This window comes from Gavia stellata, chromosome 6 (genome assembly GCF_030936135.1).
Source record: "Gavia stellata isolate bGavSte3 chromosome 6, bGavSte3.hap2, whole genome shotgun sequence".
In the NCBI taxonomy this organism is placed as follows: domain Eukaryota; kingdom Metazoa; phylum Chordata; class Aves; order Gaviiformes; family Gaviidae; genus Gavia; species Gavia stellata.
The window spans coordinates 5716032-5837927 of record NC_082599.1 but is presented as its reverse complement, the minus strand read 5'-3'; the positions used below and the strand labels follow the sequence as shown (position 1 = coordinate 5837927).

Below are 121896 nucleotides of genomic sequence, written 5' to 3'. Positions count from 1 at the left end.
AAACGTTTTGACCAAATTGATGGGTAGGTAGAGGAGGAAGACTCAGTTACTGCTTTGAAGGCAGTGCAATATAAACCCAACCTTTCCTGGATGTTGGAAGCCCCTTGGTGTTTAAAGAGAAGACAGAAGTCCATGAAAAATTGGCCTTCCTTGCTTTGTCAATCAGTAAACAACTTGTCACAAGTTAGTTTGAATACCTTGACTTGGCAGCCAGCATAAGCCCCATGTAATGGGATAAGCAGGGAAGACATCCAGTTTTTCTGTCCACCTTGCAGAGGTGATTTTCAGTCGCAGTCTCTCTGCATTTTGCAGGGGTGTTCCTTCTGGTGAAATTACGTTGCAAACCCTTGTGACTGTGTCTGAATGAGGGACAAAGTAACGTATGCTGTAGGAATAACACTGAAGCAGTGACCCTGAATACTCGTCTCTAGGGGTAATGATGATAGGACCCACTTCAGCTCAAAGATCTCTCTCTTTTGATGTCTTCAGTGATGCCATGTGCTCGTCAGACATCCTAGCAAAAGCGTGGTTCATGCTATTGCTCTTGGCTGCATGGTTAATCCTCACAGGTACCCACGGGATGTGGTGGGAGCTCTCTGGGATGTGGTCCTTCGGGGGCTTGGGCCAGCTCTTGGGAGCTGCCAGGTCTTTCTCTTGGCAGGAATAGTGGGAGCAGCTGACAGTCACTCCAGAAAACTTTGAAGTTACTCTGTCCCTGTTTGTTGGTTTATTTTTTTTTTTATCATTATTACTATTGACCTCCAGCAAACTCTGCTGTCTGTCCCTCCTTGGGACAGGCAGTGCTGACTGTTAATAAGTCCTGGAACACCCTTGCAGGGCACCGGTGGGTTAACCAGAGATGCATCTCCTGGCAGATGCTGCCAGGCATGTCCAGGGGGGTTTGGAGGTGGGAGAGCAGTGGTGAATCGGGTGGTTTTGCTAGCGAAAGCCTGGCTCTGCCAGTGCCTGTTGAAGCCCTGTTTCCCTGTGACATTACAGACTGCGTTTTGTGTCAGCGAGTTCAGGAAACTTTTGTTGTCACTCAGCTTGGAAAAAAGAAAGGGGTGAGGGGCATTTCAGAGATTATAGCTTTGGTGGAAAATTCCTGGAGGGTGGTGTGCGGGGGTTTTTGGTTTTGTGTTTGGTTTGTTGTTTTTTTTTTTAAATTTGTCCCTGCCCCCTTTCCTTCCCCCTTCCCAAAATAAGGGTTTTTTTCTTCTTTTGTGTTGTTTTTTTCCTGCTACAAAATCTGTCTGGAAAACTATGTTTGTCCCCAGAAGTCCCTTTTAACAAAAAAAAAAAAAAAAAAAAAAAAACAAAACCCAAGCAAAAAAACCCCCAAACTGTGGAAATACTCTTGGTTTTTTGTTTGTTTGTTTTTTTTTTCCTGAAGGAGAACTGAAAGCTATCTTTTTCTTGAGTGTTTTCTTGTAGCATTTCAGGTTACACTCCCTGCCACCCCTCCAGAAAAACATACCTGTGTTTGTAGTGGGTAGGGAAACATGGAAGGGAAGAGGAATTATACTTTGATATGAATTTTATTATTAATTATATATTTAATATTGATATACACATATCTATTTATATTATATTTTAAATAAACACACACACACATTGCTTACAGAAAAATGTAGGCATTTTCCTAATGCCTGATGTAGGCATTAGAGCTTATTTCTGAGCTCTAAATAAAAATGACACTGGATTTTAAAAATTTTCCCCCATTTTTCCATTTATTTCTTTAATGAGATGGCTCTGGGTGCACAGCATGTATGACAAGTCTTTTTCTCACATCTTTTTTGTGTCACAGCTTCAGTCCTGATACAACCCAGCAGGAGGAGCGGGGAAAAGAGGAGATGATGTTGTATCTGAGCATGAGGATCCAGGACATATACCTCCCTGGGGAAAGAACCTCAGTATTTGGGTCCAGTCCTGTCTGATTTCATATAGTTTTTGTCATCTTTCACATCTTTGTGGACTTTGAGTTAGAACTGCAGGCTGGCTCGGCGTAGGGGTGGCTCTATCCCCGGAGACACTCGGTTTTATACATAATGCGGTAGCTGTATTTGTATTTTTACAGTAATAGCTGCATGTGCCTGATACCTGCCTGTCTTGACTGTATCATGAACATGTGGAGCATGCAATGGGTTCTCATATCCTCCTAACAAGTATGCTGTGCCCTACGTCTTGATAGAGTTTTAAGTGCTCGTGGTTGGTATTTTGCAATGTAATAGTTTATAGCTGCTTTAAGAGACCACAACCATAGATGTAAAAGTGTTGAAAAGGAGGAGATTGGTTTCAGATTGAACGGGTCCTTCAATGTTCTCTAGTTAGTGCAAAAATCAGAAATACCATACGGGCTCTCAGTGTGTGTCTCTTCTTTCCAGAATAGTCAAGTTTGTTACCTCTTCTAATGAGTTTCTCGCCCTCTCCCATGGTTTCTCACTGGCTCTAGTTTTGAAAATCAGTTGTGGCTCTTGAGCATCTTCCATGAAGAGGGAGGAAAGGAAGAGATGAAGAACTGTGGTGTACTCTATCACCTGCTGCGTGAGCTTTCTGGGTCCTGAAAGGTTTCTCTCCTGTAGAGCACCACCTTATACCTCACAAACTAGATCCAAGCCCCCTGGACAGTGCATCTGGCCTATGGGTCCCTCTCCAAAGGGCCCCACGGGCAGCAGACATGGGCTACAAGCTGGAGGAGCAGTGGTCACCCACACTCAGCCACTGGCTTTTCTGAGGATTTGTCTTGCCTGTGATGAAGAGACCTGTATTTCCAAGACATGATAGGCTGGGAGGGACTGTGGTGTAGTCTTTGAATGCTTCTCTTGATAGGAAGCCTAGACATTGTGTCTTTTGACCCATTTGGGTTGAAAGATTGTATTTGCAATGCTGTATTTTTACTCTGCACTTCCAGGGGCGAGGTTGCCTTCCATGCTTCAGTTGACTCTTCTTCTTTTGCAGATGAAGAAGAAGCTCTGAACTCTATTATGAAGGATTTGGCAGCGTTGGGCAAATGTGGGGGGCTGCTGGACAACAACAGGAACAAAAACAGTGTCCACTCCAACAAACAGGTAAGGCATTGCTTGAGTTCACCCCAAAATCCAGTAGACCAAAGAGGTGGGCATGGTGCTTACCATGCTGGGAGAACAGAGTTTAAACATTAGAACTGAAGTTAAGAAGTGCTGCAGGAGCTCAGCACATCAGAAATAACATAATTTTACCAAGGCATAAGCTTTAGGACCTCTTTTTGAAGAGCTGAAAAGAAGCTACGGGCACCCCTGTAGCACAGAGGAGCAACGGAGGAGCAGGGGAGGAGTGATAACCCAAATCATTAACAAATATAGTGATAGAGCCTGAAACTGGTTTTAGATCTCAAATCCCACCCCAAGGCACTTCTTTCTCTTGCTCAGCACTGAAAGTAGTAGAACTTCTTACAGGCCATGCAGCTTTAAGATTTGGATATTAAAAAACAAATGTTTTCTATTGACAGCATTGATGAAATACAATATTTACCATGTGCACATTTTACTTCAGATATTTGAAAGACAGACTGCCAACTTTGAGCTGTAGACACCCAGGCTCTTTTGGGAGGAATAATGTCATTCTTATATAAAGTGTTTAAATATTAATTACTGGTGTTTATCTTTATGCTTATAAAACCAAACATTTTGGCCCTGTTGCGGATTCAGAGTTGATTTGATGAGCAAAAACGTTGTCCCTTGAGCAATGTCAGAAATTATTTGCTGACATTGATATAACAGCTAAAGTGTATTTAATAGCCTGTTTGTGTATGGAACACAAACGAAAGTTGTGAAGAAAAAATTCAGTTGTCAAAATAGCAAGAAAAAAAGAAGGGGAAAAATAATTAAGAGGACTGGGAAGCTGCTGGAGAACCATGCGAGCAAATCCACTTGGAATTCCACTTCTAGTGCTATGGCTTAGAATAAGCTTGCAATTAACTTTGCAATTGCTGAATGCCTAGCGAGGAAGAAAACAAATTGTCATTTACTGTTGTCATGCATATTTTAATGGCACTTGTGCTACTAACAAAGATCTCTGGATGCAGAGGGGAAAAATCCTTTCCCGAATCCCTCTAGACTTCCTAGACACATGCAGACGAAAACACGTGCGCACGTAGCCTGTCTCTGTTTTAAAGTGTGTCCTGGCGGTAGCAGCTGTCCAAGTTGAATCACTGGATTTGTGTTCAGCTCATGCTGAAATAAGTCCAAGATGTTTGCAAAACTGACTGGAGAAATTCAGAGCTGGCTCTCTGCAGCTGCAGGCAAAGCAGACAATCCAGCGCAGCTTTGGGTGGCTCTGAGGGTAGCGTTTTCTGCAAGTTGATGGGTGGGGACCATACCAAGCTATCTCAGGTTGCTTTCAGGATAGCAAAGCTTTTTAGACTTCTCTTAAATAACACATTTGTTTTCTCACAATGGGGGAAAATACCCCATTTTTGAAAGGTGCAGATACACAGTTAACCAGATAATTAGTTGAAAATAAAGAAGATAGTAGTTTTCATTGGCTGAATTCTTACCTACAAAAGTTTCATAAAGTTGATGTCTTGCAATCAAATTTGTGTCCGCAGCCCATCCACTCTGTATCTGCATTTATGAATCGCCAATAGAGTTATGTTGTGCTCTGATATCAGCTTTAGAATTGTTGGCTGCCACTTGTGTTTAATTTTATTGTATTAGGAATCAAACTTTCCTTCCCAATTACAACACTGATGCTTGGAAAAACATTGCCTCCTTTACAATTTTTCTTTATATCCGTAAGTGGACCAGCCATAGCTGCGTGCTCAGACTTACTCAGAGCTCTCTGATGGAGGAGGTGCAAATAGTCAGCATCCTGCTCTCCTCACGCATCCGGGGTTGAGGATTCAGACCAACAGGCCCCACGAGATGAAGGGCGTTGGAGTATGTTGAATTGTTGCTTCACTGAATTGGACTAGCTGAAACAAGTCTGGCTCGCGGGACGACGGGAGTCTAGTCTGCGAGGTGGGGAGTGGCCAAAGTAGGTGGAATTAGTGGGGACTTGGTTCATGTTTGCAGCTCAGAAATTTTTAATTGACTTGTTTGGGTCACTTTTAGGTTTTTTTCCTTGTTTTTTAGCACAGAAATTGAGGGGGGGAAGATTGCTTTGGAAATGCTGTTGTCATGCCTGTGATGATTTTTTTTTTTTTTGTTCCTTGGGTACTTGGTGTTCCCTCCTTTTTTTTCTTTCTTTTTTATTTTTTTCTGTGATCAGGTTGGCTGGTTAGGCTGAAGGATGCAATGCACAGTCTCCCTTCTTGGAGAGGGAGGGTGAGGTGTGGGGATTTAGATGCTCAATTTTCCTCTTGGGTATCACATTGTAGGTGTCTCTTATGAGGCCCTGCAGCAACATGCTCACACTGAAATACTTGGGTCTGGATGTTCAGTTGCTAGATTGAAAAAACAAATCTTTTTTTTCCCCTGTAGAAAAATGTTTTCTGAGGCTTGGGAATCCTTTAGTCAATGTTCCAAATTTCCCCTGAAAAACATTTTAAACAAGAATGTGTTGACTAACTAGCCTGTCCCTTTGTGGCTTGCAGCAGTTTTTTGGTCCACAGAGAAACACAACCCAAGTGCTATCTCATCCCTGTCTCCTGGAGGAGTTCCTTAGTGCTCTCTTGACAGAAGTTGAAATTTGGAGCCTGCCAGATAGTATTCCCAGTAGGCCTGGGCCACACAAGAAAGTAGTCTGAGGTGGTGTGTGCTACGCAATATTTCTTCCCAAAAATATCGATGGTTTTGCTTCAGATCATCTTATGAAATGAACATCCTTTGGCAAATTGCGTAAAAAATCTTTCTTTTTTTAGTTTGCTTTCCTTACAAATGAGTTTAGGACTAAGGCTGAGTTTCTGAATGTCTGGTGCCTCATGGTAGAAAAAGCTGGAAATGAGAACAGCAATACTTGATGCGCGATATGGGATGAGTTTCCTCCCTTAGATTGCCCAGGCAGCTGGCAGCAGATGTGATGGCTGAGCTTGAACCTCCCAAGGCCTGGTCAGGTGCGTCCGTCACTACGTTACGCTCTCTTTCTGCCTTGTGAGAGAACAGGGTAGAGGTGGACACCCTTTTCCTTCTGCATGTAAGTTACAATCTTTAAAACAGAGCCATTCTTTGGGAACAGAGGGATCATCCTGACATTATTCCTAGCGCGTCCTCTGCACTATTATTCCTCTGTTATTTTATCACTCCATTATTCCTTGTGCATCCTCTGGGATAGCTGGAAGGAGTCCTTTCAGGCAGTCTCCTGGACTGAACAGACAAAGGAGTTTGTTTATAGCAGTGGCTCTGAAGAGGGGAAGAAGGAAACAGCAGAATAAAGATCTGCATTGTGATCGCTAAGGAAAAAGATGAGAGGGACAAGAAGGGAAACCACAAAGAATTAAAATCCCAAACAAAAGCATGGAGGAGAAAGGAGCAATTATATTAACATTTATTTTGCATCTGTCTATTTATGTGCACATCCATTTATTTATATAAATAGCGCTTGGCAACTCATAGCATGAAGTTGGTTGTCAGTGCTGCGCTTCGGTCTAATGACAAGGCATTGGTGTGGGCCTCTATCACAGCTGATGACAGCTAGCAACTCCTCTGTCACGTTAATTTTGATTGCAAGTTCTCCCACGGCAATGAAGTCCAATACTTGCAAGGAACGTTTTCCCATGCAGAACAAATGTCAGACTGACCTAAAAGTTGTTCTTTTAGTAAATTACCTCCAGACTCTCTTTCCTTTGGCAAGTTGGATGCAGGACAAGGCTCGCTCATAACTAGAATAAAATACAGCTCATGTTCTAGGGCTCTCTGTACATCTTCAAGCAGCCTAAAAGGAGTTTGGCTTTATCACCTCTCTTTTATCATTGGGGAGTATGATGAGGGTCTGTAAATATCGCATTGAAGATGGGAGTCTTTATGAGGAGATCTACAGGGATTGCCCCACCTGGGGGGCAGAAGCAAGGGGACCAAGAGGACGGCAGCACCGACTGGGAAAGGCTTGGCTGGAGATGGCAAAGGCAGTGGAGGCCCAAGGATTTGAGAAAGAGGCTTTCCCTTGTCTGGGTGGGGAGCTGATTTGGGTGTTAAGAGAAGGTATTACCAAGGAGAAATTCAGCTGGAAAAAAAGCTATTCCCTGCCAGGTAGGTGGTTTTGGATAAACATTTTGAAGCCTGTGATTTCTGCTGCTGTATAAACCAAAAGTATCTGTAACAGGGAGCAGTGAACCCTCTAGACATCATCTTTCCACTGGCCTCTGAGCTGCTCACCTGCTGGGCTTAATTTTGGGGAGGAAAAGAGCTGTAGGGATCCAGGGGGACCAGAATGTCTCGTAGCTTCCACCCCCCGAGAGGAGAAGGGGGCAATCCCAGACAAACCCCTTTCTGTCTGATTGCTGAATAACCCGAAGCGCGTGGGGGTTCTGTGCAGATAATTCCTAATGACGTGGATTAGTCATCTCCTATTGCGGTTTAGGGATGCGATCCAGCTGTCTGGCTTGTAACGAACATCCCGTTGCTAAAAGCAGGGGCGAGCACAGGACTAATGCAAACAACGTGCACGTCGGGGAGGTGCAGAAGTCCCGTCGGCCTGGCCCTGCGGTGCCGATTTCTCTTGGCCGAAGCCAGAAGTTGAGGAGAAATCCCACCGCTTTGTGGCTTTGTACAAAGGAGTGACTAGAGCACTAATGCTTGAACACCGCACCGCTCAGCGGGGTTTTCTCATTGTTTCCTAAGCCAACAAGCAGAAAATGAGAAGTGAAAATAACCCCTTTGCTTACCCTCCAGCATGCAGAAGTGAGTCTCCTTCATTGCCCCTGTTTTACCCAGGGGGAAACTGAGGCCCGACGTCTCGTGGGTGGGTAAGAGCAAAGCTGGAATGAGCCCCTCTTGATGCAGCGCTGAGGGGAAGAGGAGGCCTCTTGTGATGATTTTTACTGCCTTTCTTGACGTCAGAAGGGTTAATGCTGGAGTCGGAAGCTTTGTCCCAGGTGGTTTGTGAGGCAACCATGGATTTGGGTGGAAAAAGTGATCCAAAGGCCCTGTCCCTGTGGTGTCTCAGCATGGGCGAAGCTGTCCTCTGGTTAGGTTTGACAAGAGCAAGCCACAGAGGTGGAGTCCGACCAGAACGCTGTTTCTGATGGCGGCTGAGTTTGGGAGGAGGAGAGGACATGATGGAGGGCGTCTTTGAATTTGATGCTTACCTGGGATTTTACAGCGTGGCAGTGTTAGGTGCTTCAGCTCTCGGTGCCATGCTACCGCACGGGCAGACGTGGAGGTGCGGAGCTGTCTCCTCCGCCGGGTCCCTGCCTGCAGTCGGTGGCATCGAGGCGATGCATCAAGGGTGTCCCTGCGCCATCGGTCACCCTTCTCCACAGGCATGGTATTGCTCAGCTTGGACTCATGCCTCCGGATCTGATCGACCCTCTGAGTGTTTGGCAGCTGAGGGTGCTCAGCACCTACTCTTCCTCTGAAGCCACTTCCATTTTAGGCCTAACAGCATGTTTTCCTGCTCTCCGTGAGCGCTTTTATTACAAACAGCAGTCAGCTCTTCAGGGATCTCTGTATAAGATCATGATTCACCTCATTTGGAAACACTTTTTCCACTTTTTTCCAACGTTTTCCTTAATCTAAACCAGCGCGCAGGGCTGCTTGCTCCAGCTCTGGGGGCCGAGCTTGGCCGAGCCCGCCGGGGTGCGTGGTCCCCAGCCGAGGGGGCAGGAGCGGTTGCCCCCTTTCCCCTCCCCGATTCCCGTCAGCGCTTCCTCTGAAGCTTGGCAGTTGTGGTCTTTTTGTGAAATTAGAAGTTTTGAGGAAGGAGCTAAAAATACCTCAAGGAAAGCCTGGAAAGATGGTGATGGGTTTGTGGCTTTTGCCTTTCTGAGGCAGATGGCAAAAAAGAGTAAAATCCAGTTTGTTAGCAGGGCTGGAGGAAATGCCGGTACAAGTATCTCAGAGAAGAAATTATTCCAGAAACGAAGGGAATTACTGTGGTATTTCCTGTCAGGGTTGTCGCTTATTTTGTTTGTGTCGCAGCAGGGCCTTCAGGCGCCAGCCGAGACGCGGGCTCCTCCGTTGCCCCATCTCGTACGGAAATGCATGTGGAGAGGGGAAAGTTGCTCAGTACATACAACCTAGGAGATCAAACATCTGAATTTTGTGCCTGGCTTTGCCACTCTTCTGCTTCGTCGAATCAATCATAAAATCACAGAATGGCTGGGGTTGGAAGGGACCTCTAAAGATCATTTAGTCCAACCTCCCTGCTCGGGGCCAGGGATGTCTTTCGCTAGATCAGGTTGCTCAGAGCCTCCTCCAGCCTGACCTTGAACACTTCCAATGATGGAGCATCCACAACTTCTCTGGGCAACCTGTTCCACTGTCTCACCACTCTCATAATAAAAAAATTCTTCTTTATCGCCAATCTAAACCCACCCTTTTTCAGTTTAAAACTGTTGCCCCTCATCCTGTCACTACAGGACCTGGTAAAAAGTCTCTCTCCATCTTATAAAGCCCCTTCTATATATTGAAAGGCTGCTGGAAGGTCCTTCCTGGAGACTTCTCTTCCCCAGGCTGGGCTTTTTCTTCACACCCTTAAGAAAAGCACCTCGTGCCTCAGTTTCCCCTGCTTGCTCCGTTATCTGCCTCAGCTTTCCCAGCGCTCCATGAAACCGTCAATGAAATCCTCTGCCAGAGCTCAGTGTTGAAGGCTGGTGCCTTGCAGCATGGCCTCACCCCTCTCCACCGTATTTAACATGTGCCATTCTTGATGTTTCAGCTTGTTCTCCTACAGCAACTAATGACCTCCTGATTGTGGAGAGAACAAAGCTGCCATTAACCTCATTTGACATCTGATGGCAGGGAGGGTGAATAGCACGACTTGGATTGTGCAAGGAGGAGTCGCTGTTGTCTTCATTCCTTGCAAAATTGCAAAAGTGAGTAGGACCCGACAGCCTCCACCATCTGCACCTCTTCCACGACCTGCCCTCAAGCATCTGCATGTTGTGTTGGGATCCTCATGGAGAAGATGCTGGTCCTGCCTTCCCCTCAATCGTGCGTTTGAGACGCTGGGTGCAGACTCGCATGAGATTTTGCTCCAGCACTTGGCGGTGCCCCAGACTCCCTGTGTAATCTCAAACCAGTTGCTCCAAACCAGATTTCCATGGGTGTAAAAAATCACAGCCTGCTCCAGCATTTAGGAAGTGTTTTGTATTCCCCTGGGACTTCCTAGTGCTTTGGGCACTGCCCACTTCTTTTTTTTTTAAAAGGAAAAAAGTATTTGTTGCTGATAGCAGTGATGAATTCAGCTTTAGCTGTGGGTCAAAAACATGAGCAAGCCAGGGGAAGACTGCAAAATAAAACCATAACCAGCTTCTCAGACTATAGGTAAGTATATATTTATCCCTCCTCCAAATGCTTGTGAGCTTAATGTCTTGGTTTCTTTGAGGGAGGCGAGAGGTTAGTGTGTTTTATATCAGAAAAAAAATAATAATCTAATTATCAAATGAAGTGGGTTTTCATTCCCCTATTGCAGCTGGTGTGTTTGTTGCTCCGCTCAGAAGCAGAGCGGAGCAGTGTGGGGCAGCTGGCTTACTGCTGTTGGCTTCGGGCCACAGCACATCAGCCCTGTTGTTGATGTAGAAGAAAAGGATGCAGCAGGGTCGTGGCTCTTTTTTTTTTCTTTTCTTCTGTCTCTGGAGCTTTATACGAGTGTTTTGACATTTTCCAGCCACCAGCTGTTTTTCAAAACTTATTTGTCTGTGAAATTTGTGTTGCTCAGCATAAACAGGCAGCGCGTTGTACGTCGGTGCGGCGTTTGGGTCTGCGCTGAAAGTGAAACCTGTGTTTTGAAAGGTTTCCTGCAGCAGGGCCGGAGCTGCATGAGCTTTTCCCCTTACACGTCCTGCGCCTTTGTAAGGAGAAACCTCGAAAGTTCCTTGCCCTGATTTTTTTTTTCTCTTACTTTAGAGAAGAGCTTTGCGGAGCTACATGCAGTGAACCCACACTGGCTGATTTACTGCCAGCATCCAAGAGGGATGAAACAGCCAGGCCCTGTTCAGAGAGGCAGACGTAAATGAAAATTGGCATAAAAGAGCCCATATCTTTTTTCTTTTCCAGCAGAGATAATCCAAGGTGGCAATCCCACCCCTATTTGCCTGTCTCTCTAGAATGATTTGGACCTTCAACATTAGGTTAGTTATGGTCATCTCTTCTCCTTTTGAATCATGGCCTGTTTTAGAGTTAGTTTGGTATTTTTAGGGGTTGGGCCTGGTTCTAGAAGCGAACTTGGAGTTTGTCCAAATGTTGTGGGTCTGGAGAACTGGCTGCAGACACTGAGGTGATGTAAGTGCCTGTTTAGCACACGCCTGTAACACTGCTGGAGTGCCCCATTTGGTGACTGTCCCGGCACTGGTTCTTCCCAGCCTTTCTGGAAACACAGAAAATGCCACGAGCAGAGATAAAACGGATGCATTTCTGATGACCCAACATCTTTACCCTGAATCTGCTGGGTTTTTTTAAGCTTTTCAACCGAATCGCCTCCAGCCTCGACTTCCTGAACTTCGATGGGTGTTTGCAGAATGCGAGGAGCTGTCAGTTTAAAAATAAACCTAAGGACGCCCATCCAGCTCATTTTCCTCATTAGCGACAAAGTTATTTCACTGTGGCTCTGCTTTCCCTCCGAGAGGATGGAAAGTGTGCCTTCATGCGCTGGCAATCCAGGGCTAGAGATAAGGCTCTTGCTCAGGAAGGGCTGTCGCCCACCCATTCGGGGATTATCCCTGTGAGATGCAGGCGGCGTGGGACTGAGCACTCCCTGGTGTTACACCTCGGAGGGAAGGGGCAAGCACTTTTTTTTTTCCATGGGAAGAAACCCACTATTTGAAGAGGCTTGTGTGCTCTAGCAGGGTCAGAGTCCTGGTTAACTGGGGTGACTAAACCTGGTCTTGGAAGTAAAGAGCGTTTTGATCTGCCTTGGAGACCATCGGAAAGTCCTGGCATGAGCCAAGGGATGCTAGAGGGATGCTTGGCTCAGGCTCGGTCTGAGAAGCTGAATGAATGAAAAAGCTCCTTGTGGTCTCGATCCCTGCTAAATATGCACAAATAGAGGATGGGAGAAATGGCTTTTACTAGTCCCTGCACAGTTGTGTGCCCAGCCTGCCCGTGACTCCACTGGCTCTTCTTTGTGCAAATTTAATGATTTGAGGTGAGCAGAAGGTCAGTTCAGGGGGGGTATTTACTGTGCGTAGTGTAGTGATGTCTGATACACTTCACATTTTGTAGGTCCTAACAAAATAACAGCCACCACCCCAGCACTGTTGGCTTTTAAAATCCAAGGCTGTCTCTCTGCTTCCATTATAGGATGCTTGCTTTTACTTGTCATTTCTTTGTCCCAAATATTCCTGTGTTCTATTAAACAACCTCTGAGCTTTGCTTTTTGGGTTTCCAACAGAAAAGTGCTGGGGTAAAACCGTGGGAAGCGCTGAAGATGGACAGATATCAGACAGTTAACATGTTTGCCTCTTTGATAATAGTGCCTTGTTCCCAACTGAGTTCAGAGCATTCAGAATTTTCCACTTTTATTAATGCATCTTGTTAAAACTAACAGTTACACAGATGAGTGAGTGTCCTCTTGTTTATGGAAGACCTTATTTTTTGACAAGCACATTTATCAGCAATGTGGAGTTTCCCCAAAGTCTGCGAGTCCAGCAGGCAGCCCTACATAGACCAGACGTCCACTGGAGTTAGGGGAGTCTCCCTGAGAGCTGCGGTCAGCTTTGGATCTGCGTGCCGATCTGGTATGCAGTTTGGGTCCTAACCATTTTCTGCTTTTTCTTTCAGCAGCGAAATGTCAGGATCAAGTTTGAATATGAAGGAGAGAAAAGGTATGTACCCAACCCAGTCCCCCACATGTACAGGGTGGAATTACCCTTTTTACCCAATGTCTTCCTACTGACTTCAGCGAGCTGCAGATGAGCTTACAGCAGGATTTGTTCCGCTAAAATCAGCTACAATTTTATATGCAAAAGCCTTGCCTCGTCATCCTCTTTGCCACAAGTACCTCCTGGGATTTGCACACAGGCGAAGTGGTTCCAAGCTGGAAGTCATTAAATGCCTCTTACCAGGGACATAGGGTGCACGCTTAGATCCTTTTCTCTTTTTAATTCTTGAGCCCTGCTGAACCACAGCTGAGCTGCAACTCTACAGAAATGTGTCCTTTGGTTAGCAGCCTATGACACTTACTTAAGATAACCAGATTTTGGGCATGGGTCCCATAAAAATAGAGCTGGGAGTTAAAGCTTGCCCGCCCTTCCCTGCTTGACATTTTCGTGGAATCACCTCTGCTTGGTGCTCGGTGAGTGTGGCAGGGCAGGACATAGGGCTGGAAACTCGCAGGCTGATGGTCTAAGTTGCATCTTAAAGCCAAAGAAAATGTAAGTAATGTCACCATAGGGCTAGACTGTACCTGCTGATATGTACCCATAGAGCTGCTGCATGTGATGGTACAGGAGAGTCACGGGATGGCAAACTGCGTTATTCTCTGTTGCATCCCTCCTCCCTATTCAGAGCCGCTTGCTGAAAATGGAGTTGCTGAATCACTGACCAGTGCCTGATCCTGGCTCTTCTCCAGTGAAGGGCTACTGGGCTTTCTTCTTTTCCACCTGTACCTCACCGTAGGGGAAGGAGCAGAGGAGCTGCACTAGGATTTTTGGTAGATATCCTTGCCCCTCTTGGGCATAGCAGATGAGCAGTATTGTCATGAGTGTAAAAGCAAGGAGCAAGCTTTATGCTTCATCGCTCCTTGCTTCTGAATTGTCAGTCCAGTCCCAAATTCCAGTATGCTTCTCCTGAATTGAGACTGTTGTTGTATTTGTTTGTGTATACAGGATTATCCAGTTTCCAAGACCAGTCAAATTCAAAGAAGTGGTGCAGAAGGTCACGGATGCATTTGGACAGACGATGGACTTAGTCTGTGTGAACAATGAGGTATTCTTCTCCTTATTGCTAAGGGAGAGTTTTAGGGTGCCTGTTGCCCACTTCAGAATTGAGCAGTGGTTTGTCCTTAAGGCCCTAATTTAGTGTTGTACATGGATGTGAAGAAAAATAATCTTATTTTGTGGTTCCCAGCTAGCGAGCGTACAGGAGCTGTTGTCTGGACACGGTTCAGTTGAATCCTCAGACTCCCAAGCCAGGCTTTCCCCTTCTCAAAATTATTTCAATTAAGGCCTATTAAATGGTGACACAGGAACATTGTCTTCCCCCAGAACAAAAAATCCCCGTGACTCAAACAGGGGAAGGAATTAAGTAACTGAGATGATGGAGACATTGTCGGTTCAGCTACACAGTCAGCAGCAGTAGATGTTTTCCCATTAACATCCTTGGGGCAATAGGTACGCTTTCAGAGTGTATCTGGCTGGTGAGAGCGCACAGAGGGCAGAGAGGAGAACAGCTGAGACCAGATGGCTTTCCTGAGAGCCACATGAAGTGACTGTAGGCTACTGCGTGTTTGATTTGGATGTGAAGCCCTTCTGTCTTGGGGGCAGTTGCAGGAGCACGGTGAAGTCCAGAACATGAGGGACAGTGCTGATAACGCAGTGTACTTTTGTCCATCACTGACTTTGTTTCACCCCAAAACCCCAGAACCATCTTGTGGTTACGTCTGTAGTGAAATGTGCATCACTGTAGGTTCCTCTTGCAGGTCCTGTGGCCGCGTACAGGCAGCCAAGAAACCCTCCCTCTGTGATCCTTGCATTTTAAGGCTTGAAGACCTTTCTACTCAACCTCTTCATAATACAGGCCACCGTGGTTTTCCAGCTTTTTCTTTGAGACCATCACTGTGTCTGAAAGGAGGGTACTGATGAGGGCCTTTACCTAGAAGGGGACAATCCTTGGCATCTCTTTTGGTGTGCTTAGTGTTTTCTTGTGAGGCATCTTGCCGTGAACTGGGCAGGCAGCTGGAGCCGCTGGACTCTTAAGGTGGGTTTGGCTTTGGGAAGGAGGAGAGGGCCGGGTGACAAATAGGTAGGCTTTTAAACACCAATTCTTTTGGATCTGTCCTGACAGCTTGCTTGTTCAAGTATTAATTGCAAATGACTAACAGCCTTTCATTAAAGTATGAATGCAGAGGGAGGTCATGGAGAGAGCTTTCTCTCTTTTTTTTTTCTTTTTTTTCTTTTCTTTTTTTTTTTCTTCCTTCTGTTTCAATGGAGATTTGATCCACAAAAAGGTTGCTATTCTTTTATAATAGGTACCTCATGATACCAAAGTGTCTGCTGGGTTTTGGCTTTGAATGCGGTCAGGTTTCTAATCTTGGGCATTCTCTGACAGCCCTCCCGGGAAAAGCCTGCCATTGAATTCTCCAGGAATGACTCATTTCATTCCAGGTTTCTTTCCACTGGAAGAAGAATTTTTTCCAGCAACAGCAAACAGAAGCTTAAATAATGCATTTTATCGCATGTTAGAGACTGTCGTCCTAGGCATGTGCACAGCACACAGCAGGACCGTGAGCAGGCCTTTGGGTACTCCGAACTTCTTAGGGTTGAGAAGGACCTTCAGTGTATTGTTTTTTTATACATAAGAATTCTTCCTTGTGAGAACCTACATCTTTGGAAAGAGGTCTGAGCAATAGTAATTCAGGATTATTGTTGTGGAAACACTATAAACAGACAAAAGTTACCTTTGGGGAGACAGCCTACATGTCCACATGGTGACACCCTGGCATCTGGCTCCTAGCATGTTCTGGGTCAGGTTTTGTAGTCTCGTGACTGCAAGTCTCAAAGTAGCCTGACCACAGACTCATTACAATTTAATGTTTCACCCTTTCTTCATGCTGAAAGGGAACTGTGCAGTAATTCTTTGTTGCCATCAGATGTTTCTCTTGCAGTAGCACCTTGTAGACCAAAATGACACTGAGGTCAACAGGCCCCTACAAAAGCTCACTAAATGGCAGTCCCTGTCCCGGTGAAGCAGGAGTCCTGAAGCCAAGATCAGCGAGATGAGCATGCCAGTTGGGTGGAGCAGGGGCACGCATGAATCACATCCTGGTGGGACCATGGAATCAGTGGGCTTGGGCTGGTATAGATAAGAGCAGGGCCTGGCCATGGATGTACTGCATGGGGCATGTCTGCACGTTAGTACTAGGCTGAACTCATCTTCCTGATGAGCGGGACAGCGCAATCTGGCCTGGCCGTGGACAGCACGGCGTGGTGTTTGTTAGGCAGTTGGCTGTGTTATGGACTGAAAGACTGGCTTCTACAGGAAATGCTCTGTCTGAATTTGATCTGTATGCACTGCTCAACAGTTGCTCCCGGTGTGACTAAGTGTTACCTTGTCGTTTGTCCCATCACCAACTTGTGACCTTGGGCAGAACACTGAACCTTGGTGTGCCACCAGTTCCCTTCTGACCTCCCCTTGCTTGTCTCCTCTGAGGCTGTCCCTCAGCATCATTTTGGAAGGTTAGGGAGAGTTAAAGCCTAGGGAAGTGGTAAAGCTCCGTTACAGGGGGGAGGAGGGGTGTTTAAAAGCATATTTAACAAACATTTGTTGAGAATTGTTGATGCCAGTTGGTCCCGCATTGGGCAGGAAGATGAACTAATTGACCTCTCGGATTTTTCCCCAACCCTGTTTCCTACTATTCTTCGGCTTTTTACAGTGTCTTACAGAGTGAGGTCTAGCAATACTGTTGGAGTCGGTGAAAACTCACCCTTTGCACTCACTTTCTTAGACTGTAGTGGATTGACTACCAAGTCCCATACTAAAACATTAGGCTCCAGGGGAGTATACTACTTAAAAACAAGTTTAGTGAAACTTCTGCGTGGGTAAACTTTGCTGTTCATCGTGGCTGCTCACTCTGTAGGCAGAATAAACCCAGTTACTGGAAATGCACCCTGGCAATTACTTCCGTGGTTCTGCATAAGTCTATATTTAGTTTCGTGCCTAGTAGATATCTGTTCCTGATATCCGTATGTGCCACAGTCTGGAAGCCAAATGGAGCAAAATTTACTTGCCAGATGTGGGTAATAGGTAAAGCCAAGCTAAATACTGGCTCTAGTCCTTTTTACAGGAGGGCAATTTCTGCCTGATGTTTTTGGCTCCTCTGAAGCAGGCATGCAAACGTGTTAATGTTGTGATATTGGAGTGAGATGGAGTGACCTGCAGAACATTCTGTTCAAAGCAGCAGCTGAGGGTTCGCAGCTCCCAACACTTGTGAGGAGCTCAGTAAAAGGATGGGTGAGCAGTGGGACTATACTTACGGTTCGGAGTCAAATTCTGTTTGGGGGTGAAACAAGGGGGAGCAGTTCTCCACCATTCTCATTTCTGTTTGGGTGAGTATAGGAGAGAAGGCTTTTCTGCTTGATGCACCTGTGGAGCCCTTGTGAACTTCAAGAGGATTAAGCAGTGCACCAAGAGAATATCCCTTAAGCTCTGCTGCTTAAGGAAGCAGACTGTGAGGACAGCTGCACAGAGACTTATTCAATACCATCTTTGTCTGGTATCTGCTGTGACCGCAGGTGATTCATGCAGATCCCAGAGTTTAACCATGTATCATGGTCTAACCGTTTACTCCATGGACCTACTGAAAGCCTTGAATAGTTGATATCTACCTGGTGAGTACTTTCCTTTCATTCGTGTCCAAGCCCTGTCCCAGACTGGGAATCTATTTGCAACCTTGCTTGTGAGGCCCAGCCCAGACAAGACTGGTGTTAGTGTTCTCTGTAAAAACCCCAGCTGGTTAGGTCCCTTGCTTGCGAGTTAAGGGACATCTTCCTGAACTCTTCCTCATCTGGTTTGGTTGAGAACTGAAGCCCCTACAGCTTGTAGACATCTTGGGGCAGGGCTTTCTCAAGAGTTCCTCTTGGAATCTTTTTCCTACATACAAATAACTAAACGGTTTTCAGGCTCTGCACCCTTTGTCTGATTATCCCTCTTCCTGGGTGAACGTGCTAAATGCTGTGCTCTAGAGTTTCTCTTTCTGTCTTTTTGTAGAAATTTCTCAACCACGTTTGTATACCTTACACCAGAAGAGCACTCCTAGCTCAACCTGGAGTTCATTGCTTAAATATCTTTCGAGAGCTGGCCTTGTCTTTCCTAAGCAGTTACCACTGGTTCCAGTAATTACACCTGGCAGCTTCCTTTTTTTCACCTGTTAATCCCATTTCTGGATATCTAACTCTCCCATGCAAGCTATAGGGGTCCTGGGAATGTAATCTGGGACTGTAAACTCTACAGAATAGCAGGTTGCATTAAACTTAGCAATTACAGAATAACAGAATCAGTAAGGTTGGAAAAGACCTGTAAGATCATCAAGTCCAACCATTAACCCAAGACCACCATGCCCACTAAACTATGTCGCGCAGTGCCACGTCTACATGTGTTTTGAACACCTCCAGTGATGGTGACTCCACCCCCTCCCTGGGCAGCCTGTTCCAGTGCTTCATCACTGTCTCAGTAGAGAAATTTTTCCTAATATCCAGCCTAAACCTCCCCTGACGCAACTTGAGGCCGTTTCCTCTGGTTCTATTGCTAGTTACATGGGAGAACAGACCAACACCCACCTCACCACAACCCAATGTCGTTAAGCCTGATTTTTATCATATGAAGTAGGTGGCCTGCATATGGCTTGGTTCCCTGTCTGCAAAATGGGGACAAAAGATGACCTTCCTATCACACAGGAGAGGAGAAACTCAATCCAAACCTTGAGTTGCTCACACTGCAGATGCAGCCACCACACAGACACCTAAGATAGAGCTTGGCGGGCTCAGGCTGTGATCCTTGGGTGGAGGAGGTGACTGTAGCAGTTTCCCAAGGTGAAACCTCATCTCTGTTGGCCAGGGCCCACCGCCTTCCCTTGACCTGGTCATCCCCGGAGTCCTAGCCTCAATGCACACAGCCTGAGGTATGTTTGCCTACGGGCCAACAGCCAAACCCTTGGCAACACCCTGGGATCAAAAAGGTAGACACAGGTGGCTTTTGAGCGTCGTCTTCTGGAGCAGTTGATCTGAGGTGCGTTTGCTGTGGCTGGTGGCATGAACCTTGATCACCCAGAGGGCTGAGCTGCCTTTCAGGAGTGCTGGGCAGCTGTGGCTCCCAGTAAGACCAGTGAGAGCCTACTGGGAGCTGCGGCTACTCGGTCCCTTTGGTAGGTGGAACTGCTGTGTACTTTGGCACAGGCATGAGTATAACATGTGCTGTGTTGGCTGGATTCAGTGCCAATGCCTGAAGCAACCTACAGAGGCTGAGGACTGTTTTTTATGAGATTAGGCAAAATGCCCCTGAGGGGCAAGAAGTTGTGGTTTTAATCTTAGCCCAGGACACCAGAAGGCTGCAGAGCCCCTCTGAAGTGCAGCTGTGTTGGGCATTGGAAGCTTTGCAGGCTGTCGGCAGGACATGGTACACCACACAGCTATGTCAGGAGGCTCAACTTCCCTCTGGAGATATGAGGGCAATAGTCTGCCACTTACCAGGAAAACATCAGGACCTTCAGCTGCCTGATAGACACGACACTGTGTAGCCTTCTGTTTTATTTACCTTATAAAGAGCAGAAGCTGAATTTGCCCTGCTGGGAGTCAAAGAAGTGGTTCTTGGAGGAAGAGCAATGCACACCTTTCACATCAAAAGGGAAGAGACTCTGTATTTGTGAGATGTTCCCTGATTTCACCTGATGCCCAAACGCTAGGGAGACTGTGTCAGTGCACGGGAACACAGGTTGCAGCAGGAGGGAAGGTCACTGAGGATCTGCCAGAGTAAATCCTTGGATGCAGCTCACTGCTCTCTTGGAGCACCGTTGCATGATCGTCTTCCCCGGGGGGAAACCCAGGAAGAACGTGTGGGGCTGTTTTGGGGCTGGGTAGCAGCAAGTCTTGCCTACAAACTCCAAGATCAGAGCAGCCCCAGAATAGCAAACAGCAAGCCTAACGTTTCGTTTCAGCCCTCTCCTCTTCCCGCAAGCTGAATTGGTGATGTGACCTTTAAGCTCTCTCCTTGCAGATGTTTTTTGTTGTGATTTTTTGCGTCTGTTCCTTGGTAGATGAGAACTTGGAAGAAAACATTAGAGCTCAGCAAGCTGGAGGGCATGGGGGCTCTGTTTTCCATCCGCTTTCTCGGGTTCCTCCCTTGTCCCCCGATTCCCAAGCTGCTCACTGCAAGGATCTGGCTTCCTCTGTTTACCCAAAAGTGTGACACTGCCATGCTCCGGTGTTTGTTCAATCCCTTCTAGCTCCTGATCCCGCTGAAATCCCAGGAAGATTTGGACAAAGCGATGGAACAGTTGGAGCTGAGCCCTTCCCTGAAGAGCCTGCGGATCCTCGTGAGTGCTCCAAAGAAAGCGAATGTGAGCCCTTCACCTTCTCTGCTCTTTTGTGTCCAGAGCGAGATGCCTTGTTATTGTGTTGGGGAGTGGAAATGAGTCTCCTGATGGTGCAGAGCAGAGGGCAAGCTGGTCGTGAGGGGGGTCAGCCCTGCTCTGGCTCAGCTGCTCGGAAATCCTCCTGTGGTGGCAGCCCGGAGACTGAGCTCAGCTCCTTCTAGCTCCTTCTGCAACCTGCGAAGGGTTAAATACTATACTGATATTCAAACAAGGTTAAACCCCAAGAGAACCCCTCGTGCTTTCTGCCTAGGGGTGCTGTCTCCATTCCTCTGTACCTCTCCTCCATACACAGGGTGATGCCCTGGCCCTTGCCATGCTGGGTAGCAGTATGGGGACCATTCCCTCCATGTGGTGCTGCAGCACTAAAGGCCAGGGAGAGCAAACTGGGGAATCCTTCAGTCTCGTGCAGGACTGTCTTTTTTCCCATTATTTATTTATTAGTTTTTCCCGAGCTCAGTGGTTTTGCAGTTAAGCCTGTTAGCTTGATCCCGCCTGCACAGAGTGTCTTGCCAAAGCACACATCGTGCTGCCCCAAGCACAGGCTGTAAAGCAAGGGATTTACAGATGTTGCAACTCCGTTTCTTCCTTGTATTTCCTAGAAGTACCCGGGAGACTGGGAGTCTTGAAACTCATAGTGCTTGTCCTCATGCTACCGCTGGTACTCACAGCTCCTGGAACTTCTCCGCTCCTTTTGAGAGGCTCTGAAAAGGTGCAGGGACCAGAGTCCCAGGGGAAAACCAAGACATCAGTCAGAGTTTCCTAAATCCTGGGCAGAAATGGGGTGATCTGCCCTAGCAACTGCAGGAACATTGCTATATTGCAAGTCAGCTACTAAGAGCAGGGCAGCCAGGCAGATTCATGCATACATTTGAGAGTAGGTCCAAGTCTTCCTGAAGCATGCAACCATGCAAGAACATACAGTTCCAAGGTCATACATAGAATTATCACAAAATCACAGTGCTTTGCAGTGTGTTAACTTAGTAAGACTTGGCTGCTACCATTTAAGTTACAAGCTGGATTGTAATTTCCTTGCTTTCCCCCTTATCTGTCTTCCCTAGCAGAGCCTGATCCTCCACTCTGTTCTTCTGCTCGGTTACAGAGGATCCTCTGCAGTGCCTAGCCTGCCACTGAAGCCTAGGGAGCATGGAGGAGAAGCTCTGACTTTGGGATGGCAAACTTGGGTTCAGGGCAGGGATCAGTCTCTCTATCTGGAAATAATACAGTGTGGGAACAGTGTTTTATGTCAAATATCTGTATTTGTCATTATCAACTGGAGCTCAAACTTACCTTATTAGAGTATTTTAATAACAGATGTGGATTGTTTGTGAATGATTTTGGAATCACCCTAGATTACATACATGTCTCTTTCTTTTTTGTTTTGGTTTGGTTTTCTGTGGTTTGTGGGTAATATGGTCATGGGGAGCCAAATACAGGGTTTCACATGGTGCATCTGCAGGGGCTCTGACAGAGTCTGACTATTCCCTTTGTCTCATTACCAGTTCCTCCAGCCAAACAACAGTAAACAGCACGAAATGAGGATCTCCAGATCCATGGGTGATATCATGGGATCCCTATACAAGGACTCTGAGAGGACGCGGAAGTATTCAACAGGTCAGTGAAATGCAACACGCTGCAGGGTGGTTTTTGCTATTACAAGCTGGCCTCCATCCTCTTTATCTTTCCTGTCACAACCCTGTAGCTGCTGCCATCTGGACAGCCACCCTCATGTCTCCCACCAGTAGCTCACTGCAGTTGCTGCTTATCCTCAGCCTGAGGAAAAGACTCTGCAGACTTCACAGGTCAGACAAGGTTGTGCTGAGCAGACAGTCATTTTGGGCATGAAAGCGAAGAAGAGTGGGGATATGAGGTGTAATTTGAGGGAGAAAATGCAGTGATAAAAACCTCCAGTGAATTCGATTCTACTGAGCTTCCTCAAAGTGAAGAATGAGGATTTATAGAAAGCCGAAGCTTTTTCAGACCTCGACATCCTTTTTTCCTTTAACCATCTGCTGTTGTTGTCTTGGCATTTCTCCCCCTTTCCCCGATAGCAGAATAATGCAGATGACTGGGCTTGGGTTCCTCAGCTCCTGAGCTGAGACCAGCTTCACTACATGAGGACCAAATATGTGTCTCTGTGCCACCAGGCTGTTCTTGGGTGAAATGAAGTCTGTGGTAGTTGCTTTTGTGGTTTTTCAGGAGAATGGATGTGCGTAGTGTTTTGCAGTGGTCGCATTTCAGATGAAGGGGAGCATCCCTTTCCTTCAGAGGTGCTGAGAGTAGCTACCTGCAGCCTCTGAAGCCAGGCTGGCAAATGCCTAGTTTCTTCTTGCAGCCCTGCAGGGACCGGAGTTTGTTCATAGCCTTGTGTGGTCTTTTCTTTGGTTTTCTGTGCTTGATTTTATGCTTTTCTTGCTTTCTAAAATACTCTGAGCTTTTTGAAATGATAAGCTGTCTGTAGCACCTTTTGTGTGAAGAACCTTGTAGGATTTTGCAGACAGCAGGGTACTTTGTGCAGCCCATAGGGCTGTATAGCAGGGATATAATTATTCATATTGTAACCTATAGGCAGGATCAATGATCTTGAAATGCAGTGAATGTTCTCTGCTGCATCTGTGGGTGCTGGTTACAGAGCAATTTCTACAGATCCCTATTGTTTTCATACCATTATTCAAGAACTGTAGAAAAAACAGAATCAGAGGCTTTGGATAAAGTGGGGTCCCTCTGTACAAATATACATGAAGGTATGCTTCAATCTCCAAAGATCCTCTGTACTTATAGGGCAGTAAACACTCCAAAACTCTTTGTGCAACAAAGAGTATTTTTCTCAAAGGATTTGTCCTTCCTCTGTCTCATAGCCTGTGCTGCCTTGATAACATATACCTTGTGGTTTGCTGCATCTCAGGCAATGATATGTAGGGAATGTTCTTCTAGGGTAGGTCCAATATAGCACCTAGTGCGGCTGTGCCCAGCTCTTACTGAAGCCAGGGGTGGGTGGTACATGTACAAGAGCTCTGTTTGGGCCTGTTGTTTGGATGTGCCGGGGGATGTCTTTTTCTATTGTGTTTTTTTTTTTTTCCTAGCTCACACTGCTCTTGAGAGTTTGCCCAGAGTCTGGCAGAGTCACTAGATGATTCTGAATGAAATGCACATACAAATACATGGTAAGGCACAGAGCCTCAGCAGAAACTGCTGCTTGAGCAAAACATCTCTGCTGCTCTTTTTTGGCACTGGTTAAGCTGTTAATGTAAGCCAGTGAAGAACTGTGGCACCGGGAGCTGTCACTGATGTGTGAACCAAACGTGATGGGCAGAATTGATCCCATGTGCAGCGAGAAGATTAGTTCTTGCAAAGTTAGACTTTACTACTAGGTTTCATGCCATGCTTTTGCCTTTCCTTACTGTTTTGGAGCTGGTGTAATACCAAGAGAGTCTCTGATCAGGTCCCTGCGGACTGTGAGGTGTCCCTGCCTTGAGCATCCTGTAGATAATACAAGGCAGACAAAGGAAGAGATGTCAGCTCTGCAAGGGTGCAAACCTGAGGTACAGATGGGTTTTGAGGGAATGCCTGAATAGCAGAGTGGAGGAATAGGTATAACATGCTGGTTTAATCTAGATAATGGAGGAGGAGGAGGACTGGACAGCACCAGATGTAGGATGCAGAGTGTGCTAACTTTGGGATCTTCAGGAGGGTCTGCATGCTGATTGCTAATGCACCAAAACCAGTGTCCTCGGTGCTGTTATATCGTTAGATAGCAAAGGTAACCAGCCTATGCTACAGTCATCCCTCTCTTTTTTTTCCATGCGGACTGTCAGCCTTGCTCTTAGTTTGAAACGAGGTTGTAGCAAACCCTCTGCATGGTAACAGCACACCAGACCTCTCTTTGGAGTTATCTGGGGTCTGTATGAAGCTACTACAGCCCTGCTTAGGACGCGTTGGCAACCCAGCAGATTGAGTTTTTTGACCTCCTGAGTCAGAACTGGGTGATCTAGCAGCTGGGCTGAAACTCCAGTGAGCTGAAAGGGAGAGCAGCATTTCAAATGAAGCATAAAACTGAATGGCAGGCAATAAACAGAGATGATCCTGTGTTGTGGTTCCCTGAACCGGGGATTTCACTGAACCTGGTGGACAGTCAAAAGGCAGCCTAAGAGGCTGGGATTTCTGTAGGAGAAACTATTCTTCATTTGCAGTTGCAAGGTAAATACCTTGCAGTGTTTGCTTCTGCTGTCATCAAAGTGGTTGCTATCAAGAGAGGCTCTTAACTCAATCAGCTTTTCTATTGAAACCACATTTAAAAGGAGATTTAAAGTGACTTTATAAAAAAAGGTGGTTCAGGGTCATGTTCTCAGTGTTTCTGAGATGTCTCATGTTTTTCTGCTGACTCTGCCATGTTAGCAGCAGTGAAAAATAATAAAACTGCATGTTGTTGGCACAAGCACACTGGAAGAGGGATAGATGTTCTGGGGAAGGTTTGGCTATTTTTGCTTCTGCTGGACAGAAAATGTCTTCGCTCCATGTCCCTGAAAAACCTTATGCAAAGTCAATATTTTCTTTTTTTTTTCCCCATAAACTTTTTCAGTGGAAATCCTGCCCCTCGCCCCGCCCCCCCCTTTTTTTTTGTTGGGGGGGGGTGGGGGTGGGGAGTGGAAAATGTTCCAGTCTCTTGGTGACCAGCATCTGCAAATGTTCAGCTGAATGCCAGGAAATTTTGGCTAAAATCTATTTGGATTCTGGATTTTCAGATAACTGAGTGTTGTTTTTATTTACTTTGAGGGAATACATGTTTCAGAACATTATCTGCAAATTATTCAAGAGCCCCATTCCAGAATTATAATTTTAGTGGAAACCTTTGGCAAAAGCTTTTTTTTTGTTTCTTTTTTTTTTCCTCCACGGTGGCAAACCAGGCTGCTGAGCTGTGGCATCATGTGCCTGCCAGCCCTCTCCAGACCAGGAGCGAATGCTGGCTGGGTCCGTGCTGTTGAACATGGACCAGCCATGGGAACAGCAAGACTTTCGCCTCGGAGAATTGCCACCGCAGTGATGGTACCTAAGTTTTCATGGGTGCCTGGACATGTGTGCAGCAGCACCTAACCCCTTCTAGCACGCTGGGAGGATTTGAACACAGATCTCCGGAGAGAGACGGTGAAAGGTTTTGCTGGTGCACAGGCTGGCCGGATGACTCTGAGAAATAAAGGCCTGGAGGTGATATCTGTGCCATTAAATTCACAGGGCCAGGACACAAGCACTGGCTGGCCGTTGATGAGGTTGCTTAATCATAAGCACATTCCGTGGCCCACCCTGTACCAATGAGTGCCATCCCAGCAGTGCCTGGGAACAAATTGGGGTAGCATGGGCTAGGGACCTTTTGGAGGAGTTGGGATGGATGGGACCCCCTCTATTTTGAGAAGAGGGGGAGAATTTGGCTGTGTGCATCATGACAGCTGCTTTAGGGCTAGAAAATGGGCTCTATCCTGCTTATTAGTATAGAAGTACCCTGAAGTTTGCCTTAAATCAAGTTGTAGGAACCCATCCTCAGAGGATCAGCATGGAGAGGGGGGAGACTTGTAGGGGTCCCACTGAAAAAGAAGAAATCGAGGAAGATTTGGTCCATCTGCTGACACCTCCCCTCAACAGTCACAGAGTGAGAAATTTCCTGCAGGTTCCTCTCTTCTTGTGCTGCTGCATCCTGAGCCCTGTGTTTCTGCCAGGCTCAGAGGAACAGCACATCTTGATGTCATGTCCCTTGTTCGGCTCTGCGACGTCATCCCAGGGCTGGGCTCTCCGTGGCTGCAGCTGTGAGCATAGGCGGCTGCCAAAAAGCCCTCCCCAGCTCTGACTTTTAAGGGGCTTCTGTTCTCCATCAGGACCCCTGCTTGATGCTGATCGGTGATGGATGAAGTTTTGGGAAGGACCTGCCGGAGCAGAGAAAGGGTGAAGACAGGGAACGCGGAGGCGGAGGAAGCTAAGCCTGGCACGGGGGAGCTGGCTGTACGTGCAGCACCACAAACTCTGCACATACTGCATGAAAGACACTTCTTAAATAAAAATAACAGACGGGAACATGAAAGACCCCAGTAGATGCCAGCAGTGACTGTAAGTCTCCGTGCTGGCCTGGTTCACCCTGCTCAGGACATGCTGTGCTCTAGTCTCAAATATATGGCTTTACATTAGTGCGTGTAACATGGAGCAGGAATCCCTTCCCAAAGCACCTTGCTCCAAAGGGTAGCTGAGGTCAGATGCTCAACTGGTGCCAATCTGCAGAGTTTCTCTGAGTTCAGGAATCCTTAATAGAGCTGCTGAGATCTGGCCAGCATTCGGCTCATAACAAAGTGCCTCACAGCCTGCCCTATCCCCAGTGGGTCTGAGGACTGGAGCTGACATGTAATCCTGTAGACCCCAGGAGGACAGTCCCGTGGGGGTCTCTTCTCTCTGCTTGGTGCTGCTGCTGTTTCTTGAGTATTAGGTCAAGTGTGAAGAGCATTTGTGATGTGTCAAACAGGCATATCTGGGCTTGTCTGTCCAATAAACTGAAGTTATGCTCTTAGCTGCACTCAGCGTGAACGATGTTAACAGAAGTAAAACGAAAGGATGTGGTTTTGTTACTAAATTGAACACCCACACCTCTGCATTCATACTGACTGCAAATCTATTGAATAGAAGATTTCTTTTTTTAATGGAATTTCGGAGTGCAAGCAAATCTTATTAAGCTTTTCCCCGTGGACATGTTTTCAGCAACAGTATCAAGAACAGTTGTAATTAAAGTTTTACTATTAAAAAAAAGCAAAACAAAAAAAAACCACAGCAGGACTAGGGAGGGGATCATGCCCCTGTACTCGGCTCTGGTGAGGCCGCACCTCGAATGCTGTGTTCAGTTTTCGGCCCCTCACTACAAGAAGGACATTGAGGTGCTGGAGTGTGTCCAGAGAAGGGCGACGAAGCTGGTGAGGGGTCTGGAGCACAAGTCTGATGAGGAGCGGCCGAGGGAGCTGGGGTTGTTCAGTCTGGAGAAGAGGAGGCTGAGGGGAGACCTCATCGCTCTCTACAATTGCCTGAAAGGGGGTTGTGGTGAGGTGGGTGTTGGTCTCTTGGAGAAGAGGAAATGGCCTCAAGTTGCTCCAGGGGAGGTTCAGGCTGGATATTAGGAAAAATTTCTTTACTGAGAGAGTGGTGAGACACTGGAATAAGCTGCCCAGGGAGGTGGTGGAGTCACCATCCCTGGAGGTGTTCAAGGAACGTGTGGACGAGGCATTGTGGGGCATGGTTTAGTGGGCATGGTGGTGTTAGTTGATGGTTGGGCTTGATGATCTTACAGGTCTTTTCCGATCTTAATGATTCTGTAATTTCTTCCTCTGCCTCTGGGTGGGTAAAGCAGCACTATCTAATATATCCAATATGCCTTGTGTTGCCCCCACTATAAATTAAGTCTGCCATTGAGTACCACATTTGCTCTCTCTCCCGGACCCCTATTTTCCATTCCCCGCCCCACCAGGAGCACCGAGATTAGCTGAGGTTTTGTTAACGGGGCCGGATAGGGCTGGGGGGGGGATCAACCTTGGGTTCTAGGGCTCTGCTCCCACCACCTCCCCATGTTCCTCCCGGGCAGATGGGCATGCATGGATGTGAAGCAGCAGCAACAAGTGCTTCTAGAGGTGTGAAGCTGCATAAATTACTTAGAGCAGCTCTTCTACTTTAACAGTCTGGCTGAACAAGATCTGGTTCAATCCAGCAGTTTCCAGGCATGCAAAAGCGTGAGCATTTTGTTTAACTTCCTTGCCTGCTGGGAAATGGCTAGTGTCTTACCCCTTTTACAGTTTTTGGCAGGAAATGTGACTCTGGAAGGTCAAACACAACTGACCTGATGACTGGGAATAGTTGTTACAGGCAAAGGCTTAATATGAGATCATGCAAAGTCTTTACACTTGTGATAAATCTCATTTAACTGCCTGGGTTCAAAATCAAATGGGGCATGTACAGCTCTTTGTAAAATCCGAGTTGAAGACCTCCTGGGCAGTGGGTGGATTGTTGCAGTGAGAGATCCCAGCACTGCACGAGTGGACCCACACCTCTTCGAGGCAGTAACAAAAATGCTCAACAGAGCAATACAGTGGTTACACCACGCCAAATCCTCTAGCAGCTTTTTGGAGCAAGAGCCACCCTAATGTCTTTATACAACGTTCTGGATTGACATCTGCTAAGCAAACGAGGGGATAATAATGCAGTGATTTACCCAGTGCCCGAACTGTTAAATGGTTAAACATTTGTTTATTTATCTTCAAAGAGAGGATGCCGTACTTCCCAACTGGTTTTGTTTTTAGGGCTGGTAGAAAGCCAGTTCATTATGAGCGCCGCAGCACTCGAGAGATTCTCTCCCCTTGATCTTGGCGTTACTTCAGTTGGGCTTTTTTCACTGTGTTCTTATCCTGCAGGAAATCTGTGAAGGAGAAAATAGGAAGAAGAAAAAAAAGTAACTCAAAGCCATATGACTTTTATTTTTACAATTCGAGCAAGGAGTCTGGAGGGAGATGTGCTGTGGGACAGAGATATCTATGTATTTGGTATAAATCCAGCAAGCCTGATTTAGTGATCTTTAATGCTAGTGTGACACTGTTAACGTTAGCAGCTCCTGATGCGTATCAGTTTAAGCCAAAGGTGGGGATGGGACTTGAAGTGTTGATCACGCTGATGGATTTATGCCAGCGATCAACCTGGGACAGGAACTGTGATGCAAAATAGCAGCAGAAGAGGCAAAAGTGTTGTGTTGATTGATCAGTGTTGACTTTTCACGATGGGATAGGACCCTTTCTGGTACCTTTCTCTTGCAATACTGCGCGAAGCCTGGGCATGTTGCTACCAAATGGTAGTGACGAAGCAAAGAGTTGGCAAGAGTGCCGCAAAAGTGGGTAAGAAGTGTAAGGAAGCGCATCTCCATGTGCTTTCTAACTCTTCAAGCATGTGTGCTTTTTAGAAGTCTGCTTAAAAACAAGTTGTTGTGTTGGTGTGAAGGCTCACGTTGCGCAATACCAACTGGTTAAAGCTCCAGCACGGAGCAGCACGGACCTCCGTCAGCAATTCCTTGCCCTGAAGTGATGACAGCCCAGGGATGGAGGGGAGGGACTGCAGAAAGACAAGCGGAGCCAAGCCTGTGCATCTGGGCCAAGTGAGGGCAATGCTCCCTAAATCCTGAAAAGGCACAAGGAATTGGTTAGGGTGGATTTGGGGGAATAACGGGGAGGAATGGGCTGTCGACATAAGGAAACTGTGGAGTTCTCTCCCAGGTGCAACACAGAAACCGCCTTTGCTAAACAGGCCTGGTGGGGTGCCTGCCAAAGCCTTGCTCCCTGTGCCAAGGTGTGCATGGTGCACTGCAAAGCCCCAGGGGTGCAGGTGGCCCTGCCTGCTGCGGAGGCTCTGCCAGCTGCAGGCGTGGAGCCTCCGGGGCCACAGACAGGGGAGACAACCCTCCCTTGGCAGGAGGTGGGACGAGCTGATCCCATAGGTCTTTCCCCTCCCTGTGGGTTTTGGATTTGAGAGCTGGTTTTCCTTCCTCTTTACTTTCGTATAGGGAAGGGAGAGAGAAGAGGGGTATTTGAGTGCAAATAGTTTGCCATATAAGAAGTGATTAAGTGATGTTGCACTGAGTTCACCCAGGCTGTTTCCCAGATTGCTGAATGAGGCAGTGATGTGATCCAGGGAGGAAATGCCCAGAGGTCAAAGAGGAGAGATCGGTTTGGATTTGCATTTTGCTTTGAGGTTGCCTGACTGTATCACAAGAAAACTCTGGAGCCCTTTTCTTTTTGGTGTCGACAGAGCACCTGGATACAGTGCACAGCTCTTAAGATCCAGGGTAGGTTGAAGGCCAAGTCTGCTAGGTGTTGTGTGGCCCCACAGTAACAAAATGCCCCTGTTGCAAAAGCTTGGTAGGATGCCCGTAAACAGTATCGCATCTGTAGCTCCTCCATTCTCTTCCACACAAGTTCAAACCCAGCAGCGTCTCTAGGAGGTCTGTGATTACTGGAACAGCGTCTCTGGAAGGACTTGGATGTGGCAAATCCTCTCCTTGACCTGTGCCTTTCCCGTGTCCTAGGCTCTTTGCACACTGGCCGGAGCTCTCCACCCCCGGGGAGTGTTCCCGAAGAGCAGCAGCAGATTGCTCGCCAGGGATCCTATACCAGCATCAACAGCGAGGGCGAATTCATCCCTGAGACCATGGATCAGAACGTAAGTGGGGTCAGGGCACGGGGGTTAAACCAGAGTAACATCAGGCATGGGGGAGGCTGTGCTGTCAGTGCCATTCCCACCATTAAATCCCCAGTGGGCCCTGTGCATAGGGGTCAGGCCAGCTTTTTCCAGGAATGGGTGCCCCTGGGCTTGACATACTCAAGAAACATCATGCCCGATTTCCAGGAACCCTAAAAGCCAGCTGCAGTGGTGATGGCAATGCGCTCAGGCACGTCAGGTAGCTCTGGAGGAGTGTAGATTTGGCACACACGTGCACGCCAGCTGCCAGGCTCTCGTGGCCGCAGCCTTCCCGGATCCTGGGGACCACGAGGGAGCGTGCCAAGCAACCGATTGCCTGCGATTGCAACAGCCTGGGGATGTCAGCAGCTCTCTCTGCTTCCCATGTGCTGTTTCTGCCTGAGCTCCGGTTACAGGTCTTGGCTCTGCCTGCAGCCTCTCTCTGTGGTTTTGTTTCTCTGTCCCTCCCCCATATATTTTTTTTTCCTCTCTTAATAAGGAATTTGTATATTCCAGTCCCTCAGTAATAAAAGAGCAGCTAGTTCTTCAGCACAGTGATGAGCAGTACCTCTTCCTCCAGACAATTTGGTACCCACAATGGGGGAAACTCTGGAGTGTCAGGGGACCAGAGGAGGAGCAGTTTACACCTCCCTCTCCATTTGCATCTCTGCTCAAGCTATAGCTCTGAAGAGCTTAGTATAGGTCCTGTGAAGTCAGCTGGGCTGTCTGGGCACACAATTCATTCTCGCAAAGCTCTTGGAAGGGCAGGACCAGGATCCACAATGTGCAGGAGGGACATGGAGGGACATCTGGAAGGGACTAAATTCACTCCAGCAGGCTGCTGTGACAGCCCTCAAGGATCTTGCTTGGGGAGACATGCGTTTCCTACACTCAAACAGTACCCGCTAGCTCCACTCTTGTGTGCCAGCGTTTCCATGGCAAAGTTGTGTTTTCAACGGTTTATTATACAGCCATTAATAAAATAAGAAGTCACTCCGGGTGAGTCTTGGCAGCATCAGAGTGCAGATGTATCTTGTGCTCCTTGCAGCCAGAAGTTGGCTTTCTATTGTTTTCACATGCCTTCCAAACACGTTTGGTAGGATTAAGACAAATTGTGTGTGCGTGCGGGGGAGGGTCCACATGAACCCCCCCTTGGGTGTAAATCAGTGCAGCTCTGTTAGCGCTAGCTGAGCTCTGAGCCTGCTCCTGATGAAGGTTCCCAGATGCTCTCCTCGCTTTTCCCCAGCATCACGCTGTGGGTGGCCTGCTGCCCTTCTCTGTCGAGTTAAATGCAGGAAAAAGGGGATTTGGGGATGTTTTGTTTTGTTGGGGGTTTTTTCCCCTCTTTTCATTGAGCAGCCATGCTTTTCCCCATATGGGCTTTGCTCTCAGAATGTCCTCGTGCTGCAGCTTCCATATGTGCCATGTGGAAAACCACTTACAAGCTAGTGCTTGCTGTCTTTTGGGGGATGCCCCTGTGCAAGCCTGTGATGTAACTGCGGTCTTTGCCTTGAGACCAGCTTGGCAGATGGACAGAGGCTGAGTATGGAGCCTGCTTGGATTCCCAATTCTATGCTTTCGAGAAATGAGTCCGTTTCAGCATTATTTTAACTGCCGGGAGAGACCTGGCATGGCTGGCAGAGGTGGAGAGTGGGGTCTAGCAGGGGTCTTGCTCTTAGGCTGATGTACTTTGAAGGATGAAGCTTTGGGGTAAAAACTGGGAAGCAGAGAAAAATCTCACTTTCCAATTGGGACTGGCTTGCCAAAACAATGCAAGCTGTTATGACAACCGGTTGAGGAGGTCTAACGCAGGAACAGCACATGGAAAGGGAGTCTGTTCCCATACACAGGGAAGGAGGAGTGACATGGGTCTGGGAGCCAGTGAAGGGTGACTCCATGTGGTGTTTAACCCTCGTTGCTCAGCTTTCCCGGGAACGAGCTGGGCTTGGAGCTGGCTGCGGAGTAGGGGTTAGCAAGTGTCCACAGTGGGTCTGCAGCCAGGAGGAAGCATTGTACTGACCACAGCACAGCATGGCCCTGAGCAAGCTCTGCTCCACGTGGAAGTGCACATAGCCTCTAGGTTTGCCACTCAATACAAAACCTCTATTGTTACTAACCAGCTATAAATAACCCCGTCCAGTACAATGTCTCATCCAGGAAGCAACACAAATGCAGCTTTTGACTCACTGCACTAGTAGGAGCCAAGACAGTTCCTCCAGCCAAAAGCTCTGATGATGCTTCGCTTATCACCGGAGAGGAAGGCTGGTCTTGTGTGCCAGAGCAGCTTGGGGAAATCAGGAGGCCAAGGCTGCGATCCTGGCTGTGGCGCACAACATCTACTCGACCTTGGGCACATCATTTGTGTCCTGATTTTTTTTTTTTTTTTTGTGTTATTAATTTTTTCACAAATACTTTGAGAACTTTGAATCTCATTGACTTCTCAGCAAGGTTTGAACATCAGGGTGCTAATTATCTTTGCCTTGGTTTCCCGACTAGCAAATAGCAGTTGGAAAGAACGATAATCCAGAGAGGGCATCATAAATGGATTTCCACTGGGAAGAAAACTTTTATTAGATTGGATCTCATCTCTACTGGGGCTGGCATTAGCTGCTGTAAATCAGCCGGCTTCAGTGGAGCCTTGTTGACCCTGCAAAGATCTGCTAGTACTGGAGCTTGAAGAGCTACAGTGTGTGGTTTTATTGTTTCCCCTTTTCTTTCACTGTCAGATGCTTGAAGCTTTCATCAGCCCCGATGAGTCCCTGTCTGGGAGCTGTCAGTCGCTGGACAGATCTGTGGACAGGTGAGTTGTGCATGTCACCGTGTTGACAAGCTGAAATGCAGCCTTTGCTCCATAGCAAGAGAGGAGCAGGGTCAGCAGCATCCCCTGAGGTTCCTGTTGGGATGAGGATGCACCTGAGAAAAACAAATTTATCCTGAATGCTAAAAAACAGATCCTAGTACAGATATCTGTGCAATGGTATGATTCGAATTGCAGAGATCTGAGCTGGACAAAGTAGCTGGGGATCTGTGGACAGCCTGGCTTTGTGTGCCCAGGTTTTCTGCTTCAGTCAGATCCCTCTCTTACCCCTCTGGCTTTCTGCAGTCACTGGGTCAATACTCCGCTAGCCTCTCCATGCCTCCTCCTCCTCCCTGGGCATACTGTCTGCTCTCCATTGACCGTTTGTAAATTCGGCAGCCCCTGTGCACTGCCAGCAGCCACAGACTTGTCAGTCAAGGTGCTGAGGACACCAGATGAAGCAACAACTAAGTTTAGCTTCTCAGCAGGAAGCAACTAGGACATGTTGTGCTAACACAGGCTGCAGTTCAATAGTTGGTGCGGCTGCTTGGTCCAAGCTCACACGTGCACAGCAACTGTTCGTTTGCTGCTGTGCACAGTAGGCTGTGTATAAGACACAGTGTCCTTTTGGGAAGCAATATATATTTTTTTCCATCTGCATCAAAGGTTTTCTTTTTTTTTTCTTCCCCCATTGCTTTTGCCGTACAGCATCAAGGCTGTGTTCCAGCAGGTCTGCGTTGTGTTGATTTGATTGTGTAGCGTGCTTCAGGTTTGCAGCTCTGTGCGCTTTGGATCTGTCTCAGCATCAAGGTCCATTTCCTTTTTGTGGCTTTTAATAATTTCCTGTGATGTATTTGCTCATTGTTACGGCTGTATCAAAGCTGGATTCCTTGTGCTCCCAGCCTCAATGCCCCAGCTTTACTTTTGTATAGACTTTGCTAGGAAGAAGGAGCATGGCCTGGTTATAATGCTTTATTGTGAACCAAGAGAAAAGTGTTAGGCATGTTTGCAAGAGGGTGGTATGGCTTGGTTTCACATACAAAGAAGCAGGCAGCTGTGTTCAGTCATGGGGTCTAGGAGCTGGAAAAGGCATGAGGAGGGCTATATTCTTCAAAGGCAGAAAGAGGAGTAAGTATGAGTATTCCTGCAAAGACGTAGCTGAGACGTTGCTGCCAATTGCTTGAGATGGCATTAGCCTCAAGAGGGCAGAGCTAGTCACCAAGCATGGTGACCAGCCTGATGCTAAGAAATAACAGGACAGATTCCTCTTCACTGTAGCAAACCTGTCGTGATCAGCTTTGACATGAGTAGATTTCGGAACACTTTACAAAGCAGATTTCTACTACTATGCCCATTTTGTTGAAAGGGACAGCAGAAAAGCATCCTGTCCAGATCACCCTGTTGGCCCTTACAGAGGCTGGGATGAGATTAGAATCGCTGAGATCCTCTTGCAGTGCTTTATCATCCTCTCAGTGTAGTTTAAAGACCTTGAGCCTTGAAGCACCAATCCCTCACTCTTCCCTCCTGGTCTCTTGGGAGGGGGTGTGTGCCCAGGGGTAGTACAGACCCTCCTGTGTGAAGAAGGTGGGGGATGATGTGGCAGAGAAGGGGAGACCCACATAAATTAAGCGTGACTGAAGGACTCCAGTGTGTACATCTGCAGCAACTAAGCAATGGTCACGGAAAGCAGAGTCGCATGATTGAACACTTGACGTTGAGAGAAGAGAAGTCTGCATCTCTCCTTCTGTGCTGTCTTGTGCATAGGTGTTATGGCGCGCTCTTTGGCTGCTTCGTTTCAGCCTGGTGACTATGTTTTTTGCAGCATCCCTTTTGTTTGCCACAGGAACAAGCTGTGATCCAGCAGAAAAACAGTTTTCATTCTTGTGCAGGTTGAGGATGGGAGCTCAGTTGGGTAGACTGGGCTGATCAGTGATCAGTGCATCTCATGGTATAGCCTGTGCTTTCTGTGTGTAATCACTTCCTAATTCATTCCACAGCCTATCTGACATAATAAAGTGTATCTTTTTTTTTCTTCCCCATCCCCTTGCAGCCCTCCTTTTACCCAAACCCCTGTTCCTGGAAGGAAGAGCCATCCCAAAGACAGTCTTGATTGCATGGGTAAGCACTTTTGGATGTTTGTATTTGCTTAAAAGTATAAAAAGCATGTAATAAAGAAACTGGATAAAGGCTATTAGAGGGGTGGCACTGCATGAAAAGTAATTAAAAACAATCAAGCAAACCAGCTCCATTGCTTAGGTTACACTGCAAAATGACCCTGCAATGATCAAACACGTATGTTCTCTAAAATCAAAAGACCCAGAGCATCAAACACAGGCAGGGCTGCTCTTGTCATCGTTAACCTTTCTTGGCTCTGCAGCAATAGTGGTAGCACTGAAGAACCTTTGGGCCTGGTTTGGGAATCAGTTTACAGCAACAACAGTCCAAACTGGGTGGCAAGGGCCCTGGAGTAAAGGGATGCAAGCAAGTAAAGCTGTTGAAAGATCAGAGATGAGTTCTGTGTTGGAAGAAGTTGCTGAAGCAGCCTGCTCTTGTATTTGGAGACAACTGTGAGGTGCTGACAAGCTGGAAAAACAGCCTTGTGGGATCAGCTTTTGTTTCTGTTAGTACCCGTGAGTTGCACTTTCAGGATCCCAACTTCCTACATAGCAAAACCTGAGTCCCAAACTCTCTAGGGAGTTATACCTCTTCCACTTGCATTAATAATAATCTTCCACTTGCATCAGTAATAATCTGTAATACTGCAAGTGCTGTTAGAGAAAGTGTATTGGTAACTTGCAAGGATCATAGGTTACTGCTTAATCACTTATAAACATCCAGCTGGTTAAATCATGGAAACTCTGTAATATTGTAATGACTTTCACTATTAAAAATGAACAAATGGCAGTCAGCCTGTAGCATGATAACTCATTTCTGGCCTGAGGCAGGATTTCTAGATTGAAATGTAGAGATGAGTCTGCAGTCAGTCCATGTCGCTGAAGGTTTTAATACATCCCTAGTGGTGGGGGAGGCATTTTGCTCTGACACACCGCCCGGCATGGTCGCTCACACATGGCTTGCCGAGAACCTCTTGACCTGTCCTTGTTGCTTTTCTTGCTGACCATATTTCAGCCATTATGTGCTCTTCTTGCGCACTGCTGCAATGGGGAAATCATGCTGAAGCACGGGGCCGAGGCCAGGAATGGTCTCCAAGGAGCGGCTGCTGGCCCCAGGCTAAGACAAACAAACAATCAGAACGGACTGTGTCATTAGAGTTGGATGGAGGAAAAACAGGAGGTGAAAGATGGGGGGGGGGAAATGACAGATATTTTAATCTCAAGTTATTCAGTGCTACCAGCAATGGCTTGCTGCGCTGCATTTTTTTACTAAAAAAATATGTCTTTATCTCACAAGTCTTTATCTCACATGTCCATCCATCTCTCTCATAATCTCATGTCTAATCTAAACTCTGGTGGTCTTTAATCCCTTCTGTACATTCTAAGTCTACCTTTCTCGCATTTAATCAAAGTAAATATAAAATTTGGAGTTCTGGGTGTATAAATTGGTCTCTGGCTTTCAGAGATCAGGAGTCGCATCTGAGAAGAAAGAGGGGAGGGATTGTCTGGTGTTATCCAAGTGCTGGATTTTTGCATTTCCCTGGAAATAGCTGATATCAGAGCAGGAGTTTTGGAATAGATGAATCTCGGCCTGACCCTGCCTGGCAGTTCTGTTGCCACACTAATCTTTGTATTTTCCATGCGCAAACAAGATCTTTAGTGCTCTGTCTTGGAAAGAAGGCATTGTCTATGTTAATCCCCTGCCTTGTATTTGAACAGTGTCGCCCAGGGTCCATAAAGTCAGCAGTTAAACCTCTTTGCTTTAGGGGGGGGGACCGAGACCAGTGTGTCTAACCCTTATTTTCCACTAAGGAGTGTGTGACTGGACAGATTTCAGAGTGAGCCTTGGGGCATGTATGGTGGTATAAATGAACAGCTTGTCACCTCATTCTTGCCTGTAATTTAGCGTGAAGACCCGAATGCTTTCCCATAAGAAAAGCTCTGGGCGTTTGATACTGAGCTGATCTTAGAAACGCATCTTCCCTCCTGACAGATTTCGACATCCCGTTCTGTGAGAGGTTTGGGAAAGGTGGGACCTTCCCGAGGCAGTACCACCTCTCCCAAAGTCGCAAGGACTACAGTGACGGTAAGGAAATGATAGGGGGTTGGGGACGAAGGTGCAAGGTCCAGGATCTCGGTGGCTTGTAACAGTGTCTAGGACCGGAGAGACTTGGGAAGGAGAATTTTCTAATAAAAGGAGAAGAACCAAGTAATTTGGAATTCACTTGCATGTTCTGAAGAGCATTCTCTGTGAGATCTTATGGGTCTGCTCTTGGGAAGTGCTGAGCATCTACAGCATGTGTGAAAGTCAGTGCTCAGCTCCTCCTCTGCGTGTTCCTAGTGTTTTAACTTAGCCACCTGGATGGGTAGCATTTCTCATCCCTGGCGATACCGACCTTTCCGTTCCTCTAAATTGCTTGCTGTTGAGGATGCTGCTTTGTGACCTTTACAGCAGGTTTCTCACAGAGCTGTATGAAATCCCGTAGCAATTTCAGGCTAGCACCATCTGTTCACACCTGTTTTAAGCTGGTGAGCTCTGAGCTTTGGGGACCACTCCATCACCTCATTGCTGCTCCTTCTTTTGCTGTATGAGACTGCAAGTGATGGGAGGCAAAACTGAGTAAGAATCAAGTTCCCTTAGAAAAAAAAAATACTGGGGACTCTCACTGACACCACCCTTGTGCAAGTAGTTATCACGAGATCTGTCATTGCTTTTGTGGTCTTAGGGGATGCCAGGGATAATTTGCAATGTAAATCCCTGTCTGTTCAGAGTTTAATTGTGATTAACAACCAACAAAAACCCTAATGTAATTAAACTGTTGCAAACCCCTCTGGAAACATCTGCATTAGATGTAATGCCTGCTGTTAATAACTCTTAAATTGAATTAAAAATGTTCACAGGGCTTTGCTTCAGTTTCATTAAACTTGTTTTGTTTGTTTCTTAGAAGAGGTGCATCAGTGGCTCTGGGCAGCGGCGTGAGAAGGTGGTGATAGGTAGATCCAAGCTGGTGTGTACGTTCTTGCCGTCACTCTCCCCTTTTTCTTCTACAGGCCGGAGGACTTTCCCCAGGAGTTACTTTCCGCAGGAGAACCTGTTTCAGCTTGTCCCTTCTAGCCGAACGAAGAGCTTTAACGGGGACAGCAAGCTCAGCACCTTGCAATATGACGAGTACAGGCCCAAATGGTGGAACAATTGTGAAAAAGGTCTGCAGGTCTTCAGCACCTCCCCTACGAAAGCTAGGAACTGTAAGTGAATCAAAGCTGCTAGTGTCTGAGGTCTCAGTACATCTGGGTCTTGACACAAAATTGAGTTACTGTCACCTGCTGAGTTACTGGGCATCAGCTAAGCAAACCATGTGCGAATGCACTTTGATTCCACCCCCAGCATGAGGCGCACTGTGCTAGCTTATATCTCAATGAGGAAGATTTAATACAACACACTGTATCTTCCCTTGGCCTGGTGTTGACAGCGCGTATGGGGTCAATTGGTGTTCATCACTTTCCGAGTTGCAGAAAATTGCTTGTGCGTTGGACTGTTGATGTGCTTGCACAGCAGAAGCTTCCAGGAGATTTAGGATATGGGAGCAAATGCATCCAGAGGCTCCGTTCCTTGGCTTAAATTGCTATCACACCAGCACCCAAAGGTGGTGTCGCAGGCTTCTCTGGTAATGCAAGGCTGCCCATGCTATAGAAATTGGTGCCTTCTGAGCCTGTTCGGTGATGGATAGCAACCTAGGAATGACTAGTGAGATAAAACTCTTTGCTGGTCCCTACCTGGGTGGCCATGCTGTATTCTGCCAACCACTCCTATAGCAGAGGAGAGAAAGTCCAACATTGGCTAAGAAAGCAGGTTTTGGAGGAAGGACCCTTAAAGAAATGTGTCTTTTCTGCCACTTGTTTCTGCTTTATACTAATGCAGACTGGGAGACATCCCTCCCCACACCAGTAGCACTAGTGCACTTAAAACTGGTTTGTCGTGGTGCCCCTGGGAGAGGGTGGCTCACTGCCTGCCCTGGTGAGCTCATTGCGAGCCTGATCTGCACTCTGTAGGGTCAGATGGACCCTGATGCTGAAGTCTCCCTGCTGTGCTCTTCCCTCAACCCTCTCCTCTCTCCTGTAGCCCTGCAGGCACCTGTGAACTGGAGGCTGGGGAAGCTGCTCGGAAGAGGAGCTTTCGGGGAAGTTTATCTCTGCTACGATGCTGACACTGGCCGGGAGCTGTCAGTGAAGCAGGTGCCTTTCGACCCTGACAGTCAAGAGACAAGTAAAGTGAGTACAGGGGCAGGACTGCGTTCTGCAGCACACTGGGGAATTGTGGGCTGGAGGCTAAGGGCAGAGGTGGCAGAGGGGTCCATGCCCCTGATGGAAGGCAGTGTGTGGAGACAGTATGTATTGTTTGCCCTCTTCGGAGTGGTCCCGAATGGCTTGTGGCACCAGTCAGCATGCTCTGGTGACTTCTCTACCTCCTAGTTCCTTGGTCATGTTGGCCTGCTCTGTCTCAGGTAACAACTCTTGCAGGTCTGTCTGCTCTTCCTTAGTTTCAGCCTTCTTGCTCCCTTCACCTTCTTCCCACTCTGGGTGCTCCATTAGCTTTGCTGGGGTCTTCATTCACACCTTTCCAGAAAAACTCCTTGAGCACAAGTAATAATAATAAGTAAACCTGTTTCAAAGCCAAGCTCTTGTGTATCCCATCTGTCTTTCTCCTTACCTTTTTCTTACGGCAGCGCTCCTTGTTTCTGAGCCTTTTGTGGCTGATGTCCTCATGGGCAGCTTCACAGGTGCTATGAAAAGAGTGCTCAGCATCGAGCAATACTTGGATAATATTCCCCAAGTAATCATTCTCTTTTGTCATGAAGCGTGTCTGTTTTTTTGCAGGAGGTGAATGCCTTAGAATGTGAGATTCAGCTGTTGAAGACTCTCCGTCACGACAGGATAGTGCAGTACTACGGGTGCTTGCGGGATCCTGAGGAGAAGAAACTGTCTATCTTTGTTGAATACATGCCAGGGGTAAGTGTGGTTCCTGCTAAAGGTTATCTTGAGAGACAGAACAGATTTAGACCGCCCTGAAGTTTGGTGAAATTTAGATCTGGAGTTAAACTCTACAGCTGAGCTGCTCTGTATCCGATGAGACAAACCAAAACGGTGGATCTCAGCATCTGTATGGCTTGGGAAAGCTTAGGTTGGGAGTCCGATGTCATGGTGAAGCTCCTCAACATGCAGTGGGTAAAATGAAGAGCCTTGAAGGCAGGTTTTGGGTTTGAATCCTGGAGCAGGGTGTGTTCACAGTCTGGAATCTGAACTTGGTGAATGTTGGACATTATCCAGATCTGGCTCCAAACACTGTGGCCTGAGCCCATCCTTAAGTATTTATTGCAAATCCCTGCAGGAAAAGCTAATATTACAACTGTCCACCCACAGCTGTCACCAATTATTTATGGCTTTCAGCACGTGTGTATTAAAAACAGTGTTACTCACTTGTAAGTCTTTTCCTCTTCAGGACAGAACTTCTTGTTGGTAGCATTATCCTCTCGTGTGGGAGTGGCTTCAGTTTGTGACTTTGCTGATACAGGGTAAAATAGCCCTAGGGAAAAAGAGGAGCAGGAAGCTTTGAGGGAGTGTAAGCAGGGGCTGGAGAATGTATGCAGATTAGTTGAACATCTTTCTCCGTTTACAAGCACATGAGTTACATCAGCCATCTAGACAAAGTCATCAGTTGGTATAAACCAGCATAACACTATTTACATTGCCGGAGGATCTGTTCTCCTAAGTCGCGCCTGTCCAGCTGGATTCACTCCCCAAGTGTGGGAGAATAAACCCTTGTTTATACAGATATTTGTAAGGTCAGAAGGGACTATTAAGTCATCTGCTTGCAAATAATTTTGGTCATTAGTAAACGTGCTAGAAGTTCTCCTAACACGTCTTGCATGTGAGTAATCAGGTGGACTTCCATGCGTTTGAGTCCCTTCCAAGCCCTGTCCTCCCTCTCTCCCTGCAGGCAGGCATCTCACTTTCAGGCCTTACCACGAGGCATGGACCTGAAGGAGTAAACCCTGGGAGTTTCAGCAGTCCCCTTGCTGCTTTTTCTGCAGTGTGCCGATGTTTGTTAGCAGTCAGGAAACCAACATTTGATGCTGGGGCAGTGTCCAGCAGGGCTGGAAGTTCAATGTTTGTTTTTTTAATGATAAACCAGAGCTCTGACCAAATACAGATTGACTTTCGTGCTGCAGTGATGGCTCATTTCACAAAAGCAGCTCGGAGCTTTTGTTTCCAAGGCCAGTGGAAGTGAATGAGTTCCCAAACCTTGCAGGACAGCAGCTCCACAATGCTGGGACTGGCCAAGCTTCTGATTTAACACAGCTAGCTTGGCAAAATCTTCATGGGGCCAAGCTTGGGTGCACCATTAGCCTGGCATTCTTACGACTGCCCCCATTGAATAACTGACTGTGTATTTTTTTTTGTCCTGCCCTGCCCATTCAACTATTTTTTTTTTTTTTTTAATTTATGCTTGGAAAACAGAACAGTCTATCTGACCAAAAGCCTTGAAGACCCTGTTTCCCCTTCTTCAATATCATGTTTGATGCCCCCCCCATCAGGGCGAGGGAGGCCAGGATAAGAAAGCTTGTTCAGGTTGTGGGTGAGGGAATATACCCTGCATACAAGTTGTACGAGGGGGCAATTTCAGAGTATCTCAGGTTACTTCAGCAGCACTGTGAAAGAGAAAGGAGAGGCCCATCCACAGGATCACCCCCAGCCTCAAAAGAAGGCCAAAACAATAGCTGAGCAGAGCAACAACAGAGGTGGGTGGATGTGGAAAAGCTGATACAGTTTGAGTGACTGACTCGGAGTCGGTAAAATCAAACCAGTAGAAGCCTGCATGCAATTGCAAATTGTCTGCCCTGGGTCTTCTTGTTGAAGCAGTGCCAGTGCCATGTGGGGCTGATCATGTCCCTCATGCATCTGTCTGCCTCATGGCAGTGGGTAGCCCTTGCTGTGAATAAGTTGGGGAGGGGAGGCTTCATAGAAGACTGGTTCATCAGCTTGGCCCTGAAGAACCAGTCAAGTTGATCCTCTTACTTGAGTTGTAATTCCTCATCAGTTTGGTCCTCCTCCATGAGCTATTGGTGATGTCCAGCCACTAGAGGGGGAAAAAGATCTGTAGTGTTGGCAGAAGGTACCACTGATGCGCACCAGAGACCATACCTCTTTCTCTACTGGGATCTGGGACACTGGGAACAAGTCCTCGCTCCATTCAGCACTCAGTGGATTTTTATCTTTCTGTTTCTACAGCAGAGTGGCTTTTTTAAGCTGGGAGATAGAGTGGTCAAGAAAGTTAAAAAAGTCACTGCGACATGATGCACCTGGTTCTGCTGGTCCTTATGGTTGGTACGTGTTGTTTCTTTGCAACAGGGCTCAATAAAGGACCAGCTAAAAGCTTACGGTGCTCTGACAGAGAACGTCACACGGAAGTACACCAGGCAGATCCTGCAGGGAGTCTTCTACTTACACAGCAATATGATTGTCCACAGGGACATTAAAGGTGAGTAGATAATACAGAGAGGCTTCTTGCTTGCTTGGATTTGTTCGACCCAGCCTCCCCCCACCCCAATATAAATTCTCGTGCAAAACATAGTGCTGGGGTCTGGTATTTAAAGTATTTTTGCCCCTGATCTTCACCAACTTGAACCACGAGAATGTTGAACAAGCAGCTGAAACCAAAATCTTGTGCTGTCTTCCTGCTTGGGAAGTCTAGACTAAGTATTCTTGAGAGGGATTACTGTTAACTGCCCTTACACATCTAAAAACCTGGTGTAACGTACCCAAGAATTGACAGGCCCTGGCAATCGGAGGGATCTGAGGCTCTTTTCTGCTGTCTACACGTGGGGAGGATGATCTGTCATCTCCCATTCACTGCTCACTTTTGGGAAACCTGCTGAGTGAGACTATCCAGGAGAGCCGATGGGAGTCAACCCTCTTGGAGAGCAGCTGCCTTAGGAGAGCCACCAGCCCCACCAAGGCTCCCTCATGTCCAGCTCTTTGCCTTTGCCCTTCCTGCTTTCCTCACTGTAGCCACTTCAATTCAGGTTGCTGCTTCATCTCTTGGGTTTTTTGTTTTTGCTTTCCACCCCTAGGTGCCAATATTTTGAGAGATTCTGCTGGAAATGTGAAACTTGGAGATTTTGGGGCCAGCAAACGCATCCAGACCATCTGCATGTCTGGGACTGGGATTAAATCTGTTACGGGAACGCCGTACTGGATGAGCCCAGAGGTTATAAGTGGAGAAGGCTACGGAAGGAAAGCTGACGTCTGGTAAGGAATACAGTAGAAACCCCACCACTGCTGCTTAAACAAACGATCCCTTTGGGAAGTTGTAGCGGCAGCAACAGGTATAGCTAGTAGTTGGAAGACGGAGCAGTGCAAAGGTTGGAAATAGGAGCTGAATATTAGGATTAATTATGCAGATTTCCAGAGGGAGCATGTTGTAGCTGAAAGTCCCAAAACAGGAGCAGTCAGAATCACAGCTTGTTTTTGGAAGCTTTTATCATGTCTGAGGGCCATGTGCAGCTCGACCCCGTAGCTCCTTTTAATCGCAGAAAGCAGGCTGATAATAAAGTTTGCTAAAAGAGCTGTTGAGTTTTGGTGGCCCTGATTTTAGGTCAGCTAAACCCAGCTCGGAGGCTCAGGGGGATGGGGATCTTGTGCAGCCTCTCAAAATCTGCTGCTGGATGTTTGCATGTGACTCAGGCATGAAGACAACCAAAGTCATTGGCTGCTTGTGAATGTTTTGATCTGTGGAGACCCACGGATGTCAGCTGGAGCCTAAAAGAGTTGAGAATAATGCTACTAATTATCCCAATAAATGGGGAGGAAGCACTGTCTTCGCAGGGTGCTTTCCATTGGGTACCCAAGCAAGTAGAGGTGACAAAAACTAGTCCCTCCACCGGAGCTCTGCTTGGGAGGGAAGCCTGGGGAGTCCTTAGCGGGCAGCCCTGCACTGTCTGCTCCGGCTGATGGGAGGGTTCAATTTTTTAGGAGCAACTACAAATGGAGGTGGCAGAGAGGGTCCCTGCTAAGACAAGAACTCCTCAGCAAGCACAGGGAAACCTCTCAGGCTCTTTGCTGCTCATCTGACGTGCTCCTTCTCAGATGCACATCAGAGATGAAGTTGGATATAGGTGAACATGTTTTATTCTGGCTCAGCTTCTTGGGGAACTATGTGTGATTGCTGAAACTGGTGTCTAAACTTGTGCCTGGGTTTCTCTTCAGGGCATGCTCCCATAAGGTCTCTCACATGCTTTTATGAAACTTAGCATCTGCCAGTTAACATAGGCAGAAAAGCCACCAGCTTTAGGGCAAGATTACAAGTTCATTCTTGCTGATGGGAGCAGAGAGCCCAGTGCCAAGGACCTGTGTTAACAGTGAGGTTCAGGGTGCCATGCGTACTGGAGACGTGCGCCCATCTTTCACATGGATTTGCTCCCTGCACAGTCCGTTCCAGGCAGGTACAATCCTACAGCCGATTAGACTTCAAATGCACAGCCACCCCAGTCCCTTACCTGCTGTCTCACCCCTGCATGCTTGGCATTGTTGCAGGAGTGTGGCCTGCACCGTGGTGGAGATGTTAACAGAGAAGCCGCCGTGGGCAGAGTTTGAAGCCATGGCGGCTATTTTTAAAATCGCCACCCAGCCGACCAACCCACAGCTCCCCGACGGAGTCTCGAACTCCTGCCGCAACTTCCTCAAGCAGATCTTCGTGGAGGAGAAGCGGAGGCCGACGGCCGAGGACCTGCTGAGACACCCCTTCGTCAACTGCGGGCTCTGAGCCCCTAGCAGCGGGGATGGGGAAACACCGGCGGGAGGGGGGCGGCCGCCAGACCCGCGGCCTTTTGCACTCTGCGGTTCAGACCTCTGCCCTGGGCTGTCCTGATGGTGGCCCCCGTGGGACCCTTCTTGCTTGTCACCGGCTCGACACCTGCCACGTTGTTGGATTTCCAAGCTGCGCTTGGCACCGTTGGCACCGGGAATTCAGAGTGAGGGATTTCCCGGACTGTGCGGCCTCGGACCAAGTAACCTTCTTGCCACCAGTGATGTCAGGGTCGTCCCCCCTTGCTGTGTTACTTATCTCTTGGGGAAAGTGCAGCAAATGGGATCTGTCCTCCCCCAGCACAACAGTGACGCTGGCAGCATCCCCGGAGCAGCGGAGGAATAAGATGCTTGGTGGCGATCTCCACCTTTTGCAGGGGAACAGACACAGGCTTCAGCCAAGCCGGAGGAGATGATCCTCAGACCGCAGAGTCGGGGGGACCCGGGTGTCTCCGTTCACAAGGGGACCGAACACTCCTGGAGGTCGTGGGACCAGCCAGCGTCTCCAGTGGGGCGGCGTTTAATACTGTTCTGTGCCTTAAGCGGTTACAATCAAGGAGTGATGCTCAACTCGGCATGAAGCACAGAGTCGGGCTCGATGCAGCAGCCGTGTAGACTTTGCCTTTGTATGTGTGTGTGTGCGTGCACGCGTGTGTGTGCGAATCTTGGAAGAAGGGGTCTTCTCGGGGCGCAGGAGGTCTCTGCGGGATACACCCACAGACGGATGCCTGGGACCTCTGCCACGAGCCGTTCAGAGGGGTTTTTAAATGCTGTCGATGCCTGCGGTGGCAGGGCTGAGCACCAGCCAGTTCATGCTGGGAAGCATCAGGGTTCAGGTGGGAGCTGGAGGGGATCTTGTTGAGGGTGGCTCCCTGCTCATAGCCGTAGTCCTGCTAACTCGTGCCCATGCTGCTACACCGGGGCTGGAGGGATGCCGATGTGTTTTGGAAGCGGAGCTGCGGGAGGAGCCCAGTGGGTCTCCATAAAACCCAACTGGGTCCCTAAAATTAGGCAGAGAGGACCGGTGCCTGTGGATCTGGGCTGCTGAGGGCTGGGTGCCTTCTCCTCCATGCCTTGTGGGATCAGCCCCGGATGCAGGGAAGGGGGACGTCACCACAGGTGGTGCCCAAGGGAGCAGCTGCAGGACCATGAAGCCTCAGCCCAGGAGAGCAGAAGTGCGTTGGTCGAGGGTGGCTGGAAACAGATTTCTTCCCACAGAGTATTTGAAGTTGTAGGGGAAAACAGGTCAGTTGAAAGCAGAGTTGGGCTACAGCCTCTTTGACCAGCACTATGGTGCTGGAAAACCTGGGCAGGGAGCACCACAGAGTCCCTGGAATCAGAATCACCCAGAATCACAGAATCATTAAGGTTGGAAAAGACCTGTAAGATCATCAAGTCCAACCATCAACCCAACACCACCATGCTCAGTAAACCATGTCCTGAAGTGCCATGTCTACATGGTTTTTTTGAACACTTCCAGTGATGGTGACTCCAGGTCTTAGTAAGATCTTGGTTGTTTTGGACAAATGAATTGCACCGTCCCACCTCTCCCTGCCCTGCTGCATTAGCTATTTCCACCTGGCTCAGCAAAGGGTTAAATAAGCAGTTACTGGGAGGTTTCCATCTTCAGGCCAGGTTTATTTTAATATTGTTTTTAATTGAAAATTAAAAGTGGTGCTTGGACTGAAGAGGAAATTGAGAAATTGGTTGTTCGTGTGACTTCACACATCCCTGAATTCTTCCGTGTGGAAGAGATCAAGACTTTGCACCGCTGGTGTGGCGGTGGGAGAGTTTCCTTGTCCACAGCTCCAAAAAGAGAAGCAAAAAAGAGAAGCGAAAAGAGAAGCAAAAATTATTTCAGTTTAAAAAAAAATAAAACACTGGTAGTGTCAGGGTGAATTAATAGCTAAAAGGATTCCCTATAAATTTGCCTGCAAAGGTGCAGAGGCCAGTTATTACCCAGGCTGGGCTTTGGTGAAGCCGAGGGGCTGCGGCGGGCGGTGCCGGGGGTTTGTGCCAGTCGACCACGGCGGTGATGGGCAGCTCTCCTCCCGGGGCGGGGGATCAAGTCATCTCCTTGCTCTGACAGGGAAAGAAGAATTTTATTCTGTGAATAGGACCAAATCTACCAGTCTGTTCAGTAATAGGGGATGGATGGAAAAAAATATATGGAAAAAAATAATCAGTGTTGGCTGGAAAGGGTTTTGTCAGAAGAGGGTAACAAAGTGTGTTTTCACCAAAGCTAAAAAAACCACCCCATTCTTAATCTGTTTTCTCCTCTTTCATGGAATCTGTCCGGTTTTGATTTTCTCAGCCCTTCAGTGGTGGGTGGGTGTTCTTCTTTCCAAAGCCTTGAGAGTAAAGCGGGGGTCCTGGCTGCCCTGGGCTGGGGCTGTCCCAAAACGCTCCCAGGGCCCCCAAATCACCCAGATCCTCCCATGGATGGATGCGGCTCGTGTGTGTGTGTGCATGTGTGTGTGCACACGTGTGCATGCCCGTGTGTGTGTGCGACTCGCTCCTCAGGTGCCTTTGCCGTTTTATTTTTTAAAACCCTTGCAGTGTTCTGATGTACAGAAAAACTAGGAAAAGAGAATGTAATGTTATGCCATGTAAAGTTGGGCTTCGTTTGGTTTTGGTTTTTTCTTTTAATTTTATTTTATTTTGCCTGTCGCAGGCCCCGTGCCTTTCCCTGTGCGCCGCATGGTCACGTATCCATCAAGAAATTATTTTCTCGGGGGGGGGGGGGGGGGGGGGGAGGCTGGAGCGGGACATCTCCTGTCCCCTGCGCACCAGTACAGCCCCTTCCCAGTAGGAGAGTTCCCAGAAGGCAGGGGCTGTGGGGAGGTGGGGGACAAGGAGCGGTGCCGGAGGGGGCTGCCTGGTGTGACCGTCCCGGGGCAGTGACGAGGCAGGGATGGAGCTGATGGTTGATGGGGTTTACTCAAAATAATGAATCTGTGCAGTTCTCGGACCCCGTGGCTCTGTGCGACCCTTTGTCCTGGCACCCCGCTTTCTTCAAATGCTCCTGACGCACTGGGGTTTATATTTTTAAAATTTATTTCATTTTAATTTCATTTTTTAATTAATTTTTATTTAAAAATTGCCTAAAGGAAAGTTTTTCCTTCTTTATTTCTATTTATTTTTATTTTTATTTTTATTTCTTTACTTTTTCTCATCTTCTTTCTTTGTCTTTCTTCTCAGTCTTTCTTCTTCTTCTCTCCTCCTCCTTCTCTTTTTCCTCCTCTTCGTCCTCCTCTCTCTTCTTCTCCGCTCTCTTCTCCTCTCTCTCCTCCTTCTCTCTCTTCTCCGCTTGCTTATTGTATCTCTCTCTATTGTTTTTTCTGTTTTAATTTTTTGTTTATTTTCTCTTTATCAATACAATTTTTAATTTATTTTAAATTTATTTATTTTGGCATGTATTTCTTTCTTTTTAATCCCTTTTTTTGTTTTGTCTTGTTGGGTTCTGCTTGTTTTGCCTCTTTATTTTAACGTTGCGTTGCCCCCCCCGTGCTTGGAGCCGGGGGGGGCGGGGCCGCCGGGGGGCGGGGCCATCGCGGGGGGCGGGGCCATGCAAAGGAGGGGGCCGTCCTACCGCGTCCACGCCCCCGGAGGCGGTGGTGACAAAATGGCGGCGGGGCCGGGCGGCGGGGCGGTGCGCCGGGTGCAGCTGGTGCTGGGGCACCTCGCCGGTTCGCCCCCGGGGACGGGAACCGGGGTGCGGGCCGCGCCGTGCGGGAGCCGCGCCGGGGTCTCGCCGCGGGCCGCCAGCCCCGACGATGTGGTGGTGGTGCACGGGCGGAGGACCGCCATCGGCCGCGCCAAGCGCGGCGGCTTCAAGGTACGGCCCGGGGGGGGGGCCCTGCCCCCCTCCCGGGGTGCTGCGGGTCCCTCTCACCCCCCGGTACTGCGGCCTCCCGGCCCGCCTCCCCCCTCGGGGGCTGGGGCCTGCCGCTCCCCCCGATTGCTGAGCCCCCCTCAGGCCTTGAGGCCCCCTGAGGCGTTGAGGCCCCCTCAGGCCTTGAGGCCCCCCAGCACTGCCCACCGCAGGTGCTGAGCACCCCCGCAGGCGGCGGGGACGCCCCTGCTCGCCTCCCCTCCACACACCGCAGGGTGCTGGGCCCCTGCCTTCTCCCTGTGCCCCATCCGTGGCCCAGGAGCGGGGCTCTGCTTTATAATGGTCTAAAAGGCAACACTTTCTGATGGTTTTGATGCCGGGGGGTGCATGGTGCTGGTGCGGCAGGACCACCGGCATCCCCAAAAAAGCCGGCCAAGGTACCGACGAGTTTCCCGGCTCCCCTTAAAGCCTGGGGTAGGTCTCTGCCACGCTGATTTTACCTGCTGCGGTTGAGCAGAGCAACCGCTTTGAAAAGCAGAGTCTCCCTCACCTGCCCAGCTCACCCGGTACCGACGGTGCTCGGCACAGACCTGCCACCCTTCTCCTGGAGCAGCCCTTTTCCTCGCTGGGTGGCAAGCACAAGTCCTGGGGCTCTGATGGAGGCAAGAACAGGGTCCCAGGATGGCCCCAAAGGCTGCGCGTTGCTTGTCATCCTTCAGAACAGGTCTTGTCATGCCGGCGGTGCTTCCCACCGGCTGAGGGGACACCCGTGTTTCTTTCACAAAAGAAATTCAGAGGCTCCGCTTGGTAAGTCTTGTGACATAACTCACCATACTCGTTTGGCTTTGAAGGCCGTACAAAGCGTGCTTGTATAAAACCGAGCTAGGTGAGAAAGCAGCGTGTGTTACAGTGCTTGAAAGATAGCCAGGGTGAAAACTACGCAGAATAATTCTGCTTTTATAGGAAAATGACAACTATCTAGAGCTGAAAAGTGGAGTAAAGCTGTCTAAGCATCGTGCGCTAGCCGTCTGAAGTAATCTGAGGGTAAACTGGTGACAGGGCAGTTTCTGGTGTTTAGCGCTAATCCCCTGTGCTTTTAGGATACTACACCTGATGAACTCCTGTCTGCCGTTATGACAGCTGTCCTTCAAGATGTCAATCTTCGCCCTGAGGTCCTGGGAGACATCTGTGTTGGTGAGTGAGCAACCTCTGTCTGGACTTGAAACTCCTGGTCTAGAGAGCTGTCTGGGACAGGCTGCTCCTGGTGTCCCATGGGATACTTGCAAGTATCGTGGGGTTGGAAGGGGTTAGTATGTAGCGTTAGGTTTATGAAATCAGTGCGTGCTTCACGACTATTCTGTCAAGTGGTGGGGCTCTGATCCGGGTGCCGGATGGCTCCAAGCCATGGTGATGTTAACATCCCTTCGATGCCTGCAGCAAACAGTGAGGGAAATGCAACCGATTGACTGGAATTGTATCTTTGCATTCAGGAAATGTGCTGCAGCCGGGAGCTGGCGCTTTGATTGCAAGAGTTGCACAGTTTCTAAGGTAAACTCTCAGCCAGATCGAGGTTCCTCCTTCCTTTCTCAGGCTTTGGCTGTGGAGCAGCACTGGGTCAGAGGTTGCAATGAGGCTGGTGTGCTCCTAAGAAGTTACAGTAAATCACCTTTTGCCTAGAAATTAGACTTTGATCCGAGTGTTTGGAGAGCCCTGCTGGTAAGGGACAGCAGGCAGCGTTGAGGCTGATTAATCTGTTAGTGCCACCTGTGTTGAGCCTCTGAATGGGAGATGTTGTTTTGTGGACTCCCGGCTGTACCTCCTGCTTCTCTATACTGCAAGGCTGCGCTTTTCTCTGCTCTGTGTGGGCCTGAAGCCATGGAGTTGTCTCAGGTCTTTCTGTTCGTTGCCCAGTGTTGCGGTTGATGGCTCATATTGAGCTGGATTCCAGCTCCCAAATATTTCAGCCAGTGTCTATTGCCAAGTGATGTTTGCTTCTGTAAATCAGTGTACAGCTACCGCTTTGGAGAGGTGCAGATACAGCCCACCAGAAATTATGAGTATTGCAGAGCTTTTCAGTGTTTCTGGCCCCAATCAGAGCTCGGGATCTAGGCACATGAGAGGGCCCTGCTTACAGAGGACCTTCTGAAGACAGATCTGTGGGGAAACAGCACTTAGAGCCACTTGCAAATCAAGTTTGGAGATTATGTATGAACGTTGCTTTCCCTTGGTGCAGGACCAAATAGGTCAACGAACGTATAAAGGGATGTGTCTTGAACTTGAGGGTTAAAGTTTAATCAGGTGGCTTAATGCTCTCTTTAGAGGTTTGGTTTGTTCCATGGATTTCATCACTGAGTCTTTGCCAACGCTGTCTTATTTTCCAGTGGTATTCCAGAGACGGTGCCATGCTCGAGTGTGAACCGGCAGTGCTCCTCCGGGCTACAGGCTATCATCAATATAGCTGGTAAGTGTTATGGGCACTCGGATCAGAGTCGATGCCTGCCCCATCCCAAGTACTCGTTTCTCCTGTTTTCCAGTCTCTCTGAGCAGTAAAAATAGTGATAATGTCTTCTGCTGTTAGGAATTTTCAGTGTGTTGTTGGTTGAATGCTTTTATGTCCTGGAGTGGCCGAGTTTACCCCTAGAGAAGTAACTTGGTTTTCTGAGGATGAGTCCTACCATCATTTCCACATCAGGCAGCTTCTAGAAGGGTCGCTCCTGTACTCTCTGGTTGCACGTCAGGTCATGGTTAGTCTTCAGCCCCATCAGCTCCTTGACTTGGCTCAGGTTCTGGCAGGCAGGAGGGCGGAGGGAACACCCCATTTGGCTGTAGTGGGTGTCTCGGGTGTTCATGAAACCGCAGCTGGAATGGAAGTGCTTTTGCTCCTAATGATAGTAAGAACGTTTATGTACTGCTGTTACAGGTGGCATCCGAAATGGATCATATGACATTGGCTTGGCCTGTGGGTAAGAAAGTCTTTTTATGGCACTTGCTTAGGCTGCCTGAATGTAGTGCTCAGTCCCTCTGCAATACCTCTTGTGTAAGGAATTAGAAACCCCTTCCAACCAGATCTGTGTCCCCCCGCAAGGAAATAAATGCTGTCCTTGTTTGACAAATGTGTGAATAGACTCTAAAATTAGAACCTGAATTTAAGTGGTGGCTGCAGCTGCAATTCGTGTATTTCCAGAGGCTGCTGAGTACTTTCATGGAAGATCAGGTCATCTTAAAGGGTCTGAGGGAGGGTGCTTGAAAATCCTTTAATTCCCCTGGAAGTTTTGGTCTTGGTGACATGTCTGCTGGAGTTGCAGTGAGGCTGAGTAACTTACAAGCATGCAAAAGTATGTTTTATTACGGTCCTCTGGCTCTGCTGTAGGACACCACTTGTGTGCAGAGTTCTGACAGCCTGAAAGAGCCTGCCATAATTAGCTTTTTAACTCGTCTCCATTTAACTGGTGTTTTAGAAGACTAGCAGCTATCTTGGATAAAGAAATTAACGTCCTACCCATGGTAATAACTGTTCTACAGACTTACAGGACATGTTCTTCTGCAGTGGATGGGCATGCTGTTCTTTGCTTCAGTCCTAACATCATAAGAAGTGTTTATTTTTTAGAGAATTATGTAAACGTTAGGCTGGCTTTGGAGAAACATTAGTGACCACGTTCACTTCAGAGGAATGAATAATGAAAAGATTCAGTAAGGCTGAGGCTAAAATATTGGGTTTCTCTTTTTCTTTACCTTGGTAACTCTTAAGTCTTTCTTGAGTTATTACTGTACATAGTCATCTGGTAGCCCTTAGGAAATACGTTTATATTTACAACTTCTCAACACCTGCACATACCTGGCTGAGCAAGATCTGATGCTGAGAACGCCCTTCTTAGACTGCTGCAAAATAAACAGCTCAGCAAAACAGCAGTGTTCCTCTGATGTAGGCTGAGTACGTGGTGTTCACAGGGAATGCTTGTGCTTGAGCACGTGATGCTTTTCACTCGTTCGCTTTAACACACTTGTGTCAAGAAGTTGCTTGGCAGTGTCCACCAAAATGATAAGCTTAAGGGTACTGAAAGGCTGAAAGGGTTTGGGATCCAGCCTTTGCACCTTGCAAGCCACTGCTTTTCATTGTGGGAAGTTTTCTGGCCTCTACCCTGCAGGGTCCTTCATGAAGACATAAAATCCATACATGACAAATGGCATTTGTGAGCTGGGTTTATCCCAAGTTATGCTCTTCCCCTGAGTGGACTCACCCACTCTGTAGGTGGAGAGATACCGGATGACCTTTAACGCAGAATGCAGTAGCTGCGACTTGCTCTTAAAGCCTGATTCTATACCGTCCATCTGGGAGTAGATGCAGCTGAAGTCAGGTAGTGCAGTATCCCATATTAGAGTTAGTTTAAATTCCTGATAGCACTGTAAGCTGCCTGGGGAAAAGTCTTAACTTTTTTTGCTTGTCTTGCATTTTCCAGGAATGTTTTCTTTGTTACTTACTCTTTATTAATGTATTTATGTGGTGCAGAGTAGAATTCAAACCCTCTTCCCATCGTAGGCTTCATGGTCTAGACTGACTTTATAAAAGCTCGCTAGTCTTAAGCGATGGCTGTGTATTTCTGCAGGAAATTTGGATATCTTCAATCTCTTAACTCATTTGTAGGTCAAAGACTACAGCCTCTGGGATCCATGTCTGAAATTCTTTGTGTTGCAAAATACAAATGGCATAACTCATTGAGGTCTCTGTCATGGTTTGCTTTATACTTTTCTTATTATACTGCCAACCAGTTCTTAAGCTGTAAGTGGCATTTTTGTGGCTATTGAATCTCACTGAAAACTCCGGTCCTAGAACCTTGGATTTCTCGTTATGTTTGAGGACGAAAGTGCCAGAATCATTAGCGATTCCTTCCTAGCTGTGGAAACATGAGAAATTAACTGTTGACATTGTTATCCTGTTCTTAGTGAAACAAGGACCAATTTAATATAGCAATCTGTTTTCATTTCGTGGTAATTCCTATATCGATGACTGAAGACCTTCTGCCTCAGCCAGTTCTTAATTATTACCTGCATTTTTGTAGGGTGATAGGAAAGCATGTTGTCAAGATACTGAGTTTTCATCAGTCTTAATTGAGCAATTACCACAAATGTAGTATGAAAGCACTGGTAGCAAATCCAATTTTTTCTTGTGTTTAGCGTGGAAACAATGTCCCTCAGAAATGCAAATAACCCTGGTGATATCAGTTCCAGTATGATGGAAAACAGCAAAGCTCGAGATTGCCTTATTCCTATGGGGTAAGTGTTTCCTCTTCCCAAAGTTTAAGGGTTTTCTAGATGGTTTGTCTCCTCAGTGACCGTGCTGTTTCAAATCAATCTGAATGCAGAGAGCTCAGGTCTGCGTGTGTCGGCTTCCTCCCTGGTTGTGGTAGAAGATTAATTCTATGAAATGGGGGAAAATCAAGCTGGCTGAACATGAGCCAGCAGTGTGCCCAGGTGGCCAAGAAGGCCAACGGCATCCTGGCTTGTGTCAGAGACAGTGTGGCCAGCAGGAGCAGGGAGGTGATCGTGCCCCTGTACTCGGCTCTGGTGAGGCCCCACCTCGAATGCTGTGTTCAGTTTTGGGCCCCTGACTACAAGAAGGACATTGAGGTGCTGGAGCGTGTCCAGAGAAGGGCGACGAAGCTGGTGAGGGGTCTGGAGCACAAGTCTTGTGAGGAGCGGCTGAGGGACCTGGGGTTGTTCAGTGTGGAGAAGAGGAGGCTGAGGGGAGACCTCATCGCTCTCTACAACTACCTGAAAGGGGGTTGCAGAGAGGTGGGTGTTGGTCTCTTCTCCCAAGTGACGAGTGACAGGACAAGAGGAAACGGCCTCAAGTTGCGCCAGGGGAGGTTTAATTTGAACACTAGGAAAAAATTCTTCACTGAAAGGGAACAGGCTGCCCAGGGAGGTGGTTGAGTCACCATCCCTGGAGGTATTTAGAAGACGTGTGGATGAGGTGCACAGGGACATGGTTTAGTGGTAGACTGAGCAGTGTTAGGTTAACGGTTGGACTTGATGATCTTAAAGGTCTTTTCCAACCTAAACGATTCTATGATTCCATCAGTGACTCTGAAAGATTTCCTTGTCTTGTGTCTTAAGCTCGATGGCCTAATGAGCAAAAAGTTGAGAGTGGGTTTGAACCTTGTTTTGATTCTGGATTTGATTCAGTATCTGCTTCTGCCAAGCAGTTGTAAGTTGAGAAAGCAGCAGTTAGCTTTGAGACTGAAGCCACTGCTTTACCTTGTGTTGTCTTAGTAGAAGAGAACTGCAGCTCCCTTAGCTGTATTGTTGGATTAATTCTGTGATTTTTCTTTTCCCCAGAATAACCTCAGAAAATGTGGCAGAGAAGTTTGGAGTTTCCCGAAAGAAGCAAGATGCCTTTGCCTTGGCTTCCCAACAAAAGTAAATGAATTTTTTATTTTTTTCAACCTTTTAGTTAAGGAATAAATACAGATAGAAAAAGTGTTGCTACTTCCCAAGAGTAGTTAAGTGCAGCCTTCATATTGCCTTTGAAAAACTTAATCGTGAGTAAAGAAGCTTGAGATGGTCAGAGTGAAAACCGGTGCATGTCCCGGGTTGTGTGATAAGGAAACCTAAGCCCAGAGCAGTACTGGGGATTGTGTGACTAATCTTGCGCACGCATCACGGGGCACGCAAGCCTTGAGCAGTGAGTGCCCCTGTGTTTTTCAGCATCCAAGTGATACAACCTCCATGAGGTTTCCAAAATGAATGTATGGTTCAGTATTTTCATAGTGGCTTTGGCTCAGCATCATTTGAAACTGAACATGGGAGTGGCAGCAGAAGGAACCTAATGGGGGAATATTTAGATCTAGCTGTTTTTAGAGAACTGTTTAGCTCATAAGAAGAGTGGCTTGTCTTTCCTGCAGGTGTTTGGCTCCAAGTGAGTCCAATTCCACCTCTAATAACCTTCCTCTTAGGTTAAATCACTGCCAAAGTAAACTGACCCCAGGAATCCATGGGGCTGTACTGGCAGTCCAGTGGCAGGCGATATGTTGAAGTTGCTGCCATCAAAGAGTTAAACTAACTTGGAGCTCTGTTTAAGCATCGCCCCGGTCCAATTATTTATCTAATACAGGAAGCCACTGCACAGGCCAGTTAACCTTTAAATTCTGGCCCTGCTTCTAGGGAACTTGGCATGCCAGCCCTTCTCACTGACATCGAACTGATAACGCAAAAGGGTATGTGAACGCGATCCTTGCCTCTCGCATGAGGAAAGGGGTGATTTTCTGGCCTCGGTCTCAGGATGTCTGTGGAGTTACTGATCTGTCCTTCAGCACCTCACTCTGACTCTTACTTACCTGGGAGTATTAAATATTTTCATTTTATTAGTAAAAGTATAAAGTGATGAGGGGGTAAAACAAGCTTTCAGTCTTCAATTTGTATTCCCTGTAAAGAGTGCTCTGCTGCTGGAAGGTGAATCTTCTAAATCAGCTCTGCTGTGGAGGATTTTAAATACGTTGTTGATGTGAAAGATTAAAACTATGTGCCCTGAGCTAATTCTAATTTAGCTAATTGCATTCTGCCTACTTATATCAGTCTGGTCTTGTCAGTTGTTCCCTGCTGCAAATGCTGCTGTCTCAGGGACCAGACCCTATCTTCCCCGCACCTTTACGGCTGAATTAAGTGACACTCTTCTATGTAGGCACACTGAACTATGCAACATGCATTGCGATCATTTTGGGTTGAAAGGTTACATTTAAATGCCAGAAGATTATACCTGAAGCCTGTGGTCTAAAGCTCAACTTGTCTTTAGTAGGACAAAACCAGGAATGAGTGAAACTTCAGCCATTCCTTAACTTGTCAGAAATGCTTAGTGCTATGCGGAGGCTTAGCCCGCTTGCCCTGTTTAAACTCTCAGAGATAAGAACTGATGTTTGAACGTCAAGATTCATTAATTTTCTTATAGTTGTGATGTGACTGTGCCACTGGACAAGCACAACTTCATGCTGTGGGCTGGTGGTGATCAGTCAGTCACAAAGGTGTTGATGGGAACAGAATGGGGATCTTGCTCAGAAGTGTGTGATCCTGTGACCCAGGTTTGGGGAGAATGCCCATAATGTTAGCGATATATTTCCCATGACGTAGAGGTAAGAAGTTTATCTTCCCATGAATGCAAATAAGTATTCGCTTGTCGTCTTGTCCACTAGTCAGCGATGATGTGCCTGTGTACCAAGTCACACCTTAGTTCATTCTCTTACTAACTGGTTTCCCTGACATTAGTTCTCTTGCAGTTCACCTCCAGAATATTTTAACCTTTCATACTCTTCTTTAACAGAGCAGCAAAAGCTCAGCAGATGGGACTGTTTAAAACTGAGATTGTTCCAGTGAAGACCACTGTTCTAGATAATCAGGGCAACCAAAAAACAATCACCGTGCACCAAGATGAAGGGATTAGGCCCTCGACGACCCTGGAAGGCTTGGCAAAGCTGAAGCCTGCCTTCAAAGAGGATGGTAGCACTACAGCAGGTCAGCTTTGTTGTTAAATTTATAGTGTTCCTGTGGTTTACCTGCCTTGTAGTAGAATGTGCTTAGGCAAAAAAGGTGTTAATAGATCTCTTCCAACAGGTAATGCCAGCCAGGTCAGTGACGGAGCAGCTGCTGTTCTTCTGGCAAAACGCTCAAAAGCAGCACAATTGGGACTCCCAGTCCTGGGGGTGCTCAGGTCCTTTGCTGTGGTTGGAGTCCCACCCGATGTTATGGGCATAGGACCAGCCTACGCGATCCCTGTAGCTGTGGAGAAGGCGGGTAAGAACAGCTTGTCATTCATACAGTGTTTGGCCCAAGGCATATCAGACTCTGTGGACTGAAATTCAAGATGATATTGTTGTAGCATGTGCAGCTATCAGCCACAGGAGCAGTGAACTTAAAAACCTTAAAAGAGATCCCAGCTGGGATTATTGTAATACTGTTCACTTGGACACATGTATAAATTGTCAGCCACTCACCTTTGAGAAGCTCAGGATTAAATCCCTGCACAGTCTCAACAAACAGTTAACATGTGGCAAGTGATGTTCATTCAGTGCTCTTTTCTCTTCCTTAATATGACCAGCGGGGGCGGGGGGAGGGGTTTGTGTTTGTTTTCTGGGGTTTTTTTTTCTTTACAATTTTGGCATCTGACCAGCAGAACAGGCTTTCCTCAGGCTTCTTATCAAACTCATCAGGTTAAATAGCTTTTATAGCTGACAATCATTGTTGTGTCTGCCTGTCATTGCTATGGTCACATGCTCACCTATAGTTTTATCTTTCAGTCTCGAAATACCTTTCAGTCTTTAATCCCTCTGCAAAGAAATCACATTTAATCTAAGGAAGCAGTGACACAACACTGTGAACTGTGACATCTTGTACAACAACGTCTAAAGACTACAAAAACATGCGTACAAGTGTAGGTACCCCACACGGAGCCAGGGTCCCCCTCTTTTTGTCATTAGCGGAGTAGAACTAGAATTCATAAAGGGAGGCTGTGAGTAAATTATTCTCTTTGATACAGTCATAAGGCAAAAATACCTCCTTTTAAATCCTGACTTTTCTGAGCCATAGGTCTGACTCTGAATGACATTGATATATACGAAATTAATGAAGCCTTTGCAAGCCAGGTGAGTGATCATCCTGTTTGAGATACTACATTGATTGGTAGCTGAGTATATTTCAGCTTGGCCTCCAAATTAAAATTTGAACTTGTTCCACATATTATATCTTCAGCCAAATGTTAATATCATGTGCAGGCTACTTTCCCTTTCCTTCAAATAAAAATACGCAGGGCATTGCTTATACAGCTTAATATTAAAAAAAAAAAAAAACCAACAACAAAACCAAAACCAGAAAAATATACTGAATAAGAATGTAATCTTAACTATTATATCCTCACACCAACTTGCAAAATCCATTTCACAAGGGCTGTCATTTGTTATCGGGTGGTGTCCGTGTGAATGTGTTGCAATCCCTAATTTGGAGGTCCTTAATGAAAGGTAGAAACTTCACTACTGTGTCTTCCACAAATCGATGACATCCCTGTCAGAATGTACGTGGGCTCAGTTTGAGATGAAGTTGATAGGCTTAGCTCCCTTTGTGTGCTTTGGATTTGTAATGCAGTTCCACTCCTTTCCACTGGTAAAGATGGTCTAGCTGGAGTCAGGCCTCTAAGTACTAACTGTTTAATACTGACAGCTGCTGACATGATGATCTGGAGTTTGTGTAATAAGAAACATAGTTTGAGCTAAATTCATTTTGAGCACAAATCTTTTCAAGCCCCTAGAGCTGCCTAGTATGGTTTGCTGTCCCTCTTTATGTACAGACGAGATCACCAGTCTTCTCTGCAGTCCTCTTAGCTCTCTATTGCAGGAGACCTGAGAACTAACAGATGCAAGAGCGTCTCCGTGAAACCATTCTCTCTGTCTTTCTAGGCTGTGTACTGTGTTGAAAAGCTGGGCATTCCTATGGAGAAGGTCAACCCCCTGGGAGGAGCAATAGCACTGGGGCACCCACTGGGCTGTACTGGTGCTCGTCAAGTTGTCACTTTGCTCAATGAATTGAAGCGCAGAGGGAGAAGGTGAGCACTGAGGAATGGTATTAGCCTTACATGTTTGTAAGTAACTTAGGCTCAGAAGTAACGATCAGTTTGGGTTGAGCTTTCTCCATCCCTGTGATAGCTTTGAACATGAATTCCCAATGGCTGTCTTTACGGAGGGCTGTGTAATGTCTTGCCGCCCATGAATGCAGAGTCTCTCCTGGTCCCTGGTGGTGCAGGGCCCTGGGGTAGACCTCCCTGCAGTGTTAGAGCAGCAAGTCAGTGGTCAGAGCTGCTGGCTGGCGGCTCTGCAAGGCTGGGCTGCATCAGGCCTTGTGACAGTTCGGTCTCAGCCCTCTGCCCAGGACTCGGGCTCTTCCTGACGTGTGGAAGAAACCCGGCAGCTGCTGCTGGCTGGCTCTGTCACTGCTGCCTTTGGGGCTGGCACATACAGTGTCATAGAATCGTTTAGGTTGGAAAAGACCTTTAAGATCAAGTCCAACCGTTAACCTAACACTGCCAAGTCCACCACTAAACCATGTCCCTAAGGGCCTCATCCACATGTCTTTTAAATACGTCCTGGGATCGTGTCACTGGACTGCACCGAGCTGTGCCCTGGCGTAGAGGGGAGGGTAACAGTGCGAGCTCTTAAGAGCCAAGCAAATCGGGCAGTAACAATAAACCACCTCAAACTGAAGTGGAAGAACTTGCTCTGAAATCAGGCTTTCCACTCTGTTTTTCCATAAATCCTACTGCACATCATCTGACTGTCCAAATTTACCTTGAACTTTCACATAGCAAAGCCATGTGAAGGGCAGTGGTAGGAAGCAGGAAAGGAAAAGTTTCTTCCTCAACCTGTCTGAATCAAAGCAGTTCTCCTCCCTCGACCTTGCTGCTAGTATGTCTGAGGTAGGTGGCTAAGGAGCTTGCTTCTGGCGTGCCAGAGAAATGTGTGTCTGCATGCTCTGCAAACACCTTGCAAGAACTCCAGGACCTGCTCCAGAGTTAGAATCTCTTGGTGACGCAGGAGAGCAGTGGGTAGCTTAGATTTATTGTATTTTTTTTTTCCCCAGATGATCTAAACCAGATCTGTCTTAATTTGACGTGTTCTTTTGTTTCAGAGCATACGGTGTTGTATCAATGTGCATTGGAACTGGCATGGGTGCTGCAGCAGTATTTGAGTACCCAGGGAACTAAACTCCAGTGTACTGATGGAACAACGCAACAGCTAATTCTCTGCCTTCTCTAGTAATAGCAAATGATTTGCACTGTGAAATCAAGTGGATTCAGGGATTTGTTACGAGATCTACAAATTTTAGCACAAATTGCAAAGTAAAATAAATCATACAGATCTATTAAGCAGGTGGGAAAATGCAAAACTGGCAAACGGCATCCTGACAAGATATGAGAAATGAGTCCAGCTGAAGTTCAACTACAGGCCGTTGTCTGGGGATCGTGAATGAATGTTTCTAATCTAATTGATCCCTTTATTCTGTGAATATTATCAGAGAGAAGTAGTTCATGGTACAGTACTTTTGTATTACAAATTGTCTAAAATGGTTGCTCAAAATGAAAACAGTGCACATGAAAAGGCTTTTCCAAGGTTTTCTTAAAAGATTTCACCATCTTGCCAGTAGTCCAGAACAGCTTGTTTTGAAAGCAGGGCAAAGACTTACCACTTTTACAACTCTGCCTGTCCTATCCACGTCCTAAGTTGGCTATGCCTTAAACTGTCCTTATGCTGGAGGGTGTTCTTCAGCTTTCTACTTTTAACCAAGCTGCTCTGAAGCCCCCAGTGGGGTGAAAGTGGAAGGACTAGAAAGTGATTTACTCAGGAGCAAACAGACTGTTGAGGTGCCTGAATAGAAAGGTTTGATGATTTGCTCGAAGCCAGGAATTTGAAAGTGGCCATTCCATCTTTTACAACACATTTCTAAGTATCAGCTTGCATGACTCCTAAGTTAGAAGACAAACTTATGCTTAATAATATTTACTTACCTAACATAAACCAGATTTCAGCATTACTCTTACTGCAAGCACTACATGAACATCAGCAAAATATATGTTTCATCTCGTAAAGTTCTCCCTTACCTGGTCTTCCTCTTACGAGGAATTATCAGATCACTGAAACTCAGAGCTAACGGCTTGAAAAAGAAATGTACTCATCGTCTTTGACATGTTTAAATTTGTAACACAGACTGAAGTTCTTTGTCCTGGCTCTTGTTTTTGCACTTACTTAATAATACAGTTGGGTTCTTGCAATATATTTGTATTTTTTATGATGATTGTTAGTTGAAGGTCATGATGAGCTAGAGATATTTTATATTCTCACATTCTTGTGCTGTAGCTGGCAATCACACATGCTGTATTTTAGAGCAAAAAGATGAAATTATTTAGAGGGGGCAGAGAGGCATGAGCATCTTTTGAGGGTCCTTTTTTCACACTGAGGTTTCTCTGTATAAAATGAGTCTGTTTTAAATGAGGCAGAAGGCAGCTATCATGCATCTTTTGTTCTCCTCCAGTGTGGATTTCTGTTAACAAAAACCTTTTATATGATGGGAGTGGAAAACTTAACAGGCTCAGAAGTGGGAATTTCAGTGACCTTTAGCTAAAGTAATACTAAAAACATTTAAAGAGAAGCATGAGTAAATGGGAACCATGTGGGGGGGAAAGAATTAAAAGGAAGAAAGGTTCCTCCCTCTGTAGCTGAAGGGGATGTTCTCAATACCCAAGCCTGATGAAACATGCAGGTTGGTAATTTTCCAAGGAGTCCAGGGAAAGTTGGCTCTTCCCCTTTTCATGTAAGGCACCAACAAAACAGCCTGGGGAATGCTGGCCTATTCTTGTTTTTATTATGTGTCAATGTCCATTTTAATGTCAAACAAATCAACAAGGCAAAACAAAAGCTGCTTTTTAAGGTACAAATAGTCTTTAATGGTAATTTGAGGCATACTGTGATGTGCAAAAGGTTTTGCCTAACTGTTACCATAGCTGCTTTGCAATTTAAAACTGGTAATTTTGCAGAGCCTGGTTCTGTGGTAATGGTAAGCTTATCACAGCAATAAAAGTAATAGCACAGAACAAGATTATGACTGTTTTCTTTAAAGTACTATGAGCTTTTTTCCCCTTATAACTTAAAATTTCATTCTGCTAAAATTTCAGTCCATATTAAAACAACTGAAGTAGACAAAAATACAGGCTCAACTGATGGCACATATGCATCCAACCCATGACCTTGACATTTGTCCCACATCGTCTTGCTTAAATTAAATACAGGTCTTCATACTTCCCATCGTATGTTCCACGTCCCCTGATCTGTAGCTTGCAAGGCTTCTCTCCCAGCATTCCGGTAATGGTCACGATAGTTTCATATTCAATGTCGCTCCTGAAATGCAGAGGGAAAAGACAGTTCAGTTACAGCTAGATGCAGTTCTGTGTTTAAGGATGAGATTAGTTACTTTGCGGAGGAAAAAGGGGAGAATGGTGCCCTAAGACATAAACTGCTCCTAATCACAAACGCTGGTCTTTAAGGTTAGTGTTGAGTCTGCAGGTGGCAATCTCACTTCATAGCGTTGTGTCCCACGGCTGTATGTAGGATGTTTGAAAAGAATGGTCCAGTCTGTACCTGAAGTAAAAACATTGGATTATTAACTTCATGTTTGAAAGAAGAAATTGAGTATCTTCCTACTTGTGAAATTCTATTTTAGTTAAATAAATAAAATGAAGCTCTGCTGGGGGTTAGTGTTTGGGAGCAAATGCCTGCATTGCCTTGACGTGAAAACTCGTCCCTGTGACAGACAAAGTTTGAAACAGAAAAATCTCTGTCCAATCCCCTAAGATGAGACGCAGTCAATGGAATCCAGGTGGTAAATGAACATCAAAAAGCTTACAGCAAGCGTAGTTTTGTGCGAAGTGGAAGTCTTACAGCATAATTCGCCTAAGGCTAATGCTACCCAACACTCCTGAGACCATTCATCTGAAGGACTTCTCTGCATCTAAGAGACAGCTGTTGTAAAGGCCTGAGGCAATAACCTGTTCTGCCAGACAACTTTTATTTTTTTCTTTCTCACACAAAATTCCCCTGCAGGAAGACCACTGATTTAGGGAGGTGCATTATTAAAATAACCTCACAACTTGCATATAATTATTTACTAATGCCATGCTGGTCCTGAGCTCTGCTATGTTGGGAATTCTTTGGAGCTGAACAGATGAGCTGGCTGCTGTATGGCATCTTTGCTTTCTGGTACTTTCAGGCATGCTGATCAGCATATCTGTTGTCAGACAAAAAGCAGCGCTTCAGGCATATTCAGAAGAGCTCCAGAAAAGTTGAGGCAGTCAGGAGCCTGGGCAGGTCTCTGGTCCACCATGCTGCCCAGAGCAGGGGCAGCTTAGGGCAGCTGCTCAGGGCTTCGTCCCACTGAGATTTCAGTGGCTCCAGTGATGGAGAGCTCACAGTGTGTTCCAGGGAGATCGAAGTTACAACAATAACTCACGTCGCCTATAGTTTGCTTCTTGAAACTTCCCTGTCAGCAGCGTCCAGAGTTCACTGAAATCACCAGGATAGACTTGTCTGTCTTAAACTTTCTGCCACCATGTGATAATTTCCAATAAAATAATTTGTAATGGAAGCTGAATTTTCTTACAGGAGTTGTATCTCTCTAATTAGAACAAAGAAATTAAAGGCTTTGGGTCACTACCTCTGCCATTCACAAGTAATCTGTAGCCTTGACAAAAGTTTATAATAAGATCTCCATAAACATAATTAGAACAATATTAGATGTTTGTAAAGAAAGTAATTTTCCTCTGCTCTCTTCTGTTCTTTGCTGTCATTTGCCTGCAGCTTACATTATCTTCGTTGTACTGCAAACCTTTGGACTAGCGGCAACAAAAATACATACATTGATTTTTTTCTCATCAAACCTCAACATGACCGTAACACTAAACATTGTACCAGGCTAAGCAAAGGTAAAACAAATTGTATCACTGCATTAGAACATTTTGCTCTATTACTTGCTTCATCAGGGAGTACTCTAAATGCATGTAGGGAAGAAAAGAACTTCAAAAAGTTTCTTTTAGAGAGAAGACACATAAACGATAACAAAGGATCCTGAGACTGACTGGAAAAGACATTGTGCTTTCCTGCGTGACAGACAGATGCTTTACTGGAATTCTGAACTACTCCAGACACATTTCTCCCTCTGTCCTAATAAAGTGCTGGATGCATAAAAGACTCAACTGTTGTGTCAGCCTCTGCACTGAATTACAGGCCTGAGATTTGCTCTCTGTTGAAGACAGTGCCCTAAAGAAAGGGATTTTATCCAGAGGTACATAGTCAGTGTGTCATGCTGACTGTTGGAACAGCATGATTGCAAGTGGGTAAATAGATTCTAAACTCTGAAATTCTGGGTGCCAGTTCCAAAAGCAATCCCATATATGGGAGCAGTGTAGGTAACATGGTTATGTTGAAAAAGTACCAGCTGGATGCCCAGGACTGGCAAGCGTTAGAAGGAAAATGAGCAGCCTGAGAACACAAGAACAGAGCAGAATTGCTCTCTGCTTTCAGCGAATACTCACACCGTAAGTCTGGGCTTGACAGGGAGTAACAGCAAGATTTCAGTCCTGTTAACTGTACCTTGCAGTAAAGCTGATCTGCAAAATCTCTTTGGTAGGTGGGTCCCCTTCACGTGCCTCCAAAATACCATTAGTAGGGGAGACAGAAAATACTTCCAGGTCGTTACGCCTTTCCTGTTCATCTGCAAGGAAGGGAGCAAATATCAAACAAAGCAATACAATACCCTTTGTGTAAGTTTGTACAGCATGTAGCACTCAAAACACTGCGCCTCCATGTTAGCCAACTAATAAATGATGTCTTACAGTGTGTCAGAGGCTTTCTATGCATGTGGCTAGTTTCTGTTTTCATCCTCTAATCAAGGGGAGTGATCAATGGCCTCCATGTCAAAATAATAAGGCCCTGATGTTCTTTCCTTTGAAGCCCATGTGTTGTTAATGTCATTAGGCACAAACTCAAACCGAACTCATGAGGACCTGCTGCTTCTTTTTGCCTCTTAGGATTGTATTATAAATGAGCAAAGCATGTCCACTGCTTGTGAGGGTTGTGATTGAATCTTTTGGTTAAATCTGGAGTAACTGCTGAAATCAGTAGACATACACTGATGTTAAAAAAAAGCCCACATGAGAGACAAGCAGACCTGATATGTTTGCAGCCAACATCATCATGTATTGGCTATATATTGAATGAGTGCATGCAGTCTTATTAAATAAAAAAACTGAATAGTGAAACTATATAACAAGGAAATCCAACTGCAAAACCAGAATACCCAGCAAAGCAGTCCAGTAACTTCTACAGCTACTCCTGTTACACAGGAAGATGTGTTCAGTCTTGGTCTGTGCAACAAAGCAGGTCTTGAAATCAACAGTGTCGCAAGAGAGCTCCAGAACTGGAACAGAGAGGTATGCAGTCACTGGGACCAGCTGCAAAACAGAGGAAAGGGAAAGGAGAAAAAACCCCACCTTATTTTTGTAGGGCTTTAATGATCCAGCTGTATCAGATACTATTCTTACCTCAAGCACTGAATGAAGAGTAGTTGTTCTGTGTTCTTTTGTAATAGAGTCAATTCCCCTTTCTACGTATCTGAGTGAATTAAGTTGTTGCTTTTTTTACTGTTTTGGGATAGATATTCAAACCAGACACTGTGGTCTTAATGAAGTAACACAGAGTGAACATTCTGATTTGTTATTTGGATTTTCTGTAGCGATGCAGACATTACAGCATCTCGTCGTCCCTTAGGACTGTATATGGCCCACTGAGTCATTCGATTTGTGCAGATTGCCCAAGATCATTATTAAATTGACTGTATCTTAGATATGGTGCTTGGATCTTACACAGATCAGTCCTCAGAAATACCTGGTATGAAAAAAAATAAATGCCTGCAGTGTACTGGAACTGCTGAAGACTTGGGGGGATTTTATAGCTTTCCATCTGGAAGAGATCGGTCTTTAAATGTGTGTGGGCTGTGACCACACCACATGAGTTAGGCAGCCTCAGGAGACTTTCAAGAAGCACTCGGGTACTGCAGGAGGCAACGCTTCGTGACTCAGTCACCGGCATGTTCGCTGAGACAGCCCTGACCCTGTGTCTCAGCAGGACGTTGAGAGTCATACTGTGACTGGGTGTGCTGCCCTTTGATGGAGCCATATCATCCAGGCCGTCACGCTGTGCGCTGGGGTGCAAGCACCAGGCCACGGACCTAAAACCACTCTGTCCACCTGAGAGTCACCTGTAGTCCCAATAGAGCTATATCCTTTTGCAAATCCGTGGCCATTCACTTTAACTGGGTGACAGAATTTACTCGAGAGGTGGCTGTAGTTCTAAGCCGAGTAAATCCTAAGGCACGTTCATTCTGAGTCAGAGGTGCTGATAAAACACAGCCCTTTCTCAGCGCCCAGAGATCTTGTTCTGATCTTACCTGGGTAGTGTGGTTACTATGTTCAATGACCAGATTTTGAGTAAACTTCAGCTTTCTCTCTCCATTCTCAAACTGGAGCACTTGGAATCCAGGAAGCAGCTGGGTATCTGGCAAATGTTGATACGTAAGTAACTCCAGAGTTGTGTGGAATGACACTTTCACCTGTGGGAAGAGGAATTCAGATGACCCTCACATAAATGGATGCTGTGTGCAAGAAATCCAAAGTAAACACCACTCAAAGGCCCAGGCATGCATTTTCCCACTGGAACCCAAAGGTGTCATGCCAGCAACCAAATTCCCACTGGAACAAAGCATTATAATTAAAGAAAAAAACACAGCTATTTCCTATGAATCCAGTACACAGAGATGGAGTGTAAAGGTGAACAGCTAATCTCTGAACCACAGGGGAGAAACAGCCTCTAGCAAGACAAAGGTTCTAAATTCCTGAGGTTACAAATACTGTATTCCCAAAGCTGTCTTAAACGTGCAAGTCTTCTTTCTTCCCACACATGGAGAATTAAGACGCGTGCGTCTCCATGTCAAAATCAACACTGAAAAAATGAGAAGCATACATCAAAAACGCAATTGTTACTCATTCTTTGCACCCTAGCTAATTCTTGACTCCAGGACTTCGTTTCCTTTAATGTCATTGTGTACACCCAAAACAAACTAAATCTTTCTGTCTTTGCACTGCCTGCATCAAATTTAGGGAAAGGAGGGACTGCAGTCTTCGGAAATCTTTTCATTTGTCCAGCATATATGGCTATTGATTTAGGTGAGCTCCAAAAACCACAGGGTTTTCTGCGGGAGTTTGCAACAGGTCAGAGTTGATGAGAAAAGCACATCAGGGCCACTGTAGAAAAGTATTTTCTACCTGCAATACAGCGGGCAAAATTGCAGTAATTACCATCTGCTAATATACCACTATTTCCCCTGAAATTGGGAGATTTCTACACTGGTTGTGTTTTTCTTGTGGTTCATCTGGGCCACACTAACACACCAATTACTAAACTATCTATTCTGGCACAGGATTATTATTTTTGAACTTACCAGCATGTTTTGCTGTGGATAAAGTACAAGTTGCGGTTGCTGTTCTTTTTCCTCCTTCTTGCTGTGGGATGTTTTGGTGCTGTTTTTGGGATCTGTGCTGGACAGGCTGAAGGGTGTAGACAGAAGGAGCCTGAAGTACAGAGGAACCTTAGTGCAATTGATGAGTTTCAAACTCTGAGTCATTACTGAATCTGTCAAAACCTGGTGGAGAAATGATTCAAAACTGGTTAGTTTTAACTCCCTTGAGAGGTTTGTGCTAGTCTGTCTGGTCATTCAGCACCACCAGGGATCTGAAGACCTTTACCCCCCAAAGCAACTTAGTATTTTCTACTTGTGTTTTTCAAAATTTCTTGAGTAAAAAACCAAAATACAAATAATGTAATAAAGTTAAAAAGTCTTTGAATGTCAAGGGTCACAGAAACTGAGCAGGCCGCTCTAAGTGACTCATTCTGCTATCAGACCTTTATGTCCTGAAAATAAGTACTTATTTTTCTAATTCCAAGCTCTTCTACAAAGAAAGAGAAAGATGTATAAAATAGGCATTGTCTGAGCTCAGCTTTGCTTATTCCTGGCTAAAAAGTACTTGCAGTCTTTTTGTTTTAGCTATCTTGCTATGTGCAATATAGAAAATTGCAACATGAGGCTACTGGGGATAAAGATGCATTTTAAAAACCATGTGCATGCAGCTCTGAATTCTTACAGTAGCACAGCAGTAGAAACCAGCTGAATACATCAGTGTGTGAAATACTTACTCCTAACAGAGACTGATCTGGTACGAGATCACTTGCCATTGAATAAAACACCATTCCTCTGTCACGATCCATGTCTACTTTTAACCTGAGTGTAAAGAACCAGAGCTGGTCAGAGCCCTGCCCTCCAGGCTGATTCATTCTGCGAGCATACCAGCCGTCAGTGTGATGGTACTTACAGAGCATGCCGTATGAAAGCTTGCAAGTCTATTCGTAATGGTGCAGCTTCATAGCCGTGTCTGCGATGCACTTTTTTAGGCACTGTCTTTGCAAGCTGACAACAAAATGAAAACAGAAATGGTGTAGAAAATGTTAACACTAAAACCTGAAACTCTACTTTTAGCCTGAGAGGCTGTTAGCCAAAATAGGATTCTGCTTGACAATGTACTGCCTGTTTGTAAGACATGACAGCAACATGTAAGGAACAGCAAAAGCTACGTAGTAGTTGAATTCTGAATGGCTGTGGTTAATACAGGCATGGATGTTTCTTTCTCCAGGAGTCAGGAACATTACAGATGTTTTTATTAAATATTTTATTATCATTCATTCGTTATACCTTGCACCCTTGCAATGATTCATGTCAGAGAATCGCAGAGCAATTCATAAAACACTATTCAAGCGTCACATTAGCCTGTGAGCCGCACTTGCAGTTGTTGAAGAGGAAGTTTCCCAGAGGAGAGATACGCTGTCCAAATTCACACAGGAAGGTAAATGCAGAGCCAGGAACAGAACTCAGCAGTCCTGAGTCTCAGTCCCATTGTTAATTATTGTTATCAAGAAAACCTGATGTTGTGATAGCATTTCAAACCCTGGGCTTTTGTCTGGGGTCTGCTGCACCAGACAACGTTAGACAACAGTGACATTCCCACCCCAGAATGCTTCCAAGGTAAAAGGCAAATGTAACAAATGAACAACCCTAGTTAAGGAAGGATGTACAGGACTGTTTATACAGACTGGCCAGGTACACAGTAGCCTGTACATAAATATCAGGAAGCGAAACGATTATTTTCTAGTCATCTTCAGCCTTGCTGTGATAGTCAACTTACCTTGTCGTCTAGGTTCATGAAACCCAGCACAAACCCTTCGCATCGCGCTTCAGGCGCAGCCTCTGGCAGGACCCGGGGGGTGAAGGAGATGCAAACGGAGATGCTGCCACCTCCTGGAACCACCTGCAGTCGAGAGATAACTGTTAGTGGTGCAGGGAGCTGCCTGGGATTGCACAAGCATCCTCAGTGCTCAGCTGCTAAAACTGGGTTGCACAAGCAGCATGAAATCTCCTGGGGATGGGCTACGCTCAGGCTTGTACTAAAATGACAGCATGTGACAACAAAACTGACAATTATTTCAGCTGCAACTATCAGTGTAGCCACTCTTCAGCATCAACAGAGTTTAAGCACAGTCACAGACCAACTCCCTAAGTACACAAACATATGTACATACGTGTTTGTTTGTTTTTAAAAATACCCAATTCTGCCTACTCTTACCCATGGCTAACTCAGATGATCCTCCCACAACTGACAGCACTCACAGATACAAGAAACATTTTGTGAAGAGTTACAAGTTTGAATTAAGAGTATTTTAAAGTTCAGTTTACTCTTGGGTATTTTTTTATTTTACACGACAGCAGGGAATGTAATCAAATGCAGCCACAGTGGATTTTCTGGGATTTACAGGTTGAATAGATTCTGCTTTCTTTAGGTGCATTATGCACGTTATGGTTAAATCCTACTATTGCTGCAGAAAAACCTTTGCCACATCCCTACAAAGCCAATTTACATCTAGCTGAGTCTGTAAGCTCAGGGGCCATGTGGTATGTACTGCTTTCAGGCTAGTGCTGTGCAGATGCAAACTCCTCTATTTCATGTGATCACAGCGTGAGATGTTTGGTCTTGCTGGACCTACGTTCAGTAGAAACAAAACTACCTCAGCTGTCCTTGCACTGCATTCCTCTGCTCAGAGCAGTGAGGAGCCTAAGAAAGCTCTGCCTAAGGTCTAGCAGGGCGAGAGCAGAGATAGTAAGCCCTGTCACGTCCTACAACACTGAAGGGTCTGTGCATTGAGGTCTCAGAGAGCTTAGTTGCTCAGACATGGACTTAAGCCAGGTCTGGCCAGCTGTGCTGCAAAGCACCTAAGCCAACAGACCTTCCTGGAGCAATAGTAGAAACAGAGAGAACATTTTTGCAGAGGAATACCTAAATGGCTCCATAGGCATCAACTTCATTCCACATGGGCAGAGCTCACTGCTGGCTACAACCGATAGAGCCTTCTCCACAATGAGGCACTTGCTATCTGAGCTATCATCTCAGCCTCAATCACCCCAGAGCTGACTGTAGGCTTCATTGCTTTGAGATGCCATTTCTGTAATTATTTCTTTTATGTAATTTTTAGCTCATTGTAACTTGTAACTGAAACCCTTTGGCAAAAAACTTGCTAATATTTAAGAATTAAAATTGACACACTGATGTTTTGGGCAACCCTGTCACTCATAGTTAGATCTTTCCAATGCTGTCTTTGCTTTATCTTATTCGTAAGGAATTGTGACACCGTGGCCCCTATTTGCACTAGTTACTTTTGAAGCACTGTGGGTTACAACAGTTTATTCAAAAGAGTTGTGTACTGAGCACCCCTTTCCCAGGCGCCTGCTTTCCAGCTCTGCCACATCTACTTCGCAAATGTACCCTGGTTAAATAACATGCTTCCAAAGCTTCAGGCTGGATGCCTCCCACCTAATGATGCCATACATTTCACCAAGGAAACCCAAGTGAGGAGACCAGAGATGCCACTCTAGAGAGCCTAGTGCAACTGAACACTTCATTCCAGTCATCAGTTAACTGCTCAAATGTAGGTAGGACACTTTCTTTTTTCTGTTGACAGCTTCAAGATCCCAAAGCCTCCCAGCCTACTGTTGCACTGTTTAGTAGTTTCTATCCCCAACCAAAGCTACCTCCTCCTCTGTCTCCTCTGTCCTGCAGAAAATATGCTAAATCTAAGCACAAAGAAAACATAAAAGCTTACTATCTGTCTTGGAGTAATGGAGTAGGGGCTGTCTGCAGGAACCCCTTCATGAGGTCGTATAAGTACAGAGACGATTTTCTGTATTGTAGGTTCTTGAGTGATGATTTCCTTCTCTTTGCTGTCAGAGTCTGAAGACTGCAGGGACATGAGGGTGGGGAACGGTTAAAACTGTTACGCTGCAAAGGAGGAATGCAAGTGAAGTGTTCAGGGAACTGCTGCACTAGTCAATAAGTATGGCCAGCTCCAGTTTCTTTCTTTCTGGCACAAAAGCTGGACATGTGGATGTGTCCTGTACATTAATTTTTTGATGCATAGGTTTGCTCTCCTGAAACTGCTCCTGAACTCCTTGGAAAATGTGCATGCTTGGGTCCTGTTCTACCAGCACTCAACCGTAACATCTCTGGCCCATTATACAAACCAGCACTCTAGGGCAATAATGTTCCCTTGTTGCACAAGAAAGGTTAGAGGTGTATTCAAAACAACTATGCCTTCTGAGCTGAAGCAGAAAAAATGTGATTTTAATATCTTTTCTGTAAAGCTTTTGCCAGAGAAATATACGTACCCTGCATGATACCTTCTCCCTGTCACTCCCAGTCCTTCAAGACAGTAAATTGCCATATTATAATCAAACTTCACGTGTAATAGATGTTACCATATTCTAACAGAGTAACAGAACCGATTTAACTTTAGCACTGGGATAAATACCTCCATATCGTTAGCTACAATTTGAACTTTGCAGGTTAGATTCTGCTCCCTGACACATTTACGCCATAAAGCACCCATGAGAAAAGGAGACCCAAATTAAGGACTTTTAGTTATTGTAACACTTTCATGTAAAATGGCATTAGTTTTTCAATGACAGTATTTTAAAAAGTACCTTATCAGCTTCTTTAACAATCTTAAGAAAAGGAGAAGCTGAAGAGCTATTTGCTTATAGCTCATTCTGGAAACTGATTGCTGCTACCAATAGCCTTCTACCCATGTATTGCTTTTTTGACTGTGAGAGGAGCTGACATTTCTTTTAACAATCCAGCTCTTAGTTACAAGTTATATTGCGTGTTATTGTTTTCAACCTTTCATGCCAAGAAACCCATCATGTATCTCAGCAGCAGTGTAAAAAACAGACTAACAGCTGACCTCATCTGTGGTTTGTGAAGCTGGATAAATGCTTCCGCAGGGAATGGCAGTTTGATCCAACTTTAACACGATCTCTGACTCTGAGGTGCTACCAATTGATGCAGTCTCATTTTCATCCATGTCCTTAGGAGGAAAAGGGTCTCCAAAGAACATCAACAGGTCCACCAGCTTTTTATCGTCTTCCTCTTGGTTGTAAATTTCCCAGTCCAGGCGGATGTCTGAATTGAAAAGGAGAAAGGACAATTACTTCTGGTCATTGAGAAGACTCATAGCTTAGTTGGTACCAGAGCACCAGAATATCAAGTAACAAATTTGTGTCTAGCAACTCGATTTGTATTAAAGCACATCTGAAACTTTCCATGTTTGCTGTAAACTAAAAAGATTTCAAACCATGTGTGCTATGCTCTTATTATAGCTTGGCCACTCTCTAGGTCCTAAACTATACTTTTAATAACATTAAAATAAATAATAAGTATTTTGTTTGTTAAGCAAATGTTTTTGGTGGCATTCAGGAAAAAAAAAAGCGATTGATCATTGCTCTGAAGAGCTTAAAATCTCACTCAAGACATAAGAAGTCTAAACACAGAAGAGCCAGGTGATGCCACTAAGAAGCAGGTAGCACATCAGATTGACCGGGGTTAGTGCTGTGAGAAACTTACAAAAACAGAATGAAAAATCCTGAATTCCCATCATTTCAATGAGCGAAAACCCAGATATGTCAGGATAGGATGTGCAGATTCACAGTAACAACACACTGAGTCAATTACATATATTCTACTACACGCTGGCTGGAGCTTACCTGCTTTACTGTTACAGAAAGCAAACTAATATTCACAGCAGTAATGCCATAATGGTAAATACTACTATGCATATAAAGACCTGACAACATGTATTATTGTTCTGTACTAGCTAAGTTAGAAAACAGCTTAGACACTCTCTTATATACTATTTTTACAAAAACTATCTTGATTAGAAAACAAGTAGGCCTGTGAATTAACATGTTAATGGGTTCTTCTATTTTTATAATCATAAGCAGCACAATGCAAGCGTCGATGTTTGCCGTACAAAAGTCATTCTTACCAAAGGGAGTAGGATTGTTGAGCTGGACCCTCCGAAAGACAGGAGACCCTCCGGAGACATGAGTGCCAAACCTGAGGGGGAGAACCTTGCAGTCAGTACATGCAGAAAATAAAAGTGAATGTCTGAAATCATTAAAGATTTGTTTAAAAGTGGAAACATATCTGGCTGCGCTAGCAGCCTGTTAAGAGTGGTTATTAGGTAAAGCATGGCCTATACTGTGAAATACAATATTGCTTTATTTAATCAGTTTCTCTTTTCCAGTTTTCTTAGTTGTCTCAGATGTTTCAGGGTAAACATGTGAAGTCAGCTTTTGTGAAACACTCTGGCAGCGGCAGCGAATGGTTATGCAGCAGTGGAGTGACCTGTGTCAGACACAGATTTCCAGGTGCATAAGGGTTATGGTGGATAGCTAAATCCATTTTCTACGCCCCGTTACAAAGCTGACATTGCAAATGTTCTTGGCTGCAGTATGATACACAATGCTAATTCCTCTGAAATCAGAAAGAAGCAGTCATGCTGTATGGCAGCTGGCTGAGTGTGTAGTGCTGTGGTCCCCATAAACCAGCCCTTACCCCTCACCCAGATGTGCAGATGCAAATTACTGTATGAGAGGGCTTAAACCTTCCCTCACCCCTATTTACCTTGGGGCTCCATTTCTCCTGGTCCAGGTAAAGGGACAGGGAGAAATGAACTGTGGAGGATGATAAGAACTGCCACCGTGTACTAGTTTCCATCTCCACAGAATCAGATGAGGCTGGACTGTGTGAACTTCTGTGACTGTAAGCCCAGAACAGTGATTGCCAGTAAACCTGAGAAGGCTTGTATGCAGATTCTTTTCTAATTAGGCTGGCAGAGACAAATGTATTGATATTATAGAAGTAGATACTGTACTTTGACAGTCACTTCGCTGATCTTCCCATTTTATCACAAGAAGATGGGAACAGGTATGTATGTTGGCTATAGTCCAATGGTATTTAATTCTCTGACTTCTCTGACAGTATTTTGCACTATACCTGATTATGGGTTCCTCTGTTTGTGGTCCTGTCATCTGTAGGAAGATTGGACAGCCTTTCACAGTCATTTGCATAGGAATTAATTTAGGTTGTAAGTCTCCCACCTATTAAAAATGAATTTTTGCTATTAGAATCAAGATAAAACTTTAGTTCTCTGGGTTACAAAATTATGTTTTAAAAACTGATTGGATTTTCAAATATTTTTGACTGGTTTCTTTTGACAGCATCTAATTCATATGCTAATGAAGCTCTTCTCAGCAGGAGAATGCAATACCTCATAAATTCATCAGCTTTCTTGCAGCCTTTCCATACAACACAATATATTGTATTAGTAGAGCAGAGCAGTGCACTGGCCAGCTACCAAACAGGTTTTATAAATCAAAAGTGCTCCAGTCATTTTAAAGGCACATGAAAACCTCGCAAGGAATAAACAAGTTACCCCAAAACTAAACCACACACTGTAAGAGCAAACAATTGTTCCTTACGTGTCCTTGAAGGTAGCAGTATAGCAATATCTACCCTGAATTTTGACAGAAGTCCTAACAAACTGAAAAAGTATTTTTAACAGAAAGGAATCCGGAAAATATAATTGGTGTAAAATCTGCCATAGCAATACTTCACTTAAAACTGAAGCCCCACCTACCTTACAGACCAGATCATCCTGGTACTCTCCCCACATGTTGTTGTAAGCTGTTATTTCTATGATTAGCTGCTGGAAGGCTTTCAGAGTTCCTGTGGAAGGTTGTATATGGAAAGCTACTCCCTTCCCATGAGACAGCACTGCTGCTGCAAACTCTGAAGGAGCATAGCAAAGAAGCATGTGATGAATTTTGAGGCAATGGAACAAAGTTAGTCTTTCAAAGAATATATAGGACCATATTTTTAGCTGGCGTTAATCAGCCTAACCTCACTGGCTTCAAAAAAACCTTGGATCATTAACACAACCCACATTTATACCACTTTACCCCAAGTTCCCTTCTGCAGTGGGTCTTAATCTGTTTTTTGAGAGTTAGTTCTTGCAGAGATTATTTCATAGAGGGACTCCCTCCAACAACCTGATCCAGGACTCTTTGGGATATGCAAGGCACTAATTGGCTACATGAAAACACACCCTCAATTTGAGAAAAATAAGCTGGAATTTGTGCTAACTGGTTATCTTTCTATTAGCAACTGCCTGTTTACATCTGTCTGCTCTTCAACACAAATAATGAATTACAAAGAGCAAAGCCTTTCCACATTCTGAGTCACCTGGCCTTCTAAATCAATAAGCTTGCATGGAATCTGTCAGAACAGCATTTTTCCAATCTTAAGTACTAGTTCAACAGCTGAAAAGCTTTGTCTTTGTAACAGATACCAAACACTATGGCAAGGCACCAGTAAGTCCAAGTTTTATTTTGGATACAGAAGACACATCCACACTTTATAGCATTTCGCTCCCATTTCCCCCCTCCCTGGGTCTCATGTGGCTCCAAATATTATTATTTTTCAGTATAACACATCAGAAATGAGGGATGGGATGTAGCTTTCCACAGTGGGGAGAGTATATAAAAAGGTTTGAGGGAGGAAAGCCTGCTGCAATGGTATTGGAAGACTGTGCAGGAAGGAAATAGCCAAACCTTATGCATGTCATCCATACTGTGTGCTGGGAGTGATCCTGGGAGTGAACTATCACCAGAACCACCCATCTTTGTTCCAGACTGTTGGTTTAGAGAGAAAGAGAGGGAGAAGGGAGAGAGAGAGAGAGAGAGAAAGAGAGGGAGAAGGGAGAGAGAGAGAGAGAGAAAGAGAGGGAGAAGGGAGAGAGAAAAAAGAAGCAGGGGAGGAAGAGAGAGATTGACCTAATGCTTATGTAATGTGGGCTTTCAAACTCAAGAATGAGCTGAGGAACTAAGTCATTTAACAGTGTAGACTTAGCCAGATACTCCAAGAATGAAATTATGTGCCTGACTGGCACGTTTAATGCTGAATATGGTAGTCAGTTGTCTTTTGCCTTCTCTCCACTGAGAGGATTAATAGCTACTCTAATACCTGACCATGCTCTTCTGGCTGCGTGTTTTGTGACGGGCCCTCTTCTTTTCACCAGGTAGCCTGAGGAGCTTGAAAAAAATAAGAAAACCCACAATGACATTTCTGCGAAATGAGCAGGACTCTGCTATAGCTCTACCTGACTCCTAAATTAGTAGCCATTATAACTTAAAGAAGGACTGCATACAAAGCATTTTTTGAAAGTAAAATCCTTAAGAGTGAATCAGCTTCAGAGTTGTAAGACTCTGCATACAATCTAACACAACAGAGCCTTGGCCGGTGTAAACCAGCTTATGTCCATTAGCAACAATAGTGTTTTGCCATTTATACCAGCTAAATCTTCCATCCTTGCATTGCAACCAGCAAGTTTCATTACCACAGAGTAAGAGCTTAATAAAACCCCACCAGAGCACTGCAGAAAGTGCATCTCGTGACAGAGGCAATAGCACTCTGTCCTAATTTCAGATTTAATCCAGACCTAAATAAGTATTTGAGTCATTATGCAGAAAAGCAAGACTTACAGGCAGATTCCTTGTTCTGGAGTAAGTGAATAGCCAGTAAAATACTCAGCTTCTAATTTGAATGGAGCACTGATTCCAGTGTGATTGGTAAGAAGTAGCTGACGCTTTACTATGTCTTTGAGTGCAACTTCAGATCCGAAGTCCAAAAGAAGATCACACGGACTTTGTAACATTTGTCTTTCATCACTGTCAGAAAAAGTTACATTAGTATTAAAACGTCAGTCTTATTTTCTTATGCCACAGATAATTTCAGTAGATTTTAAATTGTGCATTATGCAATGCGGTTGTGATGACCAGTGTAAAAGGACCATGTAGGTTATCATTTTTTTCATCAGCATTTAATGCTTTTCATTTTTTCACTTCTATCCACATCAGGATTTATTTTGGGTAGAATTTTTTATCATGTATAATGTGCCAACCTACCAAATTAAAGCCATTTTTACTTATATAAAGACAAGCATATTCCAAAAGAGAGTAATCATGCTACATATCAAAAAAATAAATACCAGTCAGCTACACCAAGTCAAAGAGAAGTATATTCATCTTTCTTTAATATCATGTCTCCCAGTGCAAGAACAAAACTTAATGGTCCAAAATACAGTACCTTGGGTATAATTCTGTAATTCTGAATTCACAACTAAGAGTTGAATTTGCAAATTTTTTGGCATTCAAGAAAATAGTTTTTACTCACAAACATGTGAGGGACTGCAGAGGTCCCACGCTTTGGTTACCAGGGAGAAAGGTAAATTTTCATGCTCTCTATACACAAAAGTGTCAAGGCAACTGACAGGTTACAAGTGCCAGGAGCACAAGGGAGAACAGACACAACACATGAACATGAATTTCACTAATGTGCAGTTAACTTCACACCAATTTATTATTCATGAATTACTGAATTCACAATTGTTAATTTAATTTGTTTCAGCTAAACAATGGTGGGAGCGGAGTAGTGCTCTTCTCCAGTCTTCTCTTAGGCTTATGAAGGTGCTGAATTTGACTAGGATGTAAACCCAGTACCTTTTCTTCACAGAAACACCTCAGTGAATTGTCCCAGCACATTTTACTGTCCTTGCTGCCTACAGCAGGAGGAGGAATGACCTTTACATAGATAAGTGGGGTTTTTCCCCTCTCTATTGTATTTTTGCTTTGGGAAGAAGTAATTTTTGTTCACTTCAGGGGTAAACCCTTGATTTACCTGGCAACTCCACTGTCACAAGGTACTGAGTAGGTGACATGCAGACCTTTCACTTCTCCAGAAATGCTCAGAAAGAGGGGTTCAATCATGTCTTCTATGCTACAGGAAAGGGCAAGGTTTTTCAGCTCACCCTGAAAGGAGAAGAGTTAAGTTTCCTTGTGAATGAAGCAAACATCACAGAGGAAAGGCAGCTTCATTAAGAAATTTACTTAGAAAGCATGTATAAACCTCACTGGACTAAAACCAGAACTACAACAGAATCTTGAAAAGTTTCACTGAATTGTTTTAAGGGCATTCTCTGCCAGCATCAGATTTGCTTAGAAGGCAATACCAAAGTAAAAATTTGTGGCTGTTCCTTGGCTTTGTACTCACATCAGTCTATAAGCCTAAAACTGTTCTATTAGTCACTGTTGACACACTTTCTATACTGCAAGCTTTGAGGCTCTAAGCATTAATCATTTCTAGTCATGCTTACATAATCTTCCAAAACCAAGATTTTATTTCTACCTGGGTTTAAAGCAGAACTTGTAGGATGAATTATGTGGCCCATTTACACCAGTACTCTGGCTAATTCAATGCTACTATACTTTTTTGCCTTATCAATACATGAATCGTTGCGTCCTGCGTAAAATAATAGACTGGGATTCAGCTCCAGATTCAGACTTCTAAATGGAACTCTCCAAATGTGGGCCTGTATCGGGTTTGTGTGGCAAGGTTTTGGTAGTGGGGGGATTACAGGGGTGGCTTCTGTGAGAAGCTGCTAGAAACTTCCCACATGTCTGATAGAGCCAATGCCAGTCGGCTCCAAGATGGACCTGCCACTGGCCAAGGCCAAGCCCATCAATGACGGTGGTACCACCTCTGGGATAACGTATTTAAGAAGGGGAAAAAAACCTGCACAACACCAGCAGCAGTTAGAAGAGAGGATATGTGAGAGAAGCAACTTTGCAGTTGGTCAGTAAAGAAGGAGGGGGAGGAGGTGCTCCAGGCGCCGGAGCAGAGATTCCCCTGCAGCCCGTGGTGAAGACCACGGTGAGGTAGGCTGTCCCCCTGCAGCCCATGGGGGTCCATGGTGGAGCAGGTATCTGCAGCCCGTGGAGGACCCCACGCTGGAGCAGGCTCCTGGCAGGACCTGTGGCCCCGTGGAGACAGAAGCCCACGCTGGAGCAGGTTTGCTGGCAGGACTTGTGACCCTGGGGGGGACCCACGCTGAAGCGGTCTGTTCCTAAAGGACTGCACCCCGTGGAAAGGGCCCATGCTGGAGCAGTTTGTAAGAACTGCAGCCCGTGGGAAGGACTCACGCTAGAGAAGTTTGTGGAGAACTGCCTCCCATAGGAGGGACCCCACGCTGGAGCAGGGGAAGAGTGTGAGGAGTCCTCCCCCTGAGGAGGACGGAGAGGCAGAAACATGTGATGAACTGCCCTCAACCCCCATTCCCCGTCCCCCTGCGCTGCTTGGGGGGAGGAGGTAGAGAATTCTGGAGTAAAGTTAAACCCAGGAAGAAGGGAAAGGTGCAGGGAAGGTGTTTTAAGGTTTAGTTTTTATTTCTCATTATCCTACTCTGATTTGATTGGTAATAAATTAAATTATTTTTTCCCCAAGTCGAGTCTGTTTTGCCCATGATGGTAATTGGTTAGTGATCTCCCTGTCCTTATCTCGACCCATGAGCCTTTCGTTATATCTTCTCTCCTCTGTCCAGCTGAGGAGGGGGAGTGATAGAGCGGCTTTGGTGGGCACCCAGCATTCAGCCAGGGTTAACCCACCACAGAACGCTTGAGTTCATCTATAAAGGTGAACTCCAAATACGAGCTCCGAATCTCCACTGATTCATTAACAGTACTTGAGTATCTAGCTCACCTACAATGCAGGCGACCTTCCTTTTACATGGCTGAGATGGCATTCAGTTCCCCAGCCACACACAGACGTCCACACACAGCCCTTTCAGACGCCCACGTCCTGCTGAGCTTCCAGCTTTCCATGAAGAAAGCTCCAGTTTACTGGAATCCTGTGCCACATATGCCAGACATACATGGGTATCTGAGATCTTCTAGGGCATCTCTGATAGTACTGAAATCCTACTTTTAAGCAAATAAATGAAACTTAGGTCTCCAGTGACTGTTATGGGAACTAATACACCACACCTATAGGAAGCTCCTTTATTTAGTTGCATTAAATCAGCTGTTTGAATGGGCCTATAAAGTCTACGGCTGAACTCCTGAAGTTTGTAAACTCTGCAGTCTACACCCTGTTTTGCAGACTCTCAGTCCCATCAGCCCCTTTTAAGTTTCAAATATCAAAATGTCATTAGCCCAGTTGCATTCAGAAAATCAAATGTACAATATATATGCCAGTCTGCTACATTTCATTTGGGATAGTCTGAAGTGAGGATCTGTATGCTCTGAGAAAAGTGATAAGCATTAAGAGTAATGGAATAGGCATTCAAGAAAGAAAGAAAGAAAGAAAACAAGAACAGTGGGGAAACAAAGAGGCAGGGTAGAAAATTGCACACCATATAGACTGATTTAATCCTTGCCTTCAACCATGGTTACCTCTAAAGCAAAGCAATTTCAGAAAAACTACTGTACAGAAAAAAAACCATTATGTTTTGTATATAAAAATCCTTCCTTTTGCCAGATGGAGGTGAGATGAGAATGCCAGTGTTGCTGTTTTGATAAAATTGCATCAATTTTTAAACTTACCACGATGTTAGCTGACAATTCTATGCAGAATTCTTTTTCTTCATTTGGGCCTAAGGTGCCACTGGCTGGGGAGACAGTGGTGGAGCAGAAAGTGGCCTGACTTCCAACGAGCTGCCGAACAGAAAGGACAGACATTCAGTTAACTCTCTTAATTCATTAACACTGATTCTTTCAGATTTGCTCTTCAGATCAAAGAGGACTATAAAAAAAAGAGTTATTCTAAGGTTTAGGACACTTTCAGGTAGCAACACATATAGTTTGTTGAGATGAGGCTTGCTTTACAATTCCCCCATGGTTGAGAAGATCCTCACATTACATTTATTCAAAATGACTTCAGGTGCCCAACTGAAGCATCTGGGCTAGAAGCAGAGTCACTATCAGCCCTTTCACAGTCACAAGCCTTTCCAGGGTTAGGTCAACTTATCTGGTATTGGAGCAGGATCCTACAGGTGCCACATCTCTCTCCACTGACTACAGAGACAATCCTGGTGTTGGCACCTTCACTAATTGACTAAATAAATGCACATGGCATGAATCCAGGGGTTCAACTTGGTTGCTCACGTATGAACATCAGATACCATGTAAAATGCTGTGGATATCCCTCCTAGGCTCCAGCTGTTCCAAAACATTTTCCCATAGGTCCTATATCATCCACACACTCAGTTAGGATGTCTTGGGCACCTAAGGACATCTTGGATGGCACTGAATGCTTTTATGTAGGCAACTGAGCTGAACCCTGGATGTCAGAGTAGATCTGAATGACCAAGGCACTGACAGTAGGATTCAGCTTACAGGCTAATTAACCTAATTGTATGCACAGCGGGCATCAACACTACCATTACAGCCAACAGACATACAGTTAGTATGTGCTAGAGAGCATTCTGCAGACCCAAGTAGGTTCCATTTTAGGGGGAGCTGATACGCCTCCGGACTCCATTGGCTGTATAGATGGGCTAGGATTTAGTTGCCTAAACACAGGCACGTAGGGTAGCCAAGCCATACAAGCGTGGCTGGCTGGTGTGACAGGACTTAGAAGAGACCACACTTTTTGAGTGATGCCTGGAGGTGAGGAAGAACAGTCTACAGCACCCATAATGACACTGGACATTATATATTCTAGAGACTGACTTCCTGCTCAGATTTCCATTGACTGAAAAGAGACTTCAGACCATAGCTTACAAACTAACATTAAATTTAGGAGTCCTAAGATGTGAGCTGAATCCCACCCAGAATGTAAAATTTAAGTAAAATTTAGACACAATTCAAAAGCACCATTGTTTCTTTGCTCTGCTGAATTAAATGCAAACCCTAAAATGCCATGGTACGTTGTTTAATACTCTGGTAGCTTACATCCTATTTCCCCTCACATCTCTGCACACCCATTCTCCCGGGGATCATCCACAGACAGTAAGAGCATATTAATATCAACTGGTAGCTAATCTTTTCAAGGCTGGTCTCAAGTTGAAGTCTTGCTCATAAGCCAGTAAACAGGAATCACTACTCAAAGGATACATCAGAAAAGCTTTTAAGAGTAGTTTGTATTTTGATAGAAATTACAATTTCCATCCCTGCTGTATTCTTCATCCATTAGAAGCACATTTACCTTTCCCCATAAGTATTTTGCTGGCAGCAGTGTCTGGTTAAAAAGCTTGCTGGTTGCTTTGGCAGGAACTCCAGTATAAATTTCAGTGAATACTAGATGACTAGATATCAGGCACGCTTGGGGGGTCTGAACTTCAACAAAAACAGGAAGATGACTGGAAATAAACACACAGATGGTCTATTGTTATCGTTAATGAAATGTGCTAGACATACAACAGCATGCTGGAAAGAATTATGATTATGTTTATTTAGCAATATTAGTGATTGTATAGTTCATTGATAGGTTACACAACCCCACTCTGAGTTCCTGCTACATATTTTTGTTTTAGGAGATAAAACTACCTAAAGTGAAAATCACTTGTGAATCTCAGGAAAAAAACAAAGCAGAACACCTCTTTTCCCCCTTACCTTCCTTCTCCATTTTCTACCTCTAGTTCTAATACTGTCTGGAGACGCTGGCACAGCAACGACGTGAACTGAACCGACACACTGCATATACCCAAAGGAGGTATTTCTCCAGCAGATGGTTGAATGGTAAAGGGAGATACCTAGGAGAGCAGAGAGGAAACAGGAATTTCTTTGATGCCTGCAAAGCAAGTGTACAATGCTGAAGCCACACAATGTGTTTAGGACTTGCATGTACCTAATTTTTCCTCAGACATGTCCTTTCTCTCTGCCCCTGGAGTCCCACCTGGGTTGACTTCAGTAAGCACAATGCTGGCTTTGTGAAAACCTGGCTACACAAGGAGGCAGGACTTTGCTTCTATGGGGTCAGCTAATAAAAAGGCAATGACCTAAGAGAAGGGTAGTCAGAGCCAACAGCATAACACAGAGTTAAGGGGAATGTGAAGGAGAAGCAGTCAGCAGCAGTAGCAGTGTCTCCTCCCAAGTGTAGGGGCTGAGCAGCAGCTATGCAAGGTGCCTCAAGTCAGGGAGATTCTTGGACAGAAGGCTGAGAAAGGAGGGCTGGAGGAGTGGAAACAGGAAGAGCACCAGTGTAGGGTGGGGGCTGGAGAGATTCAGGAAAGGAAAGGGGTAGCTCTTATGCAGGAGAAATGGAGCACTCGATCTATGATCTTCACTAGGACCTGAATGGGCTCTGGGATGACAAATTCAAGAGATTAAGTCTAAAATATCTCTGGGGTTCTGGCAATTGTTGGGAATGGCAGGGGCTTGAGGACTGTGAGGACAGGGTCTCCTCCAGGGCACCCCTACCCCTAATCACGCACTTCTGATCATAACTGTTCTGGGGGAAAAGGGATAGACTGCATTTGACACATCACAGCCTAGATAATACTAAATGACAGTTTTAGTGTTCATTGTAGTAAGAAGTCATTTTGGGAGACAGCTGCATGTTTCAAAGCTACTGTTTAAAGCCAAAAGGCCCAGTTCAGTAGCTGCTGAGATTCTTGTTTGAGATGCTGATGTGGGTGCGTGGGAGGAGTGTTTAGCAGCCTCACTTCTGATAAAGTCTTGCCCCCTTATTTATACCAGCAGCAGATGAAATCACTGTCATACAGGAAATACTCCATGTCTCTCTGGATCAGGCTGGCAGGAGATTTGTAATAAATGGAAAAAGAGAAAAATTGCAAAGAAGCATTTAATCTCAAAAGAACTTGTGCACTTCTGGAACTGTGCAGAACCAGTTTCATAAGAAGTCACAGAAATTATAACTTCTGATACCTGGAATGAATATTACAACTCCTAAGCATAAGGAAGAAATAGCTAAAGAGGCAGCATAGCCAGCTATAGCAGTGACTTACCTCTTCATTCCTTTCAGCTAGACAAACCTGGCTTTCTTGCATTCTCCATTGTGCTGGCAGCTGACACAGATTTTTAATCTCAAAGGTTCTTAACACACTCTCACCCTGCTTAATCAAACCTAACCGGAGTGATGGAACATCAATACGCAGAAGTGGACCCTAGGACACCAGGAAACAGATGTCAGAATGGACACTTCTGCCAAAACTGCCTAATTAAGAAACATACATTAGCTAAGATTAACGTTCAATTTCACAGAGAATAGCAGAAAGCAAATGCATTGCGTGTAATACAGAAAAAATCTTATTGTCATGGGAGTATCAACACTGACTCAATAGTTACTAGACAGCAAAAATACCTCCTGTTTGTAACTGCTCTAGATTTGTCAGGCCTTTAAGAGGCAAAAAACTTTATATGGAAAATAGCCAGGCCCCAGAGACAGTCATTCTGCAACACTGAACTGTTCCTTACCTTAAAAGCAGCCTCAATATGCAGTACAAGTGGCTCTGGACAGTGTTCAATTTTACACTGCAGATTACGGCTGATGCACCCAGGTTTGCTTCCAGTAATTGCCAAATCAAATTCACAGCATTTATTCATATCTAGAAAAGAAAAATTCAGGGTCCTGTCTCACCATTTTGCAAAGAAACCACCTGCTGCAAGCCTGTTACTGTAACGCCTGGAACCAAATCAAGTCTCCTGCTGGCTCCAGTGGGCTAAGGATCAGATCTTGCTTTGCAGCTTGTATTACAGTGCTCTATGACTTCTCGCTTTCACTCATACCAATTTAAATATTTCTTTCATTAACTGATGCTTGCAAGTCACAAACTTTACCTATGGTGCCAGTATGAGGTTCAACTTCCATGATGTCACAGGGCATGATTTTCTCCCATGTGTACTTGATCAATGATTTGCTGTTATTCCACATCTGAAACAATTAAAATCAACGAGACAATTAATGCACTTTAAGCTTTCATAGCAACAAGCCAATTTGCTGAGAGTACTGATGCACTGCAAACTAGATATTGCAAGTCCTACATCACACACTTTGCAAAGTCTAACCATAGCCTGATCACTAAACATTACGACTTACTGACATACCTTGAATCTAGCTACAACATACTGTATCTTTACCTGAATCTTGAAATAAACTGAGCATGGTAAGAGTGAAAAGGCACAGAACCTCATCTAACCTGTGACTTGAACAGTACTAACCCAGTGCCATGCACTAACTACTGTTATTTTCATGATAACGCTGTGTCCTCCCTTTCTTTTCTCCTCTGTAATGTAAAACAAGAAGCAGTAGGATTCGCCTGACTGGATTTCAGGTGTCTGCAAAATAGGTAAGAGATCTACATCTGATCTCATCTCCTAGGAATTCTCTTTGCTAAAAATAAAGCCAATTAGACAGTGCTGGGAGCAATTCCTCTGACCTATTTTAGCCTGTGGGATGAGATGAATCACCTCCTGGATGCTGCCAACCAGATCTCCGAGGACTCTAAGCAAAGTTTAGAGCAGGTAGCTCAGATGTGGGGATCTATGCTGAAAGCACTATATTTAGTCAGATGAACACAGTGACTACCTTCACACTAGTGAAAGTGTTTTCTGAAACGTAAAAAAAAATAATCCATTAACCATTTTTTTCAAAAGCTTTATCATATTTGAAGCCTTTTAAACTTTTTCCCCATTTTTCAAAATATTTCAAAATGTTTCAAAGCTTAAACTTCTTTTGAGAGCAGCCTTTTTTTGTGAGGGAGATGTAAGCTCTTGAAATTTTTGGCCTGCTCTTCAGATCTATTCAGACATTATTTCTTAATTGCAGTAAATAACTTTTTTCTCTGAAACACAATTATCTCTAAGCACAGTTAACATTCTTATCTTTTTAAGACCAAAAAAGCAATTGGAAACTGTGAGGAATGCCATTATATTATCAATAAGTGACTTAATTACCTATACCACATGGGTAGCTATACTGGATTACTGGAAAGTATGAAATGGCTGTCTTAAGTTAAAAAAGAACTTCTAGGAAGAGAAAGCATAAAACTAAATGCTGATTAGCAGTATCTTTACGAAAAAATGGGAAGACCATGAACTGGGAAATGTCTTCCTGCCTGGCTCTTGCTAACAGGCCTATTTTTCCCAAGTGAGTCTAAGATCAAAAGGATCCTGAGTGAGTGGACAATTGCAGCACCAGTCTGTCCCGTAATGGTCAAACGGTAATTATCAGAACCTGCAGGAAAGAACAATGTCTAGTAAGCTGCAGCATGTGTCACTTTCGTAGCTCTTCTGTGCTTGCTGTACTCCCTTGCATGAACTGTGCCCCTGTTATGTAAGCAATTTTATCATCAATTAGCTATTCCTCCCAACTGGAAAACTTTTACACCACAGGAGTGAAAAAGTGGTAAGTAACAGGTTAATGACCCAGAAAAACATTTAGAAGGGTAAAACTTCTGTGGTATCAAACCTGAGAGACGAAAAAAGAACAAAGCCTGCTTGCCTGGAATGTAGGGCTAAGCAGACTTGCTAGGGAATTTCAGTACAGACCCTCCTGGAGTCACGGCCTCCTTTAAAATTATTTAAGAAAAACTAAAATAACATGGATTGTCCGGTATCTTCTAATAACACCTATGACATCTAGTGACACAAAGCACATGACAGTCAGCACAATGAAGTCAAAAGCAAACAAACCTTAAATGTTTTTCTGACATTTACACCAATAAAGTTTTCTCCAGGGATGATAATGGCATATGGTTCCAGAAGAAGATGAAATGGTTCTGTTGATCCTTTAACTTCTATTTCCAATGCTATTACATCCTCTGCTTTGTATTCTGGGATGTTTTGAAGCATCGCCTCTCTTACTAAACTTTGGGAGGGAATATGGTAGAATTATTAAGCATCTTAAACTGGTGTTTAAACATCTTTTAACTGCCAGATCAAAATTGAAAATCATCAAAAGTTTCTAACTACAGAGTGCCCAGGTGCAGTTATCTCAGGCTGGGGACAATTGAAAACTGGAAAAATTACAGTAGTTCTTTAAGGTACTCTAGTCGTTCCAGCCTGTTCACGAACAAGTATGTAAGTCATAGACTGCTGTGACAAACAGTAATAGCAGGAAAACCTGCTGGAAACCTCAGCAGAAAGCTGGGAAATGAACAGACAAAATGTCAGCATTATCTTTTTCCAAGTGAGGTGCAGCCCCATCTAGGGCTAAGGCATGTGTTCAGACACGAGGGAAGATCACAGAGACGATCTTTGTACCACTCTAAGTTGTGCAGATAAAATCCTCTATAATTGTCAGTGCATCATCACCAGAATGATGAAGAATCCCAGTAACTTAACGTAATAGCATAGCTAAAATATGGCTACACATCCTACCGGGAAATACTGTTTCTCAGCTTACCAAGGTGATTCTGGGATGTCCCTCAGTACCATCTGAATCACACTGTGATAATTCTTCAGCTACACACACGAAGGAGGAGAGGATTTTAATGTCAAGTAATCAGTTATGTTGAGGATTAAAAAAAGATGAAAAAGTAGTTTACATTTAAAGGATGAACGATCATCATTGGCATACTAAGATCTGATAAACAATATTCAAACTTTAGAGTTACTAAAAGAAAACATGTTTCACTGCAAAATATTAGCCAGATTCTGATCTCATGGTGTGTAGTTCCAAGAAAAATACTCATTTTTGACATGCCTGTTATTATTTCCCTAGTATATTGCATACTACATACAAGCATCTGCAAAGGCTCCCCAAATTAAGATCAGTACTGGTGTACTTACAGTTTCTTCTAACCGCTCCAGGGTATTTAGCTTAATTGACCATCAATCTGATTTTGAGTAAGAAACACTACTTTTCCATCATGGAAAAAGAGGATGCCTTCTATATTCCAATGGGGGAAAAAAGGAAACACAGAAGCAGGCCTTATACTTGAAGGGCTTTGCAAAAGATTCATTTGTTTGTAGAGAGAGATTAATTTAAGTGTATATGTTAATTCAATATATTTTTGTTATAAAATTAAAATCTTTAAAACATCATTAATATATATTTCTATTAACTAATTAATGTATTTTAAAAACCCAGTTAGTTTCTCTTCCGTACTTACTGGAGGTATTCCTATGTCTGTCAATCACCACAGCATGGGATATTCCCACTCTTGGGCTTACTTTGGATCGAGTTGTTGATCTGCTTGAGGGTAGGAAGGCTCTGCAGAGGGATCTGGACAGGCTGGATCGATGGGCTGAGGCCAACCGGATGAAGTTCAATAAGGCCAAGTGCCGGGTTCTACACTTCGGCCACAACAACCCCATGCAACGCTACAGGCTTGGGGATGAGTGGCTGGAAAGTTCCCCTGCAGAAAAGGACCTGGGGGTGTTGATCGACACCCGGCTGAATATGAGCCAGCAGTGTGCCCAGGTGGCCAAGAAGGCCAACGGCATCCTGGCTTGCATCAGAAATGGTGTGGCCAGCAGGAGCAGGGAGGTGATCATGCCTCTGTACTCGGCTCTGGTGAGGCCGCACCTCGAATACTGTGTTCAGTTTTGGGCCCCTCACTACAAGAAGGACATTGAGGTGCTGGAGCGTGTCCAGAGAAGGGCGACGAAGCTGGTGAGGGGTCTGGAACACAAGTCTTATGAGGAGCGGCTGAGCGAGCTGGGGTTGTTTAGCCTGGAGAAGAGGAGGCTGAGGGGAGACCTTATCGCTCTCTACAACTACCTGAAAGGGGGTTGCAGAGAGGTGGGTGTTGGTCTCTTCTCCCAAGTGACTAGTGACAGGACTAGAGGAAATGGCCTCAAGTTGTGCCAGGGGAGGTTCAGGCTAGACATTAGGAAAAAGTTCTTCACTGAGAGAGTGGTGAAACACTGGAATAGGCTGCCCAGGGAGGTGGTAGAGTCACCCTCCCTGGAGGTATTCAAGGAGCGTGTGGATGTGGCATTGTGGGATGTAGCTTGATGGACATGGTGCTGTGTGGTGTTGGGTGGGTTGTGGCTTGTTATTGTTGTTGTGTGGCGTGGGTTTTGTGGTTGTGTTGTGGTTTTTTTTTTTTTTTTTTTTTTTTTTTCCCCCCCCCCCCAGGTTGGACTCGATGATCTTACAGGTCTTTTCCAACCGTACTGATTCTGAGTTTCTTTAAATACAGTGACCTCATGCTCCTTATTTACATGGACAGCAGAGCAGAAACTAAGACAACAGTCACTGGTACAGCTGCATTCAAACATCGTTGCACCCCTCTTTACCCACAGCTGCATGCCATCATTACTCTGCCAAAGGCTACTACTACCCCCTTAATTTACCACACAGCTGTTCCTAGGACCCATTTCAGCCCAAAAAAGCTACAGTTGGAAACAGTTTAAATAATCACTGTTTGCTAACCAAACTTGTTTAGGCTGCAGTAGGTATGGGGCACATATCCCCAAAGCAGCTCACTCAGCAGATGGGAAGGGCCAGGAGATTGTGGAGGAGCTGGTAATGTGAGGGGGGTAACTTTACCAGCCAGCACAGCTGCAGCTATGAGGATGCGTCCACAGTTTCAGTGTAAAATTAATTGTGTCCAATCAGTACCAAAAATGACATGAGATGAGAAACTGTCTCATATTTTGCAGTCAAAACATGTTTTCTTTTAGTAACTTTCTACATTTTGAACACTGTTTACCAGAGCATAGTACCAGCTAATTAAATTTAATTCAGAAAGCTACACAGCAAGGATTTTATGACTTGCATAAAATACACAGCTGGAGTTTGTAGATAGGAAGGAATCACAAGCCATACCTCCTGTGGAGTGTAAGTGAGAATAAACTCATGATCAGCATGGGGAAGCAAAACTCCTTGCTCAGGATTTAGGAAGAAGGCTGACTCTGTGTCTCGATTGTATTTGAGCTTCATAAAGTCTGCAGTTTCTTCTGGTATTAATGGTTTCAGATTAGGCTTTATTATCTGCCAGTAGAAAGGAAGCTCAATGTGGCTGCAAAGAGATCAATAAAACCCAAAAAGCTATGATTAAAAAAAAATCAGGTATTTTTGAGTAAAATATTGGGAGAAAATTTTCGGTTCCTTTTTATATGTAGGGAATTCCTCTCCTTAAATATTACAGGGGTTAGGCTTACCAGTCTTTGTGAGCTACAAATCTGATGAGGTGGTGTAGAGTCAGAGTATATAAATTGTACAAAGAACATGCTATATGGAAGTAAATTATATAAATGTGCAAGATATGTTAACACTTTCTTGCCTTATTTAACTTGTGATGTAATGTAACTTTGAGGAAACTCTACAATTCTTCTTCCAAGAATCTGAGATCAACAGGAAAATTCCTGCTGATATCAGTATGTTTGCATTGGATCACTGCTGATGATCTACATAACATTCTGAATTTAATCCAAGTGCAAGCTGTGGGCTTTAACATATCAAGAAACACAGGGGCTCCAGCTAAGATTATAGCAATGGCTCGGCAATATTTTTTGTAATCCAGAAAAAGTTGCTTAACTGGGTTGCTTCAGCAGAAGTGTATTCCATGGAATGTGTTGATGGGTTTTAAAACCTTGCTCATACTGACCTCAAAAACTTTGCCTTACTAAGGGGAGGAAGGACACTGGAATTTGGAAGTGAGTGTCAATGACATAAAACTTGTATTTCTTGTATTGCTTTCTATAGCAGTACAAAATTTTCTCTTTCTTCCTTATGTGGAGTTCAGTCTCAGCCTGTCCAGCTTTGTTTCATACAAATGCTGACACCAGACGTGCAGGGACTGCTGCCATGATTGTAACACAGAGAAAATGTGGAAATTGGCATAGTCACATCCTTTGTCAGTTTACAGTATCCAGTTCACTGAATCACACTTTCTATACCCAAACAGCATTCTGTTCTGGCATTATGCATGTGTGGTTTCCACGCCACAAAACAAACTTCCAGAAATTCACTGTAGCAAGTAACAATTTACATGAACGTGTCTAAAACCAGCACTGACCTCCTTACTGCTTTTGTGGTCTGCAGCCCCTAACTGCTGCAGTCATGCACATCAGTGTACTTCTATTATTGTCCAACTGATTTTGATCAAAGTCAGGATTCCACTATGTTCAGAACAATGTAATTGCACATAGGGACATATTCCTTGACCTCAAATAGAGTTTACATTTAAATCTATTAGGACTCAATAGTAGGAATCATTGGAAAGTTTTAATATGCGCTAGTTACATTGGGCTCCCATTTTAATCAGTGGAGATCCAGTGGAGTCCAGGATGCATTATGTCTTGTTCTATGGGAGATGTCTACAGTCAGAATTGCACCTTTAAAATCTATTGCATCTAAAAGCATCTATTTCCCTGCACTATGAAAGGAAAAGAGTATAGGGTGCTTAGCTCAATTGTACAAGTATACATTGTAGACATGTAAAGTTAGATAAATCCCATCTGGATGACAGTGTTAAATGTTTCCTGCAACCATCCACATTTATGAATCTTTTGCAGTTGTAGATTTATCTATACTGAGGCAAATATATTGACCTTGGCAGTGTATGAACCAAATGGTATGGTTAATGGTTGCCATAATGTTTGCTCTATATATAACGTCCCTGCCCTTACAAGCATATCCTTGAACCTTAATCACTAAACAATGGAGCAAAAAGAAGCAACGCTTCTGCACAAAGTTTATCAAGCACTTGAAGGTTTCTCCAGCTTGAGAGAGGCTGGTATCACAAATGAGATCCCTACCAGTATGTTTAGACTGCACAGCATTACTCTATTAATAGCAGCTACGTACGTAGAGTTCCTTATAATCAGTTTCTTCTCCTCGGTGGTGTGTGGGTTTTGGGGGTCAAATCGTATAAGGTGCTGTGCTGTTGCATCAGTAACTTCACCGGGTTCAGGTTTGCTTTCTCCACCCGTGACAAACAAAAGCTCCAGAGCTATCAGCTGTCCAACCCCTTGAAGAAACAAGCAGGTATTACTGTTTATTAACATTGTTTATATTACTCATTAACAACAAATGCCAGCAATGGCCATTACTGATTATATCTGGTGTTTCCTCAAGTTTCAGAACTCCAATGTGTTAATTGTACAATATTTTCCTGATGTTCTTTGTTCATCAACATATATCAATAGAGATCTTCTCTTCATGAATTAACAGATTTGGATTTCAGGGCCACAACCTCAGCTCACTTACATCACCATCGTTTCACTGAAGCGAGCAGAATGTTTGCAATGGTTGATAATGCGTCTCCCAGATGTTTTGAGCAGTATATTAAAATAAAAACAAGCAGCAAATACACTATTAAAAAAATTCCAAAGGAAATACCTGGAATAAAGTGATTAAATAGACTACAAGTCAAGCCTAATGTTACATGCCTCACAATTACATTACAGGACAAGCACTAACATTTACAAGAATTTCAACTGCTTTCATTAGCTAATCCAAAGACTGCCTATCTCTCCTGAATACCCTAATCCAAGATGTGGCCCACATTTTCTTCACACCTAAATGTATTTCTGCCCTGTTAAAGCTGATGTTTTATAGTTTGTCATGTTATCTTATTGATACAAAAGCCTAAGAAATGAATTGCACCTGACTACAGGTGTTCTTTTGTGCTACTTGGTGACATTTTATGTATGGATTTTTGGCTACAGTGGGTTAAGAGCTCAGTGCTTTCCGAATGCCATGTATTTCATGCACTGGGATCGAGTAGTAATAATAATAATAGAAATGCTTAGCATTTAACACCATTAGGGGACAAAGTATTTGCTCAATCCAATGACATAAAAATTTACTATCACTTCAAGCCATCAACCACCACTCACATTATTTGAATATCTACAGAGTTAGAAACACGATCTCTGAAAGGTGTTAGAAACAAACCTGTGACTGTAACATCATTGACTTGGCAATTGTCACAAACAATGGTGTATGTTTGCTGTGAGAATTCTGGAAAAGAAGGGAAAAACACTACCTGAAAGAGAGAAGTGAAATAGCAATGTCTGTAACTGATTTCTCTCCAGGAAGTAAATGTTCGCTAAAGGACAGTTCTAGCGATTAGTAATTAAATCTTACATTTGCCAGAAACAGACAGTGTCACATTCCCTTAATACAGACCAGAAAGAAATAGGTGTTTTCTGGGTCACTAAACTTACATGTGTGTTTCTGGATGGTCACCAGAGGCTGCCTTTGTAGTCACTGGAGGTGTGGGCAGTCTACTGGCTTAGTTGTATGAATTGCACCCTCAGATTCGAATCTGTCCTCAGTCTCTTACTGAGCAATGCCACCGCTGCCTGTCAAGTTATAACAGTGTGACCAGGGCAGCTGCTGTGTGCCTTCCCTGAGCCCCACCTCAACAAAATGGTTCAGGGGCCAAAACCTTTGGCTGTGCAATGTGCACCATGGTTATCCTACCTCTGATCCACTACCACCTACAAACCCAGCCCATGCTAAATCCATCTCCTTTTTCTCTCCCACATGTGCCTGGCCCTGCTGAAGCAATGCACGTGGGGAGACATAAAGGAAGAGAAACGTTCCTCCTTTATCCACACCTGCCTGACCCAGTCCTTTTATCAACAGCCAGGGGGTAGTGGAGAAAGGAAGGGCTGGAGACTAGCCATACTCTCCATATCACTCTTCTTCTCTCCATAGCGATGCTATAATAAAATGTGGCCCGCATCAGAGAAAGCAGTGATGGCAACCAGTAATGCACACCTATTGCAGGATCTTTTTCAGGAAAGATCACAGCATAAGTGAAGGATTTGTAACTGCTGCTCTACAATGAAAGAATTTTTTCCCAAAATGTCCTTTTTTTTTTTTCAAGGAAGCTCAGAAAGGAAAAGCTGGAGTGAAATAAGGACTCCAGTGTTCTCAGATTTCTGTTTTCTCTAAGAGGGTTCTTTGCATGGGGGAAATCTGACTCGTCTCTGAGTGGCTAAGCAAGACTTTGAAGTTACAATGAAAGACTCTCCAGTAAGACGCACAATTGCAATTCTTCCAGCATGACTGTACAAAAGGATTTGAGCATTTTTGCTCACACAAACCCAAATTCACAAGGTCCAGCCAAGATCTTCTAAAATGATCTTGTTTGCTAATGTATTTGGTAAAGTACAAATAGTTTCTATAGCAGTTGGTACTAACCTCTACTGTTGTACTCTGCCCTGGAGCTAGCTCAAAAACAGCAGGATGGATCCCAAAAGGATCTTGTATCACAAAACCAACAGTGGAAACAGCCTAAGTTGTTTACAAAAAAAAAAAAAAAAAAAAAAAAAAGGAAAAAAAGGAAGACTAATAAATTAAATTGATCAGGTTGTTGTTTTTAAAATACAGGCTTACCTAGAACAGACTGTATACTACAACATCACTGTTCTACATCTTACTGTAATTTTTTTTCACACATCTCAAAAGTATGTGGCTTATGTATATGGCTTAATTAGAAGAAATGCCCCATGCTTTATAATTACCTTGGTGAAAGCAGGAGGGAAGCTGCTGTCTCCAAAGCCAAATGATAGTGTCAGGAGCCCTAATATTCATGTTCACAGAAGAACAGCTATGCCTAAGCATAAGAGTTCACTCCGTTTTTCCATGCTTATGACTCACTTTGAGTTGGAAATGTAAAGCTAATGTATCCCATTAGCCTTTTCTCCAGCACATAAAATGCCAATCTACCAGTCACATCTTATCTTCTTCATCTGGTATCACTTAGACCTTGTTTTGTGATGTAAAACTAAAGACAGAGCAGTAGTGGAGTGGAATGCCAGGGTCTACAGGTGCAGCAAGGTTAGTAAGTGGTATCTTGGGTGGGGAGGGGGAGGAAATTAGCTCAAGCAATGCTAGAACTGATTGCATTTCTATTTGCTTTAAGGGTAAGATTAAAGTTCAAGTCAGTTGTCCTTTCCCTGATCTATGCCTGAGTTTACTTCACTACCGAGCAAGACAACTTCTTCCAGAGGGAAGCCAGAGCACAAGCAGGAGGTTCGGATATCCAGGGAGATTGGGCTCAAGGATAAATGTGAATCCCTGAGGGAATGGAACAATACAGATGACCCCAGCAAGGCTTTATGACTCCTGTGCTAATATACCATGACTAGGTTAAAGGCCTTCATGTCAGGGCATCTATACCATACCACGTCCAGTATTTCCCTTCTAATCACTTACCCTGAAATTAGGAGGTGGCCAGGCTTTCTTTGGCATTATACGGAACTTCCCAGTGCTACATCCCTCATTTCTGCACAAAATCATCGTTACTTTTATTCCTCCAACAAGGCAGGAACCACAGTCTATAATGTGAGGCACTGCAATGAGTAACACAGAAAATCAGACTAAACAGACAGTGAAGGCTAGCAGCTGGCAAAGCCAGTTCTTAAATAACTCGTTAAAGACAACATTACTGCATATGAATATGCTAGGTGCTGCAATCCTAAAAAGCCTTAAATTCTTTCCATTTGAAAGTTAAATAGTATGAGGTGCATATTTCTACATTCCTCTTACATTTTAATGGTGCTTCCTACTTAAAGACTCCATTGAATGATGACAAAAAGCAAGATGATTTTAAAAAAAGCTCGGTATAACAAGAAAGGTGAATTTACAAAAACTCAAAGCAAGTTTCTGCAAAAGTAATCCTGGTTGTTACAGTTGAGGTTAGGTATCTGAGAGGTGAATCCTGCAGATATGTCATATCCATATATAATTAATGTAACATTCCATGAATATTAATTAATAGCATCAAATATTTATAGCTAAATCGTAATTCCTTAATATTTAGGATTGGTAATTACAGTTAGTAGTCCAGGAATTGACAAGACACAAACCTAGAAAAGTGGCTCCTGCTCACTCCTCTAATACAGTGAAAAAAAATGAACTTGATGTGGCAAGAAAAAGTAATTGAGGAAAAATTTTACAAAATTACATTTTAATAACTAATAAATCTATTATGAGTTAAAATGAGATCGATATCAAAATGTAGAAAAAGCACTGCCAATTTTCTCCATAAAATTGGAGACAGTCAAATTAAAAAAAAATCAACAAATCCATTTAACTTTAGAGAAACTTAAGAATTGGGCATTACTGACATGTTAACACTGGAGGTCGTCTTTTAGCTTGGATCGGGATCAGAAGAGGTTCTGATACTTGAGTCTCCACTAATATACAATCTTCATAATCTCCCAGATGTTCAGGAATAAATTGGACCGTATACTGGCATGTCATCCCAGGAGCAATCATTCCTCCCTTTCCTGGAAATTTTCCTTGGGAAAAAAAAATACAGGGAATTAAAAAAATTGAAACCTCCCAAAGTTGGCATATGTATATATAATCACATCTCCCTCTGGAAAGGTGCCTGTAAACTCTCCCCATTTATTGCTGATAAAAATGAATGACCACAAAAGGCCTGCCAGTGTAATCTGTGTATGTGCATATCTTCCACTGAAGTAAAAAAAAATTTTTTGGTCTGAAATATGCTTCTCCTAACTACAGAGAAAACACAGTGAGGAGTAACCTAGAGACGTTACCCAGTTTTCCTCTGCCACAAAACAGGGTTTACATGGGCGGCTCTAACTTCTTCTAAATATTCCTCCAATGCTGTGACTGAGATACCACAATCTCCTTAGGCAATCTATGCCAGTGCCTGCCTATCCTGCTATAGGAAAGATGTTTTTCTTACCTTTCCTCTAACCTAATCTTCCTTGTAGCAATTGTGGCTATTTCTTGCCCTCTTCCCCTACTGATTTCAATGGACACTACATCCATTCCTACATACATTTTACGTAAGACTTAATCTAGGTATTCCATGGATATATTTCAATCTAACTTCAAAGATTTTAATATTAGTTAGTCTTCTTGAATTCCTCATTAGACTATTTGTATCTGCTGATGAGTTTCATGTGAATGGTCCTGGAGACATAAGACAACGTTCAGTCTCTAAAGAATTAAGCAGATTATTGTCCTACCCAGAGCACTATGGATAGCAGAACCAAACATAATGTCTCTGAAAAATCTTTGTTCAAGCAGATAAATTAGATCTCTTATGTGTTAACATCTTAAAGGCAGTAAAAATAACCCTTACCTGGCCCAATGGCAAATGCTGAAGTAGAGGGGGGGATAAGTCTTACATGATGACACGTTGAAGTGATGTTCTGCAGCTCTATAGTCATCTTCATTTAAAAAGAAAATAAAATACTCCATTGCATTTATCATCACTCATTATAATGTTTGCAATTCTCTAGCACTCTGCTAGTTGTAGCTAATTTACCATCACAACCCGCCTAAAAATTTCAGTTTATTCAATAAAGGCTGAGTCAGATACTACCAAAACCAAGCAGAGACTGAAAAGGGTCCCTTTTAGTTTTCACTGGTTAGTGTGTCAGTGGCATGCGTGAACAAGTATCTTGAAAGAAGCTAAAGGGTCATTAATTCAATATAAGGAAGAAACTCAGACTTTTGTTAAACTGCAGAAAGCCAGAAGATTGAGTGAAATATGTAGATCATGGCAGGACATAATGTTTCTCGGTGGTAGAACTAACCCTCTCCAAACAAGTAAGTTCTCACCTCACAGACCTGGCCAACTTCATAATCAGAAAATAAAACAGTAGGTGGATTGGCAAGAAATACAGGAACAAATGAGGTATCTCTGAAAGATAAAAAAAGGGAGACATTATCTTACTGCCTAGTTCTTTAAATACTGATAAAATGAGAAATAGCAAAAATGTGTCCTTTGGCAAAACCAAAATGTCATACAGACATGCTTTGTTTCCTAAGAGACCATACAGACATTTAGCTCAGTATCTATGTGCAAATCCACAGCAATTCTATAGTGGAGCTCTCTGTGTGCTCCAGCTCAGAATCAAGAAACTGTATATACTGCATACCCTTTATTATCTTCTGCTTTTCTTTTGGCTAAGGTTTGTTCCACCTTCTCTTGAGAAATGACAAGAGATTTGCCTCCATGAAGAGCATTTGGTGGGAAAAAGCGGGGGTTCTTCAAGTAATTCTGTCTTTTCTCAAGTTTGGCAAGGTAAGCACAGTCACTTTGTCCCTCTGCTTTGCACTTACTATCTTTCCAGGCTAGCTTCTGTAAGGCATTCGTTTTCTTTGAAAAACAAAGAGACCATGGTGCAAAATTAAACACAGCAATTTTGAGGATAATGAAAAAGGTATCTGTACATGTCTAATTAAAGCCATACAGCATTGAAAATTCATATAGAAATATTGTATTTCTCTTTTCTTAACAGATTGAATAAAATAAGTATTGGAACAAAATCAACAATGCATTGATATCCACCCTTTGTTACGGGAACAGCAATAGGCCCTACAGTTCTGACAGACTAAAACAAATAAATCAGTAAAATGTACCTTACTTGTCTTTTTAGTCTGGTGGCTAGAATCTGGAGTTGAAGGCAGAGTTAATGTGCATAAAGACACATTTGGCAGACTACCAGATATTTTCTGTAGGTGTGCAATCTCTGCAGGCATCTGGGCCCGCGAGCCTGAAGAAACATGCTGTTTAAAACTAAATGTCTCTTTGATGTAGCCAGGTTCTGATTTTCCTGCAATTCAAAGAAAAAACTAATTCTAGAAGAGAAAAACATGACTTATAAGCATTTATTCTAAGCATAGGTGTATGAATTTCTTTTAGTCTTGTTGATGGTAAAAATACACTTTAAATCCTCTAGAATTTAATTTACATTTATAATTTATTTTGCACAAATAAAGGTTAGTGCTTGAATAAGAAAGCTTTTAGAAATACTAATTAAACAAGCTATATACAAAGAAAATTATATTACTCTCAGAAAGCTATGTTAATCTTACAAGTGAGTGGGACTTAGAATGTACTGTTCAGTTTACTAAAAGATCTATATGATGGACTTACAACAGTCAGAAAATTGACATAAACAGCATGTACCATCTAGTCCCGTGTTCCTATAGTTAGACAACAAAATTGCCACCTCAGAGGAAACTCTGAGATGTTAGATTTTTGGCTTTGTTTGGAATTAAAATGGAAAAAACCCCCGAATCTTGGAATTCGTGACTAAATTCATTACTCTGAAATGCTTGTTTTGACTTGACTGAAAAAAATCTTTTTAATGATACTAAAACCTGTCACCTTGACTTACACATGAGTAAAAAAAGTAAAGAAGTCTTGACATTGCCCAAAAGATTTTTCTTACTGATCTTCATTTGCAAATCAAACTGATATATTTCCAGAACTGGAAAATTTTAAACCCAAAATAAAGAATACAATTTTATTTCACTGAAAATAGTTTCTACTTTAATGTAAACCACTACCGTTCTCTGAATACAAGATGTAGTTGCAGCTTTGTGCTAATGAAATTGAATAGAGGCAGAGCAGTCACAGTTAATACAGTTCTTGTGTCAGATGTAAAGAACTGTAAACAAATGTGCAACTACCATTAAATTTCATATTTAAGCATGTTTAAACTCAATAATCCATTAATTTCAGAGGAAGAGAATTTTTCATTTATCAATTTTATTTTGACTGTCCCTTTAGTGGAATTTTATGCTTGTAATACTGGAGTCCCTTCTGCTTTGGCAGAAAACTATAAAAATATACTCAGATCTGCTACATCCTCCAATGCTTCAATTCTTTTAGAGTGTTCTAAAAAGTCTAATTATTCTCTGCTTTAAATTTACCTTTTGGTGCTCTAGTAACAGGTAATTTATCAGTGATGTAATCATCAGGGCAGGTTAAATGATTTTTTCTGAGAAGTTCATTATCCACAATCCACCTAAAAGAGGACGCCACTGCAACAGTAAAAAAACCCAAAACCAATAAAAAAAAGCAAAAGCTTAGCCCCTTAAGATACACTATCTTGATCAATCCAAAGTAATGTTGTCTTTATAACTCATCACTGTCAGGTAATATTTTTGGATAGAGAAACAGTCTGGTATTTTAATCCCAAGATTTGGACATGCTCCTCCACAATTGTAAATTCAGTTCAAACCCAGTTATGCAGCCATTGGAGAAACATTTAATCTCCATTCGTTGCTGCTATATATCAAGGTGTGTATGCCTGTAATAAAATTAGGTGGTAAGCCATTAATTGCAGATTTAATACCTTGAAAATGACCTGGTCATTTAGTTTCTTACACTGTTAAACAGATGTTACTGTACTTGAATCTCTGCACAAAATCCTTCAGTGTTGCTCTATGGATGTAAGGCCAAACTAAAAGCTCACTGAGTCTAGCGTCAGTCCTACCAGTGATGCAAACAAACATTGCATTGGTCTCCAGGTACCGTAAGCATGTACCAGGGAGAGACAGTATTTCCAGAATCCTCACCTGGTGGCAATCCCATTTTGTGGAAATCTTTCCCCGCATCTGCCTTCAGCACGTTTACGGCCCTTTCTTCTTCAGCTTTTGCTCGATCCTGGGCCTGAACGATGTTCTCTTCTACTATGTCAGCTTCTGTCAGTCGGCACTTATACTCAGCAAGAAGCTGTCACGGGCATAGGTGAATGTAGAGAAATGAGTCTGATTTGAGCTGTCACAAATTATTAAAGAATCTCCTTGCAGATAAATGTTTTCTATTTGCCTTTGAGAGGTAAATAGAGACAGCCTGGTAAAACATCATTACTTTACAAGCATAAACTGGCCTGCCAAACCACCATCATTCCTATCATTTAACTTGTGCTGGGTAAGAAGCACTACCCAAGAAAAGTATGTGTAAGATGAGAATACTCTCTCAGGACAAGAGAAATGTCTGTCTTTTATTACATTCTGTGCGACAGTAGCAACTGCACTGTATTTTGCCTGAAAGTGTAGGATTAAATTTAAAGTGAATGCTCCCTCCTAGTTACTAGGTAGGTTTCTAAAACTCAAAAATATCCCAATAGTGATACTTCACTTCTCTTGACATATTTTGGATCCCTCTGCCGAGTGTGGTAAGTGCTTTACAAGTACAACTCAAAAAGAAAATCCTGCCTCAAAGAGGTATCCATGTAAGTTAAAGAGAGAATATAGCAGAGGCAGAGAGACATACAAGACCAACACCAAGAGAAACTGATAGACATTGGTCTCAAGAGCATTTGTAACCTAGCTGAGCTTTCTGTAGAACTTCTATGTAACAAGGTTTAACCTTTGGGCTCTTTTAATAGAATAATTATTTAAGAGAATAATTCTATTTCATTTTTTAAGTAGAAAGAATAGGATGCATCTCAGCTAAAATGAGATGCTTCCTCCTCTTCTGCTTATTCTGGGATCACTCCACTATCATTGGAATCTAGGATACGATCCCACTCCATGCCAAAGTTGCTACTTAAAATGGATCAGATGGATCGTGTCCCAAAAATGCCTGGTTTGGTGGTTTATTTCTCTTTTTCTGATGGTACAGAAAGCCTTGGATGTCTAGTTCAGCTGTAACATACATGTTACGGACATGTACTGTCAGTTGAAATGAACCTTATCCAAGCAGAAGTACTTCCGTTTATTACTCAGTCCACCAATATATGACTCAAAAGAAATACAAAACTTCAAATTTTTTTCAGCTGATAACCTTTGAAGAGGTTATGATGACAGAAAATGGAAAAAATACCTGTTGCTTAAGTCATCCAGCAATAGTCTCTACTTTTATACACTGACAGTAGCTATCAGAGCAATGATTAATACAAGTATTTTGCATTTCTACTGTTGATTTCGTCCAAAATTCCCAAACAGTGTTGCAAATGCTAATGGATTACATGTCGTAGCGCACCACTAAGGTAAGCATATATAAATAATATTTGCAGCATTTGGTTTCAAAATGCAGCACATGAGAATACTTTATTGCAAGATAGGAAGTCTAGTACACTGACCAGCAGTTACAGGGAGAAGTTAGCCAGTAGAATAGGCATTTAAAGGGCTACTGATTTTACTCTGTGTCTGAAAAGCTGTCCAGAGCTGAGAATATCATAAAGGAGCACATGGTGAATATTAATTTATCTGAAAGGTTCTGTGGGAAACTGTGCTCAAGTAAATTTCCATTAAAATGTCAGTTCTAGGATCGTCCCTGCCTTTTTATTTTATTTTACAGAAGATCTAGAAATTATGAAGAAGCAGTGAAAGCTGAACAGAGCTCCAAACTCTGATTTAGTTTTGACTTGTACCTTCTGTAGCTCCTCCATAAAACTCTCATGATAAACATCATCTCCTCCTTGGGACTTGATCCAACTTCTCTCCATGTCCACGCCGATAACATCTCCAGTGTACAGGTCTTCAAAGGTGCCAGCCAGCAAGTGGGAGATGTCCTGAGGAAAGAAAAGGAGGGTGTTAGTGCTTATAGCCTGAGGTAGGATGGGAGGAGATCCCAGGGCGAGATTCGAGGGCGCACGCAAATGGCTGGAATTAGCGAACTGTAGAGGAAAAGTGGGGGAAAAAGGCTAGGAAACATACCCGGGACGGACCCCAAAAGGGGTGTGCGCACGTGAACACTGAGGTGTGGAGGCCTGTATGTAAGTGTGTGTGTGGGCGCACAAGGTTGTGCATGCACAGAGACAGTGTGGCTGTGCTGGCCGGCCATGTGTGTAGGTGATGGTGGCGGGCAGGATTGTCTGTGTGCACACAGCGTGTGCCACGGTTCATGCAGGGGTGCGTGTGTGTACGGGGCTGCGTGAGTGGTGTGTGCGTGTGAGGGAGAGAGATAGAAACGCCGTAGAAGGTGTGTGTGTGAGTGGTGTGTGTGTGTGAGGGAGAGAGATACAAGCACCGTAGAAGGTGTAAGTGTGTGAGTGTTGTGTGCGTGTGAGGGAGAGAGATACAAGCGCCATAGAGGGTGTAAGTGTGTGAGTGGTGTGTGCATGCGACGGACAGAGATACAAGCGCCGTGGAGGGTATAAGTGTGTGAGTCGTGTGTGCATGTGAGGGACAGAGATACAAGCACCATGGAGGGTGTAAGTGTGAGTGGTGTGTGCGTGTGAGGGACAGAGATACAAGCACCATGGAGGGTGTAAGTGTGAGTGGTGTGTGTGTGTGAGGGAGAGAGATACAAGCACCATAGAAGGTGTAAGTGTGTGAGTGGTGTGTGCATGTGAAGGAGAGAGATACAAGCGCCATAGAGGGTGTGTGTGAGTGGTGTGTGTGAGGGAGAGAGATACAAGCACCGTAGAAGGTGTAAGTGTGTGAGTGTTGTGTGCGTGTGAGGGAGAGAGATACAAGTGCCGTGGAGGGTGTAAGTGTGAGTGGTGTGTGCGTGTGAGGGACAGAGATACAAGTGCCGTGGAGGGTGTAAGTGTGAGTGGTGTGTGTCCGTGAGGGAGAGAGATACAAGCGCCATAGAGGGTGTAAGTGTGTGAGTGGTGTGTGCGTGTGAGGGACAGAGATACAAGTGCCGTGGAGGGTGTAAGTGTGAGTGGTGTGTGTGCGTGAGGGAGAGAGATACAAGCGCCATAGAGGGTGTAAGTGTGTGAGTGGTGTGTGCGTGTCAGGGACAGAGATACAAGCGCCATGGAGGGTGTAAGTGTGAGTGGTGTGTGTGTGTGAAAGAGAGAGATAAAAGCACTGTAGAAGGTGTAAGTGTGTGAGTGGTGTGTGTGTGTAAGGGAGAGAGATACAAGCGCCGTGGAGGGTGTAAGTGTGTGAGTGTGGCCTGTGTACGTGTGTGCACGTCGTGTCTGTCTCCCAGGGTGTGTGCAGGTGTGTGTCTGCGGGTGTGCGTCTGCGTGCAGGGGTGTGCATGTGCCTGAGGCTGTTTGCAGGGGGGTGTGTGTGCCCGTGCGGCCCAGACCCGCTGAGTTACCTGTGTGCCGGGGGAGAGGCTGGCCTCAGCCATGGCAAGCCCGGCGCTGGGGTCGCCCCGGCCGGCCCGGTCCCCTCGGCCTCCCGCCGCAGCAGCTCGGCCGCGCCGCCGTTGCTGAGCGACCGTGTGGGCGGGAAGGGCCAGGCCGCCGGGCGGGGGAGCCGGCCCGGGGGCGGAGTGGAGGCACCCGGGGCTGAGCTCCGTCCGAGGCCACCCCCGGAGCGGGATAATGGCGGCAGCCCTCCCACAGCCCTCCCCGGGCTTCCTCACCCCTCACACAGCCCCTCGCCGCCCTCCCGCCGCCGTGCCAGTGCTCTGGGAGGGCTGAGGGCGGCACCTCGTGTTTCTGTGAGACCCCTACCCCTTTTCTGTCCTGCTGCTGTCAAAATAGGTACTTTTTGTGCTCTTTTAAAGCAGCAGAGCTGTATGAATTAATAAGAAACGAAATAAAATGTTGACTTGAAACTTTTGAGGGGATTTGGGCTTTCCAGGAGGCCTGGCTTGCCCCTTTGCCACCGTCGGGCTCCGGTGCAGGCCCTGAGTTTGGCAGCTGAGGGAAGGAGACAAATCCTCTCCTCCTTCCCCAGCTGCCACATGCCGCCCTGCCGCTGCAGTGGGGCTGTGAGGGCTGGGAGGTGGGGTAATTCATCATCAGCCCGAGAAACCATCCATCTTCCCCCTCTGCCTGCCGGAGCGCCCTGGCTGTGTACGCCGGTTGCTAACAACAGCTGCCTGCTCCTGTTGAAGTGGGTGATTATTTTCCTTAGAAACCATCCTGGCGTAGCATTTTCTACTTGTCCTGCCTCCTTTTTTTCTTCTTTCCTCCCCCTTGCGTCTTGCTTAGAGTGAAGGAGCCTGACTGTGGGTCCCAGGGCTTCTCTGTCGCTACCGGCGTCATTGGGCTCCATGGGAGTTACTCTCAAGGGGGGTTGCAGGGGTTGGAAGTAGATGTGGGAGATGTTACTGCCCTCTGAGGGGACTTCACAGAAAATAACCATCGCAAAAATAATTATAATTCACCGACAGGTATTGTTCCACGAGCAGATAAGCAAAAGGCTTGGTGTGCAAGCCCCACGGCAACCGTGGGGGGGGTTGAAAAACTGGTGTTTGTAGGCATGTGGCACATGGGCTTGTGACTACACGGTGTCACAAGCTTTCGTTCATCAGCTCACTAAAGTCTGCGTTTGGAATAAGACACCTACTTAGACCCGGAAGCACTGCTGTGTTTTTAGTTTCCCTGTGAAAAAGGGAAACTTGCCCAAGGGAAAGCTCAGCAACTCTGCAATATCCTGTTCCAAAGGTTAAGGCAAGTCAGAGAAATGGCTGACGTCTGACAAGGGTAGGACCAGGCACCTGTGTTTTCCCATAGAAAAGGTTCACAGCTTTGTTTCTCTGCAGGCACACAGGTGAGTCCTTGCCTTTAAAAGTAGGTCGGAGCATCCACATTTTGACACGTTTCCATATCAGAATTCCAATTTTTCTCATCATGTGCTATTACAATTGGTTATAACATCTGCTTGCTAACTGGAATGTTAATAAAATCCAGCATTTTTTACAGAATTCTTTCCCAGCCTTTAAGGAAACCTTAGAGTAGTGGCAGTAAAGCAGATGTTTTTGTTTAAAATATTATATAGATGTACATGAAAACTGACTGTGGAAAAGACTTTTTGTACTTTCACCTTTACTGTCTTTCACTAACTTTCCAAGCAGATCATCTCGTTTTAGAAGCTGGATTTTTTTTTTTCCAACTGCAGTCCAGAAACCCGCCACGAAATCTGGAAGTGAAGGTGATCTCAAATGCAAGATCAGAACGGAGGGCTTAAACACTGGTCTAGAGCTGTACACAATTGTTTCCCATATGACACTGATATATTTTTTGTTAGATCTCCATTTTTATGCTGTCGTCATTTACTCATATAAACATAAAAAAGAAATGCCACTGTTCCCATTGTAAAGCTGTTTAATTCACATATATATTCACATTTCCATATAAATATGATAAACATTAACAACAATTTGCATATATATAATCCTCTTTATCACCATTCTGAGATATTTAACTTCCAAAGGCTGAAGAGAGACTCATGCATGTAGGAAATGATAAAAAAAAAACCCCAAAACAGAAACTCTAGCCTACATTTATAGGTATAAACGTAGACACTTTCTCTAACTGCCATGTATGACCTCTACCAGACATTTTACCTTGTATTTCTCCTCTGTACCATTTAATGTTGGCTTTTATGCTGATGTTTAGATTTGGATTGGGTGTGTGGATCTGAAGAGACTCCTAAGGGTCCCACTTTGTATGCTTGTGTGCAGCATGGGGCACAACGGCATCTCTCTCGGAGGAAACTAATCTGAAACTAAGCTCTCCAGGATCTCACCTCATGTGCTCTGTCAGCTAATGGGCTTTCAGTCTACAGGACCAGGCAAAAGCTAGTCTTAAATGAAACATTCTCAAATGCCTACAGAGTGGAGATTGTCTCCTAAACACTGACTTTTTTTGCACTGCAGTTCTGCTCCTAGTGCACCAAGCCACTTGCTAAGGTAGACGTAGCCTAAGTCACAGACCTTAGAGGAATCATAAATTCTGCTAAAGTCCAGATTATTCCACTCTTAAAAGTAGCCACCGTGTCTTGTCAGGATCGTATTGCTTTTCTGTATTTATTTTGTTCACACTCCGCAGGTGGTCTCCACACATTCCTTGTTGTCCCACGAGGACTCTTCAAAGTTCAACTCTTGTCCAAAACCATGCTTTCTTCTGGTAGTAACGTCTTCAGAAAAGGTCCTTCCCGTTGTAACCTAACAAAATCACCTTACAGTCATGGGGGTGGTTTGTTCAGGCATCCAGGTATGAAATGACACTATGGATAAGGCAAGCCCAGCTCCTTCTTTCTGCTTGTCAGATTCCTAAGACCAACAGTAACAGAACATATTTGTATATAAAATGGCCAGATGTGATTTGAATGCAATCAGGGAGCTCAAGTACTGAGGAAGAGGTGATGTGTACATAACTACATTGCAGAGTGGAACTGTATCTTACACTTTTTACAAAAATAGCAAGTTCCATAGCAGTTTTATTTACCTTGCACATATTTTATTGAAAGTATAGACAGATGTTATGACCTGGGTCTGTAAGTCAGCCAGTGTATTTCTTTATATATTTTACAGCAATGCACAGCTGTGTTTGACTAACTATAATCTTAAATTATTGTCAACATTTATTCCTTAAATGTGCAAATATTGGACTAATAATAGCATCCTTTCACTATGTTGGAACAGCGTGCAGAAAAGTTCATACGTTTATCTTCATGGTGACCCCAAAATCTTCACTAATGTCAGTGGACTTCCTTACAGAGGCGGGACTCACTAAACTGATTTTACTCACTTGGTATTTGAAAGGTTTCTTTGAAATTATGAAATTTAGGACACTTAAAAATCAAAGTTAAAAATTCTGCTGAACGTGCTGCCCCCATTATATTAATGCAACAATATGGATTCATTTGGAAATAGGTATCTATATATACCTCAAATGTAAATATAATTACAATTATATATATGTATATAAAAAGATATACAAAATAGTCTTGGGTTATGTATTGATTTTAACAAAAACCCTACAAATCCATAGGGTTCAGAATGCATCAAGACTCCACATATTTTTGGATGTTTTTAGCATTTTCTGACAACAGGACGAGTCATGCAGACTTCAGGTGGCATTCTTTAGATGCGGGAAAGTAAGGGAAATGATATTGTGATAGTATCTTTTGCGCTAGAAGAATTGCACTGTTTTGTATATTTGCATCTGGGTAGCAGAATATTATTTCTAATTATTTCTATTTCTTTGCTAAGGTCTTCTTGGGTTTGGGTTTTCACGAAACACTTCCCAAAATGACGCTGATGAATGGTTCCCTTTGACGTTGCTGCCCTCCAGTGGTCTTATTAAAGTTTCCACGTATTCAGGAAAGCCTTTAAAAACAAACATTGTATTAAATCTTTGTTCTGATCAGGCAGCTGAGCAGGTAAAAATACTTCCATCTCAATCTAGCATATTGTCTTACCAGTGTATTAGGTAAAGTGTGTTTATTCTCTACACTGGCAGATGCAGCCAAACAGGTATCGCTGGAATGCGGGTCTTCTTTGCATGTTACCATGTGTATTTGAAGATGAACTAAAACCAGCATCCACAGCCTGACTTTAAAACCCAAGTAAAATTTGAAGGCATGGAAAATGGAGAAATAACCTTTCAGTTTCAGGTGAAAAATGCCAAACAGCTCAGTTTGTGAAAGCTGGCTTCTCACATTGCACTGCTTCCTTGTCCTGTTTTTTTCTCCAAATGTCCTAGTTAAAGACTACCCATTTCTTACAGATCTTGCCTTGCTGGCTGTAGTTAGATCATCTCCAGTTCTCTTGAAGACAGTTTGAAGTAACCTGTGATTGACAGTTCCACCTGGATAGTCTTCATTATTTTCTCTCTTAACATGTTGTGTGGTGTTATTTTGTGGCTGTCTCCTGATGTGAGTCAGCCCTTTCACTTGCTTCCAGTTTACACTTCCTGACTCTAAGCTTTTCTTTGCTTCCCACACCTCTCTCCTGTATCTACAAGTCTGTCCCTCACTAAAACGTGTTAGTGGGTATTGCCGTACTTCTGCTGAAATACTTATGCTGTAATTTCATTCAAGCCGCATGGGATCTTAGAAACCGGACACACCCAACTTGTAGGAGAAGCATGTGGAAAATGCATACACAAAGGAGCCAGTCATTCCTTTCCGACAGTGTCTGGGCAGATACATCACTCTCTAATTAAGCTGGAAATGGGCTACGCCTCCACGCAGAGATCCAGCTGGAGGGTGCAGTGCTGGTGTGACACTGGGACTCTCAAGCAGAGCAGAACAAGGGGCTCATACTCCATGTTCCCCAACACGTTCACAGGTCCCTGGGTCAGAGAGGGTTATTGGACTACAGTCTGACTTCCTTTTGTCAAATCTATTATATTTACCCCAAAACAGTTTACCCAGTAACATGTTTTATTAAAATTAGTGGTTTTCATTCTGCGTTCCATGACTAGCAGAGAGTCCACTGATTATTTGTAAGGAGTCTATGAAAGCTGACTAGGAAAGCAGCCTCTGGTTAGATTCACAACCCAATATTTGGCTTCTGCTTCCAGATATGCCTTTGTTCCCCAAATTAAAGAATAAGGTTAGCATTTTCAAACTCCAGATTTTTTTTTTCTGTGGCCATAAAGGCTCTTCTCAGTGCTATTTTTGGTAAATGAACCTGTTTCTTTGGACAGCATCTACGTGGTGGTGGATCACAGCCTTCATCTCTCCAGATCTTAAAGAATTTGCAGTAACAAAAAGATTTAACTGATGCTTAATAGTGTTGTTGTACCCTTCAGAGACATCACTGGGGAGATGTCTGTACCCCGTACCTACACTGCACATTCCGCGTTTGCATAGATATATATACATGGACTAACTTTCTGTGAGCCTCTTCTGTCCTGGAAGCAATCTAGCATGGTTTGGCAGAGCCCCACAATAGCTAATTTACACTGCTGGGAATAACCTACTGATTGACTCTTTTCAGGAGGAAATATGGTTCTCTCTTCCCTTGATTCCCTTCTGGGTTTCAGTTTCTTTTGGAAGTTCTTCTCCTTACACAGCCGGGATTTCTATAAATGCAAAGAAACCTTGGAAGAGGAGAAAGTTTGGGCGTCTTCCTTCTACTTTTCTCCCTACCCTTGGGAGCTCCTGTCTGAGATCACCCTACTACTTACTTTTTACCCCTTTGTGACTTACCTGGCTGGGCTCATTCAGCCAAGCTATGGCTGTCAGAAAACCATGGCTTGGGCCTGTCTTGTGCTGTCCCAGTGCCTCTGTACTTTACCAGGCTTTCCCTCCTTGTCTTGAAAACTTTTGCGCAGGAAATTAAACACCTTTTTTTCTTACCTTTATCTGGTAAGTTTTTTCTTAGCCTCCTGCCAGCAAACTTTCAGACACAATGTGTTTGCAGATATTCCCCTGCTCTCCTCTCTCTCTCATTCTTCCATGCCTGTCCACGCTCTAGATGTCTGTAATGTGAAGATGTGCTGAGCAAGGCCCTGTTCTGCTAGAGGATGGGGCAAGGTCTGAATCTTTGGAGTAGAAGATGGAAAAGACCCATCATACGCCTCCTGTGTGGTACAGTGCAATGAGGAACTGCCACCTGATTTGGAAGGAAAAGGAATCCAAATGCCCCTCCATTTAGGATTTTTCATTTGGATTTGTCCGCAGCTCTTGGTTCTGCTTTAATAAGAGCACGAGCAAAAACGTGTTTGAAGCAGATGGCACAGATTCAGACAGCTTACATTTAGTGCAAACTGTTGAATCCAGTGTTCCCTCTCTGTCAGTGCGCTGAGGGCTAGAAACAGCCATTTGGGAGCACTGGAGACGAAGCTTATAGGAACGTCAGGCCAGGTGAGAAGGAAGTTTCTAAGATGAACCTCAGAAGGAACCTTAGCATTGTGTTATTTTCACCTCCCTGAAAACTGCTAATTTAGGCCAAGCTCCAAACAGTATCCTTCCGGGCTGTGGTGTTCCAGGGTGGTGAATGGGGTGGGTTTAAATGCATTTTTATCCCTTTATCCTCAGGAACTTGGACACAGACAAATGACCCAGAAGGCCAGCTGAGTTAGGGCTGCATAGCTGAACAAGAATATCTTGTTTTAGTCCCTAAAGATCATCTCAAGGAGACTGTTCACTTTGGGACAACACTAATATGGAGTGCTAGAGCTACCTCCAAAGCCCTTGCAAGGGTAGGATGGGACATAAGTAAATTGGTCACAGGCAACACAATGTCATCTGTTGCAAAGAGTTGGAGTTCAAGGAGAGGACATAGGCTGTGCTGTTGGAGAGGGGTCTGTGACTGCCATCTTCCAGAGAACAGCCTGAGGGCTCATGGCTGCTGTAAGCTGGCCCTGGTGGCAGAAATGCAAAGGAAGTGGCTTGGATTTCCTAAGGACAGCCTGGCCTCGTTTTCTATTCTTGCTGCCCAAGTTAGCTCCAAACTGTATCTTAGCTCCTGAAGACTAGGAGGAATCTCACTGGAAATAGTGTCTGTAGGAGTATGGTTGGAGGAACTCCGTGTGAAAGAAAGAAAATCTGTCCCACTGGGATGGGAGAGTGCAAGAGGTGGTGGTGTCCTGAGGGCATGCAGAGTCTGTCACCAGAAAAATGTACAGCTGTGTTATCACCTCGCTTTCCCAGCGTATATTTGATTTTTGCTGGTAAGGAAAGATAAGGCCAGCTCAGCCAAACCAGCAGGCTTGCGTATGCTTTTCCATGTGAGTCCTGCAGTGGATCAAAGAAAGCGAGGAGGCACCTTGGTTCACCAGCCAGATGAACTGGAACCTGCCTACAAAATCAGCGTCTTCTTTTCCACCCAGGCTAGCAGGACATGTTCGGTAGTACCCTTTCCTGTGCCCAGGAAATCAGGAAGCAAGGGATATGTTGTTTCCATTTACCTTCAGTTATTGCCATATAAATGGTCTTCACCTAAGGCACTGAAACAAGGGCAAGGAACTGCCTAGTGGGGAGGTCCCAGAATGACTGTTTCTCTCCCCATTATGCCCTGCTGTAAACTGCACCTAATAACTCTTCTAGTAAGCTTATTACTTGTGTTTGTATTATAAAATATCTCTAGGCAGGCTATTCTAGGGGTGAGTTACATGATCTTTTAACATTTCAGAGCTTATTTCTAACATAGCAGCTTCCTTAGGGCTCTGAGCAAGGAAAGGTCTCCCAAGGGAAGGTTTTGCTTTTAGGACAGCATTGCCTACAGGACTGCCAGGGACTGGCAGACATTGACACAGGATCTACTGAGGATTGACAGCCTTCTGGAGCAGAAGTAGAAGGCCAGCTGGAACATCTCACAACACTTGAAATGACATGAAGACTTCTGTGTTTAGGAAGCCAAGTACTGTTTTTAAAGTCGTTAAGTTCAAGGAGCAGCACTTTTCCCCCACAGGGAGCACCCAGAGACTATCAGTGACAGACTAACAATCGAAGTATGGCTTAACCCTCAGTGCTACAGTTTAGCATGGAATCCATTATAGTGTTAATTTTGACCTGAAAACAACGCGTTTCCTAATGCAAGAAGAAATGCTTGCATTTTGAGAGCTTCACCATATTTTTCATATTCAGCAGAAAGGGTGAATTCTTTTCTTAACTGCACTTGGCCTGAAAAATACACACCCCTGCACCTCCAAAGTGCAGCCCAGAATTATCCCTGATGCATGAGAAAGTGAGCAAAACCCTTCAAAATCTCTTTTTAACCTGGGCTGCAGCTGGCATCTTGGAATTAAAAGCATCCTCATTGGGGTTGAAGAATATAAGGCATAAAACAGTGAGAACATGTCCCATCATGTCCTGGTGTGTTCTTGTGCTGAGACACCACAGGGTTGCAACACTTTTAAGTGAAACTGTTCAATAAGCAGCCAAAGCTGGTTTGTTCGGTTGTCTTCTGTTTTGGCAGAGCAGCCCTTTTTACCTTCCATCTAAAGGAGATCCACCACTGATATAAGCAGGAGTGTGTCAGCTACAAGCGCAATTTCTGTAGAAAACTAGATATCTCTGGGGATTCTCACCTTCTGCTCCAGCAAGCAAGTGGCCAGAGAGAGTGGGGAGGGTGAAGTGTTCAGGATTAAAGACTCACATGGTGGGCACAGGGGTAGCTGATGGCGTAATTTGCACTAGGTGGATGAGGGAAGCCCTGGGGAGTTTAGGGATGTGCCTGAGGTGCCGCAAACTCAAAGGCAAGGCCCACGCCACAGCTTCAGGGTTTTCTTCTCTGGTTCTTGCACAGCCCACAGGCTTGTAGCAGGGATTCCACTAGTATATATGAATAGCAATCAGATAGCGCTGTGTTTTAGTTTCCGACTATTGTTCCCACAGGCATGTCTGCACGTAGTTGCACAAACCAGGTCTCCTACAATCGGAGGGGTGCACGCCTGTGTAGGGGCTGTGCTGGTTTAGGTGCCCGACAGCAGGAGCAGGAAGGAAATGAGTCATTTAACCTTTCTGCTTTGGCTGCACCAGGCTTGCAGAACTGATGAGGAGGCACCAAAAAGAATAAAATATTTCCTCAGTGGGCAACTTTTATGGTTCTTTCTGCACCCTGATATCGCCTTGGTGTTTTCTTTTCAAAAATCCAAACACCACCACCAGCCAGAGGAATGTGGCTGCATTCCTGATTCTATCAGGAGTATAAATGCATGATTTTGGAAGTAGCAGTTACACCTTAATATGTAAACTCGAGTTCTACTTTGCACTTAAAGCAAAGGTTCATTGTTCCCTTTGTAATAAAGATATAGCATGTGATCTCAGACTTAAAACACTGCCTCTCTGAAGGGTATTTACTCTGTCTATTTTGAGATACTTCAGCATCTTAATTTGGTCCTCTTCGTTCTTCTCAAAGGCTCCCCTCTCTTCAGTGGCAGTTTATTGAACTGTGGTAACTTTCATCTTACGAAATGAAACTAGATACTAAAAGAAACTAAATTAGAGGTTATGAATACTCTACTTGAATACACTTGATGAGATTTTACAAGTTCATCCTTTTATTCATTTAGGAAATACATGAATCTAAAAATTAATCTAGTAATAAATTGTCACCTTGCCTGATCTTTCTTTTTTTTTGGTCCTAAATGATTTCAGTATGTGTTTTTCTCCTCATCTCATGTCTGGTTTTTCAAAGAGCATGGCTGATTGTAAATTAACACAAAAAATGGTGGCCATTCATTAGGACTTTAGGAGACACAGGGATTCCTTGCATACTTTCTGCATAAATATCTGCTCTGGAGAAGTTAGCAATTCAAGAACATTTTTGTACTCTGCATGAATTGTTCAGATGGGAGTGGAGGGAAGTCTGATGTCACTGAGCTTGTGTGACTTGTAGTTTTAACTCTTTAGGATCAGAAATAAAAATGCCTTGCTTGTAATATCACTGAATACCTGTGTTGCGCACTCTGGAATCACAAGATCCTCATGTGTGGTTTAAACTTCTGGGTCAATCTTATACATAAGATTATACATAGGATTTTCTAAAATGTAGGTGTAATTCAGACTTTCCATATTTTCTGTGCATTTAAAATTCATATGAATTGGCTACACTGAAAAAAGCTGCAATTAAGTAATGATATGAACAATTGCATCTAATTATTGTGATTATCCCAGTTACAGAGAATTAAGCTGACAGATGAAGTATATTAAAAGCAACCATTATGACATTAATCATCAACCCTCCTCCATACTTAACTTGTATACCCCAGTGCTATTGGCTGTAAAGAAGCAACGGTGCAAGAAAGAAGAGATGCGTGTCAAGCATTCCTGACAGCAGATGACTTGGCCTAATGACTGTGGTCTTTCAAGGTTAGAAGTGTGCTTGCTAACTTGGATGTTAGTGGTTGTGAAGCTCGGTGTCTCAGCTCTGTTGCAATCTGGAATATATCAGAAGGAGACATTGATGGATAAAAGTGGCAGGACCCTGGGACCAGTCTCCCACTGCTCTTCTTTTATAACAGTGATAATCACTGCAAGTAATGTTTTCATACCAGTAAGTCTAGTATGTTACTAGGTTCCCCAATTAAGTTATTGTTTCTCAATCACACAATGTTAACTTCATGTTAATGGTCAGATTTACTAAATCATTCACACAGTTATAAATCATATCTAGTTGTCTGGTATTGTGTGGCTGATCTGTGCTGTTTACTGTTGCACTGAACTGAGAAGTTGATAAAATGCATGCGTGACACTTTCTTTGAGCTTCTCATTCACTGTTAATAGATGAGCTTTTCATAGCTTTAAAAGAAGTCTCTGGGGTCCCCTCCCCACAAAAAATCTTGCTAAGAAGTGTTTAAGATTAAATGTACTTTTCTGTACAGCTCTCTGGTAAAGACATTTTCATTATCCCAGAATCAAAATACTTAAAGTCAGGGAATTCAACATTAGAGGGCTCACTTAAACCTTGATTTGTTAAAGCATAGAAATGTACAAAAATGACCCTCAGACACTCATAAATCTATCTTGTAGTGACAGAAATTAGGTAAACAAATATGAAACAAAACTTTCAACACAAATTAAAATTAGGTTGAAGGTAAAATTAGTGAGATGTCTAAATCATACCTAGTACTATTGGACAGAGGTCAAATTTTTTAAATGTCTCCTTTATACCAAAATTCTTAGAGTTATTATGAGCTTTTTGGAATAAGTAGAGAAACCTAGGTCTTTTATTCCCAAATCTTATGCATAATCTTAATTTTTCCTCTGTTTTCATGTAATTTTTCAGTCTGAAATCAATGTGAGATTTGTTGAGCTGGTAACTGTTAAAGTCTTTAATTGTGACCTTTGATTGTTTTATTGCTTCATTTGCTGGTTAGGGCTGCTCTTGATTACTTACTTATACTAAGTGGAGGAAAAACCCCTCCAAATACTTCAGATATACAGAGTCAGGTAGGCGTATTTCTGGCTTAGTAAGTCAAATTTATCTTCTGCTCAAGCAGAAATACCTCGTTAATTTTAATGGGACTTGTGTAGGATTATGCCAACAGCAGGTTTAGTTTTACACATCCCAGCATCTGTCACTTCTTTTTCCTGTGGCCATGTACTACTCTTCTGAATGGGAGTAACTGTTGCAATAAATGGTTTAAATGCAGATGTATACATCAACATCATTCAGTCTGAAGATATTTTGGCACAGCTGTCTGTGGTGATAAACAAGGCATCTGGCTGCCCTACGCGTTCTCTGAACTTTATATTGTGTTGTGTTAATTCCATTCCAGCCTAGCTTATAAACTACAGTAAATGACTTTGTCCAGCAAATTGTCCACAAACCCAATAATCTCACTGCTCTTGCAGGGTCATAAATCCCATTCCTGAGCTTTTGCCAATTTATGTCCTAAGGGAACCTGATTTCCACAGGTGCTGAGCTCTGTCAGCTCCTGCTGAGCCATGAGGCTACTCTTCCCCACACTGCACTGTGTATATTGCAGATGAAAGACCAGCAGCTGCCAGAAACGTGGCAGTGTTGGGAAAATTCACCGATAGGTAAATGTTGGGTGGAGCAGACTCAGTGGCAGGATCAGTCCTTTGAATCCCAGATCTTGCATAGGCAGGGAGTGCAATGTGTTATCAACAAGAACTATGTCCACCTAATGAAAGGCAGTACTGATAACAAAAGAGTAATGATAACTTTACAGAAGGTGACTCCTCAGGGTGATGGGAGCTGGCCTTCCAAACTGATATATAGACTGCTTCATAAGAGCCCTGAGCAGTTCCCAAAATGTAAAAGGCAATTGAGAATGTTACATTTTGCTGTCCATCTATTATTGACTTATTTACATGATAGTTGGATGTAGAGAGACCCGATGATCTAAGGATGGTAAGACACCCCATCTACAACAGTAAACAGACTGGGAAAAGACATGAAAAAACATTTCAGTGAACAGCCAGACCATAACAGAAGTGTCTGAAAAATTCCAGTCCTGCTTCTGCATTGACATGAACTCTATTTAATATGACATTTTCTTTTGTGCTGGTTTCAGTAATTCTGCTGACAAAAAAATAACACGTGGCTACCAAAGCTCCCTGCTGGCCATATAATCCTCAAATGCTTCTCACACTCCTGCTGTACCACAGCGGCAGAAATCCTGAGTTGGTTTTGCAAAGCAAACAAAGCACCTTGCTGTTATCTTTGGGAGAGGCGGTTGGGAACATTTCTGTGTGGTGAGGAGGGTGTGTGTGAGAGTCTGAAAGGCAGAGGGAGCCAGGAGGCATCTTCTCTGTAGGAAATACTTGGTGATCAGGTGGTGTAGCATTCCTCTGAGATGAAAAGCTACTCCTTCCACTGTGTACAATTAAACCAACACTTGAGTCATGCTTTCGGAGTGGAGACAGGTACACTGCTTTGCTTTGGGTTTGCTGTGCTTTATGGTTCGCCATTGAATTGAACCTTGCGAACATTTTTGGCTTTGAACACTGCAAATGCTCTTTGCTGCCTGGGCAGGGCTGTGTGTACACAAACAAAGGAGGAGAATGCAAAGGGGTGTAGGTGTGCGAGAAAAGTGAGCTCTCATTGACTTTGCACAACTCCAGTTCAGCTGATGATTTTGGCAAGCTGCGTAGACACGTGTTGGAGGGTGGGTTACAGAGGAAGGCAGGCTCCTCACCCAGCCTGGCTGACATTTAATTCCTTTCAAGCTCATGTATATGGCTAGACAGCAAGTGGGTTAATCAAGGTGTGTCCTGGCTTTAGGACTTGCCCCTTGGTAAAATATCACGGTAAAATATCACCTTGCACTCTTTAGAAAAGTGACAGCTTTGCTTTGGGAAGGCCATGACAATCCTACAACATGTGTCCAGGCCTAGAGATGCCCTGACTCTGCTTCTTGATGAGCTCAGAAAATGATGGTATGGACAAGAAAAAAGCAGGGTGCCCAAAGCATCTTTCGGGATTTTCTATTCATTTGAAATGTAATTGCCTTTGTCTGATGGTATGCGCTTTGGTGATTGAGTTTCTTTGGCTGGAAGGTGAATTGGTGCAATGAGATGTGCCTGTCTTAAACAGGCACAGCAAAGAGCTGAGTGTGGCTCAGTTCTTGCTGTCTTTGCTGGAGGGTCTTTGAGCCCGAGTCTGGACTGTGGCTGAGCCAAATTAAAGGGACTGTGGAGCAAAATGGGCTTTGTGAGGCCTTTGTGCCTCCTTTAATCAGATTCTGGGGGTACCAGAGTTGTCACTGGCATAAGCCTGAAGCTCACGACTGAGAAAAGGCCTTCTGTGATAGTCCAGGAGGAGGATGATGATGCATGTATTGCGACATGTCCTCTTGTCCCCTCTTCACCTCCCAGGAGCCTCATCTCCCCACCCTGAGAGCAACTTGGGAGCAGCAGCTCCTTAGCTCCCACTGCCACAGGCATGTTTGTGCCACAAATCCATATGCACATAGTCCAGAGAGAAATTCGAAGGAGGATCTCACAGCACTACTGGCCTCTTCTTATTCAGAGATTCCTGCTCAAGAAATGCATCCTCCCTGCACCTCTCTCTGGCGCAACTGAGAAAGTGGAGTCCTCCTCCCTCCTCCAGCCCTGAGAACCCTCTCCAGTGGCTGATAGGAGGGGAGGGCTGGGAGCAGGATGGAGGAGCTGTGCTTTCCCTCCCTCCTGGGTGCCAGAGCCTCAAGGGTGAATTTCCCTTGGAGGGGAAAGACTGAGGAGAAAGGAACAAAAAATAACAGGTTGCTTATTTCTTGAGTCATTTTCATGTCTAGGTTTCTTTCCATACCTGAGAAAATTCTGTGATGTAGACTTTGGGTTCTTTCTTATCCTCTCCCTCCTGCACTGCCATTTCTAAATATTCCCTTTAATGCGTTATTCTGCATATGGGCCCCATCCTATAGCTCCTACTCATGCAAACAAGGAGGACAAACCCTGTGCACTGAGGCCAAGAAGCCTTACAAAAACTGCCTGCTCCTCTCCTTGATTTACATGCCCTTATCCTATCATTTTAATTTTTATTGGTATTCTACTTTTTCACCCCAACCTTGCCTTCCTTTTGGGAAGGTAGTGAGGAGGAGCTTAGGTCCAGGTACAACCTTGGGCAGCCAGGATCCTGACTCCAAGGAACACCGGAAAGGTGGAGAGACAAATGGCTCAGACACCACAGGGAGTTCCTTACATTCCTCTTCAGCCTGGCAGGATGATTTGGGGATTAAAATCCATGACAACAAAGGCAGGCAAATAAAGCGGCTTCCAAAGTCTCGGAGAGCCATTAAATGCGGAAAGCTGGGAGACACCAAGCTGGGCTCAGCAGTGAAGTCACTCTTGTGGGTAGTGCCCACAGGAGTCCAGAGGGAATAAATCCATCCCTCCTTGTAATCTGTAATGTATTTGTGGAATTCAGGAAAGCAGGTTTTTCTGTGAGGTTTTGTCTTCATTGCTAAAAAGGTGTGTTCCTCCTGCGAAACAATCAGTGCATGTTAACTCACCTGCTGTAAAATCCTGGAGGAGGCAATTTTATCAAGGAATAAAGAGAGCTAAGTCAGCATGGGCAGAGAGTATGCAATCGCCCTGCTCAGTTACCTTGCAATAAAAGAAAAGATTTTACTGTCCTGTTGTTATCTCACTGTAAAAGTTAATTTTCAAAGCAGAGAAGACAAACCTGCAGTCCGTAAAAAAGGTATCGAAATGCCACCTTACGGATGCCAGGACCGATCTGCTCAGAATAAATGGTATGTATTTAACTTTGACCCTTAGCAACAGTATTGCTGCTGTGAATAGAGGCAACATGCACAAAGGAGTGCTGTTTAATTTTAATCATACCGAACTCTCCCCTTCAAATCCTGGTTTGATCTCAAAGATCAAGAGCCACAAAACTGGTTGTGAGCAAGTTGGTGGATAGCGCTTAGGAGCTGTTTTCGGAACAGGGAAGAAGCAGCCAGAAATTCAGACAGCTTTTAAAAAATAAGCAAAGATACAGCAACAGTTGGCTGCAGCCTATCTTAACTACACATTTTCTTATAAAATGAATTGCTTTCAGGGCTTCCAGATGAACACTGACTTTTTGCAGCTCTGTCGCTAGTTTTAAACTTGCCACTCAGCTGTGATGCTGGTTTAACTAGGCAGAGGGCAATCCCCCTTTGCACCTTGCACCTTCTGGATCTGCTAAAATCCAAATCAGGAAGGAATACAATAAGTACAGTGATCCAAAATGGGGATCTGAGACTTGATACATATAAGATTCTTAAACTGCTATATTATTCTTAGAACATCATTTGTTAGCAGGATTTCTGGAGCTCACAGGAGCCCCGTAGCTCCTCCTGTCACTTTGGTTTCATTGTTATTCTGGACATATATTGGTTTCAGCAATGCAAAGAACAGGAATTCAGGTGCATATAGTGTGCATGCAGAAATACAGCTAAAAAGATGGCTGCCTTCTGAAACAAGGCTCTGATAAGACCTGTGCTGTGCGATCTCAGCTTCTAGGTGTTTGCTGCAGGATATCAAGCAGCTCTGATGGCGACTGCTGTACTTTCTGATGAACACAAGGAATGCAAGGCTGTCTGTGAGTGCCAGGCTTGCTCTGAGCACACATGCATCGTCAAGCTCATCAAGGATTTAGGAATAGTGATGACTTAGCTTAGGGTGGCAGAAAGGTGCCAAAGCGCTCAAAGCAGCCAAAATGGTGATGCTTCTGGACGGGTACAGAAGCAGGAAAAGTAAGTGTAATGGGGAAAAGTGAAAAGCTGGGCAAGGTTTTGTGAATCCTCCTGACAGGCACCATTTCTGCTACCACTTGCTGTCACCATGGAGAATGCAGCATGGCAAGAAGGAAGCACAAGAAGATACAGTGGACTGTCATGAAGGGGTAAATGCAGGGGATCATCTTCAAATCTCAAAGGATGATGGCAGAGAAACTCCGTCTCGCTCATTGATGGTGCTCTGTCCAGCAGTCAGTGCAATTACGGTGGTGGTCACAGCGGGCACAGGAGTGATGGTCATGTCTTGGTGCCATCATGCCATGCGCTGCTGTGAAGGGGTTCTATCCAGAATATGGTCCTCATTGTTTCTGAGACTAATGTAGCTCTCTTACATCTCCCTGCTTTGCCACAGAGGGCATAGGGATACTGGCCGGTACGTCTCTATGTGAGGGGCTTGTGTTAGGCAGCATGAGGATGCAATGGGGTGTGATACAGAGAAGAGCGAAGGAGTTACTATAATGCTATTTCCCGTCACCACTTTCAAACTGCACTTCTCTACTTTTCTTCCCTTGTGAAAACCATAATGTTCTCATCACCTCAGCTTTACCGGACTTTCCAGTCTGGCTGACTCATCCACTAGCCTCTTGTACACTCCCTGCAGTACTCTTCCCCATCAGCTGAAAGGGCGACAGGTTTTGGTGGTGCCCTCCAGAAATCCCCCTGCCTTTAGGCTTTTAAGGCTGTACAAGGAATCTCTTGGGTGCCTCCAGCTGCTGTCCTGCCTGCCAGCAGCTGACCTTGCTGCCAAACAGTTTGCCCCTGTCCGAGTCAATGTCTCCTTGTCTGTGGGTTTGCAAAAGGGATGCTCCTTCCTGGGTCCTTCA

The 121896-nt window shown here is 44.6% G+C and overlaps 3 protein-coding genes across 3 annotated transcripts; 2 read left to right on the top strand and 1 right to left on the bottom strand.

The window, feature by feature from the left end:
• Positions 1–436: 436 nt before the first annotated feature.
• LOC104259046 (mitogen-activated protein kinase kinase kinase 3-like) lies at positions 437–45343 on the top strand. The gene is made up of 16 exons (XM_059818776.1): positions 437–569; positions 2959–3068; positions 12855–12898; positions 13901–14000; positions 20230–20343; positions 21879–21990; positions 30461–30594; positions 33339–33412; positions 35460–35527; positions 37517–37609; positions 38575–38769; positions 39644–39792; positions 40399–40530; positions 42931–43060; positions 43653–43830; positions 45115–45343. Exons 1-16 carry the CDS (start codon positions 437–439, stop codon positions 45341–45343), a joined length of 1995 nt encoding a protein of 664 aa, XP_059674759.1.
• Positions 45344–49009: 3666 nt separating this feature from the next.
• ACAA1 (acetyl-CoA acyltransferase 1) lies at positions 49010–60979 on the top strand. The gene is made up of 12 exons (XM_059818600.1): positions 49010–49222; positions 50320–50413; positions 50710–50767; positions 51601–51680; positions 52140–52182; positions 54392–54490; positions 55556–55636; positions 57531–57721; positions 57821–58000; positions 58793–58848; positions 59656–59801; positions 60881–60979. Exons 1-12 carry the CDS (start codon positions 49010–49012, stop codon positions 60954–60956), a joined length of 1317 nt encoding a protein of 438 aa, XP_059674583.1. The 3' UTR covers positions 60957–60979.
• Positions 60980–63013: 2034 nt separating this feature from the next.
• Positions 63014–101370, bottom strand: DLEC1 (DLEC1 cilia and flagella associated protein). The gene is made up of 36 exons (XM_059819124.1): positions 101355–101370; positions 100707–100817; positions 99408–99601; positions 98924–99144; positions 98604–98685; positions 98122–98209; positions 97130–97303; positions 96216–96352; positions 95199–95291; positions 93942–94032; positions 92850–93012; positions 90867–91059; positions 88494–88552; positions 87782–87956; positions 85928–86021; positions 85565–85695; positions 85096–85254; positions 83741–83880; positions 83334–83487; positions 81731–81841; positions 79032–79162; positions 77837–78022; positions 77319–77386; positions 75934–76085; positions 75291–75394; positions 74278–74348; positions 73267–73415; positions 72061–72195; positions 70092–70214; positions 69225–69319; positions 69049–69133; positions 68297–68497; positions 67247–67408; positions 66098–66251; positions 65392–65512; positions 63014–63144 (listed from the first exon to the last, which is right to left on the bottom strand). The coding sequence occupies exons 1-36, from the start codon at positions 101368–101370 to the stop codon at positions 63021–63023; spliced, it is 4647 nt and encodes a 1548-aa protein (XP_059675107.1). The 3' UTR covers positions 63014–63020.
• Positions 101371–121896: the final 20526 nt, after the last annotated feature.

What these genes read in the sequence shown, in the direction of transcription:
- LOC104259046 (XM_059818776.1), top strand. Translation starts at nt 437, where the DNA reads ATGATGATAGGACCCACTTCAGCTCAAAGATCTCTCTCTTTTGATGTC. An exon ending in GAATATGAAGGAGAGAAAAG is followed by an intron (nt 12,899 to 13,900) that starts GTATGTACCCAA and finishes TTGTGTATACAG; the next exon opens with GATTATCCAGTTTCCAAGAC. An exon ending in TAGTCTGTGTGAACAATGAG is followed by an intron (nt 14,001 to 20,229) that starts GTATTCTTCTCC and finishes AATCCCTTCTAG; the next exon opens with CTCCTGATCCCGCTGAAATC.
- ACAA1 (XM_059818600.1), top strand. Translation starts at nt 49,010, where the DNA reads ATGGCGGCGGGGCCGGGCGGCGGGGCGGTGCGCCGGGTGCAGCTGGTG. An exon ending in GGCTATCATCAATATAGCTG is followed by an intron (nt 51,681 to 52,139) that starts GTAAGTGTTATG and finishes CTGCTGTTACAG; the next exon opens with GTGGCATCCGAAATGGATCA. An exon ending in GCCTTGGCTTCCCAACAAAA is followed by an intron (nt 55,637 to 57,530) that starts GTAAATGAATTT and finishes CTTCTTTAACAG; the next exon opens with AGCAGCAAAAGCTCAGCAGA.
- DLEC1 (XM_059819124.1), bottom strand. An exon ending in GGCAGAGTACAACAGTAGAG is followed by an intron (nt 94,033 to 95,198) that starts GTTAGTACCAAC and finishes TCTCTCTTTCAG; the next exon opens with GTAGTGTTTTTCCCTTCTTT. An exon ending in ATATTGAGGCTGCTTTTAAG is followed by an intron (nt 85,255 to 85,564) that starts GTAAGGAACAGT and finishes CTGGTGTCCTAG; the next exon opens with GGTCCACTTCTGCGTATTGA.